We start from the raw sequence: 102160 nt of genomic DNA, 5'->3' as shown, positions 1-102160 counted from the left end.
CTACTGTACCTTTACTGTCCCTCCTTCAGTTAAGGTGTCCTTATCACAAAAGCAAAGGGAAGCTTTATGGTTCAGTCAGTTGTGGTTTAGGGTTTTAGGCTGGGTTGCTTTTTTTTTTTAAAAAAAAAAAAAAAAGCTAGATGAAATGTCAAATCCAAATGATGAGTTACACAGATGCAATGATTGTATATTTTTTTGAGCTGTCCCCTCACCAAAACTAATCAAAATATCACTACTTTGGTTAAGGAGTCCAGTGCAACTGTCACACCCACATTAGAAAAAGCAGGAAGTTAAGAAATTTTTGTATCACTTAGGCTGCAGTTATATTAGGAAATCCACTTTTCAACTAAAGCATGCAATTGAAAAGACAGCCTGGCTTTGTATTAAAAAAAAAAAAAAGTTTTACTTCCTAAGGAGTAGTTGGTGTTAGTCCTTCTCCATTATTTAATGCTACTGAGTGATTACTCAAAGACAGACCAGTCTTGCTTTAATCCTACACACACAAAGCAAATTGCCTTGAAAACCTTTTCTTGGTGCTGCTGTCTTAAATTCATGATTCAGGTTCCCAGATCTACCCTCACGTTTAGGCAGCCAAGAAACCACAAAATCTGAAAATGTGTACAAACTGATATATTTCAATGTCACACTAAAGAGTACTTTCTCGTTTGCAGTGATGAGAAAATGGCAATATTTGTTAAAGTATCTATGAACACATCTACAAATTGTACAGTTGTTGCTTGTTTCTTCTGAAGAGCTCCAAGAAGTCAAACCAATACATCTAGTGTTAGTGCCATAATGTAATGAAAACAATGGTTTTATTTGTGTTGTGACGCTTAACACTGATTTCAAACAGAATAATTACATTTGTGAGGTGGTATCATAATAAACACCACAAAAAATATGTTACAGAAAAATACTTCTGATAAGATATACACGTTTAACATCAGAGAGCAAGCTGTTGAAAAAAATATTTGTGGTTTCCATGAACTGTGTACAACTCAGTGTGAGAGAAACATTAAGGAGAGAAAAAAAGCTTTAAAGATGGAGTTAAGGCTCTTATTTGCAAGTGATCTTCCTAGTGGAAGCATATTGAAAAATACTTTTCTAGACAAGACGCAGCTCGAGGAATTAAACCTGTGCAAGAAGCTTCACAATTGCGATGCTGTGGAGCTCAATGTCTGGATTAGTGAGGCTGTATGTCTTTTGTTTCCTCCTTACACCACTCCTTACTGTGTGAATAAGCCTTTACCATATATACCTCAGGATTAAAACATGCATGCAAACCAAGTCCCCGTCAAATGTAAGAGAAAAAGGCATTTATTTTCTTGTCTCCATCCAGCACAGAACTGTAATTGATATTTCCAGAAGGAAATCAGACATCCCTTTGTAAAAAAAGCTATATGTAGTATCTGTAGTTAACTGCAAAGTAAGCTTGCCTATTTTAGCTTTTAAAATGCATGTAGGTGTAAACCTGGAAAAAAATCAAGTAGACCAGCCTTTCAGTTAAAAGCAGCATCAGGTACACCAGGTTGCACTCTAGGTAAGCAAGATGAAGCACAAACAGAATTTTTGCTAGCGCTGAAGAAAATTAAGAAAACAAAGCCTTTAATAAAACCCATAACTAAAACCAGTTCAAGTTCCAAAATGGCATCTAACCAAAAGTGGGGGCTTGGTGGCATGGAAGCAGGGAGAATCACCCAGATAACTCAAAATCATCTGACTGATAAAAGAGACCTACTATATATTCTGAGGCTCATTTAAAAACCCATCTTCATCCGTTTATGTATACTGTACCTCCCTCAAAGCTATGTACCTATTTCATTGAGGATTTTGGAAGCCATTACATAAAAGGTCTTCACTGGAAGTCAGCAAAGTTTTTCTTGTTTGTTAAACCAAATGCTTTGTAGGCATAGTAGGGTACAACGTACCCCTACTGAGCACCAAAATGAAAATGATGTCTTGGACATAGAAAGTGTTGGGGGAAGGAAGGCAGGACATTACCTCATCTAAGAGCTGCTTCTGATGGATTCTGACCACTTGTACTTACCACAAAGTACAAGTATCCTGTTTGACAGCATCACAGGCTGTGGAGTGCTGCCGCTCTCTCAGTAGGACTTCACTGCCCTAACTGGGGCAGACCAGGCCATCAGCTGCTTGGTTTGAAATACAGGCTGGTGCAGACATTCCAACAGTCTGAACACTGGAAGCTGTATATAAAGGGTGCAAACTAAGTTCTGAAATCTTATCCTTGGGAGCCAAATTTAAAGCTCCAGTAAGTGACCTTACGAGTCAGAAGTATCCACATGCTTATTCTTTGCCCCTGTTTATTCTATACAAGTGGCTGTGTTTGATACAAGAAGAAACAGCATTCTCCATACTGAAAAATTAGCATCACCACACTGGACTGAATCAAGAGGTCAATGCTTCCTTGTGAAAAGATGCTATTAATCCTGATTCAGGCCCTTAGAAGACTAAATATCCCACAACTGGCAAACCTGTTACCTACTAAGGCAAGGAGATAGTTGGAAAAGGCACACTACAACACCTGGTTAGCACAACTCACAGGTATCTTCAGCAATGCATCCAATCTAATTAATTATTCTTGTATTAATCTTTCAAAGGACAGCATTCTATTGCCTTATTCACTCTCAGTCTCTCTGGGATTTCATGAAAGCTCACACTTGAGAATGCATATAACTGTAAAATAACTTTCATTCCTTTATTCAAACTTCACATATACAGTGGACAAAAAGACATTTTAAAATAGATCCATATAATTATATGGATTTTTGCAACATATCAAATTCAGATCAAAATTAAGATATACACTGTATTCCATAACCAAGCTAAAGCTTAAGTGTATACTTCATTTTTGTAATAAAACCCATGAACTGCTCTGAATACTGGAACATTCACCAGTCAAATTCCACTGAGTTGGGAAGGCATTGACAGCAATTTGGAGATTCAGAATCCCTCTTTACAGGGGCTACACAACCACACCGTAAACAAGTACCTGAATTAGGCAGTTTCCCTTCTATTATTCCAAACAGCCTTCATTTTACGAAAGCAGTTGCTGTAAGTTGCAATGGATACAGGAAGATTTAGACCAGTGGTTTTCAGTATGCAGGTTGCCAACCCCGAATGAGTAGGAGATCATCAGCAGTTATCCTTACATAAAGGACAGCCAGACCCTAAACTCAGCTCATCTTCAGAGTCCTGATGTGGATTTGCTCACGGTTGGGTGTCTTTCCTCAGGTGCTAGTAGCACAAGCACTCTTCAGGCAACTGCAAAGGACCAGAAGTTTGAAACAAGAGCCAGAAGAGCGACAGAGGATGTGATTTTAAGAGAAAAGTTGGAGGGAACTTCCATATTCTCATTATAAGCCAAAAGAGAGCTCCACAAAACATCCAGTCCCGATGGAAGAGATAACAACAGCTAAATGCGAAGTTCCAATGTTCAAGTTAGCACATTTCCAGTGTAAAAACATTCCCTCCACCAGATGTTAGTACTGCCTAGTCAGAAACTAACAACTGATTCCATACACCACTCTTAAAAAATAATACAGCTCTTTTTCTAAAGACTTGGAAAGTACAGGTAATAATGTACTGAAATATAGATTAACAGGTCAACACTTTACAAAAAAAGTTATAAGACTTAAATAATCCCTTTTTAAACTGCTTAACACATCTGATAAATATCTTGCATGTCAATCTGATATATGCCGTACCATTTGGCTTTTGAATCCCAAACCTTTCCATAGGAGATACCACACCTAGAACACTGTCAAATAAATAGTGAAACCCAAAAGATGCTGTCTGTTTTGAAGCGTGAAGAGTAACAGTACATTACGCAAGATAATCAGCATTACATATACAGGGAATGCCATTCTGGTTGAACAGATTATGAAGCGGTATTCTCCATGAAATACTAGGCACAAGAATAAATCAATTAGACAGTTTTTTCTGTCTAACAGACAAATCTAAAATTAACATTCTTGGCAATACAACATTGTAACTGATATGCTTCTCAATATTTAAGAGCCTTAATTGCAAAAATTATAAAGTGATGTTTATATTTGTGTCTGACAAGCAGTTACAGTTCTGGACAGATTTCTTCTATGCTGTGTGTTCTACCTTCCAGGTGGTCACGAGTAGCATGTGCTGCATAAGAAAGATTACAGAAAACAGATAATGCTTCACACTCACCAAGTATTTTCAAAACACAAATATCCTCCCGAAATCATCTTCGTTTCTCCAAAGGCAATGCTTGCGAACCCATCTTAGCAATGTACAAGCCTTTAGTTTGAGAATGCAAAAGCTTCTAAAATAGTTATTTCACCCTCATGTTTTGAAGGAACAGCTAACACCACTGTTCAGCATACCAAGCAGGAATACTGTCCACCTCTGGAATTGGGAGGATTTAACCGAGCAGTTAAGAGAGATCAATTTGCAGAACTAACATATGAAGTTCCTGAAACACAAGCAAGCATAGTACTTTTCAGGTCAAATTTCATTTCCAGCCGAGACACTTCAACATGTTTAGCACTCATGTTTTAAACTCACGTTTAACAGCAAGAAATCAGAGAAAGCTCCTTGTCATTAGTGCTTTTCATATGAATAAGCCCACTATATAGTATGGATACATGCACCTGAAAGTTTAGTGACATAAAGCAAAGATAAAATAAAACCGCGTCAAGATTACTATAATCTTTAATAAAGGCCAGGTAGGCTCCGGCATGAGTTAAGACTTTGTAACAAGGGCAGTTTAACAAGCAAATAGTATAGCTAACAAGCAGAACCAATTTGTGTATGCTCCCAGCCTTCTCCTTACTCATCTTTAGGGTGATGCTCACCATGGTTAAAACACAATGTATTCTGTATCTACCAAGGGCCAAGAGGGCACACCCAGTCAGCTGACAGCTAAACTGATAAGCAGTATCTGAGCAGGGTTATCATAGCAATGAATGCTAAATGAGCCAGAGAGAAAGAACAATAGCTTTACTGCTTGTCAATTTAACTGCTATAGATCACACCCTTGTATCTTACGCCTTTGTGTAACAGAAGACAGGTCTGCACTGAAATCATGCTTGAATTCACCTATATCAGAAATCTTTCCGTCAGTGATTTTAAAGAGAATTTCTACAGGAAAAATATTTTTGAAGAGGAACAAAGGTCCCTTTCGCTGGCAAAGTCTTTTTACGTTGTTTGTGGAGTCATAAATAGGGAGTAGCCAGAGAAATTCCAGTGAGGCTGAAATGCTGAATCCCAGTGCGGTCTGCTACAATTTTAACTCTCTTTTCCACCAAAAAGATTGGCTGCTAGAATCCACATGCATGGGATAAGGTACAGCTACTCGAGGCAAGAAAGGAATGACTCATCCATTTAAAATGCTTGATAGCCCACAACAGAGACGGGCAAAAATATACAAACAGTTCTCACCATTACTGACTGGACTGGCCATCTTCACTTCAATCAGCAAGAAATCTCAGTCTGTAACCAAGAAGCGCAACTTACATTAGCGGATCTGGTGGTATCTGACAGAAGCCTTCTTAAAAACCTAAGTCTTTAGCCCCTTCTTCAAAAGGGGAGTGTAGAGATTAAGAGAGTACTATTAATTTTACTCAAATACAAAATGGACAGGATCAAAGGGTAGAAAGAACACTGGATAACAGAAGCACAAAATTTTTAAGGCATCTTAATGGACAAAAAATAATGCCAAGTGAGAAGAGGGTCTCAAATTGCCTGAAAAACAACCCAGGACCCAGTGGAGCCCTAGAGTCACAGCAGACCACTAAGAAATGCCTCTTATGTCACATCCTTACCTGGAATGATCATCAGTACTATAGAAGTCATATTATTCCACTGGAATAAAATGACACTGCATGTCAGCTCTCCCTTACATAGATTGACAGTCTCAGACATAACAGAGGTGAGTAGTACCCACATCACCAGAGGATCTCCATAACTTCAGAAGAGCTGAAGTTGAATGGAAGAAATTGTCAAAAAGTAGCTCAATACAACATGCAGAAAAAGACATTTCCTTTGCAGTTCAAAGCAAGTATTAGAGCTGTTAGACAGTTCAACTGTGAAGCCAAAATAAGCCATCACAAAAATCAGCTACATCACCCAATACACCAAGCAAAGAAAACGCTCCTTCTCTGCTCTACAAGAAAGCACTTTAAAATACAATGATTTGAAGTTGAAGAGCTCTTCGAAAGCTATCCAGATGAATAGTCTTTCCACATGCTTAGTCCTAACAGGGAAATCTCAGGTACAAGAAAATCCATAGCACTTTGATGCACTTCCGTGAAGGAAACAACCAAACTGAAACACTGTTTTAAATACTCAACTCCTTAATGTGACCAAAACCACAGCATGACCAAAAGCACAGACTAGCAAAAAATCCAGGTAGCAAGTATTAAAACCAGCTATTGGAGAAACATTCTGTAGCTCTAACATCCATTTAATTAATAGTTATGAATAAGATTCTTCTGTGCTCTCAGAAAAGTAATAACTTTTTTGAGATGGTATCTCTTTATTTCAGTAAAACTTTGGCATTACTAACACAGCTATGTTGCTGCATCATCTCAATGCAGGAATCTCTTAAAACACAGGCAGTGGCAGAAGACAGGTTTATTAATTTTTGTCCATATTCCATCATCCTTAGACCAACCCTGCCACAAATAATCACATGTGATTGGTCTGAGGGCATTCCATTCACCAGCTGCTACAGAAGTGAGACCAGTACTTAACCTCAGAAGAATTGGTTAAGTACAGAGACCAAAAGCTATGACAGTTGACACAGATTAGGAGATAACGAAACACCATGGTTTAAGCAGAATGATACAAAACAGAAATGAAGAATTGAGTATCACATCAAGTTAATGGAAATTATTTCTATATGCCACAGTGTGGAGTTGAACCAGTTAGTTAATGGGTTGATAAACAGGCAAACAGTTACATTTATGTAATCCATTGGCCATGAGCAGTCTAGAATTGATAATTACCAGTTGTGGCTCTGAAGCTGGTTATGAGGCAAGGTGGAATGGACTTCAACAATAGAGACTGAAAAATGCTGCAAAGGTGTGCCTTCTTTCCACTGGCGAATGCAGCTGGGGAGCGGAGTTGCCTCTGTTTTACAGCAAAGTGCAGACAGATGGCAGCTTCAAGCCATGGAGAAAGGTCATAAGGTTGCCTATTGGAGCCCTCCTTTCCCCTGGAGAGTGAAGTTCTAGTAAATAGCCATTATACGGCATATGTTAAGTTATGAAGTCGGTCCATTAACGGGTCTCAGACATGTACCAAATGACCCTTTCGGAGCCATTATAAAGGTATTAGTGCTCCTGTAATAAATAATGGGACTAAAACGTGCAATCCACAGAACTTGAAAACATGTAACTTTGCAAATCACCTTTTTATTGCGTGGAATTTTAACTCATTTTAGAAGAGTTCCTAGTTCACATGGCTGTGAAGAGCAAATGTGAATCAAGTTAAACCCATGCAGCATCTTCCCAAGTCTGCAGACTGTATGTCTCATAGCTTTGCCAAGCAATGGATGAATGAGGCTTACAGACTTCATTGCCACTAGTCTCATGAGCAACAGATGTCAGTTTTTTCTATTGCCAAAAACTTGTTTGAAGTGCTGTTACACACAGAGATGGGCAGTGAACAGCTCTAATTATTCACCAGAAGACCACCACAAAAATCAAAGACTTATTATATAGTCTACCCTTTTCACCCATAGAGAAGCTTAAAGATGAAAGAGAAGGTGTCAGCCTTTATAGTCTTAGGAGTTTCAAGAGACAGCCCTGAAGCAGGTTCCAGGAACAGCTCCCAGCTAAAAGTCCCAGGCTTTCTTCCAGTAGCTGCACTGAAAGCAGAGCTGAGGGTCTTATCCCACGCTACAGAAATGAATATTACTGTTTAAGGACAAGTGCATACTGAAGTCCTAACAGCAGTTTTTTACAGTAAGACAGGCAGAAGTTCTTACTTGGGAAGTTAGATACATTTCTCTCAGCAGGGAGAACGCATTCATGCTAGTTCCCCTTTGCTGGCTACAGGATGGTTTGGGAGCAAAACAGGAGCTGAACCACAACATCAGTTCAGGCTCTCCTGCATGGCCACAGCTTTAAGTGCTTTGTACAAAGACAACTCTTCCCTTAGAAAGGATGATGGCAACTTCACTACCAAGAATCAGTTATGCGGGGGAAACAGTACAAAGCAGAGGTGTTTGCTTTTCTGCTGTCACAACAAACAAAGGCCTACATGCTATTTAGCAATACCGGTTGGTTTGGTACCATGCTACCTATCAAGACAGCATGCAGTAGGTGCACACTGAGCATTACTCATACTTGAGTGTACTAATTTCCCAACAGTTGAAAGGGCCACCGGTATTCAAACATGCTTTTTGATTAATCAGTAGCTCACCATGTTCAGTAGCTTCTGTATTCATTGTTTCTACATCTGCAGCATCATGCATCTCTTCATCCTCATCATCATCCTCTTCTTCACCATGTAGTTCTTTTGCAATAAGCTGTCTTGCCAGTTTGATGTTTCGTCCTTCATTGTAGTGCATTTTTCTCTTCATTTCGAACTGTTTCTTTTTCTCTGTGGGCAAACGCAAATATTTATTTCTTCCCTTTATAAAACAACTTATTTCCTCTCTTCAGAGAGGCATGAACTGCTTCCCAAGTCAAATTTATTCCTACCTTGCAAGTCCACTGATTATATGACCGAGAAATCACTGAATTAACATTATTTTCTTCAAGTGGAGTGTTCTTTTAAATAAGTCTGACAAAAAGGCTAGTAATTAATGGACTGAACAGCTGAAGCCCTTCTTTTAAAAGAACCTGTCTACAAGTAAGAGCAAATCTTAACCAAGAGAAGCATCTAGTAACAGCATACAAAATTCCAGACTTTCACACGCCTTGTTTCTAAGTAAACCTAAGGACAAATTGAGATGCACTGGTGGGACAGAAGACATATTTTTGCAGATGTCTGACTTGCATCTGGCTAGCTACCAAAGGCCGGTTATGAGAGATATATTTACCACATGTAGAGGAAAAGATTTTCTACTTTCCCCATGGCCTGCAGCCTAACTTTGCTCCATATATTAAACATTAGCAGGTCTAGCAGCAACGCATTGTAATTAAAGTAAACTTTGTTTATTGGCAGCCCCAACACTTTTTTTTTTTCTTCCCTTAGAATAGTAAGGTTACATGCTCAAAGTTGGGGCCAGGAAAGATGAGAAGCAATAGCTAGCTAATGCAAGCCCGAAATCTTAGAAGTATCATTGTTTGGTGGTTTCCACAAAATGTTCGAGCCCAAGCCAACACAAAACATCTGTTGAAGATCCAATTTGCTTCAGAATAAATGTATACTTCCTGCTGGATCCACCTATCAGCTGCTTTGAAATCAATAGAAATATCACCCATATGTTTGCAAGCAATTAGTAGCATCTTAATTGCAGCCATATTCATTGGATCATTAAGTCTACCTGAAATACATTCAGATTAAAAACGACCCCCTCACCCCAAAACCAGAAGAGCTTCTTATTTGAGAAGTCTAGGTTTCTTAAGAGGCATTCCCGCATCTTAAGCTTGTATATAAAGGGGGCAGCCAGTAACAACAAATTCCTGTTTATATGTAGATCCCAAACAAAACAGATCTGATTAGAAACAAACAGCATATTTGCTCAATCTTTTACTTACCCTTCAAAGAACATTTATCTCCATTTCCAGATCACAACATTCTTCTGACAGTACTTGTTCTTCCCAAATATTTCTTACTGAAAATCTGCTGAAACCATTTGTAGAAAGAAAAGACTCAAAACCAAACAAGTTATGCCTACCTCGTTCCTCAGGTGTTAATTCTTCATCCTCTTCCTCCTCCTCACTGCTTTCCTCTTGCTTTGCTATAATCTTGGGTCCTTTACCTTCAGCTGCAGCTGCCAGTCTACATAAATCATGCAATACAAAATGCAGAAACAGCGAGTTTTTCACTATTTAAAATACACAAAATTTCAGAACACTCATACAACCAGCTTTGTTCATTAGCTTCACCACAGTCATGTGTACTATCAACCTGAAAGAGGTCTGAAACACCAGATGCACACACAAACACTGAAAACTACCTAATTTGGCAATAGTAAAAGCTTGATTTCTAAATAAACCAGCAACACCTTTCCATAAAGAAAAACTACTCCAGGAAAGAGAAAATTATCTTAACATTTAATCAATTTTCTATGACAATACTTACTTTTTACTTAACACATCTGCTTTTAAGGGCTCGTTTGACTCTGAATCACTCACTGCATCCTCATCATCTTCCCCTACCATGCTTGGAAGGCAAAAAAAAAAAAAACAACACACAACAGCCTTTATCAATAATTTGCTGCTTAAGATTTGCTTAACAGAACAGTCAAAATCTTACAACACTATTAAAAGACTCCTTTAATACTTTAAAAACTTCCCAAATCTAATTTAAATATTGATACGGCAACTTTATATTCTAGTACACAGATGTTAACTGAAATACACAGATGTTAACTGAAAAAAATAAAATCAATACAAGTCAGACTTATGCCATTCAAAGCCTAAAGCCTGCTAGACATAAACCTTCTAAAAAGTGACTTTGTCCTTTTTGACAGTTCTCCATGATAGCTATAAGCCTTTATTTAGAAGCTTTGTAAATCTGAACACGTTGCATATAACCAGTAGGCCTGCACAGTCTGTCAGGCAATCAGCTACAGTAAATACTATATCACCCACAAAGTCAATTTTGCTGTAAAACTACTGTGTCACTTGGCATCACTTAGGACAGCAGTTTAGCAAGCCTACCTGTGATAAGGAGTACTTGGCTCATCTATTTTCATCAAGCCATAATCTTTGCCTGCTGGGTGGTACGTAGCTATGATGTTCATCTCATCCCACTTCTGGGATTTTTTACTGAAATCAGAAAACAAAGTTAAGTTTTCTTATATTCTAAGAACAATTAGTTCTGTTTGGCCACAGAAGGAATGTTTGCAACATCTTTTGATCTCTACTGCCTACTAAGCACAAAGAATATTGTTATGACACAAAGGCATTTTCTAAGTATGGATATCAAATACTGTTCTATACATACCTTAGTGCAGTCGTGACAAATTATCAGTGCAACTTAATTTTCATAACAATACACAACAGATAAATAAACTCAGTGATCTACGAAGATGTATTCTTATTCATATACTCAGAAAAATATCGGTCTTGTTCAATCACTGTCTCATTAACTGTCTGCTCTTGTTACAAGTTACTGTAAAATCATTCTTCTTCCTATTATAACCCACAACACTTCAACAAAACCAAGGAACTTCCACTTCACCTCTGTTCAGTGAGCTGCTATGACTATTAGCAAAACTGTTACATAAACAATACCAACCAACAAAACTTCCTGCAGTAAAATAAATAGCACTGAACAAGCTGGTTGTTAATATTTGTCATCCCAAATTGGCATCATAATTACAGCAGTGAATCAGTTCCGTTTTAAGCCAAGAGTTTCACATTTTAAACAGACAGGCGCCAGTGATGTGACATTATTTAGAAATGCCCTGATTAATCAGAGAATGTACCATTTCATGCACATTATTTGCCAAAACAAAAGCCCACCCAGACTGAAAAAATATATAAGCCACAAAGAAAGCAACTGCCTTGTAGCCAGAAGTCACCCCTCCACTGATCTAAAAGCCACAGAAATGTTTAATCAACAGAAACTACCAGGTTCCCCATTTTCTCCAAAACAGTTATTGCAAGCTTCATACAAGGTGGTCTTTCCCTTAGACTAAACCAATAAATTTAACTTTAGAATAGTAAAATAATTCCACTACTTAGTATTACCTTATGCAGTAACATATTCCTGTTGTGAGTTATTATTTAAGGAAGTAAATGTTACAGGGCTTTGTGGGTTGTGGGTTTGGTATTTGGTTTTGGTTTCTTTTCCTTTTGGGGGCAGACAGGACCCAACCAGGGGGCAGTTGGCTAGAAGACTTTAATTTAACTACTCATTTAAACACTGACCGTTCCAATAACAAATTTGAAAAACACATTCAATTTCAATAACACCACAGCTCTTGAGCAGAATGTAATCCATAAAACAAAACTGATTAAGCTAAAGTCCAAGCACAAACTAAATCTTACATTTACAGAGGGCACTGCATAATACAACAGGAAAAAAAAACCACTAAAGGGATAAAAAGAATAGATGCAGGAGCTGATGCTGAATCCTACATGCCACAGATTTACACTCCAGAAAAAAAATACAAATTAAGTGAGCTTAATCCCAGTAGCATATAGTAACCAATGCCAAACTCTCATGTTTGAGGCTTCAGATCTATTTTATCATTCTGTTCAAACACAAGGATTGCAACCTAAGCGGACAACACGTGAGTCAGATTGCCTACTCTGGCAGGGTGGAGAGTCATGAGCTTCATGATGACAAAGCTAAAGCTCTAGCCTAGGAATGCCAGTTATTCAAACCTGTCTATTTAGGAGTCGGAAAATATCAGCTAAACACCTGCTTAAAGCTCATCTATGACTAACGTAAGATGATCATATGGTTACATAGTGAGCACATGAGAATTTTTACTAGCCATAGCAGTTGCACAATGGTATGCAGCCCCTATAGACAGAACTTAGTTGAAGAGGAAATATGATAGATGGGAGAAACTGTTTCATGTTCACCGCACTTGCCCAGAGAGCATCAAGATTTGTTGCCTGGGCTCACAACTCAATACCTAATAGTAATATTGGCAACCTTAGAAGAATCTCTGGCATATACTGCTCTCAAAATTACACAGCCTACAGCTTGGTATTCAGTAACTTACAAATACAAAACTGAGGCAGCTTTTAGTGGTTGAACTTTTTGCATTTATGTCTTTAAACTCTGATTCCAACACTAAGAATCTCAGCTGTGGAACACCTCCCAAAGCACAATTTAAAATTCAGCTAGGAAAAAAAATAATCATTAGAGGCAAGCAGACAAACATGTAATTTAACCCTTTTGTGTAAAAAACCATCATAGGAGAGTGACTAAGTGCTCTAAAAACCCACACCTCCCTTGATTGTCTCCAATTTAGCATGCTCAGGCATGCCAGGGCAGCATAACATTAACGACAGAGCTCAGGACCATCAGGAAAATGCTTCCTGACAGCTCTTCAGATGTAGAAATAGGAAATCTATTCTTCCCCAGAAAAATCAGATTTGAAAAATCTCAGAAGTGTTCATTTGTATTCTCTCACATCTTTAAATGTACGTAATCATTTATTTTCACGCCACACCTTGACTGGCAAGAACTTTCTGCAGCAGTAAAGGAACACCTCTCACTCTTCGTTTGCTCCTGCCATGGTAAACTCTTCTCTTGCCTGTTCCAACACAAGTGCTTGTGTGCACACACACACAGTTGCTTAGTTACTTTATAAAATATCACATCAGCCTGCTCAAAGGCTCTTACAGGAGCCTTAAGGCAGAAAATACCGTATACCAAAAATGCCAAGAACGTATCTACCATTAAACCATGATCTCAGCTCTCAGGATGCAGTTCCAGTGGTGTCCCAATTTCACAAGCTTCCCTCTTGTATCATATTTTCATTAAGGACGTTTTCCAAATAATTTTACCATCACTAACAACAGTCCAAGGTTAATAATGATGCAAATACATGAGAGCTCTACTGAACATGGTGCTTTAAAAGATGACAGCTGACACAATAAGCTCTTTCATCTTGCAGCTATTTTTAAAGGTATTCAGATGTGAATTTCTATGTTCGAAATAGAGAGGCTGCTGATAGAGGTGCATGAAGAAAACAGGTACCTGTATTTATACACTAATTTTTAATCTTCAAGGATAATCACAGCTGTACTATTTATCATTCTTTTAAGTATAAAATTATTTTGCTGAAGCCAGAAATAACACTGATTTAATGAAGCATTGCCAATCAGAAACAATACCTGCACACAAACCAGCTTTAAATATCCTGTACGGATCTTTCCAGGAAATTTTCTAATATCCATTAACTCGCAAGGCAATTTCAGAATTCATCTAATTGATTTTATTGACTCACATGGGTAAACGGGAAATAGAAGCTGGACTCCTGCCCACTCAACTATTTCACAAGAAATTACTGTATACTATAACCAATACACCATATACAGAGCTCATCAGCTTGTACTCTTAATTTTCTGATCATTCTTGAAGATGGTACAAAAGAGACTGCAGAAAGTGAAATAGAGGCTACGGACAGCCAGTTTTACTTTATGTCTGATGTGGTAGTAAACACCTTATACTACATTATATTAAAACTAAAGAATAGTAAAAAAAAAAAAAATCACATTTGTGTAGCATATTGCTACTTACATTCAGATCCTTCAAAACCATCATCTCGTTCTTTCAGTTGAAATAATTTCTCCCTAGAAAGCAGGACCAGCTCACACAGGCAACAGAGCAAACCAAAAACTTTTCATTCTTACCTTGTTGACATTAGACTATATTTGTGACTTAACTTGGCAAAGAGAAAAGGAATATTACTGTAATACTAAAAAAATAACTGCACGTTCATTTTATTTTATCATTATTCCTCTCCTTGCAACACCGAGTGAGGTCCCAAACACAGAAAACTGTCAGAAGCCATGTTACAAACACAAGAGCTCTGGTCAAACCCTGATTATCATAATGTGGTGGAGTCTCAGAGCAACGTCTGGCAGCACCTACTAGGTGCTAACAGCACGGGAAGTGTGAGAATTCTCACCGGTCCAGCACAGCTGCTGGCTGGCTAAAGACCGCTTCTTGCAAATCTGGACTAACTCTGAATGTTACAATTAAACCAAGACTACCTTGTCGTTCAAAAACACAAACCACGTGGGCAGGCCAGTGCACATCCTCCAGTGTGACACCTTCACAACGAACCTTGCACAACCAAGAAGGCATCTTACTTATGTTTCAATCCAGGAGAGGGCCTCTCCCCAGGGAGACGCTTCTGGTTATAGAGAAATGAGCTACCAGTGAGCAAAGCGAGAATAAATCTCCCATAGCAACGTGTATTTCCCAAACTGTAACCATCCTGGCCGCGACTGGAAAACCTCTGTTTGCCTTTAAGAGCGAGCACTTACGGACCGTACCGCTTCTGCTGCCGTCCCGGGAACGGCAACGAGCCACACCGGCTCCTTCGGCTGCCCCGCTGCGTCCCTGGCAAGGCTGCCACAGGAGCTCCGCGCTCTCCCCGCTCCGGCAGCCCCGGCACCCCCTTCTCAACACCGGCCCCCCTCCAGGAGCTGCTGCCGACACCTCCGCGGCGCGGGCCCGCGCCCCCGGGCCGCCCCCCGCCCGCCTGCTCCTGACAAACGGCGGGGCCCGGAAACCCCCAGCGTAGCCTGGCAGCCTCCGTCCCCCGGGACCTCGGACGAACGCGACGGCCGCAGAGGAGGCCCCGCCGCCCGCGGGGCTCGGCACGGCCCTCACCCGTGCTCATCCTCGTCGCGGGCCGGACTGGCCCGCCGCGCCCCGGGAGCCGCTCCGTCCGCCGAGAGCTTGCCGCCGCCCTTCTTCAGGATGCCCTTGATGGGCCCGCGCCCCGCCGCCGAGGCGGCCGGCACCGAGGGCGCCTCCATCGCCGCGCCACCCGCCCGCCCACTCGCTTCCGGCCGCCGCCGCCGCCGCGCGTCAGAACCGGCGGCGCGGAAGGGGCGCGGGCCCGCCTCCCGCCTCAGCCCGCCGCGCCCGCGCCCCCTGGCGGCCGGCGGACCGCCAACCCCGGGCGGCTGGGCTGGCGGCCCCGAAGGCCCTTGGCCCGGCGTGTTGGGCAGAGCGGCCCGTGCGGGCCCGTCACAGGCCTCCCGTGGCGCGGGGAAGCGGCAGCGCGGGCTTCTGCCGCCGCAGAGGAAGGCCGGCGTCCCTCGGCCGGAGCTGCGGGCCCGGGCCCGATCCGGGGGGACCCCGTGTCCCCTCCTGGGGGCTCAGCGCCCACACAGCCACCGCGCCACGGGCTGCCCGCACAGCTGCAAGGGGAGGTGGGCTGCAGCATCGCCGGCCGCACGAGGGAGAAAATAGGAATCTGATAAGCCAGCGATGAAATATCTGCCCAAAAATATGTGACACACCTGGGAGCCGCCGTGTAGCTGTCAGCATCCTGGCTTGTCCGTCCGCCATCCCTACAGCCTGAGGGTGCGGCTGGAGCGTTTGGTGTTGGGGTGCAGGAACCGTGGCATTAGGGTGTGAAAGTGTAAAGGGAGAATAGGCTGAACACGGCAGTTGTTCCTGCCCCCTGCCAGGCCTCCCTCCAGCCCAGCCTCCTCCGGCTGGTAAAGAGCTCCCTGCTCAGCTCCTGGAGCCCTCCCAGGGCACGAAAGTGCTTTGCTGCACTCCCACACCGAGCAGGCTCCTACCACAGTAAGTGTAGAATGATTCCTGCAGGTTTGCGGTGTTCTAGATCCGCATCGTTGTTTCTCCATGTCAATAAAAGCAGCAGGACATGGGGGTCACTGCCAGCCAAAGCTGCGACATTGGTTTGCTGGCATGGTTCAGAGGATGGGGGAAGCCCACACATCCAATCCCAGAGAACTGAACAGACTTCCAGGCTCCTGGAGCAAACCGTTCCACTTCAGACACAGTTGCTTATGTTGCATCGTATTCCTGCTCTGGAGGTGCCACGGCCTCAGAGGAGGGGCAGACCCCGTGCACTGATCTCCCCACACCTGCTTGAAAAGCTCATGCAACTAGGAAGGTACAAAAGGCCCGAAGCGGATATTTTGATTCCATTTTTAATGAGCTGCATCAATGCTATTCAAGCACAGTTGTCGCAGTGCCTGGTGAGCACCTGCCAGGGCAGGTCCAGTGCCCAGCAGGCTCTCGGCACGTACAAAAGCAGTAAGCTGGATGTCAGGCAGAGCCTGCCATCTCTTAGTGTTTGGAGAAAAGTCTCCAGAAGAGAGGACAAGGGAGCATCCCCATCTCTTTCTGTCTGCTTCAAGGCACTCTCAGAGCTGACCCTTGGGAGAGCAGGCCCAGCCTCACTAGAGGCAAGAGAGGACACATACAGACACTGGGGGTGGAGCGATGATGAAACATTTTTAGACTTTAGATACAAAGAGCCAGATCTGATTTCTAGCAAGGAGACCTTCTGACCTGGCAGCCACATACGCCTACAGCCCCACACCAGAGAGCACTCAAGACGCCCTCTCTCAGTTCCCAGGCTGCAGGACCAACCCACTGTGTCTGGATGTCGCCGCTGGTAAGGCCATGCCCGCAATGTAGCTCAGACACCGTAAACTCCTAGCAGGCCCAGAAGCATCAAGACAAAAAAAGGAAACAAACCTGGGGGGGTGTGATGGAAGGTTTTTGCCCAGGACTAATACCCACACATCACATCTCATACCCTTTCCCATCGACATACTGGAGGACTCACAGCAACAGCAGAGCTTCATGTCTGCACTTCAGGGTTTCTTTTCTTCACTCGTTAGTTTTGAATGAGTCAGTTACTCTGCAAAAGTCAGAGCGAGATTAAAAAGGGGGAAGAACGATAGGGGGAACGACAGCAAGGAGTAACTCAGGACTGGCAAACTAGTGTTAGCGAAGGGATTACTACATTTCTCTGCTATGTAGAGAAATTCTAATGGGTAATAAAGCAACAAAGTTCATTGCTGGTCCGGTGCTGTGTGCCAGTAGTTACATCTCAGGGGGACAGTTATCTTGATCCGTGGGCATCATTTTGTCAGTGTCAATCTTGTAGGACTGCAGAACACTCTTCAGGTGCTCCACGGTTTCTGGGTGCATCTCAGGAGCTCTTGATATAATCCAGGCATAGTCAATGTGGAAGAGCCAGAGGATGTTAGTGCAGGAGTAAACCAGAGAGTAGTTTTCATAGTCAGTGGAGATGACCCAGTATGGGGCAGAAGGCATGACTAGGAGAAAGAAGGGCACCATGTATGCGATGTACAACCAACTCTGCACAGATCTGTGGCACCAGAGCCATGGCTCCTCGTGCTGTTCCCACTTTTGCTGCTCCTGAACTGTGTAATTGTGGTCAGTACAGGGAGCTATAATTTATAAAAGCCTATCAGGACTCCTACCTGTGCGAGGGTGCTCGCTGGTGGGATGGGCTGTATGGCTGAGAGCTGACACTGGCGATCTGAAGAGCACATATCACCATCTCGCTCCCCATCACCCACTGCTGCAGAGTGCCCTGCCTCATGGAACCAGCCAGAACCCAGGTGCTGGGAATCAGCATGGCTCAGCACATCCACCAGCACCAGCCACCCGGGCCAAATTCTGTTCTCCATCAGGCTGCTGCACCAAAGCATCTGATCTGATCTGATCTGATCTGATGAGGGACAGCCACTTCAGCATCAAACCATCAGGCAGAAAGTGGGATCGAGTGCAGTAGGCCGGTGTAAGTGCCCCATGATTTATTTCTGGTGCAATTAGGAGTGCCAGGTGCGGTTCTTTGGGGTCCATGTTTGGCAAGGACGGTTGGGGTTGCATGCACTGCAGGTGAAATGGCTGCAGGTGATGCCTTAGAAGTGCATAATTAAGTCTGGCTGTGCTCATGAACAATAATTGTATCTTCTTTGCAGCTACTCTTGCTCCACCCATTTCTCCAAATAACCCATTTGTGTGAGTGTTATGAAACAACCAAGGAAAAGGTGTGAGGGAGCAGAGTAAAAAGGGAGCCAAGGGGAGACTTCTGCTCACTTTCCACTTCTTTTTTGGCTGTGGACAGAGGAAAGTGCTGTACAAAGTGAGTAAGATGCACTGTGCTTCAGCGGGGCCCTGTCATGCATTACATTGACAAGGAAAGAAAAAGCAAAAATCCCCATATTATTAATGGTTATTAAAAGGTGCTTGTAAGCAGAGGCAGGGTGGGCTAGTAGCTATACCGCTGTGTTCAGAAAAACAAGCCTATTCCTAGCCCTTGCAGCGGCTGTGGGGCTACCTCCCCCACGTTCCTCCCTCCCTGTTCGCATCTGTGAAACAACCTAGAGGGATAGTGATGCTGCTGGTCTTTCTTGCTTTGAGATCAGCTGAGTGCTCCACCACTTCAGGCGCTGCTGCTGTAAATGTACAAGTATCACCAAACCCCTGCCTGCTGGTCACAACACCTGTACTAACCCTTGGCCATTGTCCCATCATGCTGCACTGAAGTCACCAGGGGAGCTTTGCCTCTTGCTTTGCTAGTTTTGCACCCCTGATGACCTGGCAGTGGTGTGTGCTCTGTGCAGGCACTGCCCTCCCACGATGGGGTCAGCGGGTACTGGGAAAACAGTGGGGGCTGCGACCCTCCCAGCTGCACACTTACACCAGTTAAAGCGGACGCCCAGCTTGGCCGGCTCCTTTACATCCATGTGCATGAGTTCTCCTTCGACTTCATTGATTTTGCCATTGGAACTAAGGGGAGAACAAGGTGAGAAATAAGGAGAATGTGAAATAACTTTTTTTTTTTCCTTCTTCCACTAAATCATCCCTCCTGATGCATCCACCTGCCAAGAGGAGGCTGAAACATGTACCAGCTAACCACAGCATCCCTGGAGGGACAGCTCGCCCCTAGGGACGGCTTCAGCAGCACCCGGGGCACACCAGGTCCTGGGCTAGGCACAGCAGGGCAAATGCTCTCCCAGGTTAAACCACTCCAGCACCCCAGGGTGCCTCTGTCCCTGTGCCCCTGGCAGCAGGGTATCTTCAGTGCCGTGGGACAGTGACCGAGAAGAGGGAGAGCAAGTTCACTCTGCACAGAATGGGAGGATCCCAGCACTGATCTCGGATGTGCCAGGGAGCAGCTCGACTTCTGCTGCTTGTGGAAGACCTGTGTTCACGTCTGTTTAATCACCTGCATTTTTTCCAGGTCACAGCACATTCCTCTGCACACAAATTACCTGCCCTTGCTTGGTATGCCAGGGTTTGTTTCACTGCTGGTTCAGACCACTGGCAAGCAAGCCCTGTGACTCAGGCTGCCTGTTCTATAATTGCATTTTCCCCCAGATGCCTCAAGACCTGGATGCTGCCTGCAGGGCAGGAAAGTTTCACGCTTGTCTGTGGAACAGGGACACCCAAGGAGGGAGAAGCTAATGCTGCCAGCAGCAGAGGTCAGGGGGCTAATGCTGGAGCCATGCACAGTGCACACCTGACCCAAAATATTCCTGACATTTCAGGGTCCCCGGCTGCTGCCGTGGTGGCACGGTGGTCAGATGAATCCCCTGCAGCTTAATGCAGGCACAAGTGAATGGCCAGCTGTTTGCCAGGCGCTGCCCTAGCAGTGGAGCTGCAGAGACAGCGCTGTGCAGTCAGCGAGCGGCATGGACGCTTCTCTCTGCCGGACACCAGTGATGTGTTGCTACGTTGTTGTTATTGTGAGCCAGAACAAAGTCCCCATCCATGCCAGGAAGCGCAGGGGACAGCGCTGCCTTCACCACTCACTCCCTCATTCATTCAGCCACTTGCAGCAGCAGCCCACGACAGCCGGGGCTGCTGGTAGAGACAGATGAATTAATATATGCATCTGTCCATACGAAAGGCCAGGAGGGCTCAGGATAATTGCAAAATATCATGTATAATAAAGGGAACAATCAGTGGATTCACTTTGCTCACTGATTTAAACTGGCAATGATTGCCGATCCCCTTACACAGTAGTTACTACCGGTGCAAGGTAAATGCTCCAGAAAAAGGCTGACAAATACTTGCTTAAATAAGAATGAACGATGTGCTTCACCCTCCCTGCCCCTTTTCATCGGGTACCTTTACTCCAGAGCAGAGAGGAGCACAGGGCACCGGCACCTCTCAGAACGCAGGGGCATCAGGTGGTGGCTGTCGCCCCATAAACGAGCCCTGTGACTCCCCAGGGACAGGACCCAGGGCATCCAGCTTCTCAGCCATCACCAGGGATCCTGAACCAGTCACGGGGGAGAACCAAGCTATTTCACACTGGAGTAACCATGTGCAATTGTTTCTCATTACTCACCTCAGACGAGAGAGAGGGCTGGTGACGACCCCCAGCGAAGCGCTGGCAGAAACCAGAGACCCACACCTCTGCCGTAACCACAGCAAAGCCCATTATCCCAGAAGAGCTACTGTGGCCACAGGGTGCCTCCCCCAGCACCCCCGGACCCAGAAACAGGCAATTTAGAGAAAAATTACCCCCCGGATGGCAAGTGAGGTGACAGGAATGCCACTGCTGCAACGAGGACATGGCCTGAGCACAAACACTTACAGCATCTCCTTGTTGATCACTTTGAACTTCCCGTTCTCCTTCAGCGAGTAATTTGCCTGGATGCAGCTTCCTTTCTCGAAGCTTGAGGGCAGCTTCTCTATCTCGTACCATTTCCCCAAATACTGATAGAAAAAATCCGAAGAGACGCTTTTAGCACAAGAGGGCTGAGGCAGAGTGGCCTGGCTCATTTGCCGCCACAGTTTTGCCTGCTCAGTTTGTTTGAGTACCCATGTCGGTGGCGCAGGAGGCTGCGGGGGGTCAGCGGGGCCACAGACCCACGCTGGCAGCTCCAGCACAGGGTGCTGAGACCAGACCTGCCGACCCCTCCCAGGCACCCAGCAGTTTGCCATCCTCCTGTGCCCCCTTAGCCTAACTCCCTACCCACTGTGAGATTCTTAGAAGTTTTTCACACCTTGTTGATATCGAAGTCTTCTTGCACTGGTGGATCTGGGCATGGTCCCATGTGAAACATTTGGCCTTTCCCAAAGCCGAGGAGGCTGAGCAGGACCGAGAGCTGCACTGCTGTGCCCAGCATGGCTGTGCCGGGATGCAGGCGGGAAATGGACCTGGGGAGAATGAAAATGGCTGAGCTGGGTGTGAAATATGACAAGAAGGATAGGACATGTGCAGCAGGGCACCCTGGGGGCACAGCAAGGAGAAAAGGATCATGAGAAGAGCACAAAGGCACTGTGCCAAAGAAGTCCCCAGCCCAAAACAGCCTGAAACCCTGTGTGTGCTCAGGCTGTGCCCAGCAGCAACACAGGAAGCAAGGCAATGCCTGGTGAGAGCACTTGTACCCATCACGCACACCTGATACCTAGCAAGATGCAGGGGTGATATATGCCCAAGGACACACAGGAGCATTGTCATCTGTCCAAAGCCAAAGGAAGGGGAAGCTATAAGATGCTGGAGCACAACGAAAATGCTCCAGAGCTGGGACAGAGCCTGGGCCCTGGGACGTGGAAGCAAGCAGTGTGGGCATGCAGGAGCCTGCAAGGCAAGAGGGACATCCCCACGTGTGCCAGGGCTGGCTGGCACTGCAAGGCGGTGGGAGGGACAGTGCAGCTCCCTCCGGGGGCGTCTCTGTGTGCCAGGATGTACATGGCACTGCAGGGTGGGGAAGTTGGTCAAGACTCAAATAAAACATGAACTGACCCCCAAAAGCATGCTGCAAGAAGGGAAAGGACGCATTGAACTGCGGAGCAGAGGCAGGAGCTCTGTTGCTCACCCCCAAGCAGCCCCTGGAGCCGGGATGCTGCCCATGCGCTCCAGGTTCTGCTTGGGGCAGGTCGGCACCTACAGACCCTGCAGCACGGGGCTGCTCTACTTCCCTGGCCAGAAACTCCTCCACAGGAGCAGTGGCAGCATTTTCGCCAGGCTTAAAGGAAAAGCCCTATCTGTCTCCAGCCACACGGCATGGGCCCCGCTGCAGACACAAACACAGTCCCCATTTTGAATCTCTTAATTCAGAAACGTACCTTGGCTGACGAGGTGCAGTGATGCTCTGCAGAGGAGCAGGGCTGCAAGGAACAGCTCTGTGGTGAGCTCTCCGCCTCGTCGTTTTATAAGCGTGCAGGGATCATCATTATTCAGCACTAGCACAAGCCACTCCCTGGTCCTCGACGTGTTTTGTTTTTTTGGCAGGCCAGTCAGCTGCTTTAGATCTGCAGCTGGTACGAAGCTGGAGATGGGCTGTGACTTGGCGGCTCACCCAGGCGAACAAAGGCACCCCATGTGTCTGGGTGTCGATCCGCAGCTGCAGAGCTCTTTGCTGTTTGGCCACTCACAAGAGCACCCGGACCTGGGTGCAAACAGCAGGGGAAGGGGAGAAGTGCCGCAGCCTTTGAGAGGGGTTGGGGACAGCAGCAGCTTCCATCCTGCTCCCCTTGGCCCAGCAGCAGTCATCACCACGCTCCCAGGAGGGGATGTGCAACCTCCTTTGCCAGGGGCCACTTGAGCCCTGGAGACCCTCCGGGCCACCGCAGTGTCCTCGTCCCCATCACTGTCACTCACAGGAGTACATGGGGAGAATTAAGTAGCAGGAGGCTTTGCAGGCTCATCTGGGGAGCTGCAAGAACTCTCAGCAATTTCTCCTCTAGACTTTTAAATCTCGCTACAAGGAAAGATGCCGGGGCAATTAGTTCTGTGCTGACCTGGCGGTTTTTCCAACAGGTGCCCAGTAAATGACTTTGACAGCAGAGCAGCCACCTGTGAGGGCAGCCAGTCCCAAGAGTTATGCAAGGAAGGATGAGTAATAGACAGGATGCTCTCTGTGTTTAATTACATTTTCTTTTAATCTAATCTCTGTTGAGACTTTCACTCTAGGTGTGTTTTTACACACTGCTCCACGTGCCATACACACACACACACACACACATACTCTTGAGCTCCTGGCTGCCTAAATGCCACCAAGAGCCACAAGTAGCTCAGTCCTGTCCCTTACTGGGGCTGTGCTGCCAAGGGGTGCCCTGAAACTTGGCCACAGCCAAGGTGCTCCCAGGACCTCAGTGGCTGAGCATGGTTCACCCAATGCAGACCCAGAAGCATTGGCCAGGGGTGATAGCTCAGGGGAGTCCCCGCTTCATGGCCCTGCCAGCAGCGCGTGGCACGGGACAGGGGAGCACGCAGGGGCTCTCCCTGCCTGCACACTGCTCCCTCAGCGGTTTGGCAGCCACTGTGTCTGTGTTCGTGACGGGTTTTCTCTGGTTGCCTAGGTCAAAGCCAGAGGTGTCCTGCAGACCCTCTGCAAACCTCACGTTCATCTGCATCTCTTGTTATACAAACAGGTTAGAAATCAGAAAAACCCTGGACAGACACCCTGACCCGAACGGTACAAGTGCTGCCATGCTGCAGTGCACTGTGGAGGTGGGATTCCCACACACAGCAGGCCGGCAAGCTCAGTTTTTCTCCTGAGCTTGGCTGCCTGCATCCTGCTGAGCAACCAGAGGAGAAAGCAGTGCAGCATGGCCAGCCTTGGCGGCAGCACAGCATTTGATACGTGTGCATGAGGACAAGCATGTGGAGGTGTGCCTGTGTACATATCTACATCTGCATGTGGAGCACTCCCCTATGGGATGGAGCGAGGACTCTGTGACTGCGGTGGCAGCATTTTGCCCTTGGAAGGAGCAGTTCTGATGAAGCCCTGCCTTTTGCCCTGCTGCAGCAGGAGGGGCTCATGCTCCCTCTGGCCTTCAGGCACTGCCCAGCACCCAAGGGCTGCCCTGCCAGAGACATGCCTGGGTGGCTGGGCACTGCAGTTTTGGCTCCTGGCACCCTGCGGCCAAAGTCAACCTGGAGCAGTGAGGCATTCACCCGGCCATGCTCCACAAAACCTGCCGCAGGAGCGTGCATTCCCCTGGGGTATGGCCAAGGAGGTGATGAGGAGCCAGGAGCCACCAAGAGCTGACACCCCCCCAGCGAGAATGACATGTGGGGTGTGCTTTGCTGTATCCATCAGCTCCCTCGCAGCCAGCACCAACAGCGGTGGAAGCAAACCTATGCCTTGGAAGCAGATGCAGAGGTCCCACCTCCAGCCAAAGGCAGCACCTTCAGAAGGCCAGGGGCTGCAGCCCATGGAGCCCCCATGGAGCCCTGCTCCTTCCCTGGCTGCACTCCCATGGGTGCCAAGGCTGTGAAGCACAGATGAGGAGAGCTGACAGCTGGCTGCTGGGACCTGTCTCCAGGAAAACACTGGCTGCACCTTCCCCAGGGGCACATTTCTGGGCTCTGCCTGACCACAGCGGGAAGCACCCAGCCATCTGCTGCTCCTGTGTTGGAATGGAGCAGGCTCAGGCTGCTGCAGCTGCGTCCCTGCTAGGGGCCACCAGGCCAGGACATGTTCAGCAGCCACCACATCCCCCGCACTGCCAGGACCCTCCTGTCATCCCACCTCCAACACTTACTGGTACTGCTCGCCCGCACGGTCCAGGGCCCTGCTCTGTGTCCTGCCTGTTGTTAGCCTGGAGCAGAGCTCTGCTCCTGAGCCCACCCACCTTCAGTGCACACCAGAGCAAGGGTTTGGGGAAAAGCATGACCTTATAATTGCACCTAATTGCGGGGTGGGGAGAAGTCATCTCCACCTAGTAAGCAGTTCATACCCTGGAGCAGAGGAGGGGAGACACATCAAAGGGCAGGAAGCTGGAGCAGGGGTAGGAGGACAGGACGGAGGAGAGCTGGGGAGAAACCAGAGCAAAGCAGAGGGGCACCAGACACACTCCAAACACTTCATGCAGGAATGAAGCCTCCCCCACATTTCTGGGTGATGAGGCAGCTGCAAGGCAGGCGTATGGGGCGGATGCACAGCTCATGGAGGGTGAAGTGCTGCGGGGGCTGGAGGTCAGGGCAGCGCTGCCTGCGAGGTGCGGATGGGTGTACGGGCAGCGTGTGCACACTGGGAGGTGGGAGTGGGTGTAAGGCACGCACAGAGTGAGGTGGCACGAGCTACACAGCATGTCCAGGGGTGGGCAGGTGAGGCAGCCCTTTGTGCCAGGCACATACACGCTGAGGCTGGTCGCACTCCGTGCACGGGGTAAGGCAGCACTGCATTCGGGTCACATATGGATGGGGTATGTTGGCCGGCATTTTCTCATGTTACTCGGTTGTCCATTTGAGAGGCAAAGTTTGGCTGGCCCTAGGGAGAGGAGCCAAGGGCATTGAGTGCTGCCAGCAAAGAAAACCCCTTTGTTAGAATAAGCTGGAGCTGCAGATAAAACCCATCCAGCTGAGGGCTGGGACAGGGCAGTGCCACACCACCTGTGAAGTTCTACCAGCAGCCAACCTGGCTTAGTGCAGAAGTGACGTTGTCCCATTGCGCACCCCAGGCCACCCTGAAATCAGGCACCTATGTAACAGAGAAGCTTTAGCTGGCCAGGCCTGCTGGGGACCTGGCTCCCCAGGGAAAGGCTGTCTTATCACACTGTGTCCCCAGCTGGGAGTTCAGCAGCTGCAGAGAAGCCCCCTGCAGCTTTCCACCTGCCATGGGATGGGAGAGCAGCCAGAGTGATATTGTCCTCCCAACCCTGTGGTGAGATCCTCGACATTACTTAGGACAGGCAAGAAGCTGCCGTGGCTCTCACAGGAGGAAAAGGCTCTGGCAGAGGCACTGCAGGGGCCAGGAGCTCTGGGCATACCCTTCGCTTGTGCAACACCGCCAGCTCCAGCACTGAAAGCCACTAGCCCGGGGCTCCCTGCCTGTCCCCACGAGGAAGCTCTTTCTTCTCCAGATGGTGTCGGAGCAACCCAAATACAGGGAGAGCTGCCATGGGCATGGCCATTTTGCACCATTATGCATGAACAGATTGTCTTCAGCTCTGCTGCCTTTGAAGCCTCGCTGCTGGAGCCTCTCTGTGGGACCTGCAGTGCTGAGTGCCATATACTGGGACCCAGGATATCCTGGGAATCCTGAGATTCCCACCACGGAGACGACGTCGTTTGCAATGACAGCTGTTCCCCACTCAGGAGGTGTCTTCCCTCCCTTTCTCTGTCTTTTCCCCTGTGAGTTCATTTTTGTTGTTTTTCTCCCTCCTCTAAAGGAAATGGGGCTTTGGCTTTGCCAGACTAGTTGTGACATGTGTATAAAAACAGAAATGAACTTGCAGGAAACAAGACAGAGAAATGGAAGGCAGGTGGGAATTTTCCTCTGTTTCTAGGAGTGGCAGAAAGTGCTTTGAAATCTGTTTATGTAAAATGGAGTAACATTTCAAATTACAGTTATGACACCAAAGGCAGTAAACAGACTTTGGGAAGTGTGAACTGGACTATGGGATACAGGAACTCAGTCCAACAAGGCATGAAAGATGTTGTGATTCATGTATATACAATCAGTGAGTAGCTCACCACCTTGGGAATTACCCAATTATGTATTCAAAACACAAGAAAACAAAAAGAGAGAGATTTAAGAAGTTGGAAAACTAAAAAAGATATTGCTATTTAAGGGACAAACCCTGTCATGCAGGGCTGGCAGTGGTTCTGCCTGGGCTCTGAGAAAGGCTCCCTGACCTGCTTGGCACTGCTGCTGAGGCCCAAGTTCCTGGAGAAAGGAGCCAGAGGGATCCCTACTCTTAGGAGAGCAGAAAAGAACAAAACAGAGAGAAAGAAGAACAAGGACAAAGAGGTATAAGAAAGAAGCAGGCAAATCCCTGCAAACAGAACTACGTTGCAGAACCGGAGCTGTGATTGAAATTTGGTGCAGCGGCGTCTCCCCCCTGCCTGTGCTCGCCGTGAAAACCAGAGTCCAGGCAGTGCCCTTAATCCCGGCTTTTCAGCACCAGAAGCGCCCCACACCAAGGTCCTCTACGCTGCTAAACAGGGTAAAAAACCTGTTGTTGTTGCACGTTGCTGCTGGGTTATTCCCACAGATGCCAGGCACCCCATTTCGCGGGGGATAGCTCCCACATTCCCCCACACACTCGTGATGCCTTTTTCTGGACCTCCTCGGCAGCCCCCAGCACACTAATGCATATTTTAACCACTTCAAAGAATGTCATTAAACATTTTTTGAGAGTGCCTTCTGCAAAGGGACTTTCTGTTCCCCCGGAGGAGGCACGGTGATCTGTTCCCAGCACCACTAGCTCCATCCAAGAGACGCCCGACTAAGGCTATTTAAAACCCACAGCCCTATTCTCTGCAGCTAAACCGTATTTCAGTGCCTTAGCTCAGGAACGCGTTAATGCAGTTGCACAATTATATTTTCTATGACCTATATACAACCTACACCTTCCTCCTGACACTGATTTACGTGTGCGTAACTGCAGCTCCACTCACGGAAAGAAAGGACAGGCTCTATTGCATTAAGAAACACTATTAAGAAATCTCCTGCAGATGATGCCATCCTGCCAGCCCAGCGAGGAGCCCCTCAGCAGAGACGTGGGCTCTCCTGCTGCGGGAGCACTTCGGAGCCAGCTTCAAGTCAGCAACCCACATCAGCTACCAGGAGTGCAGGAATCATGCACAGACTCTGAGGGTGGCCTCAGACCCTCAGATATCCCCCACTCCTATGGACAAAGGCAGTTTTATATATACACCAGGAAGATCCGAGGGTGGCACTTTAGCCCTGATGGACTTCACCAGCCAGCACAGCATTTCCAGCCCTTGTCTCTGAGCCCGCCCCCCGGTCTCACACCACAGGTCAGAGGAGAATTTTAAGAATCCCTTTCTGAAAGAGCGAGTTCATCGCTCCGCAGAGGCTGCAGAGCGCGAAGACACTGGCATATGTGTTTGGCCCTGCCCATGAATAGCCGCACTGAGGGCGCTGAGCCCGCGCATGCCTTGCCTTCAGACACAGGCCTAAGTGTTTGCTAGACCAGAGTTTATGTTACACAGAAAATAAACAACATAAATGCAGTGGTCAGTGCTCTGACTTTGATTCAATACGTAGTTACAGTATGAAGCTGCACAGAGATACCATTCATGGTGAGTTTCATTCCGCCAAGTTGGGAGATTTTAGGAATGATTAGTTTAGACGGTGTTAAAAGTTCTTTTATCTGTGCTGCACCCCAGAGACACTAGCCAGGCATGTATTCCAGTGTAAAGAGACCTGGACTGAGACAGCGGATGCGTTATCCAATTACCTTGAATGTTTATGCCAACAGACGTCATAAAACCTTGCATTCCCAGACATTCTTGCAAAACGGTTGTTATCCATGGAACGGAGCAAAAGCTTCTCACACCTACAGGAGTGTAGGAACTTCCTTGGGATGCGATGGATCCACCTGGGGCTGGCTGAGTCTGTGAGCGCCTGTGCGCAGGCAGAGCTGGAAGCCGGCTCCTGCCCGTGCCTGCAGGAGGGAGAGCTGCCTGAGCCAGGGGCCGGAGCCGGCCGTGCCCCCAGCGAGGTGGGGGCTTCCTGCTCCTCTTAGTGCTGCAGGTGGGCAGGGGCCACCTGGCACGGGTGTCCCCAAAGCTTGAGGGAACCAGGCAGGTTACGCGTGGCTCAGGGGTGGGTGGAAAAGTGCCCGTGGTTGAAAAAGAAGGTCCAGATGTGCTTTTGGGTATTACAGAGTCTTAGGGGCTCACTTGCTGATAAAGGTGTGCGGCAGAAGAGTGTGTGCAGGGAGGGGATGAGGCTGGGCCTTCGTGTGGAGGCTGAGAGCGTGTGAGGAAGATGGGGAGGAGAGGGGCTACCTGCATGGGCATGTGGCGCAGCAGCAGTTCTTGGCAAAAGCACCATCCCCATCCCCATCCCAGTGCGGGCCCCAAGAAAACTCAGTGCTGGAGTACCTTGTTATGATAGACAGACCACTGCACCCCCCCGCTGACTCTGTCCTGCACCATCTCTAAGCCACCTCGTGCCAGAGGCAAGCCACCGCACTGTCTCATCCTCTGTAAAGGTGGCTGTCACCACCTCAAAGCCTTTCCCAAGTCCCCAGGCAGATTTTCTGCAGGCACTTTGCTAATGTGCACCTTGGCTGTACTGGAGGACTTGAGCCCCATCTTCTCTGGAGGGCTGCCAGGGTCAGTACCTGTGCAAGCATTCGTGCACTGCCTTCTATAGGAAGAGAACCCATATAGTCATACTCCAGCCACCGACTGGATGTCTCCGGTGGGACACAGGGACTGCCACATCCCTCCCTGCAGCTGATGGTGGAGCCATCGGGCCTTGATAGAGTGCATTCCCTCTCCTGCCAGCTCCCTTGTTAGTCAAGCTTCCTGGAGCACCAGTTGCATCTCATCAGAGCTGGAAAGGGAAGGTGCTTGGCTGTGCTCCAAACGCTTCAACACCCCCGGGAAGGAAACGCCAGGGCTCGGGGTGGTGGCAGCCTGCTGGCTGACCATCACAGGAACCCTCCTTACAGTCCCACCAGGAAAACGACTCCTACAGCGCTTGACCCCACAAGGTCACAGGTACCACCAGCACCCCTGGGAGCAGTTTTGCTCTGCCAGGGGGGCCCTGGAGTTACATAGTAAGAGACAATGTAGAGCTTTCACCCAAGCTGCAGTTCAAGGTCCCCGGGCAAGGTGCCGGTGGGGTGATGGTTAACCTTGGTGCCCATTTAAAAGCAGCACAAGTGTTAATGTCTGCCCTCAGCCCTGGCACCTTCCTCCCTGGAGCTATAAAAGTTCAGAGGACTTTATAAGTCACTTATAGCAGCTTTCATGCAGAAGACTGGAGATGCCACATTTTTTATTCTGCCACAAGAAGTAATTTGGCCTGTGGGAAGGGAGATAACACCTGTTCTGGCTTCAGTTACACAACAAAATGAGTGAAACAGTACTGCATCGCATCACAATGTATACTTTTTGGTTTTCTCTTTTCCAGCATGGGAAGGGCTGTGGCAAAGATGGCTGGAATGGTAAGGGAGCTTGGTGCAGGCAGAGGATTTGTTCAGGACACTTAACAAGGCAGTGGCAGTGCCAGGACCAGAAGTGCTGGATCACAGTTCTAGGCAGAAGTCTTCCTGTTACATCATGAAAACAGACCAGCTCTTACCTGGTTACTCTGCGGAATGCCCTCTCTACAATCAAAGCAGAAATCCTTTCTTTCATTTTACCATTTCTACTTGTATTAATGTCTTGGCAAACACCGTGAAGGAATATCTGCTAGACTTAGAGGTGACCAGAGCTGCTCTGGCTGTGCGCTGGAGCTGGCAAAGACTGGGGGACGTCACTGCTCTTCACAACATCATCTGCCAGGTCCTGCATGAGAAAGCTTTCATACAAGGGGCCATGCTCAGGGGGTGGACAACCTTGTGCCATGCTGGCTAGGAACAGGCAGGCACAGGGGAAGGCAAGAGCGAGAAACTGGTGATAGGCAGACCAAATGTCACCATGTGCTCTTCAAAGCAAACCCATAAAACTCATGGTATCGGAGCTAATTTCATGATGCAAGGGCTACGGAACTGCGTAGCTGGCAATGGCATAGCAGTAGCATCGAATCTTAGAAACCCTCACTCTTTAAAAAACCAGATTTTTCCAAAAAGCCAGAAAACTTCAGGATCTTTCTCCACATCAGTTCCCTAGGGCTCAAAGCTGCTTGATGGTGGGGGTTTCTTCATGAAGGATAACCTGATAATGGTGTATTTTGTCAGAAGAGACTAGAAAATGCCTCCCTGGCCATACCTAGGGGACCAAAGCACAAACAGCTTCTCTGTTAAGGGCAGAGGAAAGCGATGCGACACATCCACAGGCAAGGGGGTGGGCAGACCCACCTGTTACTGCTCCGTTGGCAAAAAGTGCTAAGGTAAAGCACCCTCAGGGAACCAAATTAAACCACCCTGAGGAAAGTGAATTACCGCATTTTCACTGCACCATGTAGGTGACCACCACACCTGAACACTGACTCAGCCGGCCGCTGTGCCCAGAGCTGCCTCCTGCAGCAGCACGCTGGTGCCACCGGTCAGCCCCACCGCCCACACGCCTGGGGCAGGACTGTGCTCACAGCACAGCTCGTCAGCTCCGCGCACACCTCTCCCTACATCCTGCTTCTCTACCAGGACGCCACAAGAGAAGGCACTGCATGCTGCAGGAGACCTGGGCACACGGCTGTCTTGTGCCTCCCCAGAAGCTTCTGTCAGGGCACAGGTATTACGTCACATCACCGTTTTGAGGTAAAGACACAGGTCTGCTCTCTTCCTCAAAGACTGCCGGGGAGAGGATGATACGGCTGTATCAGTAGCATCCCTGTGGCCCTTCCAGCACTGCTGAGAATGAATTAACTGTATCTGGCTCCAGGCCAGGCTCCGGAGGTGGAGCTGGCTCTCTTACAAATGCTCGTGCTATTTGTAGCATCTCTCCAAACCCCAGGGCTCAGGCTGCTGGCTGAGAAACCTGCTGGTATCGATTTTGGTTTGTTTCTAAGACATTTCTCAGCATTGTGGTTGCAGAAGCAGCTGAAAACTCATGTTTCAAAACCCCAAGCAGAAAGGCAGGTGCTGCCGTTGCTATTTACACAGCACCATCACACTCCGGGGGCCGGGGTGGGAGGGGAGGTCTCCGAGCTAGAAAAATAAAGCCACACAGGGTTTCCTAAGACTTAAAGTTTTTAAAATCCCAAGCGAGACTCCTGTTGCCGGTTGCGCTGGGTGGCAGTGTTGCAGAGCTGGGTGCCGCTGAGCAGAAGCAGCCGCAAGCCTGCACAGGCACCCTGCTCCCCTGCCCTACCCTGGCTGCTGACAGCACCTCTCCGCAAAGCAGGACCTCAAGCAGCCTTCCTGACCTGTTGTGGCCATGGTGGAGATCTTTAGCACAGCTTCCTAACCTTTGTTTGACGTGTTGAACGCTTAATTTTTTTCTAGGTGATAGTGCTGATATTTTTTCCTGATTTTTTTCTCAGGGAAGACAAGGAGCCCCAGGGGAAGCAGCCCACCTGGGAGGCACTGTGTCCCCACGCAGAGACCTTTGGGAGCAGGGAAAGCACCAGCGGGGAAGCAGAAGTAAGGCCCTGTCAGGCAGAGGAAAGCTGCCCCGGGCGATCTCCCAGCCTGTTTTCAGGGCCATTGCTGTGTGTGAAAGCGCTGCCATGGCTGGCCTCCTTTTACCAATAACACATCTGGCAGGGGGCAGTTCCTCAGCTGCAGGTTCAAAGCCAGACATGCAAGAAGCGCTTCTCAAATCCTAAACTTTTCCTAACACCTATCACCTCCATCCCAGGTGTCAAAGCAACAGGTTACATGACAATGCCAACAGACCACAAATTAGTCACATGCACCATCTGGCCGGGAACAGGGATACCCATCAGCTTGAGCCCACCAGGCAGGGGAGAGCAGCTGCTTTGCTAACACTCTGGCACCCCTTGAGCACTGTGCTCAGTAACCAGACAGCACCTATGGGGTCACCACCTGGGCGCAAAGTGGCACATGGAAGTATCCTGAAGGTTAACATTACCTAAGAGAAATCACATCCCACCGCCTACAAATTTTCCTCCAGATGTTGCATGTCGCCCATCAGCGCAGCGTAGTGTCACGCGTAGTTCCCAGGAACACTACACAGCTCACGTTTGTGCAGCACACCTCCTGGGCAGCTCTGCAACTGCTTTGAGATCTTCAGCCACATCAGAACAGCAAACCTAGGACATCAGCCACTCATGACAGTGGTAAAGACTTCTGAAGCCCAGAGGAAGCAGCGTACATCCCCCTCCTGTGTGTAGCTCACTGCAGAGATAAACACACACAGGACTATCAATGAGGGATCTCCATAGCAACTTGCTGCTTCACCACTTCCTCTGCAGCTCTTGCCACTCAGATGTGACTTCAGGTTTCTCTTGGCTTTTAGAGATGATCTTTATTCACTTCACTTGCAATAAACTTTGTCTTCTAAACTCTCCTTTTGCTGCTAGTGGAAGTTTCATGTTGGGGCTAAACCAGGAACCACAGGTAACATGAGGTCTGGGGGACACACTGAGACTTGCCACTGGTTTGGGACTTGATTTTTTGGTCAAGACAGAAAGAACCTGAAGAGATCTGGAGTATTCAGACTCACAGTGCTTGTCCCAAGGGGCCCCAGGAGGCCTCTCGCTGTGTTCAGCTGAACCAGAGCAAACATGACAAGCAGAAGACCACCTCTTGGTTTCCAGTGTCATCATAAAGAACTATGATCTAAAAGGGAGAACAGAAGCACTTTACAAAGGCTAAAGGGTGCACCAAGGAGCTGGACCATTGCTGTCTTCCAAAGCATTGTGAGAAACGTGCAAAAAAGTAGGATGTGCCACAGTCTCAGAAGCTGGCCCTTGGGGGAAAAAAAAAGCCTCAGGCACCTTTGGCAGTCCAGCTCCTCCTAGGATACCACAGCAGCAACGAGCATGGATTCCCAGGGGTTTTCACGGAACTTCCATCTCCTTCATCCTCTGGCTTTGAAGCTCAGACAAATGGAATTGAGATTTCTTCTCTCCGTTACTCACCAACAAGACAATGATCATGCCTGCATTAATGCAACAGTATGGTGCAAAACAAGGGTCTGGCTGCCTCAGAAAACAGAGTTCAGAACCAAGTTTCCACTGGACACTGAACAGCTGCTGGAAGCTCAAGATGGGAAAGGGACCTGCTCGGTCACCTTAGCTTTGCTTGGCTGGCTCAGAGTTCACACGATCATCTACACTGTACCAAAAACACTTGATACTTTCTCTTCCTGCACCACCGCTCTGCTCCTCTTTCCCCCAGCATCCACCCAGAGCTCCACACCCAGGCAGAGACCAGAGCAGGCACTGACAGCTCACCTGAGCGCTTCTCAGGGGGCAGAGGAAGGGGCTGGGGCTCACAGGCTGTGAAATCCTAACCCTGACTTGGCCACAAGGTCCTTGCGTGGCCTTTGACACTTCTTGGCTCCCAAGTCTCCCTTCTGTCTGTGAGAAGGGCTAATCCTTATTACCAGGCAGCTGTAGCACTTGGATGAGTTACATGCAGAGAGCACTGAGGCGATGAATAATATGCAGCACCACTCTCTCAATGCTGTCATTTGAGGGACACCACGTAAAATACAAACACCGATGGGGTGTGTGTTTGCAGAGAGGCCTCTCCAGCTGCCTTCTGCTGATGAAATAGGTCATGCCGCCTGTTCTGCTCCAGGCAGTTCTCACAGAGCCCCCACAGTACCACTACCTGCTGAACCACCACCCTCCTTAATTACCGAGTCCAATTAAATCCCAACCTCGGATTCAAAAAAGGTGGGAAAACCAATGTAGAAATGAGCACCAGAGACACAGACATGTGCTTTACAAATCTGTTTATTTTACTCTCTGTGCAAATCAGAGCTATTTAACATTACTCACATTTCACAGTGCAGGGAGCAGAAGTGATTACAACACTGCTTAAGCTGCTGTTCAGCGGGATCGTTCTGGGTCCTGGATCCCAGGCAATCTCCACGTGCCAACGATCTGGAATAGATAAAGAACTGCACAGCCAGCATTTCCCCGAGTTATTACTTGTAATACAAGCTACCTCCACAGCACCTCCAAGGGAAGCCTGCTTTCCTCCTCAGGCATCACAGCATTCACAGCTGCATGCAGACTCCAAGCATTTACAGCCAGCAGTATATAAAAAGTCTATGGCACAGTTTCCAAGTCAGAGCTAGCAGAGACAGATGAGGAAAGAGCAAACGGTAAGTTCTTTTCATAGCCACTTAATTTCACACAGGACAAAACAGAACCAAGCTGGTCCCTAGAGTAAGAGGGTAAGGTCCCAGCCAGGCCAGCAGCACCCAGGCTGTTCCACCAGCGGTCACCACTGGGACAGAGGGAACAGGGCATGAAGCCAGGCAGCCCCAGCACTTGGAAAAATAATTGAAATCCTGTATCTGGCCAATAGGAGATACCCTTGGGGGTACTGCGCAAAAGTAGCTCATACCAGTTATCAGGAGGTTCTCTGAGGAGAAAATCACGTACAACATGGAAATTTCATTGCAAAATATTAGGAAAAAAAAAAAAAAAAAAAAGAAACGTGTCACTTAAAGCACCCTTCCAGAGCTCAGTCAGGCCACACTGGCTACATAGAGTCCTGTCACTGTTCAAGTGCAGAGAGGATGAAACCAAGAAACTGATGTGGGAAAGCAAGAGCAGCTCCCTCTCCAGCAAGAGGAAGCCTAGCATGGGGCAGTGACCTGAGGGAAGCAGGGGGTGGCTGAACAGTGTCGGTACCACAGCTGAGTAGTTCAGGCACCCGGTACCTAAGGTAGCAGTTTGAGCAGCCAAATTTGTTTGCTACATCAGATTTAACCCTGTTCCACAAAGTTTATCAACAGTGGGTGGAGAGAGGCTGCAAGTCCTAGCATTCACAGGGACTGACAGAGGGAAAGCTCATACCTCACTCGTTATTAGGAGGGCTTTTCCCTGCCCAGCCTGTCTACACTTACTGGCTCTGGCACCTCTTGGCCACAGTGCTGGGAGGGAAGAACCTGTCTTTGCAGTGATCTGACACCCCCAGCTAGGTAATGAGGCTGTTTAGAGGCACTGTTGCTGTTTTCCTGGAGGGAGCAGTCACAGTGCAGCACAGCTTCCTAGCAGTATCATGGAAACAACGGAAGGCTGTGACTGACCCATTTTCAATCAATTGGAAAACTCTGCTTTTGTCTCCCACTTCGGTTTATCCCTTCGAGACACCTCATAGAAACAACTTTGCTCTGCTATTAGCAGCCTGTCCTTGTAAGGAAAAGCAGGAGCCCATTAATGAACCACATTTATCACTGGGAGAACTCTGCTGACCTAATTACACTAGCCACATATTTGACCCATTATGTTAACCTTCCTCTGCCTCCTTCACAATTAAAAGGAAAACACCTTTCCTCTTTAATCAGGACAGCAGGGAATACAAAGAGCAAGAATTAGGGGAAAAAAAAAAAAAAAAGCCATGCTGTTCTCAGCATCCCACAACACTAGACTTGAAGCCATAACCTGAAGTGAAAGCACATGCATCTACAGGGGAGATGCATCAGCAACGGGTGCAGAACAGCCCTAAGCCAGCTCTAACCTGTGCACACCTACGAGCACTGGAAGGATGCTGAAGGACAGCCATTTACAGGGTGGCTCCGGGGATGTAAAGCCAGTCAGCAATGGCGGTGGGCAGGTGAGTCATGACTTGCAGCCTCACCCACCAGTAGGTCTCCATGGGATTGTAACAGTTGTTTGGGCACGGAGAAGTAAGTGCATCGGTGATGTCATTCAAGACCAGAGACATGTCCTTCAGGCCACTGTTAACGAAGGACTTCATCAGGGCCACGTGATGAGTGAAATACTCCCACCCGTAGTCCTCCTGCACAGTGTGGCTGGCTCCGCTCCACAGTGCCTCAGCCTGTTTATCGATGCTGTCTGCCGTCAGGATGCCTGTAGCTGCCACGAAGTTACTGGGCTCAATGAGGATGACTCTGACACCCCAGCGGTACATCTCCTGCCGGAGGCAGTCCGAGAAGGCTGCCACCCCAAACTTGGAAACGCAATAGCAGGAGCGGGATGGACTCGCCATCCGTCCCAACATGCTTGTGATATTCACCACACGGCCTAGAGAGAAAAGAGCAGGGAGAGATGATGGGCTGCCAAAGAAGCAGGCAGAATATCCCAGTAAAAAGGTGCTTCGTTGGATGATGCTGATTTCTAAAATCTGAATCTTGAAGAGGCATCTAAATCCCTTGTCAAGGAGCCCTTCTCTCCTGACTCAAGCAAGGCTAGCACCTGCTCTGACCTCCTGCATGGATGATACACATGCCTGCCTCTGTATTAAAAAGGGTTTACAAAGCATACAAGACATTTTCCTCCTAATTTCTAAGCAGGGAACTACCCAGACCTTCCGAGGCTACTAGCTGTGTGCTCTCACATCAGTGTGCCCACTCCTGCGTCTTGCTACAGAAGCGTTCACATTCCTGGCTAGCAGTGTTACAAGCTGGAAAGCACACAACACAATGTGATGCCACAGAAGCGTTCTGGTTCTTCCTGTAAGTATGACAGCTCACCCGCAGCCACTCTGCCCAACACAGCTACACGCCTCTAAACCTGAGCCGGAAGGCAGAGAACCAGTAGAGGTTTCTCTGAACCTGCAGCATGAGCAGCAGAGCCTGCTCATCCAGCTGGCCAGCCAGGAGTACCTAGAGAACTACTTGCCTGGGACAAATGGAGAGACCTAACATGCTGCTGTCTATGGGGCGGCAAAGAGCAATTGTCCTAACTCCCACCAGCAGCCCATGCCAGCCTGATTGCAGAGTTGTGGCAGCTGTGTTAGATCACGCACTGCCTAGGGGCAGCAACAGCAACGGTCACTCCTCCGCGGGTGGCTCTGTCCTTCCTCAAGACAAGATGTGTGCAATTATGGTTTCAGATGCAAACAGGCTCTTGAAATCTCACCAGCTATTTTTACAGAGAGGATTTTCACAGCCGTGGAGCATGACACTCTTCTGCAGCTTGAAATTTTAGCTGAGAAACAAGTGGGCGGCTCTGCTCTCTCATTCCAGACCTAAATGCAACCTGGAAGAGCTGTGAGAACCACCTGCTGACCTGATGGGTAAGCTACCTTTTGCAGTGAGACAGGGCTTATTTAGTGGTACTTCCTTCCCGGAAACAGTATCTGAGCAACCTTCTCAACATAACCCTTTTTGTCCTCACAGAACACACAGCTGTGCCAGCATTCTCCCACACGTGTTAAATAAAGCAGCTCTTCAGAGTTCTGCTCATACATATCTTTTTTTTTTTTTTTTAATATAAACCAGAGACTTTTGCTAATACTGTTGTCTTGTAAGATATCTAAAATGGCTGTTACTGACTGTCATTTAATCCACCACTACCACTTTGCAATCACCTGTGAATTACATCACATGAAGGAAAAGATTCAGTTACCCAAACGTAAGCATTTGGTGGACTCTGCGGGCCAGGATTATCTTGTCTGGCCTCCAGTCAGTTTTTCTAAAGGTGGCCTGGAGTCCTGTGTTGTATCTGCCAGCACTGCCAAAGGTCTCTGATACCCTGAGATATTTAAGACAGCACCTGCTGTGTAGGTGCCTGGACTGCTCCAAGAGTGTCCTATACTACCAAATAATTACACAGCATGTTGAACACTGCTGTCTAGTTTGCCTGCATGCCCTAGACACCCTCCTTGGACTGCACAGGCATTCCTTCTAGCACAGACTGAGTCCCGATTTTTAGCTGCATCGCTTTGCTCTGCTGCAAAAGCTCTCTCTGAGTCTTGCCACGCTGCCCAGCATTACCTTTAGCTCTACGAATGAGGGGCAGGAAGGCCTTTGTCACTCTCACAGTGCCCCACAGGTTGATCTCTGCCACCTTCTTGTAGTTGTCTAAACTTGCAAATTCCACCTCTCCAAAGGTCGAGACACCAGCGTTGTTCACCAGACCCCACAGACCTGCCAACAAACACGTGGTTAAAAAGCAGAACAAGGAAGAGTGCTGCAGAGAAGAAGCTTTCCCTGTTGTTCAAAGTAACCCAAGTGCCTGACAAAGAACTGAGACCTTTTGTAGAAAAAAAAGTTGTAGAGAAAAACCCAGCAAGGAGATGAAATACGCTCTTGGTATACCAGGAGTGAAGCCAGTGAGGCCTGTTTGGAACATCAGGGAGTGATGCAACCAAGCACTGACTCCCTGAATGTCTCTTCTAAGGTCAAATGCTGTCCTGGGGCTTTGTATGGCTGGATCTGGCTGACCCTCTTTTATGCCTTCTGTCGGTCCCAGGTTTGTCTTCACTCCCTGACTTTATGATGGCTTTTACAGTTTGGAGGGGGATGGACTTTCCCTCAATTAAAAAAAAAAAAAATAGAAGGAAGGGAAACAAATATCTTGGATTTCTAAACCCCTTCACAACTCTGACTCACTGTTTTGGAGACTGGATGGTTTGATCTACAACTTCATGGCCCAGTTAACAGCTGCTGCATTTTAGTCCAGGTACTGGGTTTCCCTCAATCCTAACTATAGCAGAAGATGGCAAACTGACAAGCAACCCTTAAAATTACTAGAAATTAAAAATGTGCATGCAGTCCTGTGACAATTAAATTGACTGCACTTACCGAGAGCTTCTGCACTGAGCCCTTTACATCCTTACATGTCCAAGACTTAGCAACTCACTGAGGACTTGACCCTTCAAAGTGACTACTGCAGGAGTCCCAGTGGCAAACATCTGTAGGACTGAGTCCATACTTGGTGAATTTGTTGAAGCGCAGGACTATGCAGCCATAAACTGCAGGAGGAACAAACAGAAGAGCTGGAACAAGATAACAGAGTTGCTCCTCATTAGATGTCCTGCCATACACCATGGCCCAATAAATACAATTGGAATTTATCCTCCTGGTGCATTTAAAAACACCAACATGCCCTTGCTAGACTGACTTTCTACCTCACACTGGCCCTACTAACCCTGCCCCATTCCCAGCTAAGTTTGTTTTCCCTGGAGGCTGCTGACCAGCCAGGTATAACAGATCAGAGAAGGTCACGTCCTGCCCAGAAAGAAAAGTGCATTAACCACTCTGTCATGGTCTGTCCCAGAATGGATTTACCTATTACAGCTGCCAGAATTCCTGCACCTCCCAGCGCTCACATGGTGATCCTGGCACTCCTTTTGCCCAGCAAACCGGTCTTTGACAGACAATGATGGATATTGCTCCAGTCCACTGGCCTGCAGCTCCGTCCTTCTCAACAAGGACCCTTTCCCAATCCCCACCAGGCCACAACAGCCCCAGGGGCTATCTGTGATAACAGCGAAATCATGGCCTCCAGCAAAAGCCAAGAAAACATCTTGCTCACCTATTCTTACTTCTGGTTTTTTTAAATTCAAGTTTCTAAATGCTGCAGTCAAGTAGTTCTGCTCCTGCTCTGCCCAAGATCCCCTGCCTGTGGCTGCTACACTTACTGAAGCTGCCAGCTTTAATGGGTCAAGAAAACTGAAAATTCACACTCATCTGGCAGCCAAGTACAGCGTATCAGCCTGAACAGGGTCCTCTGCACTGCTGCAAAGCAGGCTGTAATCACTAGCAGGAGGACCTGATGGTGTAATTTCAACAGTAACATGAAGCTATACAGAGCAAATTTGACAGGGGTTTACCAAAGACCACAAAAGACTTCAACTGTCAGTCCCAAACTGACCCCTGCAGAGTATTTCTGATTCTAAGTTTCTGTACAATGATTTCCCATTTCTTGGGTTACAAAGATTCAGGGACATTCACAAAAGCATTCACAATTGTTCATTCTTGGAATTTCATTGCCCACAGATCAGGTCACATTTCATACAGAACAAAGCGCTGATAGGTACCCGGTCACAGCACTGTTTGCTGGACAGCGGTGTGTTTATTGAGCAGAGTCTTATCACTATTATTTCTTTAGTGTAAACAATATGGTGGGAATGGTGTAAGATAGAAAACAAACAGGGGCACTCCTATCAGAATGAGTTTAGCCTTATGTACACAGCACAGGGAAGAGAGGTATCAATGTACAGCACAAGAACAAGAATGTTCTGCACTAGCTCCCCTGGTGCCACACTCTGTGCAACAAGCACCTCCACGCAAGGCACCTCAGTCTCAATAGTCTATCGAGCGCTATTTATTGGCAAGCCCCAAACCTCGGTCAGTGATGGGCCTAAAAAGAAGCCTTTGCTGCTTTGCACACTGTGCAAACAACTACAGGATAAGGTTCTCAAGAGCAGGAGGAACCAGTCCAACTTGCTGATCAAGGATGCAAGACTTCTCTGTCCCTGCTACACACATGGTTTTGCAAACACTGCTGCATTTATAGGCACAACAGAGCTGCTCCCTTACAAGCTTTCACTCAGTGGGAAATGGCTCCGTGGCAGCGCTGCTGTTGCTGGGCTCTTCAGGAAAAGCTTGAGAAGCTGTGCAGTGTGTGACGAGGGCTGCGTGATTATGTAGGAAGAAAAATCACGCAGAGAGAACATGTGTGGGATCAAAGCTTGTACGTTACTCGGTTACATTTCATATGCTTGTTTTAGAAAGAAGGGTGTGCTCATGTAATTTGCATGAAGATTAGAGCTATTATTGTTTACTAGCTTTATACTTGCCATATATGGCAGGTATTTATACTGCCCATGGCAGTTTCATCCAAGCCTCAGGAGAAGCAACCACCCTCCAGCCACAGGACCCTTAAAAGCCCTGGAGCCACAGATGTGAAACCTCAGTCCGCCCTTAGCCTGTGTCTACAGCTGCTGTCCAGCTTGCAGCTTGCACAGAGGCTGCAGAGGAACCTATGCAGGCCAAGAGGCTTCACAACCTCACCACATGGGAAGAGGTTAGGTGGTGTCACACCAGGTTCTGACTATGAACTCAAATCTCACTGCCAAACCACTTCCAAGAAGGAAAAAGGCACACAAAGCGTTGGACTTACATTTAAGGTGGCGTGTGGATTAAGGTGGTCTATGACAAGCCCACCTTGGATCCTGCCTCACATCACCTCTGGGATGTTGTATGGCAAACTGAAAGCATGGACTGACCTGGCTGAAGAACAATCCAAGTCTGGGGGCAGGCCAGTTTTGTGCTCCAGCTCAGCACTCAGTTACACAAACAGGTTGTACCAGCACAGCAGAGGGGACAGCAGTAAGCAGCCAGGGCCTGTCACCTCATCACTAGCAGGGTCACTAGAGAAAGGTCTGTGTGAGCCAGAATGCAGCAGCAGCACCAGGGAAGGACCAGGCTCTGGCCATCCTGTGCCCTTCACAGATAGTCAAGGAGGAAGAGACAGGCTCTTGAACACTTACTGCCACTCACCAGGTTTTACGGGATGTAGAATTACAGCCTAATCCTCCAGCCAGTCTTGGGCTCTTTCCATGTGGCTGCCACATCAACGTCGAGACAACTCTCCTCACCAACATGTGTTCAGCACTGCCTGACTGCCAGCCACACACTGTCACAGGCCTCCAGGCTTGTTAACCTTCTTTTGGTGGCGCAGGGAGGGAATGACCTGGCCAGTGCATGGCCAGCTCTGTAGGAAGGATGCTCTGAGCACAGCAAAGAGCCAGCTGTGCTGGAAATACAAAGATCCCTATGTACCTTCCTCTGGCTCCTTCAGGGTCCTCTTCACAAAATCCACAGCCTGAGCCACCTCCTGGTCACTGCACACATCCATCTGTAGCACTTTCATGCGATCTGACTTCATGTTCTTCAGCTCCCTGGCTCCATCTCCATTCTTATCCTGTTCATGAGAAAAAAAAGATGTCCTGCTAAGACAGACAAGGAGCAGTTACGCAGCTTGGGGCCAGGCTTGTTCACATGGACAAGAAGCAGAAGCTACTGAAATGGCACACAGTGGTGTAAACTCAGTGCACAAATAAGTACACGAGCCACATGAACCAGCGTGCAAGTCACAGCCATCTTCATCTTCTCTCCAGCACAGCCCCTACGTCTGCATCCGTGACCCATTGCTCCAAAGGGCCACAAAGCCCCTGCTGTTAGCTCCTTGCATGATGGGTTTCACATCCTTAACACTACGAAATACTGTGCCAGCCTGGGATAACCGTGGGTGACTCTCCACCACCTCAGTCTCCATGCTCTGCAAGTAACATAGCAAACACTTGCACAGAAATCAGAGTCAGATTTTCTAGGCTTAAAAGCAAAAGGCTAATTAGGCACTGTCCTTCTGTCATCCCAAAATACTGCCTGGCTTCTAATGAAATAGTATTGTCAGACCACTTTGAAAACAAGACAGCAGGGACACCTTTGGCATGCCTAACAGCAAAGAGTCTGATGCTACAGGATACAGCAGGAAACATTTACAGCTGAACTATATCATAATACTACTTTGCTCTTACTACACAGCGGAACAGGATGCACAGAAATTCATGCACAGTGGACATCTGCCACACAACAACAAGATTACAGACATAAGGCATGAAAGGAGGAGATTCTGGCTGAGGAGGTAAGAACAAGTCTTCCCCACTCCCCCCACATGACCGGCTCTGCTTTCCTTTCTATGCTTTTCCTTTCTTTCCTCTTCCCCCTGCCCCTGCTGCTCTATCATCAGAGATTCTGTTACTATTGTGGGATTTTTTTTGTTTAGTCAAACATAAACACACTTCAAATTCCAAATTTTACCTGGTCACCTCCAGAAAGGATTGCTGCCTAAGCCTTACAGCCTTGCTCAGGTGGTATATAACAAATAGAAGTGAAAAAAGCACAGATTAGCCACGCAGTCCACAGCAGGCTCAAGATTTAATTCACCAAACTACTCCCTGAACCACAGGCTCTGCCTCATTAGGGAGGAAGAAGTTATGAATTGGTGAGTCACCATGCCTGGCTGCCACTCTTCCTTTAGCACTTGACACCAACTCCCCCAGCACAAGGGCAAACAAGGCAAGCAACGCTCCCACAGTCACCTGCTCAGCTGCCTCTGCAGCCAAGCTGACGTAAAAAACTTATAACCACTTAGTTCTTCCATGCTTATCTCAGGCTATTTAATAAATATAGTATACAGCGTCTCACCTCCACCTTCAGTCCAGTAAACAATGACATGTAATGAAGGAAAAGAGTTGAAATACCCATCGTTGCTTTGAGTAAAACAGGGTAGCTCTCTTGAAAAAAATCAATATATAGTTACACTGGCGTTACAACAACAGTAGGAATGAGATGCTGAAATCATTTCACAACTGACTTATTTCCAGGTATCAGAAAAACAGCAAATAGAGACTTGAAGCTTTTCTAACGCACACCAAACACGGTGACATGCCGTGTCCAGCCCCCTTATCTAGCCATGAAAAAAATCTCTGGAAGTGGCATTACAAGAAGTTAATAACATAGTCCCCAAAATATTATATTCCCTTTGAGACAGGTAAGGGTTGTGTGATGCCTCGCCATATTTCTGGAAGATGCTCTTGCATCTCACCAAGTTATACAAAGCAACTTGCAGCTACTTAACAGTGAATAAAGTGGAGCTAATTCAGCTTGTAATGAGAGAGATTCACTGTATCTTTACAGAAGCAAAAAACTTAACTGTATACATATCAATTGTCATTTCAGAGCACTGAAAACACCTTTCTCTACATGTATTTTTATCTTCCATAATCCTTAAAAAGTAAACAAGAAATATTTCCACTGTTTTTAGAAACAAAGTCATAGACCAGCAACTTAAAAATCCAGCATAAGTGGTTTGTATTAACCATCTTGAAATTAATTTTCCCGTATCACCAATACAACTCAATCTGCAAAGTTACCTTGCCAGCCACAATATATTCACTGTTGACATAACATTGATTTTGGAAGACTGACTTCAACACACAGTATCAATTGGAACCACTTTTCAGAGTTGCAGCCACCACCTCAGCCACCACTTAACGGTAAAACAAACTGCTTAACTCTCATATCCAGAAAACCTCTTTACAAATGAAGCACCCATGTACCTTCATGGAAAGAAGTGAACATCATCTTATGCTCTGTGGGCTTCAGGGGCTGTAAGCACGTTCCCTGTTCGGACAGCCGCACGGCACTTCCCCCTTGGTTTTTAAACAGTAGATTTGCCAGGTGGGAAAATATCTGGAGCGGCTCCCACGGAAGCAGCCAGGCTGTCCTCCCTGGGGTGGTTTTCATGGCCTTGGGACTCATCAGCAGGAGCCACACAGCAGCACGAGCCAAGGGGGGGGGGCTGGCAGCAGTGACTCAACTGCTCCTGCAAAACCTCTCTCTCCTCCCTTTGCTGTCACTTTTTTTCCAGCTGATTTTTGTCCTCTTAGAGGATCTCCCAGCTTCCCCTTCCCGGTTCCCTCAAGAGCTGAAAGCTGCCCTGCTCCAGCCCAGCGGGTTGCCCAAGCACTCTCCAGAGAGGCCTTTGGTGGGACTGGGCTGTTTCCTGCCAGATATCTCGCTTCCCCCAGTTATCCTGCCCTCGCAGCCCTGCACGGCTCTGGTTGCCCACCCCACCCCCTGCCTGGCCGGGGCTGCCCCTGGGTGGGGAGGCAGACAGACACACAAGCCCTCTCCGCCCAGCCAGAGCCTTGCTCCAGCGTTCAGCTGCCTCCTCTTCCCCTCACTCTTCGCTCCCCTGCTCTGGGACAGAGGATCCCAACGAAGCTGGTGCTGAGCAGGCAGACCACAGAGGGGCTTGTTAGCGGATAGTCCTGAAACAGACCAAGCTGTGGCTTTTTCTCAGTGAAGCTTGTAGGATTCAGGATTAGGTCCTGGCAAGCACTTGGGCACTTGCAGCGGGATGTCAGCGGGAATCAGGAAGCCATGAGCACAATGCTGAACAGCCGTGGATCCAGTCTGCCTGCTCCATCTGTGTCAGTTCCACCACACCCTGCTGCTGCCTATGCACCCGCTCCCTCCCCGCACTTCCTGAGCAGAACACCTCATACTGGTCGTTACTGGATTCCACCTAACTGATTTCAGACTCCACCCGATACATCAGGATCATTCTGAACCCTATTCCCCAAAGGGCCTGCAATCTTCCCTGCTTGGCACCGTGCCCATTTCTTTCCAAGTGAACTCCCTATTCCAGGGGGCACTTCCACGAAAGTCTCCCTGGGATTTAACAGCAGTGACAGGCTTAGAGAGTAAGTTTGCTCATGAGACTTATCATGAGGGCCTGCGTCAAAACCCTTACTCAGGATGCATTTATTACTTCCCCTTTAACCACTCTGCTGCTTGGCCAGAATGACACAGCACAGCCTGTTCCCAGAGAAGTTAAGACAGACAGCGTGTATCACACCAAGATCTAGATACCTGTAAAATTGACAAATCGGCATGTTGCAATCTCATCTAGTGCACCAAAGGTGAGCTGCCTTCCAGAGGTCTGTCTCCTTTGGGAAACAAGTACAGTATCTGCCCTCTTCCCGCCTGCTGGAAATCCCCTGTCCTCCAGGTGCTCCTGAAAGTATCACCCATGGGGCAGAAATGACAACGGCTCATCCTTTAAATACTTTTCAGTACATTTTGTCAGGCTTGGTGAATGTGAACACACCCATTTATGTAAACGTTCCCTGTTCTTTCCCTTTTCTTGCCTGCAGTCCTCATGAAAACTGCTGGCAGTAGGCATCTGAAAACAACTTATTCATTTTTTCAGTAAGATCAATGAAAATAAGACAATGACCATTTCAACTTTTTCTGTACTTTCTACTTTTTGGGTTATTTTGTAATCAATTCCTGTGTGGTTTTCCATCTTATCCCTAATATATTAAACTGAAACCTTCTCTGTGAACTCACTTGTCCTTGCTAAACTAAATCCCTTTTGCACTTGATCCTCTCCAGTTCTAGCCCAGTATTCTTGTTATTCTGTAACTTTATTTTTGACTGTCTGATCATTAAAAAGCTCTTGATACACCTGACAGTGTACCACCACATATTTAATACAAGAGTGTTCTGTGGCAGTTAGTACATCAGGGATCCTTTAATTCCCTGTATAAAAGCATACAAGTAAGTGATGATAGACTAACTACGTGTTAACTAATAGCCTGGCATCTGCTCTACAACTGTCCCCATACCTGCTCTGACCCTGCAGCCCTCACTTCTCTCATGACAGGGGAAGTTTCCTTGCATTTGTCATGCACAGTTAGATGCACAATGCCAGTTACCACAGGGTAGCTGCATCCTTAGCCCCACCACACGTGCGCTCCTTCACTTACCAGCAATAATCACTAATATACTCATACCTTGTTCTTCACAAGTGATCTGACCTAACAGCTCCCCTGCCTTCACTGATGGATCCAAAGGGAGGAAACATCATCTTTTTCTGTAGTCACTACATGCTTCCTTTTCTTAGAGTAGTCAGCTCTAGATCTAGAACCATTTTCATCCCACGCGCATTCTACCATTAGGTTTTCAGTAAGCTCCTGCTCATCAAATTTTAAATCACTAGGCTATTATCTCCCTCAACCATGTAAAATACAAGGCTGTTAAATGAGGATGCTGGCTCTCCCAAGAACCGTAGAAAGCATGTGGCTGTTATATTTTTGCAACACCTATCCAGGTAACTGTGTTACCACCAGACCCTGTCTTTCAGATGTACCTAACAGCAGAAATGACAACACTAATAACCTGCCAGGGAAGCAGGGGGAAGCCACAAGTGAAACCCTGGGGCTATGAGTCCAGGTCTCCTGAAAATTTATTAACACATAGAACAAGAAAAATCACATGCTCCCACTCTCTACCCCTTCAGGGTCAAGTGCTCAGTCACTTGCAGAAAGTCACCGGCCGATCAACTATGATTGCTGATGCATTTTCCACTTCCACACAAAACAGGTATGGAACCACAAGAATTTTGGCTGAGTAAGAATTTGCCAGGCCAGATCAGAGGACAGGTGACCAAGAAGCAGTATTTTTTATTCCATCAATAAAACAGGAGCATTTAGGTTTTTTATGTGGCTTCAAATGAAGCCTGGCCCTCTCTGCTCTGCACTAGTATTCTGCCTTCTGAACAGCTCTCTCAGACCGCCCTATCTCCCCTCTCCTTTCTGTTTCCTACACCTGCTGCTCTGCAAAGTGAGTGCATGACTTGCTATCACCACAGAGACAGGCATCCCAAAGCAGCGTATGACATGATTATTGAAGGATTTACAGACCCTCCACATGGAAATTTCCAAACAGTGGCAATTTTCCAGCAGGACTCTTTTGTTCTCAAGTTACACAATGTGTCAGCTGATAATAACTTTCTCTTCTGGTGTGGTGGAAGAACGTAACCTCCGCTGAGATCACACAGGCAACAAGGGCCACCTTTTTCATTTGTTCTCACCCTCCACACTACTCAAGAATCTGTTGTCATCACTCCTTGAGCATCTGTGCTGAAATGGCCACCTTCAAGTGGAGAAGAAGTGAGTATGAACTGATTTTGAACAATTCGGGTCAGAAATTACATGAACTTTGACTATCATAACAGCAAAAAAGCATAGTAAGTGTAAAACCCGAGCTGAGATGGAAGTGAAGCTGCCCGAGTTATAAAAAAGACTGGGATGATGGGTCTGCAACCCCTTCTGATACAGTGTACCTAAAGTGATCTCTTACAACAAGTGATACCATCTGCCAAACACAGGTGACAGAGGATGAGACCTACAGACACCAGAAAGGTATGAGAAATTTGTTTATTCAGCTATCCAGAAACCGAATAGCTCCTACAGAAGCTATAGAAGCACAGTTAGAAGACATTTTGGAAACAGAACCTGAACAAGGCAGGGGAATCAACTTGGAGAGATGAGTTTGAGAAGAGCATCCTCAAAGGAAAGTTACAGAACAAACAACAGCAACAGAGATGCCAGGGAACACAGAAAGCCATAGTTCCATTGCAATCTTGGACTATCATATTTATTGAGTGTGCTGCCATATTGTTGAAAGGCTTCCAGCAGTAAATAGTGCCCTACTGTGCAAGCCACTGGACAGCCACGCAGCTGACAGACAACCCCTGCCCTAAAGAGCTCAAAATTACAGGAATGGCAAGATGCAACAGGCAGATGAAGCAATGGAAGATGTAACAATCCCTGCCCACTGCATTTCTCTCAGGTCTTGGACAAGGGTACAGTGGCTGCAGATGAAGATGCTTTCACTTGAGAAGCATTTTTCTCCTATCAGAGAAGAATTTTGATCAATATTACTACTCACCATGAGCAAGCATCCAGCAAAAACAGTAAATCCCTTCGCATGAAGCTGTTTTGCCAAAGCATGTCCAAAACCTTTGTCGCAACCTGTTACGAGCACCGCCTTCCCTTCAGCCTGTGTGGGGAAAGACAGAAATATGGTTATCATCAGATATTGCAATGCTGCAAGCACCACCAGCAACATAGCACAGGAGCAGCTTGCAGCCCTGCAGCCAGGGCCACCCAGTGTTTAGGAGATACAATTCCAGCTGCAAGTCACAGCGGCCACGTACCTAGCTGCACACTAACCTGGCCACAGCCTAAACCCAGCAATTTCAGCGGAGCTTCTGCTGGGTCAACCAGTGTAAGTAAACAAGGCGGCAAGATTCCTGCCTAGAAACACAACCAGCTCCCAGCTAGTGTGAAACTAAATTTATTCAGTTGCTGCTCTGCAGCTATTTGTGTTGCCTTGATACCTGGAGTAGAACAGTAACTTTCTTTCAAGTATCAGCGACCAAAGCAGAACAGAAACATTTCAGAAGAAGTTAGTGATTTACCAGCTCATAGGCATTGTAAGAGCAGCATAAAAAACATCCAAATGATAGTATGTCACTTGCTTGAACTGTACAGCAGCTCCTTTAACTGCAGAGTGACTACTGTGCTCCCCACCTACTCCCACTCCATGCAGTACTTTCCATGCTGTATTTTAGCATGTGGGAATGTGACTACAGGTTAGGGTTTCCTTCTGAAACACTGCAGTCTTAACAGGAACAATTTATCAAATCCTACAGTTCTGTCCTACATTATTGTTATATTTTGACTGATGGATAAATTCAGAGAAAAGATTTGACACTCCATCTGGTATGACGCAATGGGCTTATGATAGATCTGAAAACAGAATCACAAATCCTGAAGAGAAGCCTGTAGCAAAACATTGCCCATTCACCCTCTTTTCTTTGTTTGAAAGCCATCTCCTCACCACAGCTGTGAAGCAATGAACTCCTAATGCTTCACCCAACTAGCAGGCACTCAGCTGCAGTGCTACACATTGCTCCAAACCCAAACCACATCCATAAGGCAATAATATGATATGGTAATAAAGATCCAGAGAACGCAATAAGGAAGTGAGATCACTTCCACCTCTGTGGAGGTGTCTGCAATATACCCTGTTACTATATTAAAGACAGCTGGAATATGAACACCTGTATTTTATTCTACTTACATAGGAATTGCACTGGCTCATTCAGCCACTTTTTCAGACATAAATGGGGCAATCACCAGTGTTCTCTGATCTCATTTTGCTGACATTCATGGTAGTGAAGTAGCAATAAGGAATAATTGCAGGGTGATAGCAATCAGAGAATTACTGCACAAACTCAAGATGAGCCTAAGCAGAGAGCAATATACAAATAAGCTACACCCTATCCTATAACTCGTATTGAGTTTATTGCTTTCAAAGGGGAATCATGATCTGAAGTTGAAATGAGAACTGATCAAAAGTCTATCTTACAATCACCCACATTAACACCAGTTCCTTCACTCAAATTGCACCCAGCTACAGGGTAGCTCTGGTAAGGCTCTGAAGGTAGCTACAGCTAGACAAAACATGAGCAAGAATTAAATATACAATGCTCAATCCTAATTTAATTTACAACAATACAACTCCCAGAGAGATAACGATCAAGTCAGATCACAGAATTTGCCAAGGTTACCTCCCACAATAATTCAGCAAGCTAGCCCACAGAAAAGAAAGGATTTGACTTTTTTCTCTGCCTCCCCTCCCTAGACCCTTTGCCTCTGAATCCTGGAGACAAAGAACTTCCCAAAAGAGCAGAAGCTGTGCAGGAAATAAGGAGCTGCAATCAATTCCAAAATCCAACCTTCAACCATCATTAGCTCCTTCATCAGCTGATCTGATAAGGACAGAGCTCAGCTGCCAGAAAAAAAAAGCAATTTGCTGGGCTGCGTTAATGTGTGCATCTAGTTTTAGCTCTCAACAGCTGTTTTGTTTTCTCTGGTTAAAAGAAAAAAACAGAAACAACAAATCAGACCACCAAGATGTAGACAGTAAGGAGGAGGTTTACAAATCCTCTCAGCTGTCTATAATAGGGAGAAAAGTGAGGAACAACTTACAATGTAAGAAAGTTCCTGTGATTATTTGTTAATTATTTGCCATTATCCTAATTTCTGTAACAAAACATGTGATTACAGCAGCATGGTTCATAATAGACTGAGGCCCCAGCAGCACTAATGAACATTTAAAGACCCCAGGGGTGTAACAGATCTTACATCTGTAGCTTCCCCTTTGTGCCATGCCTGATGGGCAGACAGCTCCCAGGGATGAGAGCAGGAAGGCAACCCCATGCCCAGCCAAAAAGATCCTATGCCCCAAAAAACTCTGAACATGGAAAACCCCAGTCACCCTTATAGTTTGAATGTCCCCAGATAAGGCCTAATGGGTCTCGTTCCCAGAGTTTGATAAGGTCAGTCTGCAGCTCACCATTGGATACAGTGCTGAGACAGGCGGCGAGGACTAGCTATCACCTCTCTAGCAGGCATCACAGTGCCCGTAATCAGCATTCTGAGGAACTTCAGGTGCCAACGGTCACACAGTGCTCTCAGGAAATACTGCACAGGAGACGGCACTCGTGTACAGTGCTGCCAGGGCACCCGGGACCTGCGAAGACTGCAGAATAACTTCTTGTACTGGAGGTGCTGCTGTGGCATCTGGGCAGGGCAGCGCTGCCTGTATCCTCACTGTGTGACCCACAGCACCGTAACACACGCTTCACAGCTTAGCCCCAGCGAGGCAGCTGGATTTTAACCTGCTGCCAGCTCAGCTGCACAAGCCTCACTAGCTTTTTCTACTAGGATATGATTGCTTTATCAAATAGCAGAACTTATTTTACTCATGCAGGTGATCTATCAAAATTATACACATTTATTGCAAAAGAAGCTAAGGAAAGGGAAGCTACCTTTTTTGCCTGTCTCTCTGGACAACACAGAACCTGCCCTGCCTGCCCAGTATCTTTTACTGTGTCACTTGTTTTCTGGATTCCGCTCCATTTTATACCCTCCCCTGACCATCTGCTTGCTATCAAACAGATTAATTCACAGATGAGAGCAGATGTGCAGTAAACTTCACTTGATCCCCTTCACTAGAGCCAGGAAGTTGAGATTTTCAATCCCAGGAAAAGAAATTGAAAATATTCACTAACGGGAAGGTATTTTCTCAGGTGGGACAGGGATGGGGAACATCAGAGGGGCAGGGTGGATGGAGAAAGACTGAAGTGGGGGGTTGCAAAGAGGCCAAAGCTGTTATCTTGCGGTCTCAGAGGGGCTGGACTGAGCTGGAGGCCCAGGAGCAACATCATGTTCACTTGCAGCTTCTTCCCCCTTGCTGCAAAGTTGTCTGGGGCGTAAGCAAGAGCTGTGTTAGCTCCAATTCAGTGAAAGAACCCCGGACATTTTGTGTTATTTTGTGTTCTTTCTTAAAAGCATATAAAAGAGATTGATTATGCAATTCTGCCCCAATCACAGGACTTTTTTTTTTTTCTCCCTTATGCACATTTCCAGGTTTAGAGTGCTGGAACACAATCCACGCACCCACTGTCTCGTGAATCCCGTGAGGCAAAGCGGGGTTCCGCGGCGGCGGGCCCGGCAGCCCGCTGCCACACCGGGTCCGTGCCCGGCTCGGCACTTGGCCTCCGTGGCAGCGCCCGTGCGAGCACCCACCAGCCCGGCCGCCCCGCCGGGCAGCGCCGCCCGCTACTGCCGCAGCCCCGGCCCGCTGAGCCTGCGGCCGGCGGCACAGGCGGGACGGGAGGCGCGGCGCCATCTTGGGCCCCGGGGCAGCCTCCGCCGGCCGCCCCCCGGCGAGCCCCAGCAGGGGCCGAAGCCCGGCCCCTCACCGCGGTACTCACGGGCAGGGCGCGGCGGGCCCGCCGCGGCAGCAGCAGCAGCAGGAGGCGGCGGCCCAGGCACCGCCCGCCGCCCGCCAGCAGCAGCGCGGCGCCCAGCAGCAGCAGCGCGGCGCCCGGCATGGCCGCAGCCTATCGCCGCCGCCGCCCGCGCCCGCCCCGGCCCAGCCCCCGGCCCGCCCCCCGCCGCACCCCGGCTGCCGGGGCACCGGCCCAGCCTCATTCAAACGGCGGCAGCGCCAGGCGGGCCCGGCGGCTCCAGGTAACGCGCGGGCGGCTCCCTTCCGCCGCCCCGGGGCCTCCGCGGGAGGGGGGCGGCCGGATGGGGAGGGTCGCGGCGGCAGCGGCAGGCTGGGCTGTGGCTGCCGGGCCGCCGGGTGACCTTGCCCGCCCGGGAGGGGGACACACGATGGGGCAGGGTTGGCCGCGGCGGGGGGCGCCGGCATCTTCCCCCTGCATCCCGCCCCGCTCACCGCGCCGAGCGCCGTGAGCCCGCGGCAGCCGCGCCCCCGCCTGGGGCAGGGCCGGGCCGCCCCCCGCGGTGTGACCCGCAAAACGTGGCGTGGGCAGCGGCCGGGCGCGCCGAGTCGGTGAAACCCCCCGGATTCCTGGCGCGTACCGCCGGCGGCCAGCGCTGCGGAGCCCGGGCCGCCAGCTCGGGCCTCCCCGCCGCCCTCCGTGCGGTGATCCCGGCGGTTTCAGCCGGGGCCTGTTCCCCGCAGGCGCCGCCGCGCCCGGGCCTGGCGCGCACAGCCTGGCGGACAGGCACCGGCTTTACGCTGCTATTAAGAAGGCTGCAATTGAAGCCTCATTAGTTTTTTGTGTGCTGGATTGCCTTTATCCAAGATAAATACGACCGAAGCTAACTTTCTCAGCTTAACTCTCGTTCTTCAGCTTTTTTCACCCCGTAGTGAGTTTAATGGTGATTCCCTGTGCGTAGTCCGGTGTCGGCAGCCACTTAATTACAAATAAATATGTTTTTAATCACGTGGCCTGTAGGAGCTGTAAAGCCCAGGGATTGTTTTGGAAACGTGTAGCATAACATCACCCATGACTTCAAGTGAACTACGTGAAATAATTTTAAAGTAAAACAGAACTTCAAGTAATGTATTTCATCTAAGTACCTTAATTTTTAGCTGTTGCAGAGAATATAGGTAAAGATGCATTAAAGAAGGAGAGATTTAAATTTCCTTTAAATGCCTCCCAGCTTGTCAGTTTACTTATAATCTTTTTCCTTATTTAAAAGCATTTTGGGATGGTTGAAGGTTGAGCTCTTTATCTCCAGTGTGAGGGACTGCAAGGGGGAAAGATGAGTTCCTTTGGACTTTATTTTCTTGTTGAAATACATCAAGTCAGCATGACTTACGAAATAATTGAGCAACTAAAACAGAGGTGCTATGTTGTATTGCAGAGTTAAAGGAGAACAGTCTTGCTGTTGGTAGAGCGTGTTAACTGAAAGCATGTTGGCTACCAAGCTGTCCCGGCCTCTCCTGAACTTCTCTGTGAAAGCCCTGAATTTCAAGGGCCCACGGAATGGCTTCAGGTAAGTAACTTGGTGGAGAAGGAGTGAGGTCTTACACTGAGGGCTCATTTGATTTCAGTGGGACAGTTTATTTACAGAATCTCAAGATGGCTGAGGTAGGAAGGGACCTCTGGAGGTCGTCTGGTCTAACATCCCTGCTCAAGCAGAGCCTCCTAGAGCTGGTTGCCCAGGACTCTGTCCAGACAGCTTTTGAATAGCTCCAGGGATGGCGACTCCACAACCTGCCTGGGCAGTCTGTGCCAGTGCTCAGTCATTGAGCTGAGCACAGAGGAGATGGACTCTCTGCGCAAGGAGGGGTTGGCAACTTTTTTTTTTTTTTTTTACACTTGGACAATTATCTCCAGTCAAAAGGGGGTTGAGTAAAGCATTAATTCAGTGTCAAGCAAGGATTTATTCCTGAATATCAGCAAGTAGACTTCGTTGCAGTACAAGAAACTGTCATATGTTTCTATCACTTCATTAAAGAGGCAATGAATCACATGAAATGAGAAAGTTGAGAGGGAGGGTTTTAGTGAGAAATGGAGGTGGGCTGAGTAATGAAGCTAGGTTTTTTTGCTGAACATGAACAGAAAATTTCCTGTCTAATTCAAATTCCTAGCTCTGAAAAAATACCTTTTATATTGATATATGATGAGAACCCTACTAGCCCAAACTTGGAACCAGTTGAGGGCTTTCACTGGCTTTGCTTTAGAGCAGGGTTCCTGAACAGTGGTGCGTGAACAGCTGTTTAAAAGTGGCTTAGAGCCCGCTAAGTGAGAACTGCCACCTCCAGTGTTGTTCTACTGCTGTTGATAGTGGTGTCCATCACCATCAAGGATGGCTCCCATGACAGGCAGTTGTAGAGACTGAAGATAACCAAGCTGTTAAAGATTTCTTATGCAAACAGCTGTAGACCTTTTATCTCCTGTTTACTCCACACACACCAGCAACTAAGTACCATGCACACTAAGTACCTCTATCTCACCTGGTTCCTGCCCTGCCCTGCCAATGGGATGAGGAGGAGGGCTGGGAAAAAGGAAAAAAGGTTAACCCCGTGGGTTGAGATGAGAACAGTTTAATAATGGAAATAATAATAACAATAATAATAAAACATAATCATAATGAAAAGGGAGACAACAAAGAGAGAAATAAAACCCAAGAAAGCCAAGTGATGCACAATACATTTGCTTACCACCGACTGATGCCCAGCCAGTCCCTGAGCAGCGATCAGCCCCTCCCAGCCAACTCCCCCTGGTTTATATGCTGAGCATGACATTCTATGGTATGGAATATCCCTCTGGCTAGTTCAGGTCAGCTGTCCTGGCTGTGCTCCCTCCTGGCTTCTTGTGCACCTTCCTTGTTGGCAGAGCATGGGAAACTGAAAAGTCCTTGACTTCAAGTAAGCCCTACTTAATGCACTGATGTTTTAGCTGTTGCTATTAACATATTCTCACAGTAAATCCAAAACCACAGCACTGTACCAGCTACTAGGAAGAAAATTAACTCCATCCCTGCCAAAACCAGGAGAACACCAGAGCTGCACTGGCAGGAATCTGCTGTGGCCTTAAGTATACAAATGATTTATTTATTAACTTAAGAAAAAAAAATTCAACATATTCTTTTTTTTCTTCTTTTGTTTTGTGTGTTTGTGCTTTGTGCATCTTGTACTCGGCGCAAGAATGTGTTGTATTTTTTGAAGCACCCACAAGCTGCTAAACCTTGAATGGAAATCCAACTGTTCATCTGAAAGACAGTGTTGTCACTATACCAGTATCTGAATGCATTGAAGTAGCATTTATATACTTGGTTCTTCAAGCTGAGGACTGCCTTTTTTGGTGTAACTGAACAAAACCAAATGCATGGTTATAAGCACAGATTCAGTTCAAGGACCATTTGTGCATTTAAAAAGTCTCAGTTGCGGTCTCTAGAATTCAGTCATGCAGAATGACAAAAGTGGCTTGTGGTACATTAGTGTACTGGGCAGGGGCTAACATCGCATACGCTTCGTAGCTGTTTCCTCTGATGGCATTCCTGCTGATCAGCAGCCAGCATCTATTTTATGCCCTTGCCTTCAGGTCAAGGTAGGTAGAATGTCAAGTACTTATTCTGTAGAGGTTATTGTGAATGGAGTGCAGCAAATCTGTTCTGCAGTGAAATAACATGACCAGATATGACACTGAAAAATAAAACCCAAGTTCTTGCAGCTAAAAAATGTTATGAACATTTCTGGGCACTGTGCGGCACACTAAGAAGCTTATTGTTGAGGTAAAAGTTCCAAGCCAGGATTGCAGGTCAGTGGTGTTAACACAGACTTTTCCTGCGGACTGACTTTTGCAGCAGTTAAATTAGCAGCTATTTCAGGAGCAGATTGGGCTTGTGACACTCAAAGTTAGAAAAAGAGCTAAACTGTTGCAGGAAGGTGAGTGGATACTGTTAGCTGAATATAAATCTGCTCCTTTCCCATCTGGTTGAAAGCCTCTGCCCTAGCAGACCCTTTTTTTAGCCTTGTTTTCCCAAGACTCAGAGGCCAGAGTGTCTGCAGATTGCTGTTCAGTGTAGCACAGGTCACCCTGGGAGTGCCTGGGATGTCTGAGCAGGAGATAATTGTGAATGATTATGCAAATTTACTTAGAAGAGCAGCCTGGAAGATTAGCTGTGCTGAAGGATAGATGTTGTTAGAGGAGGCAAAGGGTAGGGGAAGGCCAGAAGGCTCTGGGAGGGCAATGCAAAAAAAATGCCCAAAGCAAAAATGAAAAAGCTGATATAGTCCAGAGAAGTGGCTGTCGAGGCCAGAGGCTAGGGTCCTGAGGTCGCACTGGTGTGTTGTCTAGGCCCAGTCTTTGTGAATGATGACAAGACCTAAGACAGCATGATGCTACTGGTAGCATAGCTTTTCTAAATAGAATCTCGCTCCCTGGAAGGCATTGTTGCTTTGCTGTGGTCTGTCTTTGTAAGCACTTACATAAGTGTTTACATAAACCACAAGGTTTACCTTCCTGGGAGTCAGACATACTATGCCAAGGAGCTTCAGATGTGCATGGCAGGTATTGCTCAAAGACACAGTGTCTCAAACAGTTGCAAAGGGGGGATATAAAATCTATGAGTATCTAGTGGATAGGCACTGCAGAGTAAGAAGCGTCACCCAAGATGATGGAAAGGTAGAGCTGTGTGTAAAAGCACTGAGACAGACCCAAGCAAATTCAACCTGAGGCTGGATATCAGAGACAATGCCACAGCAGAATACTTTCATCAGACAAAAGAATAACTTCCCATACCCCAGCTATGTGCGACTCTTAAGTGAGAGTGTTGTTGCTGTTGGAAATAGAAACACCATACTGCCTGTACAAGTGTATACCACCATTTGTGGGTGGAGGGAACTCTGTGCCAGACCAGGAGCTATTTTAGAATTCTTGGTAATATCCAGACAGCTTCTGCAGCTGGCAATAGCACTAAGGTCTTCAGAGAAACAAATGTTTCATACTGTAGGAAACACATAGGCTCAGACTTAGGAGAACTGTAGACTGGATTCTGTCATCTCAATTGACAATCTACATCATGTACATAGGCAACACTACATTAAGTGATGTGTAATTTTCATGTGTGTGCTGCAGCACCAGGATATGGATAAGTTATTCCATGCCTGATTTTTCTGTTTTTTTTTTTTGTTTTTTTTTTTAACAGGCCAGTGCAAAGATTTTGCTTCCCTCTCTTGTCCCCATATGACAGCCGCTCTTATGCAAGTGAAGTTGATCAGGTGAGTGTGATTGTGACTTCCAGGAACTAGTTCTGCTAAGCTGGGGTTTTAAAATCCATGAAGCCTGGTGACCAAATTTGTCTTTCCAGTTTGCCAGAAAGACTCTGAGCTGGACCTCTTGAACATACTCCACATTCTTTCCTAGCATAGAGCTTCCATTGACGTAGCACAGTACATGCTGCTAAGGATGGAAATAAACAATCAGACTACTGGGTTTTTTCTATTTTTGGAACTCACACAGCAGATGAAATCTTCCACCTTAGAGTGGAGGGAATTTGCATGACAAAATCTTAATAAAGCACTCTTGTGTGGAGTATGGTTGTGTAAAGAGATGTAAATAAACCATAAGTCCTCATCTCTTGATCTGGAGAGTAGTCCTCTTTAACAGCCCTCTGCTTGAAGGTGCTAGCTGGCCAGGAAAGGTGCCAGGCAAAGGGAAGATGGATGTTTTGCCCTCTTGTCTGTCTTGTGGCACAGTACTCAGCACTGTGACAGTACTAGAGCATGTATATCTAGCTCTGTAACCCTAGGACAGCGTCTCAGAGTAATTTAGATATGGCCCTTGCATTGCTGCTGGGCTTCCAGTGTGACCCTGATCAGTCCCTGTGTATGCTGGAGAAAACCAAATTTCTAGTTTGTCAGATAAGGTGGAATGAATTGTAAGTAATTACCTAATCCCACCCACAGCAGCACCCTGCTGCATCTGTACTTGTTGCTGCCGGACTGTTTGATACACCAGGCAGTTTTTAAACATGTCACTTAACTGCTGCCTGCGTTTGGGTTAGAAGAAGGGGGTTGAAGAAGGAAGTAGGTATACTTCTATTTAAGTTGTAAGTTGGAAAAATAAGACAACCAAAAAACAAAGACTGATGACCAACTGGTCTTAATTTCAAATATTAAGCCCACTTAATTCTGCTTAGCTTTTAAAACTTGATACTGGAGGGTTTATGTGCTAGAGAGAAAGATGAGCAAGCAGTCAGTGAGGTTGTCCCATATCCTTTCTTCAATCAGATGATCTTCATCATGTTCTCCTGCCTGCTTTGAACGTGTAGGAGTGTTGCAACACAAACACCAGTAGGCTGCAATAAGGCTTTACCGTTGGTCAGATGCTACTGTCTGTGCTGGACCACCTTCCTCCAGAGACCAGACCACCCTGCTCTTCCTCTCTGCCTCGCTGCCGCCCCCCCGTCCTTAGGGCTATTTAACTACTTAGCAGAACGAGCTACAGCTGCATATCATCCATGTCAATCAACCCACTGCCTCTGAGGCGAGGCCACAGCTGCATGTTATCAATGCTAATCAACCCACTGCCTTCATTCCTTTACGTAGGAACAGTTCCTACTGAAAGGAAAAAATGTCTTGGGAACTGTCTGATGTATTTTCAGATTTTAGGATTTATGTGAACTGCTGGATAATGGTGGTTTGATTGGTCACTTTTCCTTGGGAGCTTGTTGCCTGAGGTGCTGAACTTCTCTTTGTGCTGGGAGGACAGTGCTCCTGCCTCACTGGAGTGAAGTCTGTATGAAACCTTCATTTCTTGTCTTCAGGAGGCACTGGGTGGCAGTAGCTGGCAACGAGTGTACAGAACGTCCCTGGAACGGGCTGCTCCCGGCCAAGGACATGGTTTTGTTCTGTGCACTGCAAATCACTGATTTCAAATACTCTATTTCAGTGCATTTTGTTCTGTTTTGTTTTGCAGATTGGCAGCAGAGCTGTGCTTATAACAGGTTGTGACTCAGGGTTTGGATTTGCCTTGGCCAAGCACCTGCATGCCAAAGGCTTCGTTGTTTATGCTGGCTGCCTGCAAAAGGTAGGGAAAACAAAAACTCTATTCTTCACCTGTGGCACGTGTGCAGACATGTAGCAAATCCAGTCTTCCTTCTTTACTTTGCACACCTTTCTGCCGAGGAGTGGGAAGGCGGTTGGTAGCCCAAAGGGAAAGACACGGGTTCTTGAATTTTATAGAACATAACCTGGTCTAGACCAGAACCGGCACTAAATGGTATCTAGGCAGGTTCTTATCTGCATCATAATGTTGAGGTTTGTTCCATATCTGATGGACTGGAACCCAAATCTAATTTTATGTGCTTATTCATAAGCAAGTTTTGGGATCAGGTTGAGTCTGGACCTCTGGCCCTGCTCTTAGACTGTACATATTTATGCAAGGTTTATTTTGATTAATTGTGACATACAGCAAGCTACCAGTGATATTTATAGCATGTGGTAGGAGTGTATTTTTCTATATTTATGAGTATAGCCATGCCTCAGTGTGTATTGAGGGTCTTCTGAAACTGCTGTGAAGGTGGTAAGAGCTCCCCTAGTGCGAATACGAGCAGAATCAGGCCACAAATAGCTTAGTGATGCAGTCTTGGTGCACTCTCCAGGGGCGTTCTGTACAGCAATCAGAGATGCCTGGCCACGGAGAATAGGAGAGGGCTTTAGCTTCTCTCTCTTTATGAAGCATTGCGTTTTCTTAACTGCGTGGCCATTTCCCAACAGAAACAACAGAAACTTCTTGGGATATCCTGGGATGGGTCAGTTATTTTGATCCTTATCTTTTAGCTCACTCATCAAGATGCATAAATGCATCTTGAATAGATATATTATTTAAAGAGAATTTGCCAGGTGTTTTTTAATGTTATCAATACTCGTTCTGCTATCAATTTTTCCATTATGATGAAGTTTTGCTTAAATTATTAGTTTCTTTCAGCTGCTTTTTTTTTCAAGAGAGAAGTTTGTGTTTCGCTAACTCTGTCCGTTGTGGTTTCAGCTTTGGATCAAGGGTTTTTTTGTTAACCTGGGCTCCCTCTACAGGCTTCACAGCAGAACAAGACACAAACTGCTGCTTTTCAGAAGGTGTCAAGAGAGGGTAGATGAGTACTTTTTTGGCAGATGTTTCTACTCAGCTTTTGTAACTGAAGATCAACATTAGAGAATATAAGAATGCTGCAGACTTAAAAACCACTGTTTAGAATAATAGCCTGTCTCTGTGTTGACAGGAACAAAAAATTTCAGAGCTGCAAAGTTACTTCTGGGTTTCACTTCCTCTCTCTGAGCTGCCAGAAAGACCTGATTTTCAGTAAACATGTCTTTAACTGTCACTGAAACCTCCCTTCCATTTTGGTGTCTTCAGTACTCATTCTACTGAATGCATCTTAGTGCAAAATCTTGGCCTCTGACAATTTTAGCATAAACTGACATGCAGCAACATGCCAAGACTTTTAGGCTTTCATCAATATTTATTTTCTTGCCAAAAAATCAGCAGAAAGCTTTGCTATATAACTGTGTAATTAAATACTGGTTCTTTAGCTGAACTCACATCCCATGTTCCCAAATCTGTGTGACACTGGCAAGACTGGTAACAGCTGTTGTCATCACAAAACTACCATAAAATGCCAAAGCTCCTTAGTTAACAGGTTGGCTGATGTGTCTTCAGGCCATATACTTTATGTAGAACTGCTTTGTAGAACTAAAACAAGTCCAGAAGACTGAGCTGGTTTTTCATTGTGCCACAGGTTTCACTAGCAAAACCATAATCGGAATTCTGCTCAGAGTGTACTTATTGCTGTACTGATTTTAGGGGCAGAAAAAGCCTGGTGTGTTTTTAGATGCTAGGTAGAAGTGGAGGCAGAAATAAGAAGTATCATCTTTAGCTTGGGTATGTTTGACCTAGCCCTGACAGAGACGAAATGACTATGAAACTTGGGTGTTATTTTCATGCGACTGTTTTTCACAGCACACCTGCACATCGGAAGGATACTCCAGCTTGGGGAGCCATTGTGACTTCAGGATATACACTGTTCTTAGGAACATTACATCCTTAATGCAGATTAAAAGTGTGTGCAGTGCTGACTCCTCATCAGGAAAAGTTTCCTAGAGTGGCCAGATCCTGAGCGCCTGATTGTATTTTTACTGAAGGAAACCTGAGAGGTGCTTAGAGTCACAGCTGAGGAGAGCCCAAGGATGGTTCTGTGCTAACAGTGTGCTGTTTCACAGTTTCATCCTAACATTTTCACTGGCAAATATATTCATGTGAGAGTTGTGTTGATGCTTCATTGCCAAAAGACAGCAGTAGACTGGATCCGGTGAACGATCACGCTGCAGCTGTCTTATTTTTATCTCTCTGGTTAATAGCTGGAGGAGCCAGCTGACACAAGATGAAGAAGGTATTTTTCCATCAGTATCCGTTACCAGCAGACATATGTGATGCTTGTCACGGCTGTCAGGAGTGTCGTGGAACCCCTGTTTGCTTTGCTTTGTGTGCTTAGGCCTGTTGTGGTTGGCAGGGGGATGAGAAGGCAGAGGTTATCTGAGCAAGCCAGCATGCAGGTCAGTTACCGTAGGCCTCAATTGTATGAATTGTATTTTGATTTTTTTGTAGTAGAGAACAAAACAAATCTGTCTAACTGGTGAAAATTATTTTGGATATTTAAATAGCCAAAAATACGTAATTAAGTGAAATGCATTTTCTTTCAGTTTTTGGACTCAAATTTGGCTGACTGCTTGGCATCAATGCAAAGCTAATACTGTACAGATTGCTTAACAAGAGCGCTCAGAGCCACAGGGTGTTACGTAGCACTTCAGGGGCACACTGATAAAGATATAAGCTGAAGCACATGAGCCCCAGAGGACAACCATGGAAAGCGGAAGATGAGGCAGTGGTGTGCTTTTTCAGTATGCAGTAGTTGGGTCCTCTTATCCTCTTGCCGTGGGGATAGTGGACCCTGGGGTGTAGCTTGAGAAGGTCCTTCCATTGCTGCGTATGGGCCTGGGGGTTGTGGGACAGGCAGCGTCCTGTGCCAGGAGAGCATGACACAATCCTAAGGTGCCTGACTTAAGTACACCCATCTGCCTTTTCTGAAGAGCCAAGGGAATGACCCTGCAGGTCCGGGTTAATGCCTCGAGTCCAACACTTGGCCAGGATCCCAGCCCCAAGGGTCCCTGTCCAAGCTCTCAGCTAGCTGCACGTGGCTGGGAGGCCAGGAGGGATGTTGACTTGCTGAGCCAACCGTGTAAGGGAGGAAGAAGTGGATGCTGTGATGGTCCCAGTAGAGCTTATGGGGCCTCTGAGGCTGGTGTGTTGCTGCGGCCCAGAGATTTTTTTTTTAGCACCTTGCAGACCTGGGGTCAGGGAAGGAAGCTCCTTGGCTTTATTGTTCTTCCTCTTCCCATTAGCTATACCTGCTGTTTTCAAGGGACTTGCATGCTTGCATTTGCTGATTCCCTGTTGGCATTCAGTGCTTTGCCATGCACACTGCCTGTGGCACCACAGCGCTTTTGAGTGAGCGGGAAACTTAGCACACAACTTTTATTTTCAGTCGCCATAAAACCAAACACCACTAAGCTATGCATGGGACTTTTAACTGCTCCATTTTGTATGCAGCATGCTTCCGTGTGAAGAGAGTGCAGTAGATGCCTTCTCTTTAGGACAGGCACTAACTGGTATTAGCAGTCTGTGGTGGAATAAGGAAGGGTGGAAAAGAAGACAGAGCAGGCATCAGGTACTTAAGTTAGTGAGCTGTCTGTAAGTGCAGTGGATAAGCCCAGGAATGAGAAGAGCCAGGAGGAGGGTTTTTTGGAAGACAAGTGGCACAAAGATGGGGACGTATGGGTACCCTTATGCGGTCTCTAAAGCATGGTGTCTGAAGGGAATTCTTGCTCAGGGGGGCAAATGAGCAGCCTCGGTTCAGACTGCAGAGATGAACATCATCTTGTTGACAACTGACTGCTGGCAGTCTCTGACGGGGAGCACCTGTGGCTTGAGGTGTTTAGGACAATCTAATGTCATTCAGCAGTCAGGAAACAGCCCTGCTGTGAAGAACTGGCCTGTTCCAGGTCAGAGGAAAAAAAGTGTGTGTGTTCAAAAAAGCCTCATCTGCCAGGAGTGAAGAGCACTCCAGTTTTTGCCAGCTGATGCTGACACAGTAAGTGGAGCTACCTGGAGGGTTGAGTGGTGGGGAGAGAAGAGCTGAGCAGCCGTCAGATGATCCTGTGGGACACGGTCCGTGTCTAGCCTGTTAACGGGGGGTAAAAGACTTCCAGTGAGGGATGATGTTGAGGGGACAGAGGAAGTTTCTTACAGTAGAGAATGTTCCCCAAAGGTGATTTTTCAGAGCTAGACCTCACCGTCCTCTACAAAAGTACCCTGGAGTGGCGAGCACAGTCCAGTAGCTTACAACCATGGCAGCACTTCAGGGGTGATCCCAAACTCACGGTAATGTCCCATGTCTGTGTCACGGAAGCACCATAGCCAGGCTCCCTGGCTGTGATGGGACTAGCTCTGGGCATGGCAGCCTTGTTCACAGCATCTGGCCCGTGTGAAAGGTATCTCAGGGGTTTGCTGCAGTTAACCGGATGGGATGTGAGTGGGTGTGTATATACTGGGGGAATCTTGTTCTGAGGTGGAAAAAAAGGAGAAGAGATAGAAAATGGGAGAGAGAAGAATCTCATGGGGCGAGGCAGAGAAGAGAGCAAGATGCTGGAAAAGAAGCTGGGCAGAATTGATAGCAGGCAAGGTGGACAGGCACTTGATGATGGGACTCTGTAGGAGTCCCTTGGAGGCAGAAGGTAGGTTTCAATGCAGTGGGAGCTGTGTGTATTGATCAGCTGAAGGGAGAGAGCAGTAGTCCCTCCTCTAGGACCGTCACTCCCAGAGCTGGCAGTGTGACTGAGAAACACGTGCAACATACATGTGCAGCCACTCACCGGCTGTTCTATACCGTACCTCCACCAAGCTATTTGCTGTGCCACATACGCAAGCCAAAGTGAGGATGGCAGCACATTCCCACCACTGTGGCAGTGGGGCATAGCTTCATCTCAGGAGCTTGTACTGGGCAGGGGTTGCCTTGCTGGGGCAGATCCAGCTTTGGCTGCTTTCTTGGTGGCTGAAGCAGTTTGTACCAGCTGAGTCGGCGGCAGGTCTCGTAGTCAGATGGAGATGCTCAAGGAATGGTGTTCTGCAGGAGCAGCCCTGTCTGTTCCTCTTCCTCTTAGAACTGCAGGACTGTCCTGATTATTCTGTGACTGCCCTGTGCACTCTGTTTTGCTTGATTTGATGGTTGCTATGCATTTGACATTCTAAACAAGTTCTTTGGCTGGATTCAAACCAGTGCTTTCCTTCCCTCCAGGACACGGGAGGTGGTGGTTCCAAGGATCTGGACAACATGAACAGTGATCGAATGAGAACTGTCCAGCTTAATGTCTGTGACAGCAAAGAAGTGGACCGAGCAGTGGAGCACGTGAATAACAGCCTGGAGGACCCAGAGAAAGGTAGGTGCATGCAGAAGTTTCTAAGGACTTCGGTGGCAGAAGCTCCCTCAGCTGGGCTCTGAGAGCCTTTTCAGGGCATATTTCAAAAGCTGAGCATGTGATTGAAGGCCACAAAGCTTTGAGAGGCAGCAGTGCAGAGCAAATGGCCTGTTAAATGTTGTGCAGTATCAGAAGGCAGCTTCCCACTTAAGATGGCATCTACAAAGAAAACTGCTTTTTTCTCTGCTAGCTGCTATAGGGACATGAGCAGAAATCAGGGTGGTTCAAGGCCCTGGGATTAGCACTTTATTCCTGTGACCTGAAGTTGGTAGTGACTCTCTTTATGTTGTAAAACCTGCCCTGAGGATCGGGGATTAGCAATGGCAATGTCTCCCCCAAGCTTTCAAAAGGCAAAGGAATGGAGAGGTTTTCCAGAGGATTTCCCACGAAGCCAGCAGTGTCGTTAATGCCATTGCAGATATTACCATACAACTTTCAGAGTTCAGGGGGTTGCTGTAACTGACTTTCTTGGCCTGCCTACCTCATGCTGCTGAGGTGATGACAGCAGATTCTGCTCCAGTACTGTGAAAATCCCAGTTGCTCGTGCACTCTTGAAACTTTTCCACCCTTTGGTGAACTACATTTTTCCCCTTCAGAACATCCACACTTCAGCACATGAAGGTTATTTAAAAGCAGAACAATCAGTAATGTTTTATTTTGGATTTTGCATAAACCTATTTCTTTTTCTTTATATATAATTTTTATGTAAGGATCTTCTATATAAATTGAGTTTTCTAGCCCTGTATTCTCAAGCATAGGCCAGGATGAAGTTGCCTTTTCTGGGCTGCTTCTGAGAATGCAGATCTGGACAAGTCAGTCAACAGATAAGAGTGAATTTTTCTAAACAGCAGAGCGAAGCCATCCCAGATGTTTTTTAGTCTGTTTCCTGTGCAATTAGAATATTATATAAAGTGAATTAATTTAATTCCAAATTCCTTTTTTATCTTTTTCATTTCCAAATGAGTTGGTAGCTTTGCTTGTTGCCATCTTGGTGGCAGCAGAATAAAAGGGAGAGGCCGTGGCATGAATGCCCAGCCATGTCTACCCGTGCCCACATCCCGATTGTCAGCATTGCAGACATTCTAGTTCTTGTGGCGACACAAGGGACTGTACTTTGAAGGAATTACTCTTTTGTTTCTTACAGTGCCTCTCCTATTCTTATTATTTGCATTTAGGGATTATATGTCGCTTCTTTTAAAATATTACAACGGACAAAAAGAAAATGGGAAGGAGAACAGCTTAGACAAGGCTGAAGTTCTCTGCTGGCTCAGAACATCCTGGGAAGCCTTATTCATGGTATTTTGTGGTTGCAGTGTTGGGCAGTACAGGCAGACCCTGACGGCGGTTATATTTGCTCAGGAGACTGAAGTTCACTCTGGACTCTCTTCTGTCTGGCTTCCATCATTACAAGTTGTAATGAAAAGGTTGTGTGGTTCAGTAATGTATTAGCAAGGTCTTTTCCAAGCTGCTCTCATTAGTCTCACAGAGGGAAAGCTTTCTGCTTGATTTTGTTTTCTAGGGCTCTGGGGGCTGGTTAACAATGCTGGGATCTCCACATTTGGGGAAGTAGAGTTCACCAGCATGGACACCTACATGGAGGTAGCTGAAGTGAACCTGTGGGGGACCGTGCGAACCACCAAGGCTTTTCTCCCGCTCATCCGGAGGTCAAAGGGTGAGTGATCTCCTCTTGACTGGCACTCCCTGGAGCAGGTCCCTGTGTCTTGTTCTGTTAGAGGCCAAAAGGTCTGTTGTGCTTCTCTCCTCACCATTGGCCACCTTCATACCTTTGCAGACGGGATGTGACCCACAGCATACACACAAATGACAGATTTCCTAACTGCTCTGGGTTACACAGCAAGGCAGCAGTCCTGAAAACTGGTTATTATTTCTCTTTCCCATCTGTACTGCCTTCTCCTGCAGCATCCCACTGAAGATCTAATCTGTCATGCCTTCTTTTACCTGTTCAGAAGCTGCATCTCACCACAAATTCCAGTGCCAGGAGCAATCTTTCCCTCTATACAAAAACCAGCTGTGGCAGTGCTGGCAGGGTGGGCAGCAGCATGCACTATGACATATTTCTTCCAGGGAAGTTGTCAGCCGTGTGTTGTGTTACTTCGGGAGTTTGTAACTTACAGGAGGTGGGGTTTGTACAGCAAAGGAATGCAGACCTCGAGCTTGCACAGGTCTTGGCATAAAGGAGCAAAAGCTTTCCTGTACTGGGGCCAACTACCTGACTAAATGAGAGTGGTTTTTACTGTTGAGGCATCCACAGAGATAACAATGTTGTTCTGTGCTGTGTGTGGCCCAGAGAGCATTTCTTCCACCATGTAAGGGTAGCCACTTCTGTGGCCAGAGTTGCTCTTTCTAATGCAACTTGGCAGTGAGCACTGATAGAAAGTGCAGAGAGCTGCAACCTGTGATTAGGCCGCAGCATCCCCACTCTCTTACCAGCATTCTCCCCAGCCAATATGTATGGCTTCTGGAGAGCAGAAAGACCCCAGCTCTGTCCCTGGAGCTATAATCTAGCTGTCACACAGAAAAGCGTGCAGTGCACTTAGACTGCTCTGCCCCTTAGTGGTACAGAAGCAATCTGTTCCCTTTCAAGAGGCAGACACTAAAAGCCACCATTGGGCTCCTGGATTTTCTGCCTTTGACTTGCAAATAAAGAAGCTCAGCCTTGGTGCTAGAGGCTTTCTTTGCTGCTGCTTCTTCTTGTCTGGGCTCAGCCCTGATTGCTGCCGAGCAATCCTGTTTCCCACCATGCAGGCTCTGTCCAGCCTCTTCCATGTTTCCCGCAGCACTGAGCTTTGTGTGTCACCATGTGCCTGTTCCTTCAGGTATTATGAGCCGGGGAGCACAAGCAATGGGCTTGTTCTCCCACCTGAAGGCCGTTGCATAGGACAGCGGTGCTCAGGTGAGCCGCGGGCAGATCTGCCAGGCAGCCCTTCCAGATGTGCAGTGGGCGGGCGGCTGCATGTTCAGGAATCTGTTGGGTGGTGCGTGTCAGGTATCTGCTCTGGATGAGGTGCCACCGCTGAGCTGTGCTTTGCCTGGCCTGTGCCTAGGTCGTGTGGTGAACATCAGCAGCATGATGGGTCGGATGGGCAGTCCTGCCCGGTCACCGTACTGCATCACCAAGTTTGGCGTGGAAGCCTTCTCTGACTGCCTGCGGTATGAAATGCAGCCCCAGGGCGTGATGGTCAGCATCGTGGAGCCTGGCAACTTCATAGCTGCCACCAACTTGTACAGCCCCGAGCGAATCAAAGCCATAGCTGACAAAATGTGGGATGAGCTCCCTGAGATAGTGCGCAAAGACTATGGCAGGAAGTACTTTGATGAGCAGGTCAGCAAGATGGAGACGTACTGCAACAGCGGCTCGACAGATACCTCGCCGGTCATCGAAAGTGTCACCCATGCGCTCACCTCCACGACCCCCTACACCCGCTACCACCCCATGGATTACTACTGGTGGCTGCGCATGCAGATCATGACGCACATGCCCGCTGCCATTTCAGATCGGCTCTATGTTTATTGAGGCCTCACACTCCCAGGCTACCCAGGTGGGAAATTTGTTTTAAAGAGAGCATCGTACACACTTCCCATTAGTCCTTTTTAAATTTTTCTAACCTCAATTCATAGTACTGTATTTTAGCTCTAAAGGGTTCATTTAAACATCTGACATAACCTAAAGGGCAGTAATCTGCAGGGGGTGCTTCATGGGCAGGAATATGTTATGTTTGTGCAGGAACGTTGATTCTTTGCTATTTATTTCATGTAATCCTTTTTTGGTTTTTTCACCTCAAATACCAGTTATAATAATTATTTAAACTACAATTGCTCTGAAATGTTTTCAGAATAATTTCTGCTGATGGCTGAGCACAGTCTTCACAATTCCTGCCTAGGATGCAGCCTTCACACCATAAGAGTCCCTCCATGCTGTAGCAGCAAACTGCTGCCTCCTCGTGACAGAGCGTCCAACAGGCTTTTCTAGGCCTGGTTACAGTAGCCCAAGCCAGAGCAGAAACTATTTTGATTTGGGGATCAGAACTCAAAATGCTCGAGATGCTGAAACTGAGCAACTGACCCTGTCCCTTTGTCTCTTTGAACTATGCTGATGAAACCTTAGAGAAAAGGAACCAGTCTGCTTTTTTTGCATGCTTTCTTGCAAAGGAGTTCAATGATCCAGGGACTCAATCCTGCAGACCTTTCCCACAGGAATTTCTTATTCATATGAGCATTCCCATGAGTGTGAGCAGCTTTACGCACAGGACTGCAGGCGTCAGGATTGGCCTGTAGTAACATTTCTCTTCCACAGTAATTGCACATCAACTCCAGACTTAGCTTGGAGAAGAGTTTCACTCCAGCTCCTATAATTTGTGAGGATCACTGCTGAGTAGAGGGAAGCAAAGAGGGTTATAGTCACATCAGTGAATGTTATTTTTACCAGGGACCTCAGTTACACTGAAGTATTTGTACGGCATCTTGCACAGAGGGGCCTTAACCCTGACCAGGGTCTCTAGGCAGAATTGTGGTGCAGGTGATGATAACAATAGTAACTTTCATTGAAGGATTCACTGAGCTGAAATGCATCTAACGACACAAATCTAACAATGTCCATAACAATAAAGTTAACTTCAAGAGCAGTTTAATTTCCGTGATGGTTGTTTACATGTCTGAGAAACATTTGTTTTGTACTGTAAGAAAAGAAAAGGGAAAAAAAAAAAAAAAAGAGCCTTTCATGGGGAATGCAGAAGGAGTTACTTTTTTTAAGCTTGAAAGGCAAAAATAAAAAGTAATTAAAATAACCATTGTTAGTGAAGTTAAAAAGAAGGGATCTCATGTGCTCTAGTAACATACCGTGACGTGATCAAACTCCTTTGGCTTAATAAATGTATACGTGAATGGTAACAAAATTCAGAGGCTCCCTTTCTTTATTTTTTACATATTTAGCGTGAAAAGCTCCTATTCTTTAGTGGTGAGTTTTTTAATTTGGTGAGGTTCATGCCTATTTTATACACAATGCATTCAGACTCTGATTTGCAGTCTTGGGTCTTACATGCCCATGTTGGATAGTGGAGGACTTTATAGGAGTACCTCTCGTGACAAATATGCCTAACCACTGGATTCTGCGTATTCACAGCTCTTAAACCTGCATCCGTACTGGACTCCCGCAGATTACAAAGGATTGTTATGGATTATTCCCAGGGAGCACGAAGAGAAACTGAGCTCTGAAGAGGGGAGTGGGATGGCAGTGATTCAGTAGGGCAGGCACACAACGGGTCACTGACAGACCCCAGATAAAACCCTGGGAGAGACTTGCTGGCTTACAGACTTTTGTGATCTTCTTCAGAGTCCTGGCAGTGGTAGCTGCATCTTGTGGTGCAGGGCGTATCGCCTTGTTTTCCAATACATGGACATCTCTCTGGTACAAAACATAAAGAGTATGAACCACAAGAGCCCCAGCAGGCACAGGGACTAACTGGCAAGGCAGAGCAAAATACCTTGGATAACAGTGTTTGCTGCAGATAACACAGCGGAAAGAGAAAAACCTTTACAAGAGAAGTTCTTCGTCTAAAAATTTAGTCCCAGGCTGTTAAGTAACGCAAAAAGTCATGTAATTCTGCTTGCGATGCTAGCTCCCAATTTTACATATACTGCTGGGTTTTAATACAGACATCAGTGAAGTTAGATACGGAAGAGACTGCACAGCTGAGTTATCTCGGTTTAGCTCAGAGGCCCCTGAGAGCAAATGTAGCAGATGTTTAATAGTGCTGCATTCATTCCCAGTCAGGAAGATAGACTGCACTCACATCTACACAGCGTCTCTTCGGGAGGCTTCTGAACTCTTGCGTGAGGTGCCCACAGGAGCTCTGAAGCTGTGCCCCTGCTCTGGGGGCAGGGGAGGTGCGACCGCGCCACTGCTGTGCAGTGGGATTCTAAGGGGAGCGTGTGGCTGCCTGTCATGGGGAGGCGATGGCTGGGGTGCTCCTGTGCGTCACAGCTGTTCCTACGTTTCTGTGTGAGTTTTCCTGATGCTGGGGATGTTCGGTAGCTTATTTGTGGGCAGGAGGGCACCACCTGGCTAGTTTTCCTGCTGGGATCTTGGCAATCCCACAATTTCAGAGTTTGCCCTGAGAAGCGCATTAAAAGCTAATCCCCTCTCGTTTTGCGTGACCGTCCTTGCGAAACTGCACTCTCTAGGTCCTGCCTGCACGGTGCCACCACCGCTCCTGGAATAGTTTCAGCCCACCAAGTTTATCTGAAAACTAAAAAGAACAAAAGCATAGCAAGAGGACTTGGCTGGGCACCTAATCCTCTGCACTTCCAGAGCTGCCTTGCTGGGAGCTTCTGGCCCCTCAGGAGGAGCTGGGGAGCCTGGAGGGGTCCGTTTGCAGGGGAGCCCACCCCTGGGGTCTAGACGGATCCCAGCTGGCTGGAGGGAAGGCTCTCTTATCAAATTTCTTGCCAGGCAAAGACAGTTGGTGATGATGTTACAGATCTCACCGTGCAGCATCCCTTGGGCAACCTGGAGTTAAAAATAACTTTCCGTTGGGTGGTGGGAAGCAGCAGAAATGGGGTAATTTTAACTACAGCTGTTACATCTTGTTCTGAGCCTTAATGAGGAAATCATGAAGTCCTACACACTTCAGAACTTTTTGCTCCTAGTGATGAGGGAGGGCGGTTAATGCTGTGTTCGAGACCAGCATTTAGTGACCCCGCGCTGCCACATTGTCTGGATGAAGTGCAGGAATTTCCCAGTTAAACAGAAAATAGTTTCACAGCCAGCGAGTTGCACAGCTTTGGGAGACCACGGCTTTGGGATCCTGAGCCCGTGCCTGGCAGAGGTCTGGCCCAGGCACCCTCCTGGGTCTCGGCCCTGTGAGTCTGTCTGAGGCTCGCAGTCCTGGGCTGGCAGCTCAGAAACAGGACAACAGAAAACAGGGAAGAACCGTGCCTGTTCAGGCACTACGAAATAGCAGTTGGGTTAAGTATAACAATTAAATAGATACGCAGTTAAAGATGTGAGCGGCTCAGTTGCTGAGCTACAACGTCAAACCCCCGTCTGTACTGAGGCTGGGCTGAAGCCAAGGGGCCGTGCTGCAGAGCGTGTGTGCAGCTGCTGGCACTTCGTAGACTATGTCTTTGACAAGAAAGTATCTTCCCAGCAAACCAGGAGGGAATCATAAGCGTAACTCACAGAAGATCTGATGACACTTCCCTGGGGAGATACCACTCAGCGGCATGGCACTGGTTTCTTTTCTCTCTTTCACAAGAGCGATGTAGGGCTTGGTGTGCAGCCTGGGGGTGCTGCGTATTTAAACTTGTGCTTCCCCGTGCAATGTGACGCGCTGGCCTGGTACCACCACAGCAGCGAGTTCTTCCTCACTCTGCGTGAGTGCAAGAAGCAGGACATGCCAGGGCCAGGAGCAGCCTGTGCACCAGTCACACAGATGGCAGGTAGCGCTGGCAGTGCCACCCCCTTTTCATCACCACCTGTCACCTGGGCATCACAACCCTCACTGGGCAGTGGGTGGAAGGGGTGCTGTGCGTGTGCCCTGATTTCGGCAGTGAGCTGGGGCGGCTCACGCTCGGTCAGCAGGATAGGCTGGCTGGCTGGCTGGCTGACTGGAGCAGCTCAGCGTCACTCCCTGCCAGCAGGGAGGGTGGCAATGGCAAATGCGCGGGTCCAAGATTGGCCTGTGTCACCTGGGTGGGACTGCCACCCACAACCAGGCCGTGCAGGACACGCAGCGGCACAGGTGCCGTTCCGCAGCCGGTTAGGGACAGGTGGAGGTAGTCATCTACCACCTTCTACCTTCCAAAGGGCCCCAGGACTTCAGGACTGCCTGGAAAACCCCACGGATCAGGCTGCTCTGCTTCCATATCCAGAAGGCATCTCTCTGCAGTCCACGGGAAGCGTAGGGGCGAGGAGTCTGGCTAAGATGTAAGTTGCCATCTTAAAATAATTTTTGCTAACAGTGTTTTGTTTGCTACTGAACGTGGTTATTCAAAGATGCCTTTTTATCAAGCTCTGTCTCCAGTCACAAATGAGTGTCTCTGTCTTTCTGGGCCTCTGCCACAGTAATGGACTGGAAGACAGACTGGACCTGGCTGCAGACTCCTCCAGTCATCCTTTCCCCTTCCTTCCCTAGCACAAAGTTGTGTAATTGTGTGATTTGGGACACCTTTAGCAGAAAAGCTTGGGAGACCTGTCCTCACCTCCCACATGAGTCCTGGGGGCACAGAGCTCTCCCAAAGTGGGGACGCTTGGGTTTCACAGCCGTGCAGCAAGCGGGTCATCCCACCCACAGAGCGGCTGGGATCTGCCTGTGGTGCCGAGGAGCTGTGGGAACCTGGGAACCACGGCCTCACTTCAGCCACCCCAGACACAGCCAGGCCTCGGCAGGGACTTCAGCCCATCCTCCCTTCGCATTTCCAACAAGTTTCAACGTGCTGGCCCCTGGGGTGTTTGCTCCCCTCGCCACTTACCTCTCCATCATCGTGCGGGGCCAGGCACTGATAAGGGGTCATGCCTTTCCCAAAGGAAAAGAAGACACAGACGACTAAAATCCCCCTCCTGGGCTTGCACAGGTGTTCATCCTCAAGCACAACCTTACTTTATTTTCCAGCCAGAATAGTAAGTTGGGAAGTAACAGGAGCCGCTCTCCTCCTCTCTAAATACCCGTGCACCAACCCCCCCAAAAGCTTCTTGCTGGGGCTGGAGGTGAAAGTGTAAACGTTCCCATCCTCATTTCTCCCTCAGCTGTGAATGCCAGGGCAGTGGTGTAAAAAACACCGTAACATCTGGAGCAATCACTGCGGTGGCATTTCTGCCTTTGTCTGGAACAGGATGGACCGTAAACCTTGCAAGATAACATGTTCCCACAGGGACTTCGAGCCAGTTTTTCAGGCCTTAGGAGTCTGCACGCTGCTGGTGCATGTGAACCAGCCCACCCAGGGCTGCACAGAAAGCAGCAGATTTCTGTTGTACCTAAAAACACAGTGAGGTTTCGCTGCTTCCCCTATCGTCAGATCTTGGAGGTACTGGGGGAAACCTAACCAGGATCCCAACCACAACGCAGTGAAACTGGGGTGTTTGTTGTCACGAGATTGAAAGCATAACTGGTCTAAAAGACTAGGAAAAAATTCAAATTGGTTCAGCAGAAGCTTTGCATTCTTGTTGGTATATCACCTCTGGATCTGCAGTGAGTTTAAAACCACTGAGAAAGGTATTACGCCCTGATGGATCATCAGGACCTGACCAGCCCCAGCAGGGATCCCCTGCCCTGCCCAGGATCCTATTTCAGCCCCACCTGCAGCTCCTCAGCCCCGCCGAGGTGGGGATGGAGGATGCTGGTCTTCAGCCCCACTACGCTGGATTGACTCCTACAACTCCTGCCTAGCCTTCTCTGGTGGGCAGAGCCCGTGATGCTGCTTGGGGTAAGGGATGGATCTGCTCCCATGGGGATGCCCCTGGGGGCCCTGACACTGCTCCTGCTGAACCTGCTGTGCTTGGGAATGGTCCCAGTGGTGCCAGGAGGTCACTCTCTTCCTCCTTGTTTTGCCTCTGCTTCTTGACCCTGCTGCTGCTTCTGACTGCTGAGAGGTCCCTGTTGTCCCCTGTAGCTGGTCAGTGTGCCTCGGGCTGGGTGCTGGCATGCAGCAGAGGGTGCTGGATCAGCAGGAGCGGTGGGAGCTGCTTTCCTCTGGCTCACCAGCACTTTCCCTGAAGCTCCTCTGGATGCCACCCTGCTCCCTGCCTCCCTGAGCCCACTCTGTGGGGATTAGCTGCGCTTAGCAGAGACTTCTGCAGATGAGGGAATTGCCCTCCACCCCACGGAGACAGGGTATGAATTCCCTTCGCTGTTGCTGCGGGAGAGCTCTGCCTCCCTGTGTTACTTTCAAGTTTTCTGTAGCACCAAATCCCACAGCAAGGAGCAACGTGCTGTTCTTCCAGCTCACCTGCTGTGGAGCAGCACTTCCCACGAGCCACACCACCGCCATGCCTGGAAAGCAGAGCCCTGTGCTGGAGAGAGGGGCCAAACCCTTGGCATGGCACAAACCAGCCCTGCCTGCTCTGCCGCTGCCTGCGCAGGGTGCCCAGGGCTGCGGCCTTTCCGCTTCCTTCTGAGCCCACCCTTTGTTTCTCAGCTCCCGGGTTAATTGCTCAGCAGATCAATGCAGTTCCAGCTGTGTTCTGGCCCTAATCTGCAAGGGGCTTGGAGGGGAGAATGTCCCAGGGGGGCAGCAAGTGGCTCCCAGCCTTCTCTCAGCAGTGGCCGTGTTTCTGTCACAGTACACGTGGCTTTGTGCCAGACCAGGCTGACCCCCCCTCGGCACCAAGGGGCTTGCCAGCGTGGGGGGAGCCGGTGTGTGGGGAGCCCTGGCACGCACAGGGGAGGCCAGCTCCTCCATGTGGGGTGATGCGTTCAGGAGTGGGGATGTGGTGGCCCAGGGGGTGACGGCAGGCACAGGGATGTCCCTGTCTTTTGCAGCATCCTGGGGCTCTGGGGGTGCCAGGTCTGTACTTCGTTGCTGAAGAGCGGACAGAAATGCACAGGCAGGTGCGCAGGGTCTTTCAAAAGATTTCAGCTTGAAAGATTTCAAGCTACTCAGCTGTAGCTCCCCAACCAAAACCGCTTCCGTGCCTGAGGGACAGTGACCGTCCCTGGCTGAGCTCTCTGAGCACGCTGCACCAACACCCGGGGAGACACCCACCGCGAGAGCTGGTGGCCCCTGCACCAGGGAAAGTCACTGCCAGGGATGGCAAGAGCACCTCGAGAGGTTGGTGGACATTTTTTCCCTTGTTGTTCTTGAAAGCAAGTTTCCCTCGCAGACTCGGCTGGCCGGGCTGTGGTGCTGACGGGAGGTGTGGGTGGGTGTGCCGTGGGGGCAGCTCAGCGCAGGGATGTGGTGGGGTGCCAGGGGTGCTGTGGGGGACTGCGTGGCACCTTGGGGAGGCTACAGGGGCACAGGGCAGCCTGCCACAGGATGGCTGTGGGTGTGTGTGGCCGAGCAGTGCGTTGCTGTGCGCTCCCAAAGGGTTTGGCAGTCTGAAGCAGTGCGGTGGTGGCAGGGAGCAGGCTCACCCTGGGAAAAGCTCTCCATGTGCCGTGCTTCCCCCTGGCCGGAGCAGCCCTGGGAAGCTCCGGGCTCACGCTGTGCTAACACCAGAGCCTCCCACTCTGGCACTGCCAGAAGCCACTCGGCTCTAACCTGCTGCTGGAAACAGCACAGTGCTGCGACCTGGGCAGCTGCCACAGGGCTGTGGGGTGGTGAGTGGGAGAACAGGCTGTCCCCAAGGGGCTGGCCCTGGATTGAAACAGGGCCCTTCCAGCCACCTGCCATCTGTGCACAGAGGGGAGCTGCCAGGGCATCCCCAGCTCCTGGGACAAGCGTGCAGCAAAGCCCCTCTTGTGCATCAGCTTGGCTGTCCTGTGTGGAGGAGGTTGTGGGAATGGAGTAGACAGATACCCAGGCTCCTTGGCTCTAAGCATTAAGCCATCGCTCGTCCCTCTCCCCTGTGCAGCCCAAGGGGGGGTTTAGCTTGCCTGCAAGCCCAGGCTTCCCCTGGACCCCCAGCACATGGTGCTTTACCTTGTTCCCTGCAGTCCCCCCACAGATGTGATGGGTGTTGGTGCTGCAGCCCAGCCAGGTGCCACAAATGCTGGGTGTCCTGAGCACTGGGTGGAGGTGAGAGACTGTCCTCAGGCCCTGAAAAGGTCCTTTTCAGCCCCGGCAGATGAGAACAAGGGGAGATGCCTCCACCAGAGGCAATTCAGCCGCCGGCACAAAGCGCAGACAGAGCCAAGCTGCACGCTGGTGCTGCCGGCCGTGCACGGGCTGGTACCGCACCGCCGCGCTGAGCCCCAGCAGCTGCCGGCCACCCTGAAAGGCTCTTTGTGGCCCTGGCTGCTGAAGCCGGACCCTGCGGCACTTGTCTCTGCTCCTGGTCCCCCATTTGTGGCAGGATCCTGCACACAGATGCTTCTGTGGCTTTCTGACCGGCTGCAGTCATGCTCTGGTTTGCACCGTAACTGAAACCCCTGCCAAAATCCTCCAGAAAACCCTCAGAGTTGAGAGTGGAGCACCAGCAACACGCATTTTGTTGGGTTTGCTCTAGATTTGGCCACTCTCGAGCTGTGCTGGGCAAGACGACTGGTGTGTCAGTGTCTGCAGTGTGATGCTCTCCCAGGACCCGCACCCCATCCAAATGCCACCCATCCCACGTGGCGCTGAGGGTCATGAGCTCCACTCCCTAATGAAGATCTGTGCCAGAGCAGCTCACGCTGCCCTGAGGTCAGTGTCCAAGAGATAACCCGGCCCTGGGTGTACACTTGCACACAGCTATGCCCAGCAGCGTCTGGGCTTCGCTTTGCTGCTTTGTTTGGTCTTTCATGGAATGGAGGATTTGCTATTAACACTGGTACCTGTGAGTAAATAGGGCCTTAGGTGGTCCCAGGCTGGGCTCAGTGGTGGTGTGTGCCTGGCACGTGCAGGGAATGGCACCAGGGAAACAGAAGTGGGGCAGGTGCCCTGGTATTTGAGAGTAACACCGGGTATTTTTCTTTCCTATTCCAGGGAAATGGTGATTTGCAGGACTGCATTTTATGACTGCTGTTTCCCCTCTTCTATAATTCTTCAGAAAAAAATGCAGGCATGCTAACTCCATCCCACAGATGGAAAAAAATGCACCCAAATTCCCGGACCAGCAGACAGCCAGCCTCTGAGGGTGAAGGACACATGACACAACTCTTGTGCTGGGCATCTCCAGGGGATGCCCACCAGGCTGAGCTCCTGCTCCTGGAAAATACCGCTCCGGTGCTGCCTCCCTCCCATCCATCCACCCAGCTCTGAGCCAGTGGAAATGGGACTGCCGAGATTGCCGAGATCTTTGAAATGTGCTTTGTGAGAGGATTCATCCTGGTTTGATACAACAGAGAGAAAAGGAATCCACAAGGAATCCCAGGGGCTTGCAGATGCCTGTTAGGCTGCAGCGAGGATGAAAGCAGATGAGCTTTTTTTGAGGACTTGGCTGAAGCATCTGTAAGATCCACTCTGAGCAGCGCTTTGAGCTGGGCTGGTGCTTTGATCCCGAGCGCGGTGGGAGAGCTCCCAGGAGCTCCTGGAGTACTGCAGTGGCGAGCAGTGGGCATCAGGAGGTTTGGAGCTAACAACAGTGTTCCTGAAGCGATTGCAAATGTTTTGAAGGATTTCTGTAAGTGAAAGCAGCAAATGGGCAGGGCTGGATTTTTAGCCAGCTGGTAACCAGGTGGTGGATGTGTCTTAAGCTGTAACCACACCAGTGCGCATCGCACCCCCGCAGCCGAATATTTAAAGCATCACGTTCCTTAAAAGACCTAATTTTGGAGGTGATACGAGTGCTGTTAGTGGCAGGCAAAACCTCCTGAAGCTTCTGCAGCAGCAGCAGCCCCTGAGCAGCCAGGGGAAAATGCAGGCATGGCTGCTTGGAGATGCTCCCCCCAGGCTGGGGGGCTGTGCCCTGGGGGATGAGCTGTGGGTCACCTAGCTCAGGCTGTGACCCCTCACACAGCCGGTTCCTTGTCACCCTCGCGCCCTTTCCGGATCAGCCCTTTTCCAGCCTGATTACAGGCCTGCCTGGAAATACAGACGATTCATGGTTTCAGTGTGAGTCACAGAAGGTTTGGTGGCTTTTCCCTCCGTGCAGCTCCAGGCTCCCAGGGCTGAGGCGGTTAGCTGGCAGTGGCAGCCTCTCGCCCCGAGGAAGCAGATCAGCAGCCCTTGTGCTTGTGGAGAGGTCTGGATGTGTCCTGAGCAGGCTCAGGGCAAGCAAGTAAGAATCCCAAGCATTATTTTGAAGACTTTTCCTCTTTTTGGGGAAAAGAGATCACTGAGGTGGGTAGTGGGAAGGCTGGGCTGCCCTGGGACCCCCAATATGGGGGTTCTGCTCCTGGGGGCCCATGCTGGGTGCTTGGTGTGCTCCATCTCCTAGCCCTGAGCGGGCAGAGCAGCTCCACTCTCCCGCAGGGTGCCGAGACCAGCCAGACTCGCTCCCCTCTGCTGGCAGGAGTTCCTGCCGCACCGGGTTTGCAAGGAGAGGTGGGTTTTTAATAAAACAGACTGTTACAGCTAGGGGACACAGACAAGTGCTATGGGAGGCGAACACTTCCTTGTGACTGTCAGCTCAGTGCAGGACCTCAGCTCTCCCTGCAAGCCTTGTCTGATGCTGCTGGGGACAGAAGTGGCAGTTGAGGTGACCCTGGAGGTCACGTAACATCTGGGAGGTGAGGGGAAACCTGACTGGGCTACAGACATAAAGCGCTTCAGAGAGGGAATCTTACCTGTGTGGTATGTGCTGCTGCCTTTTATTTGCTGTGCAGTGTTTGGGAAGAGCCCAGTGCTGCGCCAAGCTCGGTCCCCCCACGCACAGGCTCTGCCATCAGACATGTCCTCTGCTCCCCATCTCCTAAACCAGGTGCCCAGCCAGCCACGGGCTCGAGCACGGAGTGCCCACGGGGCTGGGATGGATCCTGATGCTCCTGCAGACCAGCGCTGCTGGATGGGCTCTCCTGCACCGTCTGCTCAGGTACGGCTGTGTCTGGGCCCAGCAGTGTTTGCAGCATCTCCCAGCTCTGCAGCAGGCAGTGGCTGTGCAGGACTCCAGCCATCCCCCACCCTCGGCTTTGTGACCCTCCCTGTCTTTCCACAGCCCACCACCCTGCTGTGAGCCTCCTCCCAGAGCTGGAGCCCAGCAGGGATGGGTGTCTCAGGCTCAGCTGGCTCTCCTGAGCTCCCTGCTTAGCTCCTACCACCTTCACCAAGGCTTCTGCACCCTCCGAGGCTGTTCCCAGCCTTCAAAAATGCTGAAAATACCCCTCAGTGCCCAAAGGCTCAAAGAGCCTTGCAGCAGTTGTAAACCCTGGGAGCTGGCTTCTGTGTAAAACACTATTATTTTATTTTGTTAGTACTAAAAATAATTTGGAAATGCCATCAATGAATAGCTATGGAAGCCTGTTCCAAAGCAATGCGAAATGTCTCGGGCTGAACCTCTCCAGTAGGCACCACTGGTGTCCTGCCTGGGAGCCCAGCGACCACAGCACCACTTCTCCAGCTTCAGCATCGGTTTGTAATGTCAACATAACCCCTGGTATAATAGCAGCCTTGTCATTTATGCTTATATATCAGTCTGTTTATAATATCTCTAAGCAAGGATGTTACTTATTGGGATAAAATGGGCTATCCAGAGAGGCTGAGGCCTGCACAGGGTCAGGAGGAGCGCGCGTACCCATTTGATAATTCCGACACCGTAAGCCTCCTAAAAGGGAAGGCTGTCAGTACTATTAGCAGGCATTACTGCGCAACGGAAAGACAATTACTGCGGGAGAACCACTTCTCCTGGGGTTAATGATTCACCAGCACATGTCAGTGCTATTAATCCCCAAGGGAGCGGGGGCAGGTGGCCTCATGAACGCGCTATTCCCTGCTCGAGCCTTGCAGTGATGCTGGTGATGCTGTGGGGAGGTTCTCCCTTGCTCTGTGCGTCTCAGAAAATACTCCGAGGGGGTGCAGGGCTGCTCTGCAGCTCCTGGGGGGCTGGCGCTTGAGCTGGGCCACACTTTGGGCTTTTCCAGTGATACCTGCTACCTTGTGATGGGAATCTTCGCTTGCCCGGCAGGGTCTTTGCCATTGAGCTTTTCCCTGCAGCAACAGCTGTGCTGTGCAGAGTCGGGTGAGAAGCTCAGCACATTCACTGACCTTTCAGGTGTCTGGGAAGCTCCTAGACCCTCTGTAGTTCCCCACAGGAGGGATACAGCCAGCCTTCATAGACAAAGCATCTTGGCCCCTCCTCTAACAGCAGCACTGGCTGCATGGCAGCCCCTGTGCTGGCTGCTGGGCTTTGCTGGGGGCAGTGGCTGGGCTGGCTGGGGATGCTCCTCTGCCCTGGCAGTCATGGGCTGTCCTGGCTGCGGCAGCCAGGTCCTGCACCACGGTGTTCTGTGCTGGCTGGTCCATCACACACAACACAAGCTGGTGCGGGCCACGGAGCAGTCGGTTTGTGATGGGGATGTTGCCTGCAAAGCTCCCTCTGCTCCTCAGCAATACTCTCAAACTCCTGTGCCTTATATTATGTAGTTTGTATGAAATCATAGGTCATTTCTGAGCATAACAGGCACAATTAAAGGTGTGATCGTACACAGATGAGCTTACACTGTGGCTGCAAACTGAGGAGATTCTCTGTCCCAGCAAAGGCTTGTACATTGGATTTACTGTCTGCCTTTGCAGAGGGGAGTTTTGTAAGAAAGAGAAAAAAAAAAGGCAAAAAAAAGCGTGCCTTTTCCCCTAAGCTTAAAAAGCCTCAGAAAAAATCTGTGTTAGTTTGTTATTTCTTGCCACACAATATTTGTCTGACAGTTGTAATCACTGCTAGTACTTCCAATGTGTCTTAAAGCTTAATTGACTGGACTTTTCCATTAGCAATGAGATAAAGCAATGACCTTCTTCTTGCCTTAACAATTAATTTACCCCATAGCAGCTTGTGGCACCTGCTGCCTCCTCTTTCAGCTCTGTGCGCTCAGGAAAGGCCATTTTCTGGCTGCACCGTGCTCCTGTGAGCCTCCACGAGACGCGGCACGTACAGCGGAGCTGCAGCGTGGGTGGTGATGGAGGTGAGGAAACCTGGGGGAGGAGGGGCGGTGGAGACCAGGGAGGCAAGCAGCGACACAGGAGAAACGTAAATATGAGGAGTTAAGCCAGCACAAATCCTTCTGCCAGAGCAATCCACCCAGCAAGTGGAAAAGTGCCTGTAGGCTGGTTTTTAGGGTTTCCCTGGCAGAGTGCCATCAGGGCAGGTAGGGAGTTGAGGTGCTGCTGCCCAGCCCCCCACCCCCTCCCCCCGGCACAGGTCAGCTGAGGGCTGGTCATGCACCCTCCTCGCCCTGTTGCCAGAGATGCTCTTGCTCACCTGAACCCCTGGGGTGACCAGGTGCTCACATGGCCCCGTCAGCAACTCTATTTCAGGGCGCCCTTGGTAACAGCAAAGCCAAAGAAAGGGGGCATTGCTCTCTAGCATGCTCCGAAAGGCAGCATGCCATTGAAATTCATTACCCTCAGACTAGTTTTAGCCCTCCTGCAAAATACATTTTGTGTCTAATCCTGGTAACGCGATGTCTCTTCGCCACCAGCCTGGCAGTGTGTCTCACTGCCAATGAGTAATGAGAGAAGCCTCGCTGCAGCGGCGCGAGCAGCCCTGCTTGGCGGGCACATATGGCACCCTTTTTTTGGAGACATATTTTCCCCCATCAGGTTGTTTGGAGCTTCCTTAACCTGAAATCACCAGCACTTGTTTTACAACACTTCATGGGCCAGGTGAGATGCCACCTCTCTGACTCTGTAGCTGGATGGATGTGCCCCAGGGATGATAGACGAGGCTGAGCTTGGGGTCCAGGCTGGCTGTCCACAGCGTGGGGGCATGCACGGGGCTTGCATCCCTTCAGGAAAGCCTTCAGCCTGTGGTCAGAGGTCACTGGCACATCTGCTCTCCAGAATGAGCTACGAGAGCTGTGTTAGACCAGGACAGGGTTCATTTCTCCTTGTGAGCATCTATAGCCCATTTAAATCGATTTAAAACAGCCTGCAGAGAGGAGCATCCCTCCATGCTACTGGCAAAGCAGCCAGTGCTCTGCTGGCCCTGTGTACAGAAACCCAAACAATCTGCATTTCTTCACCAAAGGCAGGCAGAAGAAATATTGCTTATGAAGAACCTTTGCTGAGCAAGGAAAGACAAACTTCTATGCATTGTCTCAGGCTGGTGGAGTTACCTAACGAGAAACCAACCCTGAGAGAGGCTGCAGAACCAGCAAAACCGCTGCACGCCCGGAGCTGCTGCGCTCCCCATGCCCTGCACCAGCCCTTGCCCCCGGCTGTGCAGCATCCCCAGGCTCCAAGCCCCACTGCTGCCTCCCGGGGGCTCGCCAGCCCTGCTCACTGTCCCTTGCCCTGAGATGATCCCAACCAGATTGCTATTTGCTTCACGTTTTGGAGGGGGGAGGAGGTTGTAGCATCCGCCTTTCACTCTCGTCCTTGTTCCAGAATGAGTCACCGGGATGAAGGAGCTGAGCAACAGGCAAGAGGATAATTCGCCTTGTGATGGTGATTCAGCCTCTGCGGGGTGGTGACAGAATGAGCAGAGCTATTGTTTCTCCCCACTAGCTGATGACAAAAGCATTCTTGCCCCTCTTATGACATTTCATCGTAGAAGAAATATGAACAAAGTGATGTGTAAAATAGTGATGAGTGATGCCCCTGCTTCAGAGAACACCTTCTGGTTCTCAGAGAACACCTTCTGGTTCTCAGCCTACCCTGAATGCTGGGCAGCTTGCTGTGCAAACAGCCAGACCCCTCCTGCCCAGGGATGCTGCTGTGGCACTGCCAGCCCCAGGAGCAGCTCAGCATGCACAAGGGATGGAGCTAGCCCAGCACACAGAAGGGATGGGAGCCAGCTCAGTGGGTGCAGATGGAAGGCCACCCTGCTGCGGCAGCCTGGGAGTGCCACAGCAGCTGCTCCTGCAGCCCGCATCAGCGAGTTCCTGCATCTAGATGTCACCCAGCCACCCTACAGGCACACATCAGCATCACCTCAGTGAAGTGGTTCAGCAGGGACATGGCACATTCACGTTCCGTGAAGATGATCTGGGGTTTGAACAGCTTCCCTGTGAAGGATAGTTCAGTAGGTTAGGACAGGTGGGGGTTTTTGTTTTGTTGGGTTTGTTTTTATTTTGTTTTGGTTTTTTTTTCCAGACTGCAAAAATAAATGGTCCAGGGAAAAATATTATAGAAGTCTGCTCGATCGTGAGAGCTGTGACAAAGAGGGAATGGTTATCCTCTCTCTCTTCACGTATGAGTTTTGGGGACATCAGGTGAAAGTAGCAGAGGCCCACTCACTGCAACAAATGAGGACTCATTTACAAAATTTGTAGTTAAGCTGTGAAACTCACTGCTGTGTGGCGTAGAGGATGCTAAAATTTTACAAGGGTTCAAAACACGATTCATTGGATTTATGGAAGAAAATACCCGGTGGTCACTAATTCAAATGCAAACCCAGCATTAGGAAGTGCTTGAACCAAGTGTCAGCAGACATGGGGAGGACCGGCAGGAGTCGTCTGCAGCCCCCTTGGACACTTTTCCCTTGGCACACACTGGAGGGATGCACCACTGATCCAACTTGCTGTGACTGTTTCCATGTCCCTTTGCTCACAGGTGTGAAGTTTATATGCTTATGCATAAGTAGTATGTGGACTTTCAACAAATGCCGACTGATGAGTTACTACTCCAAAATCCAGTATGGCAAAATTAATAGGAAGCTGAACTGGGAAAGTGTAAATCAGCTTTTACTGGCTTTAGAATTTTCTTCTCCCGGTTCTTTACATCTTACATTTGCATTTGAGATGGAGTCCTAGGAGCTGCGTGTAAGATTAATGCATGATTGATAGAAGCTTCAGGATAGTCAGGCAGCAGTAATAACTGTATTATTGACAGTGAGCATTCATAGGTGTATAGATCAGCTTGGAAGGATTAAAAGACAAATCCTAGAGGGGTGGATACAAGGAAAACAGGGGCAATCAAGTAAGTCAAGCAGAAAAGGTGTAGCTTTATTGGCCCTTTACAATCACTGTCTCTGAGTCTCCTTCAGTTCATAATTACTGTTACCAGAAGATAACAGCTATTAGCAGTGACTACAGATCCCTGGGCTCTTTGAAGTCCTGAACAATAGACCACAGGAGGTGCTACGAGGCCTTCCTCACCTTCCCCCTAGTCTACAGCACTCCTGGGTCATGCAAACTGCTGACGGCTGTTTCCACCAGCGGCACTCCCCGTCACCTTTGGTTGCGGCTGCCCTTGTTATAGCTTCGAGGAACAGGCTTAATTTTGGTAGAATAAAAATAATTTGTTGCCTGATCATATAAAAACAACCATGAGGAAGGCAGTCCCTGTATCTGCCTGGGCAGAGAGGAGAGGTGAGCTGGTTCGGGCAGTGCCAACACCCCGTGAGGGATCTCTCTCACCTCCTGGCCCTCTGGTTCAGCCCTGTGGTGGCAGCAGCCCACAGCCCGAGCTGAGTTCGCCTTGGCCATGGCTTCGTCTGAGTGTGAAACAAAGCGTCAGGCTCATCCCCAGATCCAACAGGCACAGCGAGATGCAAAGGGCACAGAAGGCCAGCACTTCCCTCTCAATTAAACTTGCAACATAATAATAAAATCTCAAAATCAAAACCAAAGTGGCTTTTTAATGCAAGTGTGTTTTCCTTAATTACCAGCAACTTACAAAGAGATTCCTTCTGTACACAACAAGAGCCATAGATAGATTTTAATTTCTCCTTGAGATAAAACTACCGTTTAACTATTCACCATGTGGTTTTGCTCTAATTTCATACCATTAAGGTGTTAGAACATGGCAGCCCTGGTTTTGCACACCACATGGGCACAAGCAGATGTTTTCTTGGCTTGCCCACTGCCAGCTGATTTCATCTGTTTTGTCTAGGGCTTTGCAGCACCAGTAATAAATGACTCACTCTGAGCATGGAGTGCTTTCCATGTGCAGAAACCACAGGAAGGCTGGAGCTCTCCTTTCCTACGTACCTGACACTTGCCAGCTGTTGCTCAGGACCTCTTGCACTGTTTTTGCACAACACCCTTGTTACAGCCTAGGAGCCTGCAGGAATGCCTTAGCAGATAAGGATATTGCTTTGGTGTCTTTGCAGGTGTTCTCCAAATTAGTCAGCTCTGAACATGAAAGCAGGAACAGCCTCTCCTTGGATCACAGAAAACAGATCAGGAGGAAATTCATGGATCCTCAAATGTGGTCGCTTATTATCTGAAGCCACCAGCTGACGTAATCCCTTTCATAAACAGCAGGGTTTGGCCTGTGCTATTCCTATATGGAAGCCGCTGCAGACACCCACAGTTCTGGTGGATAGAAACCTTGTTTTAGAAAAAAAAAAAAAAAAAAAAAAAAGAATCACAGCCTGAGTTTTAATTGTGGCCAGATGATACCAATTTGTTCCTCTGGCAACAGGAGCCTAGACAGCTCCTCTCACTCCCAGCTGCTCAGGTGCCCATTAGTATATAATTGCTTCTGCTCTCAGCTTCCTTTTTATAAGTGAAGGTAGGATAGAAGTGGGGGTTTGTTCAACCACCAGTCTGTTGTCTGGGTGAGTACATGATGGGGTGACAGCAGCATCGTGCAGTGCTTATAAGTACTGGGAGGTAGGAGAGAGGGTTCTGCAATAGCTGGGGGTGGGACTGCTCCATCTTTGTGTAAAGAACAGGCGGCAGAGGGTTTCTGACCCCTGAAACAGTGCTTTGCTGTAAGCAAAGAAAGGTTGCTCTTTGAATGGTATAAATACAGGTCTCCTGTGTGAGTGAATTGGTTTTAGACTTCATTAATTATCTCCTCTTGCTGTGTCCTGCAGGGTGATAGCAGGCACTTAACTCCAGTCTTGTTTTCCACTTCAGCAGAACTCAGTATGTCCTGAGATGTGGAAAGACACTCTGAAACAAGTCCTCTGGGTCTCTGGGAAGCCTCTCCCCTGCTCCATCTCTGGGGCTGGCTTTGGCTCTGTTTTGTGCTGTGTTATCTGCTTCCTCAGGATCCCCTAAACCATGCCATAAGCCTGCAGATGCTTGGTGTACCTCTGACTCTGCCTGCCCCGTGTTGCATCCCAAAAACTTTGTGAGCCTGCTGGGTTCAGCTCCTTGCCAGGAAAGGGCTGCTCTCCCTGGTGAGGACTCCAGGGAGCTGCAGCACAGCAGTGCTAGCAAAGCCCCTCTGTGTCCCAGAGAGCAAGGCACAGGGCATACAGCTCCTTCGCGAACATTGCATGCATGTCTTTGCTGTATGCAGGGCTGGAGCTTGTGGGCAGAGATGTATTGTAGTGCTAGGGTTCTTCCTTGCTTGAGCCTCTTCTGCACCTCCCTGGACCAGCCAGGTTCCATCTTTCCCCGCTCAACCCTGCAGTGCCCCTGTGCTTCGCCTGGTCCTCCTCCAGCCCCTGCACTGGGCTGCCCGTGTGACACCTCTACCCCGTCCCTTCTGGGGAAGCAGAGGTGTTAAGGAGATAGAAAACAAAACACTCATCCCCAGCATGCGGTCCCAAATCTTGAAAACTAGGATAACCCAAATGTTTTATTGGATGCTACTTACCCATCACAGCCTGGACTTTCAAGCTGAATCTACCTGTGCTTTGCCTGGAAAACATTCTCCTAGCCTTCTGACTTGGCGTGAGTTCATGGCTCTGCTGGAAATCCTTGCAGTCAGACTTGCAATTCAATATGCTGGCTCCTAGCTCTCCAGGGTGGTTGTTGGCCAGCCTCCCCTGGTCTAGCATGCTGAACTTCAAAATTTTCCTTTTGCCTCTGATGTGGTTATTTTCCTGCTTAACTGTTGGTTCGCAGCAGCCTGTGCCTTTTCCTATAGTCAGCATTGTTGTTCTAGAGAAAAGTCATTGAAACAGTTTCCTTCCTGCCGACCTGGAAGACCTTTAGTTCTGCCCCGCCATCCGTGTGGCACAGCCTCGCTTCTTTCCTTCTCTTGGCTGTTTGCTCAGCCAAAAATCCTGGTGTTGTTTACTGAATAACTGTTGCTGCGAGCCCAGCGCTGCCCACTGCTCCACCTTTCCATCCAGCCCTGCGCTGTGCAGCTTTGCAGGGTTCCCTCCCCCACCAGCTGGATGTGGCTGTGGGGATTTTTGTTGTGCTACCAGCAAGTCTGTTTTCCTCTTTGTTTTGGGTTCAGTTTTCCCTGAGCTGTGCAGCACAGAGCTGCTTGGCTGGTGCTGCAAGCCACCCCTGTGGTCTGTAGCTGCCTGCATTTCTGCTGCGTAAGAGGTTTCCTTGCGTCTGTGTTATTCTGATTTTTCCCTGCTCCTGTTGCTTTGCCAAGAGCCTGCCTTGCCTGAGAAAGCAAGAGGCTCCCCTTTTGTCCTGGGAAGCAGGGCATGGCAGGACACTGGGGACCCTGCTCGGTGCTGGAGCTGGCTTGGGTATGGGTTGCGGGTGACCTGTGAATTGGCTGAATATGGACAGGTCTGCGCGTGGATGCTTGCTAGGAGGTGGGCGAGCAGCCGTTGGAAGGGGTCTGGGCTGTGATACGGCTTACTGCTGGGTAGCAGCCTGGCTGCTCCTGGTAGCTCCCAAACTGGGGCAGGAGCTCACGCCTTTGGCAGCCCACACTAGTTAGCATTCCCATTTTTTTGTATACCCTCTTCATTGAGATCTCTAGGTCTTATCTTTGATTTCTTCATGCTATGTGGGCTTGTGCTTCAGTTTCTAGTAGGTGGTATAAAGCTGGTTTTTGCTAAAGTGCTTGAAAGTTTTGAAACATTGCAAATACTCCCGCTGCCCAGATGTGAAGCACTGGTCTGTACCAGCGGGTGGGGAGGACTGCCCCGAGCCTGATTATCCACTGTGGCTCCATCAGAGGTCTGGCTCACAGGAGAGGGTGTGGAGCATGTTAGGCTGATAGTAAGCATGCTGGAGGATGGAACTGGGGTTCAAAAGCGATGACAAATTGAAGAAATCTGCAAATATATGCTATATTTGTGCAGTAGACTGGTGAAAGCAGAAACTTTACTTGGATTTTGCTGACATCCATTGCTGTCAAATGTCTTCTTGTCTTTGCCTCGACACTCCTGTGTTGTTGTAGGTACTGTCTTGCAGGCAGGGGAACTTGTCCCTGGTGGCAGAATGAGGGCTGCCTGCAGGGTAAATTGCAGTGGGTGGCTTGTTGTGCAGCCACAAGATAGTATGGGTGTTGCCCTCTGCACACCTTTTGGTTTTGCTCTTTTTGCTGCCCTGATGGAGAACTCGGTGTTTTCTGATACCGGTTTGGCTTTGCTGCAGCTCTCACCCTTCAAAATGCCCTGTTAATTCCAGGTTGCCCATCACCTCCCAGCTCAGTGAATCAGACCCTCATTAGCTCCTGTCCCCTGCTGCTTTTTCCCACTCCACCATTTTAATCCTGCCCCGAGCTGACAAGCGAAGCACACTGAAACAGTGGCTGGGATATGGTCTGGAAATAATGCTTCTCTTTTCAAACCTTCGTTAATTCTTCTCTCCTGCCCCCAAACTTCTGCTTATCTTACTGCAGTTGTGAGACCACAGCCTTCCCTATATTGACTACTATAACCTACTGCCAGAAATTATCCATGCTCTGTAACTTAGGAACACAATGGGAAAACTACATCTATTGTGACTGCAGCCAAGATGCAGGAGAATGATGTCCCGTAAGGCAATTGCATACCATGTATGTCCGTGAGCTCCTTGGCACACTTTCTGGCAGGTACGCAACCAGGGAATGGGATGGTGGTTGTCCTGTGGATGTGGAGGGCCAAAGGACTGCAAGTGGTTCTACCAGTTGTATACATTGAGTTGTCTTTACTTGCTTCCATTGGAGGGCTCTCAGTCTGGGACTGAGCGTTTTTTTGGCCCTTCTGGCTTACACCCCTCTGAGCAAGCGTCGTTCCTTCTGCTGGCCCCTGGCAAGGAGACTGCTGGCAAACTTGTGTTTGGCAGAGCAGTTAACAACATAATTTCAGCTCAGTAAAGAAATTTCTGGCAGGGTCTGTGGGTGTTTGAACCTAGAGAAGGCTATTAACTCTCAAGTGAGTGGAAAAGTGAGGACTGTCTGACAAGGCTGATCTTGGTGTGATAGGCAAGCTGAGCTTGTGTTCTCCCAGATGTTACAGCCGGGTCTAAACCAGCATCCTTAAACTTTGGAAGAGTCTTTGTCCACATTAAATCTTTAACTGGCCCCTTTATCAGTTTTGAGTTTACCCTGAGCCTTGCATTTAATTGCTTCCACACGTCTATTGGCTTGCAGTTGTATATTGCTCAAAATCTCACTGCAAAAACCAGCATGTGAATTGCTCAGCTCAAAGGGCTTGGCTCGTTCTCATTCAAAAGCAAGGTGTGCTGATGAGCATCGCTGCACAGGGCAGAAACCTGGGGAGTGGCAATTCCCTACTGATGGTGCTGTGAGGCAGGAGAGGGGCAGTTTCCACTGGAGGGGATGCTGAGTTAGAGCCCTGAAGGAGCAGCCTCGGGGAGGGAGGGGCGAGTGGAACACTGTGCTTAGATTTGAACTTTGCAGGTTTTTGTAGAATTTTGTGGCTCAGATGTCAGATGGTCACTGATTTCTGCTCACTCGATGTTTTAGAAGGTATTGCAAAAAAATGATTGTGTACAGTGCTGCTTTGCTTACAGAATAATACTGGGTATTGATGTAATAGTGAAAAGTCTGTTTCAAAGCATTCCTTCAGCATCCTCTTATGTATCCTTATTGCATGGAGAATCCACTGATGGTGCCTCTGTGCCATGTGGCATCCTGTTCCAGTGCATGCATTCATTCCCATGCTTCTGAGTTCCCATTCTCATTGATGTCTAATGTGTGAGGTAGGAGAGAAGAGGGAGAAGGGAATAGATAAGAATGAGGAAGAAATTTTGCTCTGTTTACTTTCAGAGTTTTGAACAGCCTATACATAAGCATTTTTGAAGAAACCTAGAATGTGTGAGCACTAGTTGTCAGCAAGGAAGAGTATTAATAGGCGATTGCAAAATATTTTTTCCACAGGAAAGGGCCTCACAGCCTGAGGAAATATTTCCGCATTTTTCCAATGGCTCTGGTCACTTAAAACAGGTTTTCTATTTTATGCAGCTGTGGTCTGGCATGTTGTATGATAGGGAAAATTTTCAAGTTATGGTTTGCAGACACTGGGTTATTAAATAAGTCCTGTACAGACAGAATAATAGCTGCCTGTGTCTTTTTTATTTTTTTTTCCTGAGTTGGAACAATTTCTTTCTTAGAACAGCAGGCTTTGGATGTCTAGGGTTTTTCAAAATGCAGGATGATCCTGTCTTCTGTGATGTGTGAAGACATGCAGTGAGTATTTTCACCTCTGCTCTTAGCACACAGAACAAAGTGTAAAGGCTCCTGGATTTTGTCTTCAGTTGACTTCTGCAGAGGTCAGGTAGTCAAGCCCTCTAATCCTTTTTGTGCCTCTATGCCTGGGACACCTATCTACTTCCCATGTGTCCTGAAAATAAGCACTGCAGAAATCGGAATTCTTGTATCAAAGGTATAAAGAGCAAACAGCTGCTTGTGCTGCTCTGGGACCAGGCACCGTGCCTGGGACGGGTGGGTTTACACACAGCAGCAAAGCGGTGTGTGTTCAGACCTGATGCTGGCAACGTGTGTCATGCTTGTAAGGTGCAGAGCAGGGACTTCTGGTTCTTAATACTGAGCTTTTATTTTACAATTTGATGAACATAACTAACTATATTCGATGCTGTAGCCAGCAGAAAGTAGTTGAACGCAGCCTGATTATGGCCAGATGATGGCCAAGCCCATGAAGAGCAGATATGGTTTGCATAACACTACAACCTGCACTGACAGTTCTCACGTTGGACATAACCACAGCTTCAGAAAATGTTTCATTCCACCAAAAAAAAGACCCTAGGCAGCAATGTAGAACTAGCAGACCTGTATTGATCCATGGCAGCGAAGCTCACCTGCCAGCAGGCTGGTTTTGTTTGTGCTTTGCTATGGCAGATATTTGCTCCTGATCCTCCTTCCCTTGTGTTGGGTTCCTGGGTCCCACCCTCAGAGCTGCACAGATGTAATAGCACAAAAGTCTTGTGTGGAAGAAAAATCCAAGGAATGAATAAGGTAAACAGGAATACCTCTAAATCTTTATACTAACCTCTAAATCTTTATACTAAAAATAACTCCCTCTTTTGCTCAAACTCAGAGGAGAACTTCCCTGGCTGTCAGTGGGGCTGATGTCTGTCACTAGAACCATTCTGAACCATTTCCTTGGGCACGGACCCTCACCAGGGCCCTGTGCCTTTGCCCGCAGGTTGGGATATGCAGTGGAGGTAGCACCTACCATCTATCTGTAGTGCCACATTCACATATAGAGAATGGCAAAACTGTGCACTAAAACCACTGAAAAATCCAAAGCAAAACATCCTCGAGGGTGTCCAGTTTCACTTGGTGTCAGAAAGGCACTTTCTAAATCAACACCAATGCTGCTTGTCTAAAGAAAAAAAGAGCAAGTTAATTATTCCCTGCCTGACACAGAACTGGTTTTGTGTGATCTGCAGATTCTGATTCTTGTCTCCTTAATCTGCCTTTTTTTTTTCTTCTCTCCACCCACACAAAGCTTCTTTCTACCTACTTCCAGCTCCTGCGTGACGATACTGGTTATTACCTTCATTCATGGTGCCAGGCTCAAAATATTCTGCCACAGCCGATGGAAGCAGCGCTGCTGTGCTGGGCACCCAGGGAGAGCAGCCCACAACCCAGTGGCTGTCCTGACCTGCTGCATGACCACGGGCATGGACAACCAGTGAGATCTGTCCATCCACCAGCACAGGGCATTGCTGAGTGTCCTGCAGGCAGCACAGCTGTATTGCCTTAGAGAGGCAAAACTGGCAAAAACCAAACTTAATTGACTAGCAGCCCAGGAGAAAGATTTATTTTTGTGGATACTGTTCAGACTTCATCCTGGAGAGTCCTCCTGACTTTCCATGAAGACTTATTTTGGTAAAAATTCTTTAAAACACCTCAGTGTACTTTGTGTATCGTTACCTGGAGGAGTGTGCTGGTATCTGCACAAATATACACAGGTGCAGCAGCAAGCAAATTTCAATATGAATAAGATTAATATACTTTTTCATATGTGAACTTTTGCTGAATTTAATTTTTCAGCCAGAGGGGTATACATTAGGTTATGGTTTGGGCAAGCCAGATAAAGCCTTTACTGTGGATTATATAAAGGCTTTTTCCATGAAAAAGCAGTGTCAGAGAAGGACACTGCCAACAGATCATTCTGCAGCTATTTTCTGTGCCCAGAACAGCTGAGGCCTGTCTTATCTACTGTGTACAGCAGTTCAGAAAACATGTGTCACCTGGAAAACAAGCTTAAGATACAGGATGGTCAGGCCAAATTCCAGGAGCAAGATGCTGATGGTCCTGTACCAGGACTTTTTGTTGAAAGAGCTGTCTCTACCTCTTTGCTTCCAGAGAAGAGGTGTAATGCTGCTGGATTTACACTAAAGGACAGCCTTGTTCACAGATGCTGAAAATCAGGTGGAAAGGGGACTGAGGGGGGAAGCAGACAGGCAGCAAATGATACTGCTATAGGAACACAGGTGTACAGTCTGTACTGCTGCTGTTGGCCCCAAAGAGCTGTGTTTGGATGGGGGAGATGTTCTGATGTGGCAAAAAGACTAGGTCAGACTGGACTATGGAGTGAAGCTGGGTCTTGACTGAAATTTGTCCTGACCTGGGTCCTAAGCTGGCTTTGACCACCTACTCAGTGGTCTCTAAAAGCATCCCTCTTCAGAGGTGATGAACCCCTCGGCTCCTTCTGGCTTTAATGGCTATGTGGGGTTTTGGGACAGTTCAGGTATTATTATTGTGTACTTAATGATATGGACTTTCAAGGTGCTACTTCTAATTATCTCTATACTGTGAACCAGTATGGTCTTGTTCGTTTTTAAGTCAACTGATAGAAAAGCTATTGTATGTACTCATGAGGTCCTCATTTTTGGTTTGTGCTTCCAGTAGGAAAAAAATAAGGAAGCTTTTGGTGATTGAACTCAAAGCTATTTCTCTACCTGTTATCTTCTCACATGCACTACAGACCAGAGTTGAGTCACACTAATTTTTTTTTTTCCAAGGAACTGCTGCTTCAGACAAAAATTAAAAGGAGATCTGGGGCTAGGGCTTGAAGTTATTAATGAATTTACATATGAAAACTTTTCTAATATCTTTCCACATCAAAAAAAATTCACACTGGAGAAATAGGTCACTTGATGAAATCATTGTGAAATTATTTGAATAGTTTCTTGTTCTCCAGGAGACTTAGTTTGACATTGTACAAATATTTTTGATATTAATGCAGCTGGCACAGCATTGGAATAAGCACACAAGAAGGGAAATAAAAGAACAAAGGTGCCTTGATGAAATATGCAATTCTGTAAATACAATTACTACAGGAGACATAAATATGAAATGAAACTTATCAGTAAATCTATGTTTTATTATTTTGCGAGATAGTTCTTTTACTGAAAAGGACAAATGTATCAGTTTGTTACCCAGATGTTTCCAGAGGCCTCTGCCAAGGTCATTCCTGCTAAGTGCAAGACAAGTGGTGCAAGGAATTAATGGGCAGCAGAACAGAAAAATGCTGTGGTGTTTGCAGGGGGGACATGATTACCCCAGACAAACCCTTGCTCTGCCCCACATGCTGCATGTGTGTCTGCTTACTGGCTCCTGAAAAAAACACATTTACTGGGAGAGAAACATTTGCTTTATGTAAATGCTGCTGTAAGTGAGAGGAAGCTTGTCATCTGTTTAGAAACAAAGCTACAATTTCCTTTTTTCCCTACCCTTCCCTGATAAAAGCACAGGCCTGTTTGGGGAGAAGAGGGGCAGTTTGCTTCGGCTGCTGGTGCTGCAGGGATGCCCGCCTTGCCCTGGTGTCCGGTCCCCAGGGAGCCCAGCCAGAGCAGGCAGGACCTTCCAGCCCTTGTCCCATGACAGGCTGCAGCAAGTACATTACAGGAAAGCAGAGAGGTGGTACCTGCTGAATTGCCTTGTGTTACTCCCCCTGCCAACCCCTGTTGAAGTGTTTTGGCCCTCCTGAGCTCCTTGGCCTTTATGTTCAAGGGCTTCTCCTGAGAGGGGGGTGCTGCTCTGCAGCAATGGCTGGGACAGCCGTGTCCGTGCTCTGATGCTTCCTTAGCTGTGTAGCTAGCACTCGGTGAGGTCTGGATGTAGTGTCACAGTGGGAACTTGTGTCCTGATCACTGCTGCATCATTTCTAAAACTGCTGTTTCCCTGGCTGTTTGGCAGTTTCACTGTGAGCACAAGGGATCAAGACTGTTAACCAGCAGCAACTGGGGCATTACCAAGAGACAGGATTCAGGAGGTGGAAGACTTGTCCCAGATTGCTGTGTTTATAGTTTGCAGGAGCAGTGCAAAAGCTCTGCGCTGCCTTGACAAAAACCAAACTGGTTGAGCAGCGCTAGGTATCCTTGTAGCTGCCTAATAGAGCAGAGGTGCTGATTTTTTAATTATTGTTGTTATTTAGCACTTCATTATAGCGTGTTCAGCCTCTAGAAGTGTTAGTGCTGGTGGAGCAAAAACCAAGGGGAATGCTCCTCCTTTCACCATTGCCACAGCACTGCTGGGACAGGTGCAGGACCGTGTGGGGGCACACAAAAGGGCCCCACTTAGATCAACCTCCTTTCTGCTTATGAATGTTTTCTGTAGGACTGAGCTTTCTGGGCTCGGTTCTGTAATTCTGAATTGCAAAGGCACATCCGTGACTACGCTTCTGCACGAGGCTGAGTTATGATAGTACAAAGGTTCTCAGCCACCGGCCTGACACAAAGCACTGCACCGGCGGCAGGCAGCAGCAGCAGGTTTCAATGAGCTCTGCAGGCTCACGCAGATGAGGTGATGGCTACAAAGGGGGTACAGCTTTAGGGTAGGAACCCGACAGTCTGTATGACCACATTAGTTAAACAGCAATGGGCAACAACTGGTACGTACCTACAGCAAGGCATGAGGGAAGGGGTAGGTGGGTAAATGTGTTGGGAAGGTTGGTCTTTGAAGGAGACACAGAGGTCTCTGCACAGTTCCCACACTTGTTCCAAACCAAGGACTGTTAATTTTCTGGGTATGTAATTAGCCTCGCTGTGAAAGCTTAGCAATGGGTATTTTACCATGTCCCTTGGAAGCCTGGTTCATTAGTTTATAATTTTAATTAAAATTGTGCTGCTTAATTTCTTTGAACTGTATTGACTTCACTGGAGTGGTGCCATTATCTTGCAGAACAGAAGGACACACCTGATGCTGGCTGGCTCCAGCCACTGCTGTGTGCAGTCCCTAGGGAAAACCAGAATGCCCAGGCACTTCTAGTACTTACGGGCATGTGCTGTTTCTGGGAACATTTTCCTGATATGTGGCCATTGCCACCTCCTGCCCCCAGCCACTAGACCTTTGGGTCCCATTGCTGTTCCCACCCCAATGGACAAGTCATTGACTTCCTTAGTGTGTGGTCAGTGGTGGACGAGGCAGGTTAGAGGTGCAATGGGCAGTATGACAGGCTGGGTTTGTGCAATCCCACTATGTGTTGCTGGTTGTGGAGATGGGAGGGAAAATGAGGATGCCAGTAAAGGATCCCCCTTACACCTTAACAAGTGGTGCCTGGCTGATACCCAGCTACATCAGTCCAAAACTTTGCTGGATATTAACAGGGGCGAGATGTATTAAGTGCCCTGCAGAGCTTGAACAATGACATTAAGCTACAAGTGAGGAAAGAGCCTGTGCCAAGAGATTTTATCTTCCATGAATGAGCTGGATACTGAAGGGCTCCTGGCTTTCATGAAAGGCAGGAAACTCAAGCTACTATTTTATGAGCCAAGAGGTCTGACCATGGTGAAGCAATGTCTCTGTCAATATCTTGGCTAGACAGTCCAGAATGTGTCAGGACAAGGGTAGTGACTAATGCTGCTAGAAATGCTCCCAAATTTCTTGGGAGCTGCTGCTCCTGGGGCACCTGCTGTCACCCACTGAGGGGTCTGTCCCAGCAGTGGAGCATCTCGGCCAGCTCCCAGCTTCTTCCCAGCAGCGCTGCAGGTACCATGGCCGTACAAGCACTTTGGCACAGTTTGAAGTGAAACTCTGCCCAGACGTGGGTGGAGAGAAGCAGGCAGTGAGAGAGGAGTGGTGTGTTTCTAGGGAATGGGATGACTTTGCTGGTGTGGGTGTCTCCACGTAACTGCACCACCACCTGTCCTGTCTGCTGCTGTTCCCAAATGAATCCCTTTTGATCTGGAGATGAGTTTGGCTTCTTGAACCTGCTGCCCCAGCTGCTAATGCATGCCAGGCGTACCCTGGCCAGCCTGTGCTGCTGCTGTCGGTGGCTGAAATAACAGTTCCCTCGCTTGTGCCTGTTTTCTGCTCTCTTTTAGAGAGGAATGAGGTCTCCTCTGTTTTTCTTTTGCAGCCTGAACTATCCAGCCATTTAGCGCTTGCTGAAGCAGGCTGGTTTCCTGGTGGTACCTTCTTTCGTGTCTGTTGAAATTAATCCAGCTCTCTTGAATGTGGGTGGCAAAAGCAAACTTTACTACTTGTGCCAGAGATGCAAATGAAATATCAAACTCAATGGCAGACTCTTAAGGACCTGTGGTAGTAATGCCTCTTAAGGCTCATCCTGCCTCCGTCAACACTGCTTTTCATCGCCTCCCTTGTAGCCAGTTCCTTCCTACTTTGTATCTTGTCTTTAAGCAGAAGCATCTTCAGTTTACTAATCTCCCTTTGATGGCATGTCAGCTGCTTCACTGAGGTCTGAAGGGATGAGCTCTAAGGGGCTTCCTTTGGCTTTCAAAGGAAGGAAGAACAAAGTCTGACAAAATTTCTCTTTGCAAAGGCCACAGTTAATGTTACTGTATTTTTCATTATCTTTATTTCAAAATTTGTTTTAAGATCTAGCTTTCTACTGCAGTTAGACTGTCGGGCCTCGACCTTTCCTCATTACTTCTCCCTGAAGTATAGATACTGTTTTGCATTTCCCTAGTCATATGGTAACATCCCAGATGTGCTCAAATACTGCTGCTCCTGCGGCTTCACGTGTCAGTCCACTCTATGTGAAACTGTACCTTCCCCCCATCTCTGGGCTGAAAAAAATGGCTAATTACAGTATTTATCATATTTATATTATTATCCATCTTGCCTTTTACCTCATATCCAACATTATTTTCCTATTGGAAAAGCAAGGCGAAGAGTTAACTTAGCTTGGGGACATTTCGAGATTAGCATTTACTCCAATTTCTCTGTAAAAAGACCCTCCCTTCTCCTTTCTTTGATCTGCTCTTTCTCATGTAGCTGGCTAAAGTTTTTTGTTTAATACCTACTGTGAGGTGTCATTTGGTCTGAGGGTTTGAGGTGCTAATCAAATGTTTTTTACTGGTCATGTGTTGGTACCTTTGCTTTAATTCCCTATTCCATTCCACCTGGAGTCTCTGTGTGCTCCAAGTACTCTTCTAGGGTGGTGAAGTGGGGACCTGGGCTTGCAGTGCTGCTCCACACCTTATCCCTTTTTTATGAGATGCAAATCCCAGAGCAGTTTAAGAGCTTTTCTTCCCCTTTTGGTCCATGATTCCTCAACCTAACTGATTTCTCGTTTCCTAGAGTGATCAATTTGCCTTTTGGAATTGGGAATTTGGAATCAGACCTATGGTTTAGCGGTTTGGTCTAAACTAGTATGTGCTCAATTGATAATAATTTATTTTTATTCATTCCCTTTTCACAAGCTGTCACTGGCACTGTATGCTGGAGCAATCGTCTTCACATGTCCCTCTCAAGAGTTACGTACATCTTGTGGCACTGCGGTCTCCTGTCTCTGTGGTTTATTGCATTCCCTTCACGCTGCCTTCATAATTGTCCTCATCTTTGTCTCTGCTTCCCAGGCAGATAAATCCCTGCTCTCCTGTTCGCTGCCCTTGGCTGGTGGCTGCTTAACTCGTTCACTTTCCTGCCTCCATCGGCTCTGCCCTTTCGTTTAAGGCTCAACAGTTCATGGTCCATCAGCTGAGAGTGAAGCTTAAATAGGAAAAGGCTTATTCACGTGGATCAGGTGATGGGGCACTCCTGCAAAGCCTGGCCTAGGGAACAAAGCATTTTTGAGGCTTGTCCAGTTGCCTGTAAGGATGCAAAAACCACCTCCTGTGCAATTCCTTCCCTTAACAGAGAGGATTCAAACATCCTCACATAGCCATGGCGTGCATGTGATTATGTAGGCACAGTTCATGGCTGCTGTGCCCTTGGAGGAGCTGGCAGAGAGGATCACAGCTGGTTTTAGCTTCCCCTCTATCAGCTTTTGCTAAAAATTAATAGCATACGAGCTTTCTCCATACTCTTAAACTTGGGCAGCCAAAGCCTCCCCTTGTTGCAGTTTGCAGATACTCACATTCTGGCTAATTATATAATTGAGATCTTTGCAGTGATTTAAAAGACTTCTGACTAAGCTGTTGGCATAAAGGAGGAAAACTGAAAGCCAGAGTCAGGGGGAATCAAGAATTCAACAGAAGCCTTTGAACCAGCTTTTGATTTACATATGAATAACGTTGATCTGCAAAGGGAATTGTGTCCAGCCATGCTCATCAGAAGCACCAGGCAGGAACCAGTTCCTTGCTGGGAGCGCTCCCCCAGTTCCTACTAGGATTATTTTCTCTACCATGCTTTCATGACTTTTATTTCTGCCTGGTTACACAGGATCTCGTCCAGATACAAATTCCCTTGACCTCAGGGACATTGAACCACACAGTCCAGAGTGACTGTGGTGTGTAGAATAGGGATAGATGCATTGTCCTGGAGGTCTGGGAGGTACCACATACTGATGTGAAAGCAGAGGCAGCAAGGAAGATGCTTAAGTGCCGCAGTGCCTGTGCTGGTGGTGGGACCATCCTGCAGGGATATTGCTCTGCTGCTCAGGGACAAGGTGGTGCCTGTGTGCTGGGCACTGACCTTATGACTTGCCTCATCTTCTGTGCAGCTGGTTGTCGACTCTTACTCCTGAAGGTGTTGGAGATGAAGGATTTTGTGGGTTTTTACTTAGAGGAGGCACTTGAGCATAACATATAGCCTATAAACTGCTTAGGAGACTCTAAGCTTTACTTACTGTTCCTTCTGGGGTAACTAGCGTCATGTGCCTAGTCTGACTAATGCTTTTTAAAATGCAGTAGATTAAAGGTGAATGTGTTGTTTTGGATTTACCAATGAAGTGACAGCATTTCTAACTGCTGTTCCCATACAGCTCGTCAAGGAAGATGAACACTTCCTCTTCCTGAAACATGCCAGTCATCCCTGAATGTGACAACAGCAGTTCAGTGATTACACCCCTGCCCTCTTCACACGCATCCATAAAACACACATGTATACTGTTGCCCTAGCTTCATGTATTAGCAAGTGTGAGCTTGAATTTTCGTATATAGGTGTTTTTGCTTTTCTATGATTTTTTTTTTCTGAATATTGCCTAGAAGGTGTAGTCAGTAGGTCAGTGGTTTGCATTGTTACCCGGCCAGATTAAAGGGGGAACTAGCCAAGGGTGTTTCAAGGAATGTATAAGAAAAGAAGACTTGTGAATAGCCTGCCTTTCCCTGCACAGGCTGGCAATCCGCCCCTAAAGGGGGCTCTGCAGGCTTTGCACGCCCTTGCTTCTGGCTGCAGTAATTTCAGCATGACTGTAACTGATGTTGAAATTATACTTTAATTCCCAACGGTCTGTGCAAGCTTTGTTTGCATCTGGGTGCTGCTCCAGATCCCTCCGATGGCATAGAAGGTAATAACCAGTGCTTTCAGGCTGCATCGGGACCCTCCATACTCACTTGGCTTCTTTCCTTTCTGATTGCTGTCACCTGCATTTTGCTGCTTTGAAACTTATCTTTTCCACTTGCCCCAAAATATTTTTTGTACTGATAGCTTTTAACTGAACTAGGTTTTGATTTGGGATTTCTTGCTTAGGTTGGAGGGAGAAGTGGGGAGCTATTCACTGGCCTGATTTTCACCTGTGAGCACTCTGCTCTATGCCTGTGGTACACTGCAGAGCATCTCATCCCTGTCTTGCTGGAGCTGGTTTAGACCAACCCCACATTCACAGCAATTTATATTTAATCTGCTGTCCAGTTCTAGTGCTTCTGAGCCACTTCAGTCCATGTGCCTCCCTCTCCTTCCTATTTTGGGCTCCTGGGTGTGCTTTGACGCTTCTGTATAGCTCAGCCTTCCAAGCTTCAGCTTACGTGAAATCCCCAAGACAGTCAGCTTATGTCACCATCATCCATCAGGGACAGCCACAAAGAAATCTGCAGCTCAGCAGAGCTGTTTTGGCTCCTGTTCCTGTGGGAAAGGGGCAATATAAGCTTAGTGAGGAGGCAGGCACACTGCCGAGTTGCCTATGCAACGTCATGGCTTTTGAATGAAAGAAAATAATGTAAAACCCAGATTTGTTACAAACCCCACTTTTGATGAGGTGTTATATAAAGCAATTATTTGCTGTTGTGCTAAATTAAAAAATTAAGCGTTGTGTACAGATGTGGTTGTTCTCATCTTAATGATAGGAAGTTACTTAATACATGAGATGATGTGAAACAGTGTCCTATAGAGCTTGCCTGAGCATACGTCCAGGGTACTGGATACAGACAATGTGTCTCCTGCCTCTTTCTTTGGTGGAGCTCGGCCTCATCCCTTTCTCCTTCTGGCAGGGCTGATGGAGGTTATAAGTAAGCAATTGCAGCTCTATCTCTTGTTCTGCCAGAATTTTGAAAGGCTGTCATCTGAAGGGCTGTCTCGCAGAAAGGCTAGCAACTTCTGTGTCCAGCTACTCATGGCTGTCCCTGCCCCACGGCAAGCTTGGGGCACCATGCCCAGATCATGGTCACTCATTTCAATGGACCTTGCGTATGACTCTGCTGGGTG

The 102160-nt window shown here is 48.2% G+C and overlaps 4 protein-coding genes and 2 long non-coding RNA genes across 13 annotated transcripts; 2 read left to right on the top strand and 4 right to left on the bottom strand.

Moving 5' to 3' along the window:
- Positions 1-2694: 2694 nt before the first annotated feature.
- On the bottom strand, positions 2695-15675 carry PPP1R2 (protein phosphatase 1 regulatory inhibitor subunit 2). 6 transcript variants are annotated; one of them, XR_008749393.1, is made up of 8 exons: positions 15487-15675; positions 10839-10946; positions 10258-10338; positions 9851-9954; positions 8428-8607; positions 7008-7216; positions 5440-5490; positions 2695-4471 (listed from the first exon to the last, which is right to left on the bottom strand). XR_008749393.1 is itself a non-coding variant. In XM_055817147.1 (7 exons), exons 1-6 carry the CDS (start codon positions 15633-15635, stop codon positions 5486-5488), a joined length of 627 nt encoding a protein of 208 aa, XP_055673122.1. In that variant the 5' UTR covers positions 15636-15675; the 3' UTR covers positions 2695-4471; positions 5440-5485. The 6 variants fall into 6 exon arrangements, 3 of the variants coding, with proteins under 3 accessions (XP_055673122.1, XP_055673121.1, XP_055673120.1); XR_008749392.1 differs by having other exon boundaries at positions 2695-4161; XR_008749391.1 differs by having other exon boundaries at positions 2695-5490.
- Positions 15676-16770: 1095 nt separating this feature from the next.
- APOD (apolipoprotein D) lies at positions 16771-33164 on the bottom strand. 2 transcript variants are annotated; one of them, XM_055817529.1, is made up of 5 exons: positions 33044-33164; positions 21636-21789; positions 21224-21345; positions 19319-19407; positions 16771-17924 (listed from the first exon to the last, which is right to left on the bottom strand). In XM_055817529.1, exons 2-5 carry the CDS (start codon positions 21756-21758, stop codon positions 17689-17691), a joined length of 570 nt encoding a protein of 189 aa, XP_055673504.1. In that variant the 5' UTR covers positions 21759-21789; positions 33044-33164; the 3' UTR covers positions 16771-17688. The 2 variants fall into 2 exon arrangements, with proteins under 2 accessions (XP_055673504.1, XP_005237786.1); XM_005237729.3 differs by lacking the exon at positions 33044-33164 and adding an exon at positions 22702-22829.
- Positions 33165-34859: 1695 nt separating this feature from the next.
- LOC101911460 (D-beta-hydroxybutyrate dehydrogenase, mitochondrial-like) lies at positions 34860-53192 on the bottom strand. 2 transcript variants are annotated; one of them, XM_055817048.1, is made up of 5 exons: positions 53055-53192; positions 49157-49267; positions 42632-42773; positions 38837-38989; positions 34860-37142 (listed from the first exon to the last, which is right to left on the bottom strand). In XM_055817048.1, the coding sequence occupies exons 1-5, from the start codon at positions 53172-53174 to the stop codon at positions 36661-36663; spliced, it is 1008 nt and encodes a 335-aa protein (XP_055673023.1). In that variant the 5' UTR covers positions 53175-53192; the 3' UTR covers positions 34860-36660. The 2 variants fall into 2 exon arrangements, with proteins under 2 accessions (XP_055673023.1, XP_027643096.1); XM_027787295.2 differs by lacking the exons at positions 49157-49267; positions 53055-53192 and adding an exon at positions 44060-44249.
- On the top strand, positions 53177-70548 carry BDH1 (3-hydroxybutyrate dehydrogenase 1). Its single transcript, XM_055817047.1, has 7 exons — positions 53177-53313; positions 54463-54594; positions 58255-58327; positions 60027-60137; positions 65455-65596; positions 67155-67307; positions 68701-70548. Exons 2-7 carry the CDS (start codon positions 54512-54514, stop codon positions 69168-69170), a joined length of 1032 nt encoding a protein of 343 aa, XP_055673022.1. The 5' UTR covers positions 53177-53313; positions 54463-54511; the 3' UTR covers positions 69171-70548.
- Positions 70549-73333: 2785 nt separating this feature from the next.
- Positions 73334-84272, top strand: LOC114012257 (uncharacterized). Its single transcript, XR_003554615.2, has 4 exons — positions 73334-73580; positions 77760-77935; positions 78218-82284; positions 83708-84272. It is a non-coding gene; the product is annotated as an uncharacterized LOC114012257 (long non-coding RNA).
- A 113-nt stretch (positions 84273-84385) lies between these two features.
- LOC129785403 (uncharacterized) lies at positions 84386-88498 on the bottom strand. The gene is made up of 2 exons (XR_008749464.1): positions 87818-88498; positions 84386-86595 (listed from the first exon to the last, which is right to left on the bottom strand). It is a non-coding gene; the product is annotated as an uncharacterized LOC129785403 (long non-coding RNA).
- Between the last annotated feature and the right edge of the window lie 13662 nt (positions 88499-102160).

The sequence above is a fragment of the Falco peregrinus genome, chromosome 12 (assembly GCF_023634155.1).
Source record: "Falco peregrinus isolate bFalPer1 chromosome 12, bFalPer1.pri, whole genome shotgun sequence".
In the NCBI taxonomy this organism is placed as follows: domain Eukaryota; kingdom Metazoa; phylum Chordata; class Aves; order Falconiformes; family Falconidae; genus Falco; species Falco peregrinus.
Note: the sequence above shows the minus strand (reverse complement) of the source record. Positions and strands in the feature narration are given on the sequence as shown.

Coding starts and splice junctions, on each gene's coding strand:
- PPP1R2 (XM_055817145.1), bottom strand. CDS start 15,635: ATGGAGGCGCCCTCGGTGCCGGCCGCCTCGGCGGCGGGGCGCGGGCCC. Junction 10,339..10,838: donor CCAAGTACTCCTTATCACAG/GTAGGCTTGCTA, acceptor TTGCCTTCCAAG/CATGGTAGGGGAAGATGATG. Junction 8,608..9,850: donor ATTAACACCTGAGGAACGAG/GTAGGCATAACT, acceptor GTTTGCCCACAG/AGAAAAAGAAACAGTTCGAA.
- APOD (XM_055817529.1), bottom strand. CDS start 21,758: ATGCTGGGCACAGCAGTGCAGCTCTCGGTCCTGCTCAGCCTCCTCGGC. Junction 21,346..21,635: donor AAGACTTCGATATCAACAAG/GTGTGAAAAACT, acceptor TTTTTCTATCAG/TATTTGGGGAAATGGTACGA. Junction 19,408..21,223: donor GTGATCAACAAGGAGATGCT/GTAAGTGTTTGT, acceptor TTCTCCCCTTAG/TTCCAATGGCAAAATCAATG.
- LOC101911460 (XM_055817048.1), bottom strand. CDS start 53,174: ATGCCGGGCGCCGCGCTGCTGCTGCTGGGCGCCGCGCTGCTGCTGGCG. Junction 49,268..53,054: donor GGGCCCGCCGCGCCCTGCCC/GTGAGTACCGCG, acceptor TTCCCCACACAG/GCTGAAGGGAAGGCGGTGCT. Junction 38,990..42,631: donor CCTGAAGGAGCCAGAGGAAG/GTACATAGGGAT, acceptor GTTTGTTGGCAG/GTCTGTGGGGTCTGGTGAAC.
- BDH1 (XM_055817047.1), top strand. CDS start 54,512: ATGTTGGCTACCAAGCTGTCCCGGCCTCTCCTGAACTTCTCTGTGAAA. Junction 60,138..65,454: donor ATGCTGGCTGCCTGCAAAAG/GTAGGGAAAACA, acceptor CCTTCCCTCCAG/GACACGGGAGGTGGTGGTTC. Junction 65,597..67,154: donor CCTGGAGGACCCAGAGAAAG/GTAGGTGCATGC, acceptor TTTGTTTTCTAG/GGCTCTGGGGGCTGGTTAAC.